This window comes from Schistocerca piceifrons, chromosome 1 (genome assembly GCF_021461385.2).
Source record: "Schistocerca piceifrons isolate TAMUIC-IGC-003096 chromosome 1, iqSchPice1.1, whole genome shotgun sequence".
In the NCBI taxonomy this organism is placed as follows: Eukaryota; Metazoa; Arthropoda; class Insecta; order Orthoptera; family Acrididae; genus Schistocerca; species Schistocerca piceifrons.
The window spans coordinates 1,133,213,176-1,133,335,502 of record NC_060138.1 but is presented as its reverse complement, the minus strand read 5'-3'; the positions used below and the strand labels follow the sequence as shown (position 1 = coordinate 1,133,335,502).

Genomic DNA, 122,327 nt, shown 5'->3' with positions numbered 1-122,327 from the left:
GCCTTCTGTAAACTGAGGTCACCTTTGATCCTCTTCAGTAATGTCCATGTTTCATTGTGTGCATAGAAGACAGTTTTTACTTGGTGCTTTTTCAGGATGTCCTTGCTTTTTCCTAATTGCATGCCAGTGTGTGACTGTATAAAGACTGTGGCTACCTATTTCTTCATAACTTCTTCCGTATCCAAAGGCTGTACTGTAGTTGTAGGGCACAGAGTGCGCCTGACATGCCATTCTGAGTAACACTTTTTTTGGAACACTGTTCTGAGACAGGGGAGAGACACTGCATCTTAGATGAAGTGCGCTATGTGTACCATCATCTCTGGCATTTGCAAAACTGCATACAGTAAATGTAACAAATTTTACATCAGGCAGGCTACTAGGAACTTTGACACACATTTTAATACCCAAGTATCAGTCTGCCTTTTGGTGTAAACGTACAAGTATTACTGATTGTATTCATCATCATTTTTAAATTTTATACAGGGCTCCTAAAAGTTAACCTTTGCATACTGTCAAGGAATTTGGGATAAAAAGTTACTACAGGTGACAACTTAATGTATTTAACTGAAAAAGTGGGTTTAATCAGAACTCTTCAACTGATGAGTACCTGTCCTCATTTGTGTATTTCATGTTGTGTTGATCTCAAATCATGAGCATGTCAATTGTGGTGTAGAAGGAGTCGAATACAAATATGTTTATAAAACAATAATTTTTTACATTATATTTTTTAAAATACAACCACACACTAAATAAAGTACATAACCTGATACCTGTAGCTCTCCTTAAATATTAAAAAAATGTAGCAAACTTGTACATTATTGTACTTTAACACAAATGACTAGATAACGTACATGTAATGGCACACTTCTTTGATTATTTATGAAAACAAATAACAGGACTGCAATTCTATGGTTTATAATTTGGAAAACAGCAAAAATACATATCCACAGTGTACAGAAGTTCCTTATAAGGTAAATGTAGTTCATCATAAAGAGTATAGGTATTTCACATCCATAAAAGACAACCATCTGATAAGAACTAAGATAATTCATGTATTACAATTCAATAATTTATCACAGACAATTATGGTTTCTGTTGTTGTTGTTGTTGTTGTTGTGGGCTTCAGTCCAGAGACTGCTTTGATGCAGCTCTACATGCTACTCTATTCTGTGCAAGCCTCTTCATCTCCGAGTAACGAGATGTAACCACTACAACCTACATCCTTCTGAAACTGCTTAGTGTATTCATCTCTTGATCTACCTCTACAATTTTTACCCTCCATGATTCCCTCCAATACCAAATAGGTGATCCCCTGATGCCTCAGAACGTGTCCCACCAACCGGTCCCTTCTTTTAGTCAGGTTGTGCCACAATTTCCTCTTCTCCCCAATTCTATTCAGTACCTCCTCATTAGTTACATGATCTATCCATATAATCTTCAGCATTCTTCTGTAGCACCACATTTCGAAAGCTTCTATTCTCTTCTTGTCTAAACTATTTATTGCCCATGTTTCACTTCCATTTATGGCTACACTCCATAAAAATACTTTCAGAAAAAGACTTCTGTGACACTTAAATCTGCACTCGATGTTAACAAATTTATCTTCTTCAGAAACGATTTCCTTGCCATAGCCAGTCTACATTTTATATGCCCTCTACTTAGACCATGATCAGTTATTTTGCTTCCCAAATAGAAAAACTCTTCTACCACTTTGTCTCGTTTCTTAATCTAATTCCATCAGCATCACCTGATTTAATTCGACTACTTTCCGTTATCCTCGTTTTGCTTTTGTTGATGTTCATCTTATATTCTCCTTTCAAGACACTGTCCATTCCATTCAACTGCTCTTCCAGATACTTTGCTGTCTGACAGAATTACAATGTCATAGGCAAACCTCAGAGTTCTTATTTCTTCTCCAGGGATTTTAATTCCTACTCCAAATTTTTCTTTTGTTTCCTTTACTGCTTGGTCAATATACAGATTGAATAACGTCGGGGACACGCTACAACCCTGTCGCACTCCGATCTCAATCACTGTTTCCCCTTTCATGCCCCTTGACTCCCATCACTGCCATCCATTTGTTTTCTCTACATATTGTAAATAGCCTTTTGCTCCCTGTATTTGACCCCTATCACCTTCAGAATTTGAAAGAGAGTATTCCAGTCAACATTGTCAAAAGCTTTCTCCAACTCTACAAATGTTAAGAAACATAGGTTTGCTTTTCTTTTATCTGTCTTCTAAGACAAGTCATAGGGTCAGTATTGCCTCGTGTGTTTCAACATTTCTACAGAATCCAAACTGCTCTTCCCCAAGGTCAGCTTCTGCCAGTTTTTCCATTCGTCTGTAAAGAATTCGCGTTAGTATTTTGCAGCCATGACTTATTAAACTGATAGTTCGGGATTGGAATTACTGCATTCTTCTTGAAGTCTGAGGGTATTTTGCCATCTCTTACATCTTGCTCAGCAGATGGAAGAGTTTTGTCATGACTGGTTCTCCCAAGGCTGTCAGTAGTTGTAATGGAATGTTGTCTATCCCCAGGGCCTTGTATCAGTGCTCTGTCAAACTCTTCATGCAGTATCGTATCTCCCATTTCACTTTCATCTACGTCCTCTTCCATTTCCACAATATTGCCCTCAAGTACATTGCCCTTGTATAGACCCTCTACGTACTCCTTCCATCTTTCTGCTTTCCCTTCTTTGCTTAGGTCGCGTTTTCCATTTGAGTTCTTGATATTCATGCAAGTGGTTCTCTTTTCTCCAAAGGTCTCTTTAATTTTCCTGTAGGCAGTATCTATCTTCCCCTAGTGATATATCCTCTGCATCCTTACATTTGCCCTCTAGCCATCTGTGCTTAGCCATTTTGCACTTTGTGTTGATCTCTTTTTTGAGATTTGTATTTGTTTTTGCCTGCGAATTCTCTCAAAAGACAATTTCGTAATACCTAATGTAGTGAAAATATCCAAAGTATGTGGACTTTATATTTTGTTTAAGTCTCCAATGCAAGAGATCATTTTGATTGCATATGTAGGCTTGCACACAATGGTAGATGATTTATGCAGATCAAAAACAATAGTAACACTCAGTGCGTATGCTTGGGGACCTTATTCAACATGTTGAAAAGGCTATTCAGTAGCCATAGAGGGAACAGAGTGCAACCAACTGCAGATTGTGGTGCATGTTGGAACAAATGATGCCTTTTGTCTGGGCTCCCAGGTCATTCATGGCAGACAAGGTTTAGGAGACCAGCCTAGTGCATCGAGTTTCAATGAAGTTCAAGATTTTCTGCACTGTCCCCAGAACTGATATGACCCTTTGGTTCTTAGTCGAGTGGAAGGACTGAACCAGAGACTTTGAAAGCTTTGTGACAAGCTAGGCTGCGACTTCCTGGACTTGTGCCATAGGACTGAGAACTGTAGGGCCCCCCTAAATAGGTCAGATGTGCACTACACATCAGAGGCTGTTACTCAGGAAGCTGAGTGTGTGTGGGATGCTCACAAGGGGTTTTTCAATTAGGAGGCTCACCGTCTTATCCAGATAACGATAGCTGTAGGAAACCCAGAAGTTCAAATGTGTGTGAATTCCTGAGGGACCAAACTGCTGAGGTCATTGGTCCCTAAACTTACACACTATATAAACTAACTTATGCTAAGAACAACACATACACACACATCCATTCCCGAGGGGGGACTCGAACCTCCAGCAGGAGGGGACACGCAATCTGTGACTTTGTGCCTCAAAGTGCCAGAGTTTGAAGCACTCATGAAAAGCAGTGAAACTCACATAATATTGGGCAAAGAAAGCTGGTTGAAACCTGAAACTGATGTCATGAGATTTTTGGGGAAAACATTGCTTTATATCGAAAGGATAGGCAAATGGGAAATGGAGATCATGTATTTGTCGCAGTAGGCAAGAAAATCATATCAGCCTTGGTAGAAATTGAAGCTGCATGTGAGACTGTTTGGGCAAGACTCAGTAGCAGGGGTGGACATAAAATGATAATTGGATCCTTCTATCACACACCAGATTCATCTCCCGATGTAATCGAAAACTTCAGAGAAAACCTCAGTTCAGTTGTATGTAGGTTCCCCCATATTGTAATCACCGGTGGAGATGTAAATCATCCAATAATTAATTGGGAAAATTACAGTTTTGTTACTGGTGGGTATGATCACACCCCCCAAGACACCCTTACCTTCACTGAAAACTACCTCGGAACATATAGTTAGGAACCCCACTCCTGATGGAAAGATATTGGATCTAATGGCAACAAATAGACCTGACTTCTTTGAGGATGGTTACATCAAAACCAGTATCAGTAACAATGACATGATTGTGGCAACAATGATTACCAAAGAACAAAGTACAAACTAAAACAGCAGAAAGATATATATGTTAATTAAACTACATAAAAAAATCAGTAATGTCATATCTCAATGAGAAACTTGAAACTTTCAGCACAGGTGAGGAGCATGAAGAGGAACTCTGGTTCAAGTTTAAAAGAATAGTTGACCATGCACTGGATAAGTATCCAGTAGAACAGTTCATAATGGGAGAGAACCTAAATGGTATGCGGTCACTGAAAAGAAACAGAGATTAGTGCGTAACAGGTGTAAGACAAAGTGTGTGGCTACAGGTAGATCAAAACAAATTGCAAAACAATTTAGAAAAGATATCTGTACAGTGCAAAAATTGGCAATTGACCCTAAATACTGAAAAGTGCGAGGTCATCCACATGAGTGCTAAATGAAATTCATTAAACTTTGGTTACATGATAAATCATTCAAATCTAAAGGCTGTAAATTCAACTAAATACCTAGGAATTACAATTCAGAAAATGTTGTTGGGAAGGCTAACCAAAGACTGCGTTTTATTGTCAGGACACTTAGAAAATGCAGCAGATCTGCTAAGGAGACTGTCTACACTATGCTTGTCCGTCCTCTTTCAGAATAGCTACTGTGTGGTGTGGGATCCTTCCCAGATAGGACTGATGGAATTCAAAGAAGGGCAGCATGTTTGTCATTATAGCGAAATAGGGAAGAGTGTGTCACTGAAATGATATGGGATTTGGGATGGACATATTTAAAACAAAGGCATTTTTCATTGCAGAGCGACCTGCTCACGAAATTCCAGTCACCAACTTTCTCCTCCGAATGCAAAAATATTTTATTGTCCAACCTACATAGGGAGAAACGATCACCACGGAAAAATAAAGGAAATCAGAGCTTGTACAGAAAGATGTTCGTTCTTGCCATGTGCTACACGAGATTGAAACAATGGAGTGTGGTTTCAGCTGACTGAGACTGCAGATGTGTGTGCAATTTGCCATTGCTTGAGTATGTGTGTGTATGTGTGTCTATTGCTGACAAAAGCCTTAATGGCTGAAAGGTATAATTGTGTGAATCTTTTTGTTGTGCCTATCGTGACCTAGCATCTCTGCTATATGGTGAGTAGCAACTTTCCTTCTCTAATATTGCTACTAACAAACAACAGTACTTACATTTTGACAGTTCCCACCCACACAGCCTTGTCATTCGAGGCAAATGTATTTATTTGGATGCAGACTCTTTACGGCAATACATCATAACTCTCACTTCCGCCTTCACTGGACATATCTATCCCAACAGCCTGGTTCACAAACAAATCATATCCAATCCTGGTACCGAGCGAGGTGGCGCAGTGGTAGGACACTGGACTCGCATTCGGGAGGACGATGGTTCAATCCCGCGTCCGGCCATCCTGATTTAGGTTTTCCGTGATTTCCCTAGATCACTCCAGGCAAATGCCGGGATGGTTCCTTTGAAAGGGCACGGCCGACTTCCTTCCCCATCCTTCCCTAATCCGAGCTTGTGCTCCGTCTCTAATGACCTCGTTGTCGACGGGACGTTAAACACCAATATCCTCCTCCTCCTCCTCCTCCTCCAATCCTGGTACTGCTGATCCCTCCAAAAAGCAACTTTGGAGCACACCATTTGTCACCCAATATTATCCTGGTCTTGAATGTATCAGTCAGCTACTTTGACAAGGCCATGACTTCCTAAAATCGTTCCCTGAAGAGAGATCCGTCTGAGATTCTGCCCATCACACCTAGAATAGCTTCCTGTCGCCCTCCCAGTTCCGCAATATCCTTGTAGACCCTGCACCCATCTCCCTACCTTATGACTTCTACCCTGTGACCATTCCCGCTGCAAGACTTGCCCTATGCACCCTCCTACCGCCACCTATTCCAAACCTGTTAATGGCAAAACGTGTACTATCACCACCTGTGAAATGACACGTCATATACTAGCTATTACGTAAACACTGTTTGGCCTTTTATATCAGCATGACAACCATCCAATTATCAGTCAGGATGAATGGGCATAGGCAGAGGGTGTATACAGGCAATACCCAATATCCTGTTGTAGAGCATGCTCTACAACGTGACAGTTGTGACCTCGGTGCCTGTTTCACCATATGCTCCATCTGGATTTTTCCTCCAGACAGCAATTGCTCTGAACTCTGCAGGCGGGAACTAGCAATACATGTCCATGGTTCTCGCCACCCACCTGGCCTTGTGTTTCAGCATTTATTTACAGTAACTACTACTTTTTTCACTCCAGTTCAGTTTTCTACATCTTTCGTTTCCTGACTTATCTACTTTTTGCCATCCCCCCTCCCGTCTGTTACATACAATGCTCGTAGCTTTTTGCTCTTATTAACTCGGGCACATATTTTAGTAGTAATCTCTGTCTTGCATATTACCCTGTTTTACACCTTTGAGCTCTCAGGTTTTCAAATCTCGTCCAGTACAGTACCCAACATTCAGTCTTTCCTTCTCATACTGTCCAGTAAATCTCCACTGACCCAGGGTTCTGGGTGACTTTTCTGAACTGTACCCCTTTCCCTTAACCTCTTCAGTCCTTTTCCTTCATCCCCTCTTCGTTGCCCTTCAGCTCTTCTGCCAGAAGGAGCCAATTGCTCCGAAAGCTTATAAAAGTTAAATCCTTTGTGTGTGTGTGTGTGTGTGTGTGTGTGTGTGTGTGTGTGTGTGTGTTTTTTCCCTGCTGCAGCTTACCATTTCCTGCATTTAGAACCATTCGTCATACAAACTAGAAAATTTAAAAAAACACGTGACCCTTGTTATGAATACCGTTGTTTGTGATATGCACTCTATATAGTACCATCATTATAAAACAGTCATTCCATCTGTTAGATGATAAGTTCATTCACTGTAATTACTACCTACAAATGTAGTATATACAGTATACACAGTTCCGTACAGTAAATGGCACAACTTCAGTAATAAATATAGACTTTGAACAGAAGTCTGTAGCTAAGGTAGAATTTTCAAAATTTTTAGGTGTGTCCATTGATGAGAGGTTAAACTGGAAGCAACACATTGATGGTCTGCTGAAACGTCTGAGTTCAGCTATGTATGCTATTAGGGTTATTGCGACTTTTGGTGATAAGAATCTCAGTAAATTAGCTTACTATGCCTACTTTCATTCACTGCTTTCGTATGGCATCATATTCTGGGGTAATTCATCGTTGAGTAGAAAAGTATTCATTGCTCAAAAACGTGTAATCAGAATAATTGCTGGGGCCCACCCACGATCATCCTGCAGACATCTATTTAAGGATCTAGGGATCCTCACAGTAACCTCACAGTATATATATTCACTTATGAAATTTGTTGTTAATAATCCAACCCAGTTCAAAAGTAATAGCAGTGTGCCTAGCTATAACACCAGGAGAAAGGATGATCTTCACTATGCAGGGTTAAATCTGACTTTGGCACTGAAAAGGGTAAATTATGCTGCAACAAAAGTCTTTGGTCACCTACCAAACAGCATCAGAAGCCTGACAGATAGCCAACTACATTTAAAACATTTAAAAATAAATTAAAACAATTTGTAGATGACAACTCCTTCTATTCATTGGCTGAATTTTTAGATATAAATTAAGGGAAAAAAAACTTAAACATTAGTGTCGTGCAATATTTTGTGTAATGTAATATCTTGTACAGACATCTTTTATTAACCTGACACGTTCCACATCATTACAAAGAGTCGTATTCATGATCTATGGAACAAGTATTAATCTAATCTAATCTGTCTTTTATATAATATTATGCCAAAAACTGTTTACCTTACAAGTCGTCCTCTCAAAACCTACAAATAATTAATTTATTTATTAAACATCGGTTTCATCAAATCTTTGATACAGGATATAAATTATTTTGTAAGTTAATACACGGTACACCACAGCAAAACTGATTCAGTAATAAACAATTTTAACTGTTGTTGTTGTTGTGGTCTTCAGTCCTGAGACTGGTTTGATGCAGCTCTCCATGCTACTCTATCCTGTGCAAGCTTCTTCATCTCCCAGTACCTGCTGCAACCTACATCCTTCTGAATCTGCTTAGTGTATTCATATCTTGGTCTCCTTCTACGATTTTTACCCTCCACGGTGCTCTCCCTTGATGCCTCAAAACATGTCCTACCAACCGATCCCTTCTTCTAGTCAAGTTGTGCCACAAACTTCTCTTCTCCCCAATCCTACTCAATACCTCCTCATTAGTTACGTGATCTACCCACCTTATCTTGAGCATTCTTCTGTAGCACTACATTTCGAAAGCTTCTATTCTCTTCTTGTCCAAACTAGTTATCGTCCATGTTTCACTTCCATACATGGCTACACTCCATACAAATACTTTCAGAAATGACTTCCTGACACACAAATCTATACTTGATGTTAACAAATTTCTCTTCTTGAGAAACACTTTCCTTTCCATTGCCAGTCTACATTTTATATCCTCCCTACTTCGACCATCATCAGTTATTTTACTCCTTAAATAGCAAAACTCCTTTACTACTTTAAGTGTCTCATTTCCTAATCTAATTCCCTCAGCATCACCCGACTTAATTTGACTACATTCCGTTATCCTCGTTTTGCTTTTGTTGATGTTCACCTTATATCCTCCTTTCAAGACACTGTCCATTCCGTTCAACTGCTCTTCCACGTCCTTTGCTGTCTCTGACAGAATTATAATGTCATCGGCGAACCTCAAAGTTTTTACTTCTTCATGAATTTTAATACCTACTCCGAATTTTTCTTTTGTTTCCTTTACTGCTTGCTCAGTATACAGATTGAATAACATTGGGGAGAGGCTACAACCCTGTCTCACTCCTTTCCCAATCACTGCTTCCCTTTCATGCCCCTCGACTCTTATAACTGCCATCTGGTTTCTGTACAAATTGTAAATAGCCTTTCGCTCCCTGTATTTTACCCCTGCCACCTTCAGAATTTGAAAGAGAGTATTCCAGTTAACATTGTCAAAAGCTTTCTCTAAGTTTACAAATGCTAGAAACGTAGGTTTGCCTTTTCTTAATCTTTCTTCTAAGATAAGTCGTAAGGTTAGTATTGCCTCAAGTGTTCCCACATTTCTACGGAATCCAAATTGATCTTCCCCGAGGTCCGCTTCTACCAGTTTTTCCATTCGTCTGTAAAGAATTCGCGTTAGTATTTTGCAGCTGTGACTTATTAAACTGATAGTTCGGTAATTTTCACATCTGTCAACACCTACTTTCTTTGGGATTGGAATTATTATATTCTTCTTGAAGTCTGAGGGTATTTCGCCTGTCTCATACATCATGCTCACCAGATGGTAGAGTTTTGTCATGACTGGCTCTCCCAAGGCCGTCAGTAGTTCCAATGGAATGTTGTCTACTCCGGGGGCCTTGTTTCGACTCAGGTCTTTCAGTGCTCTGTCAAACTCTTCACGCAGTATCTTATCTCCCATTTCGTCTTCATCTACATCCTCTTCCATTTCCATAATATTGTCCTCAAGTACATTGCCCTTGTATAAACCCTCTATATACTCCTTCCACCTTTCTGCCTTCCCTTCTTTGCTTAGAATTGGGTTACCATCTGAGCTCTTGATATTCATAAAAGTGGTTCTCTTCTCTCCAAAGGTCTCTTTAATTTTCCTGTAGGCAGTATCTATCTTACCCCTAGTGAGACAAGCCTCTACATCCTTACATTTGTCCTCTAGCCATCCCTGCTTAGCCATTTTGCACTTCCTGTCGATATCATTTTTGAGACGTTTGTATTCCTTTTTGCCTACTTCATTTACTGCATTTTTATATTTTCTCCTTTCATCAATTAAATTCAATATTTCTTCTGTTACCCAAGGATTTCTATTAGCCCTCGTCTTTTTACCTACTTGATCGTCTGCTGCCTTCACTACTTCATCCCTCAGAGCTACCCATTCTTCTTCTACTGTATTTCTTTCCCCCATTCCTGTCAATTGTTCCCTTATGCTCTCCCTGAAACTCTCTACAACCTCTGGTTCTTTCAGTTTATCCAGGTCCCATCTCCTTAAATTCCCACCTTTTTGCAGTTTCTTCAGTTTCAATCTTCAGTTCATAACCAATAGATTGTGGTCAGAATCCACATCTGCCCCAGGAAATGTCTTACAATTTAAAACCTGGTTCCTAAATCTCTGTCTTACCATTATATAATCTATCTGATACCTTTTAGTATCTCCAGGATTCTTCCAGGTATACAACCTTCTTTTATGATTCTTGAACCAAGTGTTAGCTATGATTAAGTTATGCTCTGTGCAAAATTCTACAAGGCGGCTTCCTCTTTCATTCCTTCCCCCCAATCCATATTCAGCTACTATGTTTCCTTCTCTCCCTTTTCCTACTGACGAATTCCAGTCACCCATGACTATTAAATTTTCGTCTCCCTTCACTACCTGAATAATTTCTTTTATCTCGTCATACATTTCATCTATTTCTTCATCATCTGCAGAGCTAGTTGGCTTATAATCTTGTACTACTGTAGTAGGCATGGGCTTTGTGTCTATCTTGGCCACAATAATGCGTTCACTATGCTGTTTGCAGTAGCTAACCCGCACTCCTATTTTTTTATTCATTATTAAACCTACTTCTGCATTACCCCTATTTGATTTTGTATTTATAACCCTGTAATCACCTGACCAAAAGTCTTGTTCCTCCTGCCACCAAACTTCACTAATTCCCTCTATATCTAACTTTAACCTTCCATTTCCCTTTCTGACATTCCACGCTCCGATCCGTAGAACACCAGTTTTCTTTCTCCTGATAACGACGTCCTCCTGAGTAGTCCCCGCCCGGAGATCCGAATGGGGGACTATTTTACCTCCGGAATATTTTACCCAAGAGGACGCCATCATCATTTAATCATACAGTAAAGCTGGATGTCCTCGGGAAAAATTACGGCTGTAGTTTCCCCTTGCTTTCAGCCGTTCGCAGTACCAGCACAGCAAGGCCGTTTTGGTTAATGTTATAAGGCCAGATCAGTCAATCATCCAGACTGTTGCCCCTGCAACTACTGAAAAGGCTGCTGCCCCTCTTCAGGAACCACATGTTTGTCTGGCCTCTCAACAGATAACCCTCCGTTGTGGTTGCACCTACGGTACGGCCATCTGTATCGCTGAGGCACGCAAGCCTCCCCACCAATGGCAAGGTTCATGGTTAATGGGGGGTTTTAACTGTTAATACATTAAAATAGTACAATCTAAAATATAGTATAATACACAAATAAAAGCAGTTGTAAGTACATTATAGAAAATAAGAAAACTAAATTTATGTCAACAGGTATTCATTTACAATGTTATAGAACATATCTTTCAAATGTGTTTTAGAGCAACTTTGAATTTTTGTATTTTTTAAATTAAGATACAGAGAAATGACAGCAATTGGCTGTGAATGGGTATTGATTTAAAACAATGGAGAAAGTTGAAAATTTGTGCCAGACAGGGATTTGAACCAAGGCCTCCTACGTACTAGGCATATGCGCTGATCACTGCGCCCTCTGAACACAGTGATCTAGCAACTTCCCGGACTACCCTAGCACGCTTCCCGTCAGAACGAAATTCTTAGTTTATCCACTCACTAATAATGTAGTGCCCCTTGCTCATTATCCTCATTACTCGTGGCACTTGACCAAGCTTGAACTTTAACAGGAATCGGCAAAATACCGTGAGTAATGGGGAATTTGAGTCCGGGTCTGATGGGAGGTGTGCTAGGATAGCCCCTGCAGTTTTGATGACCATTGTGTCCGGATGGCAGAAGACCATGGCTCGAATCCCAGTCCAGCACATATTTTCAACTTTCCCCATTGATTTAAATCAGAGCCCACACACAGCCAATGTCTGCAATTCATTTGTGTCTTAATTGACAGGGGCTGCTAGACCAACCTGGTGTCTGTTCTTTTGGGCATGTCTCAAGGAACAGACACCACATACACACACTGAAGAGCCAAAGAAACTGGTACACCTGCCTAATATAGTGTGTGGGGTGCCGCATTGTCCTGCTGGAATTGCCCAAGTACATTGGAATGCACAATGGACATGACAGGATGCAGGTGATGAAACAGGATGCTTACATACACGTCATGTGTCAGAGTCGTATCTAGAATTACACTATGCGATCAAAAGTATCTGGACACCTGCCTGAAAATAACTTATAAGTTCGTGAAGTTCGTGACGCCCCCATCAGTAATGCTGGAATTCAATATGGTGTTGGCCCACCCTTAGTCTCCATGACAGCTTCCATTCTCACAGGCATACATTCAGTCAGGTTGTGACATTCGCCTGCTTTATTTCTTCGTTTGTTGTCCTCGGTGTCGACATAGTGCATTGCTACACTGGCTGAAAAATGGTGTTTGGAAGTTCAATACTGACTACTTTAAATGATGTAGCCAACAGGTGCACATTTGTATTTCACAGTTCTTTACTTTCACTGTTCACAACCCCCAAATATTACACAGTTATATGGCCAGTTAACTATTGTTTAACTTTCAGTAAGCATCATTAATAGGTTGCTGACAAACATCCGCATACAGCTACAATAGTTTACTGTTGAACATTCATGAGCAGTAAAAATGGAACCACACATTTCACAGTCTTTCAAATAAATTGGACAGACATTGTCATTTCTTGAACACACTTCCTATTGATGTAAAACTTATTTCACAGTTAAGGTGATGCATTGTTGTTGTTCTAACCAATACAGGTTCCGTGTCTGAAACTCGTACGTGGACAGACTGTCTCGGGACCAAAAATCGGGCCCTTATACATCCTTACAATAATAGGCACGGAAACTACACATTGTTTGATCTTTAATTTACAGAAATTACAGTTAAAACTTAACTCCTTCAATTAACTGCAGACATCAAAAAATTGCATCTTTTTAACAGTTTCTTCCACTAAAGGAGTTAGGTCGAATTATTTAAATGATGAAATTAACAGATATCGTTACACAAACAATACTTCTGACAAAACTGGTAATTACTCTGGAATTAATTAAGGGCTGGCTTTGCTAACATATTTTCTAATAGAGCCAAATAGATCCTTTAAGAATGCTATTAGTTGTTCCTCCAAATGTTTACAATTAGTACAGAATTTATACTTGTTTATAAGTCAACAATAGAACTTAAGTTACAAAACAGTTACTGATTTCACCCTATAACAAAAGATACTAACTAGAAATAGTCAAAATAAATTAGAAAACCAATTACATACATAAAACTAAGTACAAAATTAGATCTGGTGTTATATTCTTTAAAACTGAGGGCCAATCTTTCTCTTTTATGTACATGCAGATTATATTCACATATGTTAATGGTAATTAGTCAAAAATTAATTTTAAGGAGGCGGATCGCAAAACAAGAGGGGACGTAAAAAATATCCCAGCTTGCTTTGTCACAACGTGTTTGAAGGTTTCTTGGGGAATGGCAGCCCCTTCTTCCGGAGTGCTGCACTACGAGAGGTATCAATGTCAGTTGGTGAGGCCTGGCACGAAGATGGTGTTACACAACATCCCAAACATTTTCTATAGGAATCAGGTCAGGATTCTGTACAGGCCAGTCCATTACAGGGATGTTATGGTTGTGTAACCACTCCACCACAGGCCATGCATTATGAACTCCTGCTCAATCTTGTTGAAAGATGCAATCGCCATCCCCGAATTGCTCTTCGACAGTGGGAAGCAAGAAGGTGCTTAAAACATCAATGTATGCCTGTGCTGTGATAGTTCGACACAAAACAAGGGGTGCAAGCCCCTCTCCATGAAAAGCACGACTACACCATAACACCACCGCCTCCAAATTTCACCATTGGCACTACACACGCTGGCAGATGACGTTCACCGGGCATTCACCATACCGACACCCTGCCATCAGATCGCCACATTGTGTACCATGATTCGTCACTCCACACAATGTTTTTCCACTGTTCAGTCTTCCAATGTTTACACTCCTTACACAAAGCGAGGCATCATTTGGCATTTACTGACATGATGTGTGGCTTATGAGCAGCTGTTCAACCACGAAATCCAAGTTTTCTCAGCTCCTGCCTAACTGTAATAATACTTGCAGTGGATCCTGAAGCAATTTGTAATTCGTGTGTGATGGTCTGGATAGATGTCTGCCAATTACACATTAAGACCCTCTTCAACTGTCTGCAGTCTCCCTCTGTCAACAGACGAGGTCGGCCTCTACACCTTTGTGCTGCATGTGTCCCTTCACGTTTCCACTTCACTGTCACATCAGAAACAGTAGATCTAGGGATGTTTAGGAATGTGGAAATCTCGCGTACAGACATATGACACAAGTGACACCCAGTCACCTGACCACATTCGAAGTCCGCGAGTTCTGCAGAGCACCCCATTCTGCTCGCTTACGATGTCTAATGACTGCTGAGGTCACTGATATGGAGTACCTGGCAACAGGTGGCAGCACAATGCACCTAATATGAAAAACGTATGTTTCTGGGGAAGTCTGGATGCTTTTGATCACATAGTGTATCACGGGTCCCACATCACTCCAACTGCACACACCCCACACCATTAGAAAGCCTCCTCCAGCTTGAACAGTCCCCTGCTGATATGCAGGGTCCATGGATTCATGAAGTTGTCTCGATACCCGCACACGTCCATCTTCTCGATACAGTGTGGAATGAGATTTGTCCGACTAGGCAACATGTTTCCAGTTATCAACAGTCCAATGTCGGTGTCAACGGGCCCAGGTGAGGTGAAAGGCTTTGTGTCATGCAGTTACCAAAGGTACACGAGTGGACCTTCGGCTCCAAAAGCCCATATCGATGATTGAATGGTTTGCATGCTGACACTTGATGTCCGCAGCATTACAATCTGCAGCAAGTTGCAGAAAGGTTGCACTGCTTTCACATTGAACGATTCACTTCATTCATTGGTTCTCTTCTTACAGGATCTTTTTTCAGCCACAGTGATGTTGGAGATTTGATGTTTTACCGGTTTCCTGGTATTCATGGCACACTCATGAAATGGTCATATGGCAAAATCCCTACTTCATCGCTACCTCGCAGATGCTGTGTCTCATCTGTCATGTGCTGACTATAACACCACATTCAAACTCACTTAAATCTTGATAAACTGTGACTGTAGCAACAGTAACCGATCTAACAACTGTGCCAGACACTTGTCTTTTATGGGCATTGCTGATCGCAACGCCATATTCTGCATATTTACATATCTCTGTATTTGAATACACTTGCCTATACCAATTTCTTTGGTGCTTCAGTGTGCATATTTCTTTTATTGTCTTGAGCTGGTGCAGAAGTTTATTGTAAAGTCATGTGCCAGTTCGCAGTGGTCCATTTAGTAAAAATTTAATGTTTGTACAATGCAGTGTCATCTGGGCTAGTTCTCCTCATGCTGTACTCAATACAGTTTGTTTAGTGACCATAACATTGAACTACTCTTATATTATTTGTACTCTGACTTACTCCATTGACTAAATTATAGTTCTGTGTACAGTTTAATCTTTGGATACTATACTCTCCGGTGACCTTCAGTCATATCTCTTATGACTTTTATCTGTAAACTGTCGGCAGTCTTCATGCAACCTGTTATATATTTGATTCTATCTAGTTGTGTGGTTCATGAGGTTAACTAAATTATGTGTATTTGATATACCACTCTGGATCATCGTTGTATTTGGCCTTCTGGTAAGTCGTTTATGAGAAGTATGCATTTTTTAGTCATCTGGCGTACTGCTTTGTATGTACTGACTATGATTTTGATGTACAGAAGTATAATACATACAAACAACTTTCTGTGGAGGGCAACCACAGCTAAGAGACATTGTGAATAACAAAAACACTCAAAAATAAATAACCGTTAAAATTTTCATAAAAATTACAGCAATTAAGTCAAGAATGACAAGGTGTTTCCAAAAGAAGCCACATAGCTGAATGAAGGTGTTTTATTGGTAGAAGGGTTTGTGGGTAAAGTACACGAGTTAACAAAGGTCAGAGGTAGGTTGGTGTGTGTGTGTGGGGGGGGGGGGGGGGGAGTGTTTGCGGGAATGTAGGATATATTGCAGGGACAATTCCCACCTGCGCAATTCACAAAAACTGGTGTTGGTACAAAGGATCCAGATGGTGAAGGCTGTGAAGTGTAGATCATTGTGGGGCAAAGTCAGGACATGCGGGGACCAAGCAGCAATCGGTATTGTAATTGTAAACTGTCGAAGCTGCATTGGTAAAGTACCGGAACTTCAAGCGCTGATAGAAAGCACCGAAGCTGAAATCGTTATAGGTACAGAAAGCTGGCTGAAGCCAGAGATAAATTCTGCCGAAATTTTTACAAAGGCACAGACGGTGTTTAGAAAGGATAGATTGCATGCAACTGGTGGTGGCGTGTTTGTCGCTGTTAGTAGTAGTTTATCCTGTAGTGAAGTAGAAGTGGATAGTTCCTGTGAATTATTATGGGTGGAGGTTACAGTCAACAACCGAGCTAGGTTAATAGTTGGCTCCTTTTACCGACCTCCCGACTCAGCAGCATTAGTGGCAGAACAACTGAGAGAAAATTTGGAATACATTTCACATAAATTTTCTCAGCATGTTATAGTCTTAGGTGGAGATTTCAATTTACCAGATATAGACTGGGACACCGAGATGTTTAGGACGGGCGGTAGAGACAGAGCATCGAGTGACATTATACTGAGTGCACTATCCGAAAATTACCTCGAGCAATTAAACAGAGAACCGACTCGTGGAGATAACATCTTGGACCTACTGATAACAAACAGACCTGAACTTTTCGACTCGGTAAGTGCAGAACAGGGAATCAGTGATCTTAGGGCCGTTGCAGCATCCCTGAATATGGAAGTTAATAGGAATATAAAAAAAGGGAGGAAGGTTTATCTGTTTAGCAAGAGTAATAGAAGGCAGATTTCAGACTACCTAACAGATCTGTTCCGACACTGACAATGCGTTTTAGACAGGTACGTGGTGAGTAAAACTGTGAGGGACGGGAAAAACCCACCGTGATTCAACAACAAAGTTAGGAAACTACTGCGAAAGCAAAGAGAGCTTCACTCCAAGTGTAAACGCAGCCAAAACCTCTGAGACAAACAGAAATGAAATGAAATGTCGTGTGGCTAAGGCCTCCCGTCGGGTAGACCGTTCGCCTGGTGCAGGTCTTTCGATTTGACGCCACTTCGGCGACCTGCGCGTCGGCTAAACGATGTTAAAGTTAGCGTAAGGAGGGCTATGCGTGAAGCGTTCAGTGAATTCGAAAGTAAAATTCTATGTACCGTCTTGACAGAAAATCCTAGGAAGTTCTGGTCTTACGTTAAATCAGTAAGTGGCTTGAAACAGCATATCCAGACACTCCGGGATGATGATGGCATTGAAACAGAGGATGACACGCGTAAAGCTGAAATACTAAACACCTTTTTCCAAAGCTGTTTCACAAAGGAAGACCGCACTGCAGTTCCTTCTCTAAATCCTTGCACAAACGAAAGAATGGCTGACATCGAAATAAGTGTCCAAGGAATAGAAAAGCAACTGGAATCACTCAACAGAGGAAAGTCCACTGGACCTGACGGGATACCAATTCGATTCTACACAGAGTACGCGAAAGAACTTTACCCCCTTCTAACAGCCCTGTACCGCAAGTCTCTAGAGGAACGGAAGGTTCCAAATGATTGGAAAAGAGCACAGGTAGTCCCAGTCTTCAAGAAGGGTCGTCGAGCAGATGCGCAAAACTATTGACCTATATCTCTGACGTCGATCTGTTGTAGAATTTTAGAACGTGTTTTTTGCTCGAGTATCATGTCGTTTTTGGAAAGCCAGAATCTACTCTGTAGGAATCAACATGGATTCCGGAAACAGCAATCGTGTGAGACCCAACTCGCTTTATTTGTTCATGAGACCCAGAAAATATTAGATACAGGCTCCCAGGTAGATGCTATTTTCCTTCATGTCCGGAAGGCATTCGATACAGTTCCGCACTGTCGCCTGATAAACAAAGTAAGAGCCTATGGAATATCAGACCAGCTGTGTGGCTGGATTGAAGAGTTTTTAGCAAACAGAACACAGCATGTTGTTATCAATGGAGAGACGTCTACAGACGTTAAAGTAACCTCTGGCGTGCCACACGGGAGTGTTATGGGACCATTGCTTTTCACAATATATATAAATGACCTAGTAGATAGTGTCGGAAGTTTCATGCGGCTTTTCGTGGATGATGCTGTAGTATACAGAGAAGTTTGCAGCATTAGAAAATTGTAGCGAAATGCAGGAAGATCTGCAACGGATAGGCACTTGGTGCAGGTAGCGGCAACTGACCCTTAACATAGACAAATGTAATGTATTGCGAATACATAGAAAGAAGGATCCTTTATTGTATGATTATATGATAGCGGAACAAACACTGGTAGCAGTTACTTCTGTAAAATATCTGGGAGTATGCGTGCGGAACGATTTGAAGGGGAATGATCATATAAAATTAATTATTGGTAAGGCGGGTACCAGGTTGAGATTCCTTGGGAGAGTCCTTAGAAAATGTAGTCCATCAACAAAGGAGGTGGCTTACAAAACACTCGTTCGACCTATACTTGAGTATTGCTCATCAGTGTGGGATCTGTATCAGATCGGGTTGACGGAGGAGATAGAGAAGACCCAAAGAAGAGCAGCGCGTTTCGTCACAGGGTTATTTGGTAACCATAATAGCGTTACGGAGATCTTTAGCAAACTCATGTGGCAGACTCTGCAGAGAGGCGCTCTGCATCGCGGTGTAGCTTGCTCGCCAGGTTTCGAGAGGGTGCGTTTCTGGATGAGGTATCGAATATATTGCTTCCCCCTACTTATACCTCCCGAGGAGATCACGAATGTAAAATTAGAGAGATTCGAGCGCGCATGGAGGCTTTCAGACAGTCACTCTTCCAGCGAACCATACGCGACTGGAACGGAAAAGGGAGGTAATGACAGTGGCACGTAAAGTGCCCTCCGCCACACACCGTTGGGTGGCTTGCGGAGTATAAATGTAGATGTAGATTGTGCTGGGCAGCATCACATCCAGCAACTGGGTGGTCCAGCTGTCTCTCGGTCACAGTTTGTTGGTGGCCATTCATGCAGACAGACAGCTTGTTGGTTGATGCCCCTAGCCTCAATCTTACTTATTCCTCGTACTTCTTGTTTTCGGTTTAGGGTGCAAAACCAGCTAGGTCCATATGCACCTATGTCAGAACTATAGAACATGAAGACAAAAAAGGAGTTAAAATGACTACATGTTAGTCCCAATCGATGGAAGGAAAGACAGCTAAAAACGGGGACGCGGAGAAAGGTCCACACAATACGCCATAGACAAACGGAGGTCCTGGACCAAAGATTAAATATCCTTCGTCATGCTGCTACGACAGATAAAAAGTAAAACGTGCAACAGCCCGCACATCATTTGCTGAAATGGCCCATAACTCAGATGGCAAACATAAATGAGAACGTAAGTGGTTAAAAAAAAGGGCACTCCGTCAGGAAATGATAAACTGTCAGAGGTTGAGGGCAATACGCAATCTACCTAAAGTGATCTCCTTGCAGTGAGAGGGCCGAGAGGAGCTCATTCAAGCCGCTGGGTGAAGTTCAATACTCAGAGCTTGTTCCCGTGAAGGCAAGACTAGTGGTGATGCCAAAGTGACACCACCTGTTCTGTTCAGAACAGAAACCAAAACATTGCATTAAAACAAGCGTTCATTGCATAGTGCTGTGGAATGTCGAAAAAAACGCAAATTGGCGATCATAAAAAGAACAACAACATCAAAAATGCAACAGAAGCGTAATATGTAAGAAATTGTCCACGAAACCTGCCACTGATGATGCCTTGCAGAAAATAAAGGCGAAACGCGTATGGCACTAAAATTGTGTTTTATTCAGTTGCTGTCAGACGGTCCATAAGTAAAAATTATCAATATAGTTGTTTTGCTGTACCTGTATTTCCCCAGAAGATCACACCATATCTAAGCAAACTGTTCATGTAAGCCTAATAGGCATACAAAAATGATTCAGTGTTGCAGCATTCCTGAAGCATCCTTAGCATATAGCAGCATTTACTTAATTTTTTACTCAAAACTTCTAGGTGCTTTTCCCATCTCAAGTGCTCATCCACTCATATACCGAGGAATTTTGTGTATGGAGCTTGTGCAATAACATAGTTCCCTAACTCAGCCTTTACCCTTTTTCTAGCTTTACTTTTAATATTACTGAAATTCATCAATACCGTTTTATCCTTATTTATGATCAAAGCATTATCACTGAACCATTTTCCTGTCTCATTTATTGTCCTACAGACACTCTGCTGTAGATCATCCTCAGTGTATCTTCTTCTTCATCTTGGACAGTTTCCAGCCACTGGCTGGGTCTGTCGGGAACACAAGCCTCTCCATCGTGTTCTGTCTTTCCACCATTCCCCCTCTTCCACCTTCATCCAGTTCTCTCCTCTTCTCGTCACACATTCCTTCACTCCCTTCACCCATCTATCTCTTGGTCTTCCTCTGGGCCTCTTCCCCTCCAGTTGCAGATCAAACATCCTCTCTGGAATTCTTCCCTCATCCATTCACTTCATGTGTCCATACCACTGCAGTCTTGATTTTTCTATCCTGTCCTGTACTGGTTCCTCCTTTAGTCTTTCCCTCACATACACATTTCGCAATCTGTCTCGTCTTGTTACACTCAACCTGCTCCTCTGGAACTTCATTTCACTAGCCTGTATTCTACTTTTGTTGCTTTTGTGCATTACCCATGTCTCACTTCCGTATGCCAATATGGGGACAAATTAGGTTCGGTATATAATTTCCTTCTTTTTTTTTTTTTTTAATCAACTGCTTTTAAAAAGGGAACATGCCTCAGTGTATCCTTTTATAAAAATGCTAGTGTCATCAGCTAACATCACCGTTTCTGCAACTGTCTGACGGTTTGGCAAATCGTTTATTTACACCAATAACATGCTACTCTATCTTTATTTACTCTGCATAAATGGGTTACTGGCTAAAGATGGCATGCCATATGCACTAATAACATGGTGCTCAGTAAAATATAATATCTGAGCATTATTTAAGTTAAATTATTGTTATTTATGTTAATTACAAGTTCTCAATACATATCATATTCACTCCGTCTTCAGGCCATGAATGGCCTACCGGGACCATCCGACCATCGTGTCATCCTCAGAGGGAATGAAAAAGTAAATTACACATTGTTGTGGGGCATGTGTCGAACCCGGGACTCCAGATGGCCGCACTGAAGCCAGGACCCATGGTGCCGCATTTCGTCAGGAGGCCGAGCAAGTTAAAGAGCGTCAAGGGGCAGTGCAGTGATACAGCGGTATTAGGTAGCATTTCTTTATTCAGCTAATTCACAGTATTTGATTCGAGTGCAGCGTAATGTTGGCGTGCCGCCTGCAGCGCTGTTCCGTGAGTCCAGCTGACTCAGCAACTCCTGGTATACCTACACTGCTGCTGCTGTCATCAAGGCTGCTCAGCTGGAAGTCGGCCGCGCTCTCCCCAGTCGCTGCCCGCCGATGCGTCGCGTCACCGTGTTGCTGCCCGCGATTCTGGAGACTGCTACAGTCCCTGGTCCTCGCTGCCCTCCGCCCCACTTGGTCTACTCTGTACGAGCACGGGACAGAGGTGGATGTACTGGTCACCTGTGGCCCTTGGGCTGCCGCTGCTCCCAGGACAGGACCGGACTCGAACCAGCATCCTCCTGGATGTGGTGCCGCAACATGCCGCTAGTGGTGCTTACTGGATGGCAAGGACCAATGTCCCTAGCACTGCTGCACCTTCCGCAGCGTACACCTCGCCCAGATCCCGGTATGCCAGGTGGGAAGCGAACGTGACCGTAGACTGGAGTGGAACCCAGCCCCTCCTGGATCCGCTGCAGACTGCTGTCACGGCCCTCTTTCAGGCAGAATATGTGATCTCCAAGTTCCAGGCTGCCATTCTGTCCCGCCCATGTGTTGTGTCCCCGGAGGCAAAATATAGTCTGAACAAGTACATAGAAACAAAGTACAAGTTTATGTAGAATACTTACAACTTTGCTGCCAGACTGGCCCCTGTAAGCGTAGACGAGCACAGGTCCATCCTGACACTCGACTGACCTGGCAAACACTCTGTCTCAAGCTAAAATTGCCCCTCTGTTTATATCGGTTTCTCCCTCACTTCTCACGTAGTGTCAGAAAGAGAGAAACTGTTGTAGGGATAAATTCCCACCCATCAGCCACCGGCTGTCGTCTGTTACCACACTCTGCCAGCGGCCCCAGATTTCGTCGCCCAACCAATCCTTCATTGTATATTGATAAAATTTCCCTTTCCCTCGACTAGGACTGACACTAGCACAGCACACCTCCCTCCTTTCAACAAGATTCGTCCCGGATCGAGATAAAACAGATGTGGCCTGTGGCTGCGTAAACATACCTTGTTCACAAAACTTGCATTCTACAGACTAAAACTAACGAGAACATCAAAACAGTAAACATGGTGTATACGTGGACAAGGAAAAAAAAATCCCGGATTATTCATGGATATCCCATTTAAAAAATATATTTTTCCCAGGCGAAAATACACCTTTTCCTTGCTAAGTGACAGTAGGTTTTCTGTAGATTTTTCCTTTAGAACTGTAAAACTTATCACTCCTTCGAATGGTTAACGTTTTATACACTAGCGTTGAAAGTTCTGGGGGGGGGGGGGGGGGGGGGGAGGGAAAGAACGTGGGAGAGAAGTTTTGAAAAGACCTTTGATTTGCAGCAACATATGCGCTGCATATTTTCGTATTATGAATATATAAATTCGAATTGCACCAAACACAGGAAGTTAGTTTCCGGAGTGTTGAAATTGGGATTGTGATGTTCTTTAGTAAGCCAGTCATATCTCATGCCACGTGATCTCGCCATCTGATGACAGCAGATATTCAGAGCATAGGGCACAGGTTATAGTCAGCCAATACAAAGATCACTCTTACATAGCGCGAACACACAAAGAGGAAAAGTCAATGGTTTACATTAATATACATAGTATAGCTACAAGAAAAGCTAAGCTTTCACATATAACATTCGTCTCCGAGATTAAGATACATCACACAAATGTGCCAGCAAATTTAAAATAATGACAAATGTCTGGTCCTCTGGGCTCGAAATTCTTGTTAAGTGGCTGGCCCTCAAAGCATTCAGTTTTAAATGCTCTTTGATTATAGAAATTCATCCCACTTTCTCACATGTAACATAATTCATCTTCCATAAAAAGAAATTTACTTTGAAAGTAACGCTTTTCGAAACACCGTTCGCAATACTATCCCGAGACTGTTAGAAATAGACTCGATTTACCAGTTGCCAGAGGACGCTAGAAAACAGGCACTATTGTGCATGCACAGCTGCAGTGGTGTAGGAAGCCCGCATGTTTGTATGTATAAAGCACTAAGAGAGCTTACATTACGCCATAAAAGAAACAGGGCATCAGAGGATACTCCAAAAGCATTGGAATTTCATGAACGATACTAAAATGGATAATTCGGCTTGAAGTACACATTCGTTTTTTCCAGATTCACAATGAAGTGGGTCCCATCTGATATCAAGCTTTTCAATGTGGTTTTTGGGATGTAAATTTTCTTGGAGTACCACTACTGTATTATCTCAAATTTGATTCTTTATTATGGCATAATGCCATACATGGCAGATGAAGAAAACATGCACGTGACATTCAGCAAACAGTTGGAACTAGCCAATATTGTGGAACTTCGTTTCAAATAAATTGATTGCCTTAGCGGAAAGATTAATAAAGCCAAATTTCTTTAGCAAACTGACAAAAATAACTTGACCATTCTGCAAGGCGATGAATGCTTGACTGCTAATAATTTGGAAACAAAATAAAATCAGAAAACTGAAACTAATACATTTTTGGCCCCTGTAATTACGTGACTTTATTATAACTCACTTGATAGCTCCCGGCTACAGAAATCCGCTTCGTTTTCATTTGACTTGGGAGCTGTAAACAAAGAGGAAACAGCGAAGTCACTTTACGCAAACACGGGTCACGTGGAGACTAACCTCCCTCCCCACTACAACTCAAACAACTCTGTGCATGCGAGAATCTGGCAGGTAGGTCGTGCGAGAAATTTTTCTCTTTAGCATCTGCTTGCCTCCTTACTGACTTTACAACTAACAGCCACCCTTCAAGTAGTGGGAAGCGGGAGAAGGTACTGCTCGTACGTGAGTCAACTGCGCATATGCATGAGCCCGCTGGCAACTGGTCAAACGAACCTAATGTAAACAGTTGTGACGTCACGCTCATAGAAAACAGTTTATTGTTACTAAATATTACACAGTCTGAGCCCTAATGCCTTTGACATTTTTGGTGTTTGCAGACAATTGTGCGTGCGTGGTGTTTTGTTGTGGCACATTACCTTTGCCACTAAGATTTTATTTTATTTTTTTCCTCTCATTTATATTTTATTGCTGCAGTATCATTCTCCAGTAGTAGGATATAGTGACATTGTTTGCTAGAGAATCAATTCTTACCAGTCAAAATTACAAAAACTTAATGAACGCTAAAACAATGAAAAATTCCCGGGTTTTTCCCGGATCGTATACACCCTGTTAACTCTACACCTATACACTGGTTACCCATGCCGTAGGCAACTGATGTGTTGGCACCTCCTCCACTAGTGCACGTTTCCACATTCTCCACAAAGCTATACTCAAGAAAATTAATAAAAAATGGCGCACCCTGTGGCTGAAATGCTTACTGTCATTATCCTGTTGCTCCGATGCTGTTGTAACGTTAGAACGTGTTCCAATACTTTATTAACCGTGATAGTTCATCCCTGTGCATTAATAAAGGAATGCAACGTTCCAAAAACTCTGGGTTTAACATGAGTTCAAATATGTCAGATTCTGCACTGGTAATATCTCCAGAATCCCTTCCGGATAATACACCTTTCCCTGTGACAAACTTAACACTGTTCCACCCGTCTGTGATGCTGGAAGACGGAATCCTCCCCCACAATCTCACACACTGTACCATTTATAATTATTCCACTCTCCCGCAGTTGCAACCTCCTTATTTTATTCGCTCTCTGATTTGTATAACAAGTGACCATCACCCATATCGGCATAAATACTGAATATAACCAATGCCTCCCTACCTTCTGGAAGTAGGAATGTGTCGATAACAGCTCTTTTTTACAATCAGCCATTCGTAACCTCCAGGAAGAATCCAACTTCGCATGTACTACTATCCAAAAAAACTGGTCGATTATGGCAAATCATCACTCGTCCCTCCACAGAAAAGGAATGAAACATGCCTGTACCACCCCTTTCCACTACAAGTTACAACATCGTACGACATCCTCAAAAATTCCCGATAGTTCACTCTGGCCCTATCGAATTCTCTGAAGAAAAAAAATAAAAAAAAGGTCTCCCCCATACAATGACAAAACTAAAACAACAAACAAGAAAAACGCAACTATTATCAGACACACCAAAATGCGAGAAAGAGAGAGGAAAACGTGTACACGTACGTACACACAAATTATCCCTTGATACTAAATGTAAAAATGCCATACAATATGACACATACAATCATTTACTCTCTCCGTGACCGTGACACGTACGGAACGTTATACGTCTGCTGTTGTACTGCCCCCGAGACCACCTCCTTCCGCTTGCTTTGCCTAGCTCCTGCAATCGGGTCACTTCCTTGTAATTGAGGTAATCCCTTCACCATTCCTTTAAAAGGCTTTATTCTACTCACGTGGAAATGGATGTTTTTGTTGGCAGCTGCACTTTAATATTCACAGGTGAAGTCATCTCCACGACCTGGTATGGTCCGTGGTACTTCGTCAATAATTTTTTCGTCTTTCCCTTAGGTGTATGTGGCTTCGTGATAAGTACCCATTGACGTACCCTGTACTGTGGTAAAGGTTCCAACCGCTTATTATGTTCTTCCTGCGTTTCCAAGGCTTTCGTATTGGCCTTCTGTACCCTCTTCCAGACTTCCCGTATTGCCCATGCAAATTTCCTTACTGTGTCCCCTTTAGCTCCCGATTTCGGACATAAACGTCAAACGGTGTTGGTATCTTTTACCATAGACCACCTCGAATGGTGACATTCTGACCCCCGAATGTATTTTGGTGTTATAACTCGATACCACGTACGGAAGATAAACGTCCCAGTTATGGTTTCCATTCACATAATAACTTAGCATTTTCGAAATTGTCCAATGTACTCTCTCCAATTCGCCTACAGATGAAATGGACTGGTCTGTAATTTTTTAATTTTCAATAAACGACCCAACTGTGACATTAAATCGGACATGAAGTTCGTTCCCTGGTCCGTAATTATGGTATCAGGTACCCCAAACTTCAATAACCCGTTATTGACTAAAGCTTGTGCTACCGTACTTGCCTGTTGGTCTGGTATTGCGACCATGGCTAGAAACTGCGAAAGTGATCAATTGTAGTTAAAACGTAAAGATTCCCTGCCAGTGTCTTGTTGTGTAGCCCACAAATTTCTAGCCCAATAAACTCGAATGGTTTTGAAGCCTCTGGTAACCGTTGCAATGGAATTCTTGCACGCATAACATCAGCTCGTTGCACACACGGCACACAACTTGCTACGTATTGTTCCACACTCCTTCTCTGAGTGCGCCACCAAAATCATTCTGCTACTCGTCTTCCCGTTGCTCGACGACCATCATGCCCCGAGAGCACATGAGTATGGGCTTGCTTTGACACTTCCTCTCTCGAACTCTTTGGTACCACTACCCGTGGTCTGCACCTCGTAACTCTATACAACTACACATAGTAACATCTCTACCTGCTCACTAAAATTAATTCCTGCGATCACGAATTGAAGTGCTGTCGTACCCAATGACTCCACTTTATCATCTCCCACCCCACATAACCTATAACGTGGTGGCTCAAGCCTTCTCCTGCTAACCAGGTCTACGCTAATAAGACACACTTGTACCCCGTGTCAACCAGAAACCTTTGTTCCCATCTGTTCACCAAGCCTAATAAGCAGCATTCCGTCTTTGCACCTCTAAGCGCATTACCTAATTTCACTGGGACTGCTCTCTGACGGTTGAAGCAATCCCGTTATCGTTTAGCGCCTGCTGCCGCCGAGGTTTCTCCCTACTTTTACTCCTGCAGTTCGCTGCTCGGCGACCCATTTTCCCACATGAGTAACACCACAACTGACGCTGACATCGCCTCATACTGTGCCCTACTTGGCCACAACCAAAACAATTTCCGCTGCCATGATTCTACGCTTCCCCCTTTGCTTCTTCGCATAATCTACCTCCTCTAAGTATGTGGCACTCCTTAGAGCAGCCGCAAGATCACTGGGCTTATCCATTCTCACCTGACGTCACGTCTCTGGCAGTACTCCCCGCAAAAACACATCTAACGCCCTGTTCTCGGTCTCTTGTAACAACACTCTATTAGTCTCCCCCATCCTGTGACAGTTCGAACGTTTGTGCATTCAGTTTTCGAATCCTGCCTGAGAAACCTCCACAGTCTCATTTCTCTTCATAATTAACGCACTTAATTTTTCACGAAAAAACCTGGTACTATTCTGTTTTTGGTACCTCTGGCGTAACCCAGCCTCAAGCTCTGAGAACGTCCCCACATTGTTCAATGTTTTATGGTACAATATGTACGACTTGGCATCCCCTATAAAGCATAACTTCGCCACTGTCAACATTACAACATCCGACCACCCATTGGCCTCATTCATTAAGGAATACCGACACATCCTCCATTGCTTTACCCGAAAAGCGGTTCATCAACGCTGCGATTGCTGGGTCAAACTGTCTATGACACTCCACGACCTGTAATTTACTTTCACCCGACGTCCCTTCCCCTATTCGCAATGCCTCAGATCTCCCTGCTAATTCTTCATATTTTTCTTTGTCACTTATCCTTGCCTCTGACAATACCCGAATTTGCTCTGTTAGAGCTGCTACAGCTTCCGCTGTAGTCACTGCCACAGCCTCCGCTGCTTGCTGTGTTTCCACCATTCTTGCTTATGGCTCCACTGTTGCCATTAATTGCACTCTGCTACTCCTTAAACTTAGTTCTTGCGGCAAATTATCGCCCATCTACATTCTGAACAATTGCGCTCCAAATGACCAAATCTCTTACAAATAAAACAATTCTTTGGCACCCACTTTGTACACAGTAGTCCGTGACCTGACAGGTTACAAAAATTACATCGCTTAGGCGCTATGTTATCATGTCCCCAATTTCCCTTGAATCCAGATAAATCGACAGGCTCCTCCTGCCTCACAAAAGACATATCTAAAAAATCCATCCTAATTAACAAAAGAATGACACACAAACCATGAATCAAACGTCACTCACCCCTCCACATCACGCTCGTGTGCAGGTGAACAGTCCTGCTTTTCTCCTTATACTGGTATGGACGAACGCCTCCTGAACGACAAGATGTAACAAGAAGGGCACAACCACCCATCACGAACGCAACCAAACTCCTCAACTACCCCTCTACACAGGCACACCTCAACAGATGTGGGAGTAGATGTGGCGTAACAAACTAGTTACGCCACACTGGGAAGGGAGCCGAAAGGCACGCGTACACACACGCCGACTGGCGTCAAGTCTGGAACAGGATACGTTATGACTGCTATAAAGAAAATACGTAGCTTTGGAATATACTTAACTTTATTCATTGTTGGTTTACAACGTTCTTCTTGAGACATTTATACGATAACTCTCAAACTAGGTAAGGCTAATGGCGCCTTGCTAGGTCGTAGCCATGGACTTAGCAGAAGGCTATTCTAACTGTCTCTCGGCAAATGAGAGGAAGGCTTCGTCCGTATTTCGCTAGCAATGTCGTCCGTACAACTGGGCGAGTGCTCGTCCGTATCTCGAGACCTGCCTTGTGGTGGCGCTAGGTCTGCGATCACACAGTGGCGACACGCGGGTCTGACATGTACTAAATGGACCGCGGCCGATTTAAGCTACCACCTAGCAAGTGTGGTGTCTGGCGGTGACACCACAGTAGAAATCTGGTACCAGCGTCGTACCAGGCACCACTTGTCCACTTGTGACACCCCTGTTGCTGGTTCGGGGGGGGGGGGGGGGGGGGGTTTCGGTCGAACCCAGCAAGTTCAAGAGCGTCAAGGGGCAGTGCAGAGTGATACAGCGGTACTTGGTAGCATTTCCTTATTCAGCTAATTTACAGTATTCGATGATTGCAGTGCTGCGCAGTGTCGGCGTACCACCCACAGTGCTGTCCCGTGAGTCCAGCCGGCTCAGCAACTCCTGGTATGACACTGCTGCTGTCATCAAAGCCGCTCAGCTGGAAGTCGGCCATGCTCTCCTGGTCGCTGCCTGCCGATGTGTCGCGTCTTGCGCCACATTGCTGCCAGTGATTCCGAAGACTGCTACAGTCCCTGGTCCTCGCTGCCCTCCACCCCATTTGGCCTGCTCTGTCCGACCACAGGACAAAGGTGGATGTACTGGTCACCCGTATCCATTGGGCTGCCGCTGCTCCCAGGACAGGACCGGACCAGACTCAAACCCGCACCCTCCTGGATGCGGTGCCACAACTTGCCGCTAGTGGTGCTTGCCGGATGGTAACACCTGTCGCCGTCCCTGGTGCTGCTGCGCCTCCCACAGCATACGTCTGGCCTGGACCCCAGTACGCCAGGTGGGAAGCGAATGTGGCTCGCAGACTGGAGTGGAACCAAGACCTTCCTGGACCCGCTGCAGACCACTGGCACTGCCCTCTTTCAGGCAGACTGTGTGATCTCCAAGTTCCAGGCTGCCGTTCCGTCCCACCCCGGTGTTGTGTCCCCGTACATGGAATATAGCCCGAACAAGTACACAGAAATGAAGTACAAGTTTATGTAGAATATTTATCACATTGCTGCGAGACTGGCTCATCCCGATGGTCGACTGACCTTGCACTCTCTCTGTCTCAAGCTAAAATTGCCCATTTATTTATATTGGTTTCTCCCTCACTTCTGACGTAGTGTCAGAGAGAGACAGAAACTACGGCAGGGATAAATTCCCACCTGTCAGCCACTTACAAATTGCCTTCCTGGCTCTGGCCTAGTGCCCCACCTCATACATCGCAATAACTTCAAGCAATGCTGCAGTTTCCTGCCTCGTTGTTGCTCCACTCAAAACAAATCATGTGTGCAATACCACTTTCGCAGCTCCATGCCTCTGATTGCCATGTTTACCTTGCCTGACCTGCTGACTGTCGTCTGTTCACACTCAGCCAGCAGTCCCAGATTTCATCGGCCAGCCACGTCTTCATTGAATTTTGATAAAATTTCCGTTTACCTCGACTAGGACTGACACTAGCGCAGCAACATTACTGTGGCAACCTAGTAACTTGCAGCACTGCACCTCAAAGTAATAGATACATGATACCACTTTTTAACAGACACCAAGTCTCTCAACAACAGTCGTTACATTCTGCCAATCTTTCAATTCCTAAACAATGGAAATCAGCTCCTTAGTCACTGAGCCATTCAAGAACCACTTTGTGAACATCCTCATAACACAAAAACCCTTCCCCCAGATAATCTTTCAACTTGCCAAAGAGACTACCTGGACATTGTCATCTGTGGTTGATGTCAGTGGCCTCTCTTCCCAATCATCCATGTCTGTGTGGTCTTGGTAAATTTGGTGGCACCATTTAACTACAGTTGGATGTGACACTGCCTTTGGTACATATAACGCAAGAATTTCATGGTGAATCTCTGTGCTATTTAGACTTTTGTCCACAAGATTTACACAGAATTCTCTGCAGCAAACCCAGAACATGAACTGTCTTCCAACAATGCACTCTTGTTGCGCTGTGGTCTTTGCGAGGGACAACATGCGTAATGTATTTTCTGAAGTCCCTACGGACTTTCATGCCCAGTGGCATCCAGCACTATGATGGAGAACTGAGGCTCATGGAGTCCATCAAATATGAGTGATGATGCCTCTCAGATGGACCCATAACAACTCAAAGACAATGCATACATCCTTCAGCAGCAAATTCACAAACTGCATGATCAAATGGTTCAAATGGCTCTGAGCATTATGGGCCTTAACTTCCGAGGTCATCAGTCCCCTAGAACTTAGAACTACTTAAACCTTACTAACCTAAGGACATCACAAACATCAATGCCCGAGGCAGGATTCGAACCTGCGACCGTAGCGATTGCACGGTTCCAGACTGAAGCGCCTAGAACTGCACGGCCACACCGGCCGGCAAGGGATCAACAATTTAGTATTGGAGGGCAGCGTGGAGGGTAAAAATTGTAGAGGGAGACCAAGACGTGAATACACTAAAGATTCAGAAGGATGTAGGTTGCAATACGTACTGGGAGATGATGAAGCTTTCACAGGATAGAGTAGCATGGAGAGCTGGACCGAAGACCACAACAACAACATCTATCTTTATGAGAGATGTTTCACAACTAACCAATAATATGAAATGGGTACATAGATTCCTACTCACCACATAGAGGAGGCACTGAATTGCAGACAGGTACTATGGAAAGACCGGTAAACATTTAAACTTTCAGAAAGAAAGCCACCCACCCACACACACACACACACACACACACACACACACACACACACACACACACACCCCTACGGTCTCCAGCCGGTGTGGCCCGACTGTGGACTGTGTCCGACATGAGTAGCCAGGGTTGCCGAAATTATCTCAAATGAAATTCCCTAATTTCCAGACAAGTTTCAGCATTTTTCCCTGACAAATTCTGAGATCTCAAGGGTAAGTAAAGACGTAAGTTGAAGAAGAAGAAAAATGTAGGGACTTCTGTATTTCTAAACGTGAGCAAAAATCTTAAGTACTAACATCACCATCTTCTATAATGAACTGTTTTTGGATGGAAAAAGCAAGCCAAATGGTATATATGTTTCATTAAGACCACTGATATTTTATTTAAATAAAACAAAACACATCTGATGACTAAAATATGCATTTCCTTGTTGTCACAACACACATTTAAAATACCTTCATTGATTTCAGACAATCTCAGAAAAAAGTAAGCCTCTCGAAAGAAATGTAGAAGGAGGGGGAAGAGTTGTGTAAACCAACACTTTAGGTGACCACTAATAAAATTTTGGTTCTACTATGTTTGTTACTGTTGGTTATTACTCACTGTGTTATGTCAATTATTTTACAGGTATTGCGTGATTTTTCTTTCAAGAAATACACGATTACACGGCTACAAATTGACAGCGACTGCCACAGCTTTCTTCTTCTTATCGCCCATACTTTCTAATATATAATCTACTTTCAAAGTGCCAAAATGTACTAGAATGAATAAAATGTCTATAATATGCTGCACTGTACGACGTACTTGTGGTGAGACAATCTCAATTCCTAAAGTCCATTGCCCGTGACCTCTGGCCTGCCGAGATGCACCACAGTCCTGGGCCCATGGATAAACCACGAAAATCCACAACATTATGCTACACATGAACAGGCCCAGCCTGCGGGCAGATCGATGAAACTGGATCAACAGGCAGGGCCTACACATTAGTGAGAAACGATCAGGTTCAGATTGGCTGGCCCAATCCGTTAGAGGTACCCACACAAATGGCCAGGAGTTTTGGCCCATCAATGAAGTCCACCTGATTGGCCAGCTATTCACACACCATGTTGTGGAAGTGAGACTGCGGTGATCAATTCGTGCAACAAATAACTTGTGCGAATACTCTAAGAATCAATACTAATGAGAACAGGTAGGAACTCCCCGTAAAGATGATTGCTGAGCCACAGACAGGCATATAGAAAAGACAACCACACTCTCACAACTAAATCTTTGGCCATAGCCTTTGTCAGAAAATGAGAACACACATACATTCACTCATACACAACTCATGCACACTTGACTGCCATCTCTGGCCACTGCATCTACAGTTCCTGAGAATCAGATCCAAACAAATCACTCCTCACATCTCCCTGCCTCTTGTTACCAGCTGCTAGGCTAGGGGCAAGAAGTGGTGGCAGCACTGACTGCAATTAGAGGGGGGGGTGGTAAGAAGGGGAAAAGCAGCAGATATGAGGGAGTAGGGAAGCGGCATGTGTACTCAGCTGTGTCCAGCCAGTGACAATGTATGGCATTTCAGTAAAAAACCATTTCATCTACGGAGACAAAAACGAGATTTTTCCAGTTTTTCTTCCCAAGTTTCCCTGACGCGTTTGAAATTCCCTGATTTCCAGAACTTGTGGAACCCTAGCAGAAATCTGGGGTGGGTGGCGGGAGCCCGGAGGTGGCATGGGGTGGGGAGAGGGAGGGAGAACAGGGCAGGACAGGGGTTGAGAGGGGGGGGGGTATGTTACCTGTGAGAGCTTGCTGTAAAGTGGTGGGGACAGGATAGGGCCACTAGGTGCAGACTCAGGAGCTGTTCTGGAGGGAGATGGAGCCATCTTTGTTACATTCTTAATTCACATGATTGTATGTTTCTTTGTTTGCTGATTGACCCCCTTTCTTCCCCATTTTGAACAAGTAAAAGATCATGCTTTTTGAAGAATCTAACTTATTCACATCTGGCATCCTCTAGATGTACGTGCTTTGGTGTAAGGCTGTTGATAAAACACATATAGGTGATATTTTTTTCTCCTGATTATCAGTATCAAAATGGCAATATCAAGTGCCAATATTTTTATTTTATAGTTTTTCACAATTTTCAGTAAATATTTGAAGTTGTTCTTTTGAAACTGCAGTAGAATATAAGTTTTCTGTCACTATGTGAAGGGGTCTTACTACTTGTTGAGCTTTCATAATGTTCAATCTTCATCTCTGAACGGGTGAAGCAAGTATAGGTGGCACTACAGTAGTCCGACTGTACAGGGGTGAGGGGTGAGATGGTGTGAATGGAACACAAGATTTCTGCTGTGAAGAAACAGCACTTCAGTTGCATTGAAGAACAGTCTTCAATGCAACTAATGTGCTATTTGTACACATCAGCATACTTTGAAAACAGTTGCTGAAAATGATGAACAAAAATCTGAGTGACACGATTGGTCATTGCGATGGGCAGAGATGTGCGAGAGGAAATGCTGACGTAATTAGTGCTACCAACAGAACCGCAACATTTAGCTCAACCATGCAATTTTGACACAACTGCTAGGTCACTGGTGTTCGCAGAAATGTGAAACAGGGAAGTTGACATTAAGTGTTACACACAAATCCGATAAGTGACCAAACTGAATGACGGACTCATTGGACACCTTTTATTGCGACACTTACCTGCATTTACCATTGTCAGCAAACTGGTTATCGCTAAGGGTGAATGTGCATATTTTTCTGTTAAATTCTTGATCTAAGGGGGGATAAGCACACTGCTAGCTTATTGATGTATATTATATCTAATAATAAATTAACTATACAGCTATAAAACCAGCAGTATATTTACAATGTGCAGCCAATATTTTTATAAACCGGTACATCGATATCCCCCCCCCCCCTCCATATATCAAGAGTGATAATGATATTTTTTTAAATATTGATATATCGGATTTCTGATATTTTTAAAAATATCATCAGACATACTTTGCAGCTGTAAAATAATTGGTAAATTGCAGGTTTAGATGTTAACCTTCATTCTGTATGCCAGAGTTTTGCATCTCAATGTATTTCATAGATGGAAAAAAAATATCTTCCTTCTTGTGGAATCTCATTACATCAAGTAATTGTGCAGTGATCCAAGCTCTAAGGTGTATGAATTACTCTACTGTTTTTGAACTTAAACCCACCTTTACATAGTGGTGTTGCTCTTGCACCACCAACAATGTCAGCATTTTCTCATCTTTCATCGATCAACAGAAACCACCTTCATAGCGTGCAGCCATGTTTTTCAACTGTCCTCTACTTTGGTTCATGATCACAGTGTCAACTCCATACGTTTGTAATTTTATTTTTATTCAGTACTACATAATTCTACTAACATTTTCATGGCCAATGACTCATTCCAAATCTAGAGTGAGAGATCTAATCTTCCCACAAACATAAAATCCGAATATCAAAACTTGGTGTGCACTGGGTTGCAATAATTAGTCATTTATTTTATAAACAGCACTAATAACATGTATACAAAGACAATTAAAATTATCTGTGGATCATTTTTAAGCAAAAAAATATTTTATACACACATATGAAATATGTTTCTTTTAAATATGTTGGTTTTGTACATCGATCGTTTTCACCTAAAATTATCTAACATGTTGCTTTATATTTATAGCCTATGCCTTTCTTTCTGTATTCTGCTACCATACACCTTAGACACCAAATTCCACGAGTCCATATAGCGGTCCATACACATGGCAATGCATTTCTGTGGAACAAGAAAGAACAAATTGTAAAATGCCGTACTATGACTACATAGTAGCAAAAGTTAAAAAAAGAGGTGGGGGGAGAGCAGCTGAGTAATTTAATAATTTATATTTTATTTTTGAATCGGCTGATTCAGGACTGTGACTCCTAACAAATGGCAACTTTTCTCTGATGCTAATATACTTTATGAACAATGCAAGTACCACGAAATTTTAAGCTACACAAGCTACAGTTATTAGTTAGCAGCACATAAAAAGGTACCACAGTTTACATTAGTAGTGTTCAGGCACGTTTGTAATATCAAAAATATTCTGTATATTCATGGAATAAAATCCTTTTGAGCATTAGGCTGAGTAATTTTGTAAAATCAAACAATAATAAAACAAAGCAGGCCTCCGTGGGTTAACAAATTGGTCATTTTTTCAATTTATTTTTAATCACTTCCACTGTATAAGGTAACCTGATAACCAAAAGGATTTTGTTCAAACTGACAATGGCCCCACAAGCCTAGACGCACTTCATTTATAAACCAACAAATCTCAATCTACTTACCTAGTACACTGCTGAGAAAACCTATGCACTGTGAAAGAGGCAGCCCTGTGCAAAACCTAACAAAGTATGCTTCAGGCCAAATCACAAATTAACAACTTATCTACATCTACATTATGTTATCAAAAGCATCCAGACTCCCCCAAAAACATACATTTTTCATATTAGGTGCACTGTGCTGCCACCTACTCCACATCAGCAACCTCAGTAGTCATTAGACACTGAACAAGCAGAATGGGGCGCTCCACGGAACTCACGGACTTTGAACGTGGTCAGGTGATTGGGTGTCACTTCTGTCATATGTCTGTACAAGAGATTTCCACACTCCTAAACATCCTCAGGTCCACTGTTTCCAATGTGATAGTGAAGTGGAAACAGGACACGTACAGCACAAAAGCGTACGGGAACTATCACTGCACAGGCGTAGATTGATGTTTTAAATCCTTCTTGCTTCCCACTGTTTAAGAGTAGTTCGGGGATGGCGACTGCATCTTTCAACACAATCTAGCACCTGTTCATAATGCACGGCCTGTGGCGGAGTCGTTACATGACAATAACATCCCTGTAATGGACTGGCCTGCGGAGAGTACTGAGCTGAGTCCTATAGAACACATCTGGGATGTTTTGGAACCCTGACTTCGTGCCAGGCCTCACGACCGACATCAATACCTCTACTCAGTGCAGCACTCCATGAAGAATAGACTGCCATTCCCCAAGAAACCTTCCAGCATGTGATTGAACGTATGCCTGTGAGAGTGGAAGCTGTCATCAAGGCTAAGGGTGGGCCAACACCATACTGAATTCCAGCATTACCGATGGAGGGTGCCACTAACACTTCACATACGACCAGAATTTCTTTGGGGTTTGTGAAATATCATTTGACAATATCCTGCTATGGCAGTTACTTAAGCCACAGTTCCTTGTGCCCTATGCTGAAAGTTTTAGGTTCCTCATTGAGATATGACACTGCTGAGTTTTTATCTAGTTTACTAAACATATATATCCTTCTGCTAGTTTTAGTTGTCCTTTGCACTTTGTTAATCATTGTTGCCACAACCATATTATGGCCACTGATATCAGTTTCGATGTGAACATCCTCAAAGAGGTCAGGTCTACTTATTGCCATTACATATTTTCATTATGAGTGGGGGTTCTTAACATCTGTTCTAGGTAGTTTTCAGAGAAGGCATTTAACAATGTTTCACGGGATGTCTAATCACGCCCACCACTAACAAAACTGCAAATTTCCCAATACTGTAAGATGATTTAAGTCTCCACTGATGATTGGGGAAGTTATGTACAAGTGAACTGAGGTTCTCTCTAAAGTTTCCGGTTATGTCAGGAGATGAGTCTGGTGGGCGATAACAGAAGGATCCAATTATCATTTTACGTTGTTTAAACACATCCCTTTTTACTAATATGCTACAAAATTGCTTATACTGATAAACACTGTAGTGTGGGATCAGCTTTATATATATTCTATTGCAAAAATTTTCAGCTGACTGCAAGTACTAGGTCATAGATTTGTACACAATAGTCATTATGTAAGGACAAATATCATTAAAACTAAAAGCTGCACTTAAGTTTCAGCAACAACTCTTAGCTTTTCTTACATGACATACTGAAAGCCATGGATCAAGATAGTCAAACAATGGAAAGTCCAGGTCGGAATATCAACAATATTATGAAAAGGGTAGATGGCTATTCACCGTAAAGGTGACATGCACACATGACTGCTATGTTGGGCAGTCTGGCAAGAGAAGTCATGTGTACGTGATGTGTGCCTGCCTGTGTGATGTTTTCCTTCTTCTGAAGAAGGGTTTGGCTGAAAGATTAGTGTGTGCCTGTCTGCGACTCAATGTGTCACGTTTACAGCGTGTAGCGATCTATCCCTTTCAAAACTGTTAATCAAGACAGACAGGTAGATGTGATTTTTCTTGTTTCCTGAAAAGCATTTGATTTAGTATTGCTGTTGTAGTTGTGGTCTTCAGTTCAGAGACTGGTTTGTTGCAGCTCTCCATGCTACTCTATCGTGTGCAAGCTTCTTCATCTCTGAGTAACTATTACAACTTACATCCTTCTGATCTGTATAATGTATTCATGCCTTAGTCTTCCTCTACAATTTTTACCTCTGTGCTTCCCTCCAATACTAAAGTGATGATCGATCCTTTGATGCTTCAGAATATGTCCTAGCAACCTATCCCTTCTTCGAGTCAAATTGTGCCACAAATTCCTCTTCTCCCCAATTCTATTCAGTACCTCCACATTAGTTTCATGATCTATCCACCTAATCTTCAGTACTCTTCTGTAGCACCATGTTTCTAAAGCTTCTATTCTCTTCTTGTCTAACCTATGTTGTCCATGTTTCACTTCCATATATGGCTACACTCCATACAAATACTTGCAGAAAAGACTTCCTGGCACTTAAATCTATACTCGATGTTAACAAATTTCTCTTCTTCAGAAACACTTTTCTTGTCATGGCCAGTCTATATTTTATATCCTCTCTACTTCGACCATCATCAGTTATTTTGCTTCCCAAATAACAAAACTCTACTACTACTTTAAGTGTCCCATTTCCTAATCTAATTCCTTAGCATTATCTGATTTATTTCATCTACATTCCATTATCCTTGTTTCGCTTTTGTTTATGTTCATCTTATATCCTCCTTTCAGAATACTGTCCATTCCGTTCAACTGCTCTTCCAGGTCCTTTGCTGTCTTTGACAGAATTACAATGTCATCGACAAACCTGAAAGTTTTTATTTCTCGTCTATGGATTTTAATTCCTACTCCAAATTTTTCTTCTATTTCCTTCACTGCTTGTTCAATATACATATTGAATAACACTGTGGATAGGCTACAACCTTGTCTCACTCCCTTCTCAACCACTGCTTCCCTTTCGTGCCCCTCGACTCTTACAACTGCCACCTGGTTTCTGTACAAATACTAAATAGCCTTTCGTGCTCTGTATTTGACCCCTACCACCTTCAGAATTTGAGAGAGAGTATTCCAGTCAACATTGTCAAAAGCTTTCTCTAAGCCTACAAATGCTAGAAATGTAGGTTTGTCTTTCCTTAATCTATCTTCTAAGGTAAGTCATAGGGCCAGTATTGCCTCACGTTTTTCCAACACTTCTATGGAATACAAACTGATCTTCCCCAAGATCAGCTTCTAAAAGTTTTTCGATTCTTGTACAAAGAATTTGTGTTAGTATTTAACTGATAGTTCGGTAATTTTCACACCTGTCAACACTTGTTTTCTTAGGGATTGGAATTATTATATTGTTCTTGAAGTCTGAGGGTACTTCGCCTGTCACAAACATCTTGCTCACCAAATGGAAGAGTTTTGTAATAGCTGGCTCTCCCAATGCTGGCAGTAGCTCTGAAAATGTCGTCAACTCCCGCGGTCATGTTTCTACTTGCGTCTTTCAGTGCTCTGTCACACTATTTATGCAGTACCATATTTCCCATCTCATCTTCATGTACGTGCTCCTCCATTTCAATAATATTGCCCTCAAGTACATCGCCCTTGTATAGACCCTCTACATACTCCTTCCACCTTTCTGCCTTCCCTGCTTTGTTTAGAACTGGTTTTCCTCTGAGCTCTTGATACTCATACAAGTGGTTCTCTTTTCTCCAAAGGTCTCTCTAATTTTCCTGTACGCAGTACCTATCTTATCCCTAGTGATATACGCCTCTACATCCTTACTTTTATCCTCTAGTCATCCCTGCTTAGCCATTTTGCACTTCGTATCGATATCATTTTTTGAGATGTATGTATTCCTTTTTGCCTACTCAATTTACTGCCTTTTTATATTTTCTATATTTCTGCATTATTATATTTCATCAATTAAATTCAATGTCTCTTCTGTTCCCCAAGGATTTCTAATAGCCCTTGTCTTTTTACCTACTTGATCTGCTGCCTTCACTATTTCATCTCTCGAACCTACCCATTCTTCTTCTATTGTATTTCTTTCCCCTGTATTTGTCAATCGTTCCCTAATGGTCTCTCTGAAACTATCTACGACCTCTGGTTCTTTCAGTTTATCCAGGTTCCATCTCCTTAAATTCCTACCTTTTTTCAGTTTTAATCTACAGTTCATAACCAATAGATTGTGGTCGGAGTCCAAATCTGCCCCTGGAAATGTCTGACCATTTAAAACTTGGTTCCTATATCTCTGTCTTACCATTATATAATCTATACGAAACCTTCCAGTGTCTCCAGGCCTCTACAACCTCCTTTCACGATTCTTAACCCAACTGTTAGCTATGATTAAGTTATGATTTGTGCAAAAGTCTACCACGCAGTGTCCTCTTTCATTCCTTACCCCCATTTCACATTCACCTACTACTTTTCAATTCTCTTCGTTCTACCGAATTCCAGTCCCCCATGACTATTAAATTTTTGTCTCCCTTCACTATCTGAATAATTTCTTTTATCTCATCATACATTTTTCAATCTCTTTGTCATCTGCGGGGCTAGTTGGCATATAAACTTGTACTACTGTGGTAGGCCTGGGCTTCGTGTCTATCTTTGCTACAACAATGCATTCACTATGCTGTTTGTAGTAGCTTACCCTTACTCTTATTTTTTTATTTGTTATTAAACCTATTCCTGCGTTACCCCTACTTGACTTTGTATTTATATCCTGTATTCATCTGACCAGAAGTCTTGTTTTTCCTGCCACCGAACTTCACTAATTCCCACTATATCTAGATTTAACCCATCCATTTCCTTTTCGGGGACTATTTTACCTCCGGAATATTTCACCCAAGAAGACGACATCATCATTTAACCATACAGTAAAGCTGCATGCCCTCGGGAAAAATTACGCCTGTAGGCCTAATTTCCTCTTGCTTTCAGCCATTCGCAGTACCAGCACAGCAAGTCCATTTAGGTTAATGTCACAAGGCCAGATCAGTCAATCATCCAGACTGTTGCCCCTGCAACTACTGAAAAGGCTGCTGCCCCTCTTCAGGAACCACATGTTTGTCTGGCCTCTCAACAGATACCCCTCCATTGTGGTTGCACCTCCGGTACGGCTATCTGTATCGCTGCGGCACGCAAGCCTCCCTACCAATGGTCCACGAATATGATATCTTGGATGGAGAGGCATCAACAGATGTAGGTTTAACTTCGGGTGTGCCCCAGGAAAGTGTGTTGGGATGCCTGCTACTCATGCTGCATATTAATGACCTTGTGGACAATATTGTGACAATTTTTCGCAGATGACGCAGTTATCTATAATGAAATACAGTCCAAAAGAAGCTGCACAAATATTGCCAGTTCTTAATAATATTCCACAGTGGTGAAAGGCTGGCAACTTGTTTTAAATGTTCAGAAACAGAAAACTGCACTTCACAAAATGGAAAAAAGTTGTCTCCTCTGACCATAATATCTGTGAGTCATAATTAGAATCTGAACTGACAAGTATCTGGGTGCAACACAATAAAATTGGCTCAGTCATCGGTAAAGGAAAAAACATATTTCAAATTACTGGTAGAATACTTGGGAAATAGAGTCAGTCTACAAGGGAAATTGTTTATGTACCACTTGTGTGACCGCTCCTACAATATTGCTGAAGTGTATGGGACTCATACCAGACAGGAATCAGGGTATATTGTAACATAGAGAAGGACAGCACACATGATCACAAGCTTTTTTGACCTGCAGCAGTGTGTGTCACAGACATTGAAAGAACTGAACTGGCATATCCTTGAAGACAGAGACAAACTATCACACGAAAGCCTACTTTTAAAGTTTTACGAACCGGTTTTGAATGATGACTCTTAGGAACATACTATAACCCCAGACATACCACACCCACAGGGAGTGTGAGAACAAGGTCTGACTATTAACAGCATGCACAGAGGTTTTTAAACAATCATTCTTCTCCTGCTCCATACATGTATGTCACAGAAAAAATCCCTAATAACTGGTACAATGGGATGTACCTCAGTCAAGAGAAATGTTAGATATGAGTTATCAGCTTTGGCCAGAGACAAATTGTTAATGCGTGCTTTCACATCACCTTTTGGTGCATATATTCACATTTTTATTGTTACCTGGTGAAGCCAACAAACTTGAGAATAAAAACTGGTGATAGTGACACATTGCTACGTAGCTTAGCGCATGGTATAGGCAAGGCTGGAAGGTAACAATCTGAATGCGAGTTGGTGAGGCCAACTAAGCAGATACTAAAACAAACTGCTTGTGGTGATGGCTGTGGCAACAGACTGATCCGTAGCCTACATCACATTGTAATGGCCACACTGTTTATGGCGTTTCCTGCCTGTTTCCTATGTTACAGATCAAAGTCAATGACTTATCATGCATTCCTCTATATCCAACGTACCCTTACCCTTTGCCAAAAACTTCAATGTTTCACAGAGTAAAGATGTAGATGTAGTTAGGACACTTGACTATGGGGGACTGATGACCTTTGCTGTTTAGTCCCCCTTAAACATCCCAATAACCAACCAACCAACCAACCAACCAACCAACCAACCCTTGATGGTCCACGTCCTTGCACACCTTGGAAATATGACAATGAATTTGTTTTGCCACCACACACACACACACACACACACACACACACACACACACACACACAGTTTCCACAAGAAGCCTAATGACACTAACGGGACAAGCGCGGGAAATGGGGTGTTTTGGGTGGGGGGCAAACGAAATATAAACAAATTTAGACGCCTTGCGTAGCTACAACGTGTAAGTGAAGACAGCCATGCATGAATACCCACCCACCTCCCCAGGGGTCGTAACCCCTGCAACCCATAGAAGATAAAGATGCTTCAGTAGCTGATTAGTGTTTTTTGTCTTTTTAAAAAAAATCTCACGGATAGAACGAACAGATCAGAAAGATAAATATAATAAACTAAAACAGAAATGGGAGGAAACAGATAATTAAAATAAGTAATATGTGTTTTTAAATTTTAAAAAAAATCTCACGAGATAGAACGACAGATCAGAAAAGTAACTAAAATAAGATAAAACAGAACTGGAGACAGCCACACTCAAACCAAACTCCGCGCCGTCATGACGTCACACACAACACCCTTACGTCACGGGTCAAAGCCGACGCGTGGGATCGGACGCTTCTGTCGACCCATAGGTGGGGCTTACAGTGAACATTATGAAGGCTAAATGGACAAAGATTCATGTTGATAATGTCCTCTACTTTGAGTTTGTTTTATAACTCTTCAGTGTACAGATACTAAATAGTAATTATTGAGGAAAAAGATGATGTACACAAACTATATATTCTTTATGGAGGAGGCAAATGTTACGTGCAGAGTTCGTATTAACAGGCTGAGAAAGTTTTATAACTAAGGGTAACAATCGAGACGCGGTTAAGCGCAATAACGCGGTATTATAAATCATTTGTATGTAATGGAGTATCGTCTGTAAACACGTCTTGTGTTGCATCAGAATTTCGAAGTACCTATTTCAGTTTTGAAGTGATCTGGTAAATGAGTATGTAAATATAGCACAAGCAGGCACCATTCTGTAATAAAAAAGACAAAATTTATCACAAAACACATAATGTTACCTGCTCTGAACTGTCTAGCGAGGTACCCGGTTTGTTGATACATTTCTTAAAGCACTTTTCTGTCATTTTCTGAAATAATTAAAGGCGAAATTACTATACTGTCAGAAAAATGTAACGATTGTTATGTAAATACTTTACATCCTCTCTCGCTAAACGTACCGTCAGGAGCTCCTGAGCGTTTGCAACAGCAATTTGCTGTTTCACTTGGTCCATCAATTCATCTTTCTGCGCCCCGGTTAGGGACCCAGTCTGCAAGCTGTCCATTTAAATGTTTTCTTTAGTCTTCAACAGCAAATCCACAGCATTAAGCCGCTCTCCACTTTCACACGGCGTGTGTGAAGATATTGTTGGCCAAAGATGTGTTACCTTGCCTTTCCCCATGCTTCATACCAACAGACGAGGGGCTGTAATTCTTCCTATACGTGGCACCATAAAAAATGATTGTAATTCTTGATTACTAAGCTCTTTAGATTTCATTTCATTAGAGTGTGGCATATACTTGTTATTTATGAAAAAAAAACAGTCGTAAAATACAGTCACTGAAAAATTAATGGATTTGATGCATGCCTTCACCTACTAAAGCTTACAGTGCGGATGTGCATCTGGAGTGCTCAGTTTATTTGCTGTTGGTCAAGTTTTGATTCCCTTAGTCTCAGCGCTGTGAGATTGTTCGTGGATTGTTCACCTGTATTTGATGCAAATCGGTGCTTAACCCCAGAGATGATAATGTAACGTCACCCTGCATGAGCGGTATGGTTGTTTGGTGTAGTCGCGAATTTCAATGGATATTTTTATATTGGTCTTGACTTAAAAAACAATGGATTACAAAGAAGAACAGAACAACGAAATAGAAGCCCTGGATTCAATTTACTGTGGTGAACTTGAAAGTAAGCGCGCAAGTTTTCTATTTTTTCAATTTCGAAACGTGATGTTTTTACCAATATAAGTAAGATTACAGTTAACTCCAGTTGTGGTTAACTGTGTAAATGGCACAGAAAATGATTGGTGTAGATATCTTTAAATGTCGAAATCTAAGATTTTATCAAGTGAAAAAGTATCTACTTGATGATCAGCATGTTCAAGAATGACGTTTCTCGTCATATATTTCCCGGTGTATGAAGCTGGAGCTCTTATATTTTGCAAAGTGTAGATTACAGTTGTTATTCTGGAGTAAGATGAAAGTGCTGCAACAAGTACAAGCCTTTTCCAATGTTCTTTTGAAATCGTTGCAGTTGGTGTTGACACTAATACCCAATGTAGACTTTTTGGAGGATGAAAGTGTAGTTTGTAGATCACCCTGTGATTCAATACACTGTACTGTCTCAGGGTACAAATCAATTGAGCGGAGAAGTATACGTGCCACTAGAACTTTTAGTTCACATTTCGTGGTTTTAAGCCAAACAAATCCCTATAACAGAAATCCATATTGTAACATCGCAAACATCGGCTGTATGTAACGTAAAGCTCGGGGATATTACCGTGTTTAAAGATATACACCTCTTAACTATATTACGCTGCTGTACAACATTAAAACTCGAGGCGGCTTTGTATTTCTGTAAATGCATGCTTAGCAGGAGTTGTATTTGCAGTTGTGTTTACGTCACTTAATAATTTTCTACTGATTCTTTTATGCTTATTGTGTTACTTTCAGAAATTTTGCAAGTGACACACATTTCATATCCAAACTTACAGTGAGTGAGTGCTGTTTTGGATAAAGATTCTGTACAATCTTGATTTAGTATAGCAATTGACAAGCATTTGAAAGAAGTGAGAAATGATTTTCATTGAAATTTGCTTACAACAATTTTTTTAAGTTTACAGCAGTACAGTGGAATAATTCATTGTTAATCAAGATTGTTTATTTTATTTCCCAACTGTTTTTCAGTTTTAACAACAGAGCCATATCACAGATTTTTAATACCTATAAAGTCTGAAGAATATGAACCAGACACTGAAAATGGAATGTCATGCAAGTTAAAATTTAGTTACACTGACAAATATCCAGATGAACCTCCAGAAGTTGAAGTTACAGAAACCAGTAACCTTGAAGATGTAGATACAGACCTGCTGACACAGCATATATTGAAGGAGGTTGGTAATATTACAGTGATTTGAGTTTTGAAGCCTTGCTTCCAGTATTTTAAGCATTGAATATAATGAGAAGGTCTTTGACAAAATTGCCCAGGAATGCTAATTTTCAAAGTTCTATAATGATAAATTTTTGTGTCTGAAGTTTGGATTATCTGTACTGAAAAATTGGATTCGTGATGCCAACAAACTGTCCTAAATGATTCATTATTCTGCAGATTATTATAATACACTGTCAATTTCACAGGATGGCTGCCAGAATGTTAAGCATATTGGATGATGTATGTAGACTCTGTGTACTTACCAGTGCTGAAAAGTATACATTTTAGCACTCTTTTAGACTGTGGTATTACATCTAGCCATCCAAGATATCTACAAAATGAAAATATCTCTTATTCAGATTAAACTGTAGTAGGCTGTTACCTTGTTCCATTGTGTGTCTTTCCTGCTATATGACTATTTTCTTCAGGAGGTTCACAACTCTTTTGCGAGATGTTCTTGGGAAACTTGGTGTCCTGTGCCGTTATGACAGTTCCTCTCTTCCTGTGCCACACTATTGTTCTACTTTGACTTAACCTCCAATGAATGCCCCATTCACCATTGACTAGGCTCTAACTGCAGTTGCTACTTTTGTTTACTCACTTTTGCCTTAAATGAGGAAGGATAGGAACACAACAATCACACTCCAACTGATTTTTTGTTATCGTTCTGCCTATACACCAGTATAATCGTATGATGGCATGTACTGGTGCGAGTTTTTTGGATAGTAACTCAGTCAAATGCACCGAAGATAGCTGTCTGTAACTGAAATCTGGATATGCAGGACAAATAAAAAAAAAAAACAGTGGGATTATGACTGGTTGCTGACTTTCCTATCCTTCCTTAATTAATATACAGTCACTGTTTACATTGGTTCCTTATGGAATCAGAGATGGTCAACTTTACCTTTTTATTTAGAAGTGACCCCATTACCAGGTTTTACCTCCACATTATTTTCAAAATTTCTCAATTGTGTGGGGAAAGGTTGCCAAACACCCAGTGTGGTAACGACTGTACAGGGATCCCAAGGTTGGCGTCCTTGATTTTCCTTCCCCAGGAGTATGTGTGTATCTCATTTGGGGCACATGGACTCGGGGCAGTGGCCACTGTGCCAAGCGACTGTTGCATAGGCCCTGTGAAGCCCTTGGGGAGAGCTCCAGGTTGAAGTGGATCTCAGTGTGGCGGACCATTTGCAATGAAGAAATTAAAGTTGAACCATGCTGTTGGCTGTATGATCCATAAGTTATTAAGTCTCATTATTTCAGTTGACTTACTTAAATACAAGGTCACAGTTCATAATAATTGATGAAAAGTTGTCAAGTAAAACAGGGTGTTCCCCAAAGAAGTGTTATAAGCCCTCTGTTGTTCCTTATCTATGTAAACGATTTAAAGACAATCTGTGCAGTCCTCTTAGACTGTTTGCAGATAATGCTGTCATTTACTGTCATGTAATTTCATCAGATGAGCAAAGTGAATTGCAAAATGATTTAGACAAGAAGTGGCAATTTACTCTAAATCATGAAAAGTGTGAATTCTTCCACATGAGCACGAAAAAGCATCCGCTAAATTTCAGTTGTATGACAAACACTCAAATCTAAAGGTTGTAACCTCAATTAAATACTTAGGGAGTACAATTACAAATAATTTAAATTGGAATGATCACATAGATAATGTTGTGGGGAAAGCAAACCAAAGACTGTGATTTACTGGCAGAACACTTAGAAAATGTTATAGGTTTACTAGAGAGACTGCTTAAACTATGATTGTCTGCCCTACTCTTGAGTACTGCTGTGCAGTGTGGGATCCACATGAGATAGGATTGGTGGAGGACATTGAAAAAGTTCAAAGAAGGGCAGCTTGTTTCGTGTTATCGAGAAATAGGAGAGAGAGTGCCACAAATATGATACACGAATTTGGGTGGCAGTCATTAAATAAAGGTGCAGGACCTTCTCGTGAAATTTCAATCTTGAACTTTCTCCACAGAGTGTGAAAATATTTCATTGGCATCCACGTATGTAGGATGATCATTGTAATAAAATAAGAAAAATCAGAACTTGCATGGAAAGATTTAAATGTTCATTTTTCCTGCACACGGTTAGTGAGTGGAACGATAGAGAAGTAGTTTAAAGGTGATTCAATGAACCCTCTGCCAGGTACTAATTTGTAAATTGCTGAGTAATCATGTAGATGTAAATATAAGACACGTCTACATCTATATGACTATGCAATTCACACTTAAGTGTCTGGCAGAGGGTTCATTGAACCATTTTCACGCATTTTCTATACTGTTCCACTCTCAAATAGTGCCTGGGAAAAATGAACTTTCAAATCTCTCCATGTGCCAATGGCCTTGCTGCAGTGTTAACACCTGTTCCCATCAGATCACTCAAGTTAAGCACTGTCGGGCTGGGCCAGCACTTGGACGGTTGACCATCCGGTCTACCGAGTGCTGTTGGCAAGTGGGGTGCTCTCAGCCCTTGAGGCTGAGGAGCTACTTGATTGAGAAGTAGCAGCTCTGGTCTCGTAAACTGGCATACGGCTGGGAGAGCATTGTGCTAACCACATGCCCCTCCAGATCCGCATCCAGTGACGTCTCTGGGCTGAGGATGACATGGCGGTACCATTGGGCCATAATGGCCTATTCGGGAGGAGTTTAGTTTAGTTTTAAATCTTTCCAAGCAGTAATTTCTGTTATTTTATTGTGATGATTATATCTCTGAATGTAAGTTTGTGTCAACAAAATATTTTCGCATTTTGTTGGAGAAAGATGGTGATTGAAATTTCGTGAAAAGCTATCACAATGATGGAGTTCACCTTTATTTTAATGACTGGTGCCCCAACTTGTGTATCATATCCATGGCACTGTCTCCACTGTTTTGTAATAACACAAAATGAACTGCTTTTTTTAAAACTTGTTTGATGTCTTCTGTCAGTCCTATCTGGTTAGGGTCCCATACTGCACAGTAGTACTCTAGTATAGGACAGACGGGTGTAGTGTAGGTAGACTTTCTAGTGGATCTGTTGCATCTTCTGTGTGTTCTGCCAATAAAATGCAGTCTTCGGTTCACCTCCCCCACAACACCATTTCATTTCTCTCACTAGCTGCTAACTGACATGAAAACTGACCTGTCAAGCAAGGAGAGGGAGGGAGGGGGAGAGAGAGAGAGAGAGAGAGAGAGAGAGAGAGAGAGAGAGAGAGAGAGAGATATGCATCAATTCTTTCTGATAGTGATCATTACCTGATTGTTTTCTCATTTCACAATGTCAATCAGCTGGCTGCCTCCTATGTTGCCATTCTTGACCCACACCCCTCCCTACCTTCCCCCTTCTCAAAAGGCAAAACACTAGCAGTGTGTATCACTTAGTATGTTGTGGCAATGCCTGTCTGTGCAGACTTTACAGCCCGTGGGTGGGGCATGGGGGGCGTGGTAGCTGAAATCCCACTGCTGGAGCCAGTGGCATGGTGCAAAACCTCAGTGCACCTCAGTGGTAAGCTAAATTACCTTGTGCTGTGGCCTGATGTTGTACTGCCTTGGTCCCCTACTTGACTAAATGTTGGGCCCAGTGATAATATTCCTGTCAGACCTGATGCTCCTTCTGCACCCATCGCCCCACACCATGGCTCCTACCCCTGTGACCGTCCCTGCTGCAAGACTTGCCCTACGCACCCTCCTACAACCACCTATAATAGCCCTGTAACTGGCAAAACATATACTATCAAAGGGAGAGCCACCTGCAAAACAACATGTCATGTTGTTGTTGTCTTCAGTCCTGAGACTGGTTTGATGCAGCTCTCCATGCTACTCTATCCTGTGCAAGGTTCTTCATCTCCCAGTACCTACTGCAACCGACATCCTTCTGAATCTGCTTAGTGTATTCATCTCTTGGCCTCCCTCTACGATTTTTACCCTCCACGGTGCCCTCCAATACTAAATTGGTGATCCCTTGATGCCTCAGAACATGTCCTACTAACTGATCCCTTCTTCTGGTCAAGTTGTGCCACAAACTTCTCTTCTCCCCAATCCTATTCCATACTTCCTCATTAGTTATGTGATCTACCCATCTAATCTTCAGCATTCTTCTGTAGCATCACATTTCAAAAGCTTCTTTTCTCTTCTTGTCCAAACTATTTATCGTCCATGTTTCACTTCCATACGTGGCTACACTCCATACAAATACTTTCAGAAGAGACTTCCTGACATTTAAATCTATACTCGATGTTAACAAATTTCTCTTCTTCAGAAACGCTTTCCTTGCCATTGCCAGTCTATATTTTATATCCTCTCTACTTCGATCATCATCAGTTATTTTGCTCCCCAAATAGCAAAACTCCTTTACTACTTTAAGTGTCTCATTTCCTAATCTAATTCCCTCAGCATCACCCGACTTAATTCTACCACATTCCATTATCCTTGTTTTGCTTTTGTTGATGTTCATCTTATATCCTCCTCTCAAGACACTGTCCATTCCGTTCAACTGCTCTTCCAAGTCCTTTGCTGTCTCTGACAGAATTACAATGTCATCGGCGAACCTCAAAGTTTTTATTTCTTCTCCATGGATTTTAATACCTACTCTGAACTTCTCTTTTGTTTCCTTTACTGCTTGCTCAATATACAGATTGAATAACATCGGGGAGAGGCTACAACCCTGTCTTACTCCCTTCCCAACCACTGCTTCCCTTTCATGCCCCTCGACTCTTATAACTGCTATCTTGTTTCTGTACAAAATGTAAATAGCCTTTTGCTCCCTGTATTTTACCCCTGCCACCTTTAGAATTTGAAAGAGAGTATTCCAGACAACATTGTCAAAAGCTTTCTCTAAGTCTACAAATGCTAGAAACGTAGGTTTGCCTTTCCTTAATCTTTCTTCTAAGATAAGTCGTAAGGTCAGTATTGCCTCATGTGTTCCAGTATTTCTACGAAATCCAAACTGCTCTTCCCCGAGGTCGGCTTCTACTAGTTTTTCCATTCGTCTGTAAAGAATTCGTGTTAGTATTTTGCAGCTGTGGCTTATTAAACTGATAGTTCAGTAATTTTCACATCTGTCAACACCTGTATTCTTTGGGATTGGAATTATTATATTCTTCTTGAAGTCTGAGGGTATTTCACCTGTTTCATACATCTTCCTCACCAGATGGTAGAGTTTTGTCAGGACTGGCTCTCCCAAGGCCGTCAGTAGTTCCAATGGAATGTTGTCTACTCCCGGGGCCTTGTTTCGACTCAGGTCTTTCAGTGCTCTGTCAAACTCTTCACGCAGTATCGTATCTCCCATTTCATCTTCATCTACATCCTCTTCCATTTCCATAATATTGTCCTCAAGTACATCGCCCATGTATAGATCCTCTATATACTCCTTCCACCTTTCTGCTTTCCCTTCCTTGCTTAGAACTGGGTTTCCATCTGAGCTCTTGATGTTCATACAAGTGGTTCTCTTCTCTCCAAAGGTCTCTTTAATTTTCCTGTAGGCGGTATCTATCTTACCCCTAGTGAGATAAGCCTCTACATCCTTACATTTGTCCTCTAGCCATCCTCCTTAGCCATTTTGCAGTTCCTGTCGATATCATTTTTGAGACGTTTGTATTCCTTTTTGCCTGCTTCATTTATTGCATTTTTATATTTTCTCCTTTCATCAATTAAATTCAATATTTCTTGTGTTACCCAGGGATTTCTACTAGCCCTTGTCTTTTTACCTACTTGGTCCTCTGCTGCCTTCACTACTTCATCCCTCAAAGCTACCCATTCTTCTTCTGCTGTATTTCTTTCCCCCATTCCTGTCAATTGTTCCCTTATGCTCTCCCTGAAACTCTGTACACCCTCTGGTTCTTTCAGTTTATCCAGGTCCCATCTCCTTAAATTCCCACCCTTTTGCAGTTTCTTCAGTTTTAATCTACAGGTCATAACCAATAGATTGTGGTCAGAGTCCACATCTGCCCCGGGAAATGTCTTACAATTTAAAACCTGGTTCCTAAATCTCTGTCTTACCATTATATAATCTATCTGATACCTTTTAGTATCTCCAGGATTCCTCCATGTATACAACCTTCTTTCATGATTCTTAAACCAAGTGTTAGCTATGATTAAGTTGTGCTCTGTGCAAAATTCTACCAGGCAGCTTCCTCTTTCATTTCTTAGCCCCAATCCATATCCACCTACTACGTTTCCTTCTCTCCCTTTTCCTACACTCTAATTCCAGTCACCCATGACTATTAAATTTTCATCTCCCTTCACTATTTGAATAATTTCTTTTATTTCATCATACATTTCTTCAATTTCTTCATCATCTGCAGAGCTAATTGGCATATAAACTTGTACTACTGTAGTAGGTGTGGGCTTCATATCTATCTTGGCCACAATAATGCGTTCACTATGCTGTTTGTAGTAGCTTACCCGCATTCCTATTTTCCTATTCATTATTAAACCTACTCCTGCATTACCCCTATTTGATTTTGTGTTTATAACCGTGTAGTCACCTGACCAGAAGTCTTGTTCCTCCTGCCACCGAATTTCACTAATTCCCACTATATCTAACTTTAACCTATCCATTTCCCTTTTTAAATTTTCTAACCTACCTGCCCGATTAAGGGATCTGACATTCCACACTCCGATCCGTAGAACGTCAGTTTTCTTTCTCCTGATAACGACATCCTCTTGAGTAGTCCCCGCCCGGAGATCCGAATGGGGGGACTATTTTACCTCCGGAATATTTTGCCCAAGAGGACGCCATCATCATTTAATCATACAGTAAAGCTGCATGCCCTCGGGAAAAATTACGGCCGTAGTTTCCCCTTGCTTTGAGCCGTTCGCAGTACCAGCACAGCAAGGCCGTTTTGGTTATTGTTACAAGGCCAGATCAGTCAATCATCCAGACTGTTGCCCTTGCAACTACTGAAAAGGCTGCTGCCCCTCTTCAGGAACCATATGTTTGTCTGGCCTCTCAACAGATACCCCTCTGTTGTGGTTGTACCTACGGTACGGCTATCTGTATCGCTGAGGCACGCAAGCCTCCCCACCAACGGCAAGGTCCATGGTTCATGGGGGGGGGGGGGGGGGACATGTAATATACCAGCTATTATGTAAACGCTGTTCAGCCTTCTACATTGGCATGACTACCACCAAATTATCAATTAGGATGAGTGGACATAAGCATAGGGCAACTCACAGTATCCCGTTGCAGAGCATGCTCTACAACGTGACATTCGTGACCTCAACACCTGTTTCACCATACGTGCCAACTGGATTCTTCTCCCATGTACCAGTTTCTCAGAACTCTGCATGTGGGAACTAGTGCTACAATGTGTCCTTGGTTCCTGCCACTCATCTGGCTTTAATTTACATTAATTTCTTCCATCTCAGCTTTTTGTCACTGTAACTACTTTTTGTGTCACGCATTTAAATTTCCTACAACTTCCATTGTCTTTCCTGTCTATTTTTCGCCACCCCCTCCCACCTCTGTTAAGTACAATGCACTTAGCTTCTCACTCTTATTAACTCGTGCACAATGTTTTAGTAGTAATCTCTGTCTCGCATATTACCCTATCTTCCACTTTTAAGCTCTCAGGTTTTCAAATTGATCTGATGCAGTCCCTAAAAATCAGACTTCCCTTCTCATCCCATATGGTAAATCTCCCCTGACCTGTGGTTCTGGGTGACTTTCCCAAAATCTACCCCTTTTTCTAGTCTTCTCCAGTCCTTTTCCTTCGTCCTTCTCCTTCAACCCTTCTGCCTGAAGGAGCCACTGGCTCCGAAAGCTTGCCGATCACAACAGTCTTTTATATGAGTGTGTTCTGCCACCGCTTGGTGTGTAGATTTTTCATGTATAAAATTAAAGAAATAAATAGTTAGTAGATAATATATTATTATCAAAGGAAATGTTATTCGCATGGCCTGCTTTAGCTTTTCATATAACAGGCTATAATTATGAAGAATAAATAAATAAAAATGACCAGTACTATTCACTGTAAACACACTTGTTGAAAACAATAACGGGAAGAGCATGTCTGGTAGCTGTGTAATCTCTCCGCTACGGGTGTGGAGGCACTTGCGCACTGCAGTGCGCCGTGCGGGGTGCGCAATCATTGGGTAAGCATGCCCGCAGCTGTGGTCACGTGTATTTGATTAGCTGGCACGAGGAGATATGGCAAAATGGCACAGGCCCACCTCAATTGCTCGGAAGCCAGGCCGTGGCACTACTGAACGGCTTAATAAGTTGCACAGAGACTCAGTTGTGCTAACCCTAATACTTGGTGTGCTCACCTACCGAATCTATTGGCAGGGAAACTGAACGATACAGAACACGGTTACAGGAGAGTGCCAAAACTGCAGCAGGATGGAGCAGTTTGTCGTAGGGTGTATTGGTGTATCAGATTGGTGTAACTAGTATGGAGGTGGCAGAGGATTGTGGGTTGACGACAGAGTGGTCAAAGGGAAGACTGCCACACAGTCCTAGATTCTTTCATAATCCGTAACTGTTTGGTTACAGTTTTGACACTCCATTATCTGTTCTCTAATGGGGTTGACAATGCGCACCCCGATTAATTACTTGGCTGGTCCTCTCTTAACCCAGGATGGTGTGTGCAGAAAGATGAGTTGCATAATACTAGCAACTCAGTGGCCGTGAACTGGTAGAGCTCACTTGGAAAAAATTCTTTATTCAGTGAGACGCTCGTACAGTGGTTGAAGTTGGCGGCTGTGTGCTGTACGTTGATCCACAGGCAGCAATGGCTACCTCAGCAAAGCACAAGGTGGTGTGTTTGGCTGCAGCAGTGCTTGGTTGCCGGGCAGGAAAGCTGGTTCAGCAAAGTGACAGCATCAGTATGGGGTGTAGGACTGACATCAGACATTTGGCAGGGAGTAGGCATGTGTGTGCTGGACAGCCAGCTGTCCTGGCAGACAGCCAAGCACCTAGTTCACTGGCTCTGAAACCAAGACCCCTTGCAGGCATCCAGAGATCGGATGAAGTCATCGTGGAGGTTGCTCTCACTTGGTGGCTCCAGCTCGACCTCAGAATCACCACGTCTTGCAGCAGTTTGTACACCAGCAGTTGGCAGATGAAGTGGCTAGCTGTTAACGAGACTAACTGGCCCACATGGGACCATTGACTGGTACCGAGTATGTCTCAGTGTTGGTAGTAGTCGAAGACAAGATACTGCTGCATTTGAGCACCGAGTGTTTATAGTGGCTCTGCCCAGCTCAGTTACGACCGGGCCCAACTTTTGGTCACATCATCAGGCCACAGCACAAGATTATTTAGCTCACCACTGATATGCACTGGGGTGTTGCACCATGCCACCTCAGCAATACTCGGGCTCCAGCTGTAGGATTTCAACTACCTTGTCCCCCCCCCCCCCTCCATCCCCTCCCCCCTCAGCCACGGGTTGTTAAGTCTGCACAGATGGGTGATGCCACAATAGTTCCATGCTGCTAAGAGCCAGTGATACAATGTCGTCAGACCCCATTATCTTTATGTCCTGAGCATTGTCCTGGTAGCCTCTGCAGTCCGTGGGTCCACTAGTTCATTCCCCGGGATCCCAACACAACTGGGGAACCAGAAGAATACTACTGTCTTTCCACTGTCATGGAGGTCTAAGAGGAGATCTTGAATATACATTAGCTTTAGAGGAGATTGGGAGAGCGACGGAAAGCTATTCTAGGTGTGGTGTGCAAAATTTCAGACAGAATGGACTCATTTCACAGCATGTTTTTTGGGAAGTCATGGCCCTGTCAAAGTAGCTGATCAACACATTCTAGACCAGGATAATACTGAGTCACCAATGGGGTGCTCTGAAGTTGTTTTGTGGAGGGATCAGCAGTACAGGATTGGATGTGATGGCCTGGGAAATCTGCTTTTTAATTAGGATGGTGTTGTAATTACGTGCAGTGAAGGCTGAGGTGAGAATGGTGGTGTATTGCTGTAAAGAATCTGCATCCGAACAAATATGTTTGCCTCAGATGCCAAGGCTGTAAGGAGGAAATGTTTGGCATGGAAAGGATGCCAACTGTTGAATTGTAAGTACTGTTGTTTGTTTGGTTGGTTGGTTTAATGTGGACAGAAGTGTGTATCTGGCCTTCGGTGAGGACGAGATCAACATCAATGAAAGTGGCATGGGATTCGGGATAGGACCATGTGAAATTTAATTGGGAGAAGGTATTCAGAGATTCCAGGAATTTTAGCAGGTCAGCCTCACCATGAGTCCATGTGGTAAAGATGTCATCAATGTATCTAAACCAAGCTAGAAGCTGAAGACTTAGGGATCCCAGGAAAGCCCCTTCCAAGCGACCCACGGAAAGGTTGACATAGGAAGGAGCCATCCTGGTTCCCATGGCCGTATTCCTGATCTGTTTGTATGTCTTCCCCTCAAAGGTGAGGTTGTTGTTGGTAAGTAAAAAGTTGACTAAGGTGAGTAGGAAGGCTGTAATAAGTTTGAAATCAGTTGGACGCTGACTGAGGAAATGTTCACCAGCAGACCGACCATGTTCGTGGGGGATGTTGGTATAGATGGAGGTGGCATCAGTGGTGACAAGCAAGGTGGAGGTGGGACGGGTACGGATTTCAGACGATCTAGGAAATGGTTGTTGGTATCTTTGATGTAGGAGGGGAGTTGTTGTACTATGGGTTGCAGGTGTTGATCAACTAAGGCAGGTATACGTTTGGTGGGACCTTTGAAGCTAGCAACTATAGGACAGCCGGGTTGACTGGGTTTGTGGATCTTAGGAAGCAGGTAAAAGGTTCGGGGGGGGGGGGGGGGTTTGGGTGGGTGGGAGTGTTAGTCCTTGTGAGGGGCTTGAGAGGTTTTAAGGAGGGACTGCAGGTCAGTTTGAATCGCAGTGATGGGATCTTGATGGCAGATGCCGTGTGTAGAGGTATCAGGATAGGAAGGGAATGCCACTGTTCAGGTAGTTTAGGAGAAGGTGGGATAGCTTTTTGAGGTGAAGTCTGGCACGTTGTTTGAAGTTGGCTTGGTGGATGGTGCCATTCAAGGAAACAAGAGGGGCAGATAACTGCAGGATTTTATAGGAGAGAAGTCTGGTAGAGTGGAAATTTGCTGATGAGGCATATAGGTCACAGATTAGCTGGGTAAGAGGAAGAGATTGCTGTATTTGAAACTGTAAAAGAGCCTGGTGTAGGGTAGGACTGCATCCAGAAATGGGTGCTTTTAATGTTAGGTCTTTTGGAGTAACTCCAAGGGACAAGCAGGTTTCAAGAAACATAATGTGGGACCTTAGTTTTGATAGTGCAGAGGCATATTTTCGAAAGGAACGGATGTAATATGAGATGGGATTCATCACGGCAAGAGAGGACAGTTTGAAGAGTTACAAATCGAGAGAATGGCAAAAAATTACATAAGCAGAGGGTGGAAAGGATAGAAAAGTGGAAGAAACGCAACAAAAAAGTGATACTTAAAACAAAAAAAACAACAACCTACATCTACTATTACAAAACTACAATGAAACTCTTAACCAGTCACCCAATTACTAACCTCCTACAACCACAAGTGTTAGTCATATAAGACATCAGTGGAATTGGCGGAAGAAAATGAGAAGGTTAGTATGTTCACATCCCAGTGACTCTAAAATGGCTTCATGTATTGCCCAATGACACCACGTAAGAATGAGCGTCTAAAGTTCCCATAAAGTAGCTTTTAATGTAAGCAAGCACTGTTCCTCTGAATGTGCTACAACATATATAATACCTTCGCATAATAAGAAATCTATCTGCTCATGTCTCAGCTAAGGGGAAACCAGTCATCAAAACTGCAGGCGCTTTGCGAGCCCTTAGAACTTTTTTATGCAAAGAGACAGCTGTAGCTCTTTGATTGGTTCTAATGGACGGCTGCAAATCCGCAGCCAAGTTATGGGCTGCCTCCTTGCTCAGTCTGTACCTCGCCAAAAAATTGCCCTCAGGTGTTTGTCTTATCCTGCAGATTACATTGCCAAATTGCGTGGTGCTGGATATCATTTAGCCGCCTTTGTCACCCTTGCCTTCTTCTTAACAGTATGATGTGCACTTTCATGATTCTTGGATGACATGCATGCATAACAACACTTACGAACTCACTTTTCACTATGATGCATCCTGGTGATTCTTCAATAAAATCTAATCACTAAATCCAAAACTAAAAATCTTACTGTCATCTCACCATCTCTCGGTACAGTTGATGAACAATAGGCAGGCGGACCATTCGATAACAGGCCTCAGTAGTGTACAGAATAGCAACCTTGGCTACTGAACTGAAAGTGATGTTACTGCCAAGGATAACTTACGGAACAGGACGTTATGGACGATATAGACTTGGGCAGCTGACAGTCACTCATAACCCCCACCTTTAGTGCTACATGGTGAGGAACTGCCTGAAATCCTTGCTGATAATGTGTAGGTGATAAATCAGGCTTTAAATTTTATCTCATTAGAATTTATTTTATACTTGTATCTTAAGCCTTCATTGTTGTGGTTCTGCTGGCTACCGCAAGGGGGCAGAGCTTGTCTCCCACTTTTTTATAAAAATCCTCAAGGGATCTCCCAACTCTTAATACATTCTTATTAACATCTTGTATGCAGTGTTTTTAAACTGAATGTGGTTTTTTTTTCTGACATACTCAGCTTTGAGGGACTGATGACTATAGTAGTTTGGTTCCTTGAAACGCTGTAATCCATTTAGCCATCTATTGGCTGTTCCTCTTCCATCATCATTTGGTTTTAGCCATCTTCGTTTTGTTTGTCTGGATGTACTGGTGAATCACTTTTGACACACATGCAATCCTTGTGTGAGTCCATACCAGTTATGCTGCTGACATCCAGGGAACAACTGCACATTTACTAGTCATTTTATTTGCTTTGAGTCTTTAATGAAGTGTTAACAGTTTTTGTGATCTTTCATCAGAAACCCAGTGACTAAACCTGGGCAAAAGAGGATGGCACAATTTATAGAGGAAGTAAGATATATATTGCTACACATCTTGCAGATGAATCAAAAGCAAGAACAGACATCATAGAATACAGAAGGAGACATAATTGGTAGACAGCAACAAAGATAAAGGTGTGCAATACTTTGTAGACCTGTTACGCCTTCCATGCTCCCACAATGTCTCGTTCTCCATATAGTAGAATTCAGGCACACACGCAATACAGTTGTCAATTTCTTTAAACTGACAGATGTTTCAATACTCTCCAAAGGGCTCTTTTTTATTTGTTTATTTATTTACATGTCAAGTTCCGTAGGACCAAATTGAGGAGCAAATCTCAAAGGTCATGGAACGTGTCAGTACATGAACTTACAACATAAAAATAATAACAGATAAAAATAAATGTTCCTGAACCTGAAAGAAAATCAGTCCACAAGTTTAAGCAAACGCTATCAGCAATACAATGAGAATCAGCTTAATTTTTCAAGGAACTCCTCGACAGGATAGAAGGAGTGATCCATGAGGAAACTCTTCAGTTTCGATTTGAAAGTGCGTGGATTACTGCTAAGATTTTTGAATTCGAGTGGCAGCTTATTGAAAATGGATGCAGCAGTATACTGCACATCTTTTTGCACAAGAGTTAAGGAAGTCCGATCCAAATGGTGGTTTGATTTCTGCCGAGTATTAACCGCGTGAAAGCTGCTTATTGTTGGAATTAAACTAATATTGGTAACAAGAAACAACAATAAGGAATATACATATTGAGAGGCCAATGTCAAAATACCCAGACTCGTGAACAGAGGTCGACAAGAGGTTCGTGAACTCACACCACTTATTGCCCGAACCGCCCGTTTCTGAGCCAAAAATATCCTTCAAGAATGGAAAGAGTTACCCCAAAACATAATACCATACGACATAAGTGACTGAAAATAAGCAAAGTAGACTAATTTATGTGTCGAAGTATCACTCGCTTTCGATACCGTTCGAATAGTGAAAATGGCAGTATTAAGTCTTTGAACAAGATCCTGAACGTGGGCTTTCCACGAAAGCTTACTATCTATCTGTACACCTAGGAATTAGAACTGTTCAGTTTCACTAATCATATGCCCGTTCTGTGAGATTAAAATGTCAGGTTTTGTTGAATTGTGTGTTAGAAACTGTAAAAACTGAGTCTTCTGTTTCCGAAGATTCATAAGACCAACTGCCCAAGATGTGCTGTTGCTGCTGATTACTGTCTCCTCACTTAAAGGATCTCTGCCCCTGTGGACCAACATCTGCTGCCCATTATGTACAACTTCCTCTATTGGGTCTACAGTTTCTGTCCCTTTACAATCTGGTGCTGGTTTGTGTGTGTTGACAGCACCTTTTTTTACGTCAGTATTCCTAAGGCACATGGTCTTGACACAGTGAATGCTGCTTCTACCTAGCCTGACGTACTCAGAAATTGCCATCTCATTTCTAGTAATTCATGTCCTCACCTATAACGGTCACCCATTTAATATGTGAACCCCCCCCCCCCCCCCCCCCCCCCCCTCACCCCCCCCCCCCCCCCCCCCCCCTCTCTCTCTCTCTCTCTCTCTCTCTCTCTCTCTCTCTCTCTCTCTCTCTCTCTCTCTCTCTCTCTCTCTCTACACTGACCTACTCCCAACACCTTGGCCCATAAGTCATGTTCCTGTGAGTAATTCAGGTATGAGAACTTCCCCATACGTCCATCCATAATGTAGTGTTATAACCTTGTCATTGACATTTGTAATTCCACCAGTGGAGTGGTTAACTGTCAAAACATTTTCGAAGTTTGCTGGAACCACTGAACAGTTAATTTTTGTGTCTGATGTACTGGCATTGTACACCTTGGCGGTAAGAACGGACCAACCCTTTCTGTATCTTTGTGGTACTCAATTTTGGAAGACTGATAATTACATTGTTCGCAGTGATCCAGTTAGAAGCCTCTTCAGCTATTACATTCACTAATGAATGGTATAGTTGACTTTTGGCATTTTATTAGTTGTCTCTTCCCATAAGATACAGCAATAGTTTTTTAAATTCTAGTAAGCTTCTGTGGTAAATCACTAAAGAGAGTACCAAGGATTGAATGTTGGCGCACAAAGCATTTAATGATAACAATTTCAAAGTCTCAAGAGTTAGATAGTAGCGAAAAGACCATGTACCACCTGTTTTGACAACTTTAATTATTATGATACACCTGACTTTGTGTTTTCAGTTACTGGTGCAATACTAATAAGGCTCAGGTTTGTCTGTCCTTGTGAGACCTGAGTTTCTCCTGGCGTATACAACTTTCAAATAACTTCCGGGAATTCAGCCAGGTAGCACTTTCAGCAACCGCCGATATTTCGGCGGGAGAACACACACACACACACACACACACACACACACACACACACACACACACACACACACACACACTGAACACTAGTGCCACCAAAGATGACCAAAGTCAGAGCTATCGATAGTGAGACTATGAATTCGCAGGTAAGGCAGCATTGACTCTGTTCCTCTGTTTCTTGACAGGGAAGAGAGCCGGATTCCAAACAGAGTTTAAACAGGAACCTCCATCCCTGTTAACGGGGTTGCTCGCTAATTTAATCTCAACTGCCTCCCTAATGACACTGTCCCAATAGCTGGACGTGCATGCCAGTATCTCGGTGTTATTATATAACATGGGGTGACCAGTATCCAAGCAATGTTCGGCAATAGCAGATCTATTTGGCTGCTGTAATCGTGTGTGCCGTTTATGCTCAGTACATTTGTCCTCTGCGGTCCTGATAGTTTGACCAATATATGCCATGCCGCAGCTACAAGGAATACGATATACACCCGCCTTCCGCAGTCCAAGATCATCCTTAACGGAACTCAAAAGTGCTCTGATTTTAGATGGAGGTCGGAAAACACATTTCACATCGTATTTCCGTAAAATACGACCGATCTTATTGGACGTGTTTCCTACGTAAGGCAGAAAGGCAGTAGACTTAGGTGTTGACTCAGAATTATCATCAATCACCCGATGTACAGTTGGTCGATAGCACAACGCACGTTCAATCTGTCTATCACTGTAACCATTTTGACGAAATGTAACTTCAAGATGGGACAGCTCAGCTGGCAAAGTCTCAGCGTCAGAAACGACATGTGCCCTGTGTACCAAGGTACGAAGTACCCCTTCACGCTGAGCCGAATGGTGACAACTATTAGCTTGTAAGTACAAGGCGGTGTGAGTACGTTTCCTGTAGACTGCATGTCCCAATGATCCATCATCCTTCCTCCTAACCAACACGTCGAGAAAGGGAAGGCAACCATCCTCTTCCACCTCCATCGTAAAACGAATATTCGGGTGGATCGAGTTCAGATGTTCTAGAAAGACATTCAAATTCTCCCTACCGTGAGGTCAAACAACGAAGGTATCGTCAACGTATCTAAAGAAACAGGCGGGTTTTAAAGTCGCCGACTCCAATGCACGTTCCTCGAAGTCTTCCATAAATAAATTTGCGATCACAGGAGACAACGGACTACCCATCGCAACTCCATCTGTCTGCTCGTAATACTGGTCATTAAATAAAAAGTGGATGTCAACACATGCCTAAAGAGATTAGTTAAATCTGCAGCAAACCTGGCTTCAATTAACTGCAACGAATCAGACAGAGGAACACGAGTGAAGAGAGAGACCACATCGAAACTCACTAAAATATCAGAGTTATTCAGCCTCAGTCCCTCCAAACGATGTAAAAAATCAGCTGAGTTCCTGATATGATGTTCACACCGCCCTACTTGTGGACTCAACAGAGAAGCAAGATGCTTGGATACACGATATGTCGGAGCGCCGATGTTACTCACTATAGGACGGAAAGGAACCCCTTCCTTATGAACCTTTGGAAGGTCATATAACCTAGGGGGAATGGCACTATAGGTGTTAAGCCTCTTGATTGTGTCCTGCCACAAACCACTTTTCTTCAGGAGGCTGTTGGTCTTTTTCTCAACACTTTTCATGGGGTCAGCATCGATTCTGCGATACGTTGAATCGGATAGTAAACGTTGCATCTTTTGTACATAATCATGTTTATTTAAAACAACAGTGGCATTGCCCTTGTCAGCAGGTAAAATAACAATACTGGGATCAACTTTGAGAGAGCGTAAAGCAGCCCTCTCTGCTGCTGTTACATTACTCTTGGGTGGACGAGCCCTAGTCAAAACACGGCGTGCCTCCCTCCTAACGTCCTCTGCAGTGTCAGGAGGTAGTCTGCAAACTGCCTGTTCAATTGAACTAATAAAATCAACTACCGGCAAATTCTTCGGAGTGGGTGCAAAATTTAAACCCATCCCTAGCACGGATAAGGTTGCGTCGTCAAAAGATTTCTCTGTGAGATTTATCACAGAACGTCGAGATATAACATCCGACTCCGCACGATGAAAATGTTCAAACTTTGCCAAATGCCGGGCAGTAACGGAGTTGTACTCCCAGACAGCTTGGGTCCATGAGGCACCGTCCAACCAATCCCAAGTAAAATCAAACACTTCAGATGCAACCAATAAATGAAAAGAATACAATTCGTTGGAAACAGAATCCAAACGTCGACGAGTAAAACGAATCCGTTCGCGAACAAGAGCCAAGCCAGCACGTTGCTTGATACGATTGGCGGCAGGAGAATTAATATGGTGCACAACCTTAGCAAATGTTGGGACATGATTTTCATCACGACACCTCAATAAAAACGACAAAGCACATTGCAGTCTAACTCGACAGCTACGAAGTTTATCCAACTTACGTAAACACCGATACATTTCCTCCCCGTAGAGGTAAATAATGTGAGACCTGAGTTTCTCCTGGCGTATACAACTTTCAAATAACTTCCGGGAATTCAGCCAGGTAACACTTTCAGCGACCGCCGATATTTCGGCGGGAGAACACCCCACCATTTTCAAGGCAAACTGCAACGGACAGGCGGTGTACATGCAAATTTAATACCTCGGTTCTCCGACAGAAGCAGGAAGGATAAAACACACACACACACACACACACACACACACACACACACACACTGAACACTAGTGCCACCAAAGATGACCAAAGTCAGAGCTATCGATAGTGAGACTATGAATTCGCAGGTGAGGCAGCATTGACTCTGTTCCTCTGTTTCTTGGCAAGGGAGAGAGCCGGATTCCAAACAGAGTTTAAACAGAAACCTCCGTCCCTGTTAACGAGGTTGCTCGCTAATTTAATCTCAACTGCCTCCCTAATGACACTGTCCCAATAGCTGGACGTGCATGCCAATATCTCGGTGTTATATAATAACATGGGGTGACCAGTATCCAAGCAATGTTCGGCAATAGGAGATCTATTTGGCTGCTGTAATCGTGTGTGCCGTTTATGCTCAGTACATCTGTCTTTCGCGGTCCTGATAGTTCGACCAATATATGCCATGCCGCAGCTACAAGGAATACGATATACACCCGCCTTACACAGTCCAACATCATCTTTAATGGAACTCAAAAGTGCTCTGATTTTAGATGGAGGTCGGAAAACACATTTCACATCGTATTTCCGTAAAATACGACCGATCTTATTGGACGTGTTTCCTACGTAAGGCAAAAAGGTAGTAGACTTAGGTGTTGGCTCAGAATTATCATCAATCACCCGATGTACAGTTGGTCGATAGCGCAACGCACGTTCAATCTGTCTATCACTATAACCATTTTGACGAAATGTAACTTCAAGATGGGACAGCTCAGCTGGCAAAGTCTCAGCATCAGAAACGACATGTGCCCTGTGTACCAAGGTACGAAGTACCCCTTCACGCTGAGTCGAATGGTGACAACTATTAGCTTGTAAGTACAAGTCGGTGTGAGTACGTTTCCTGTAGACTGCATGTCCCAATGATCCATCATCCTTCCTCCTAACCAACACGTCGAGAAAGGGAAGGCAACCATCCCAGTATTGTTATTTTACCTGCTGAGATGGAGGTGGAAGAGGATGGTTGCCTTCCCTTTCTCGACGTGTTGGTTAGGAGGAAGGATGATGGATCATTGGGACATGCAGTCTACAGGAAACGTACTCACACCGCCTTGTACTTACAAGCTAATAGTTGTCACCATTCGGCTCAGCGTGAAGGGGTACTTCGTACCTTGGTACACAGGGCACATGTCGTTTCTGATACTGAGACTTTGCCAGCTGAGCTGTCCCATCTTGAAGTTACATTTCGTCAAAATGGTTATAGTGATAGACAGATTGAACGTGCGTTGCGCTATCGACCAACTGTACATCGGGTGATTGATGATAATTCTGAGTCAACACCTAAGTCTACTGCCTTTTTGCCTTACATAGGAAACACGTCCAATAAGATCGGTCGTATTTTACGGAAATACGATGTGAAATGTGTTTTCCGACCTCCATCTAAAATCAGAGCACTTTTGAGTTCCATTAAAGATGATGTTGGACTGTGTAAGGCGGGTGTATATCGTATTCCTTGTAGCTGCGGCATGGCATATATTGGTCGAACTATCAGGACCGCGAAAGACAGATGTACTGAGCATAAACGGCACACACGATTACAGCAGCCAAATAGATCTCCTATTGCCGAACATTGCTTGGATACTGGTCACCCCATGTTATATAATAACACCGAGATATTGGCATGCACGTCCAGCTATTGGGACAGTGTCATTAGGGAGGCAGTTGAGATTAAATTAGCGAGCAACCTCGTTAACAGGGACGGAGGTTTCTGTTTAAACTCTGTTTGGAATCCGGCTCTCTCCCTTGCCAAGAAACAGAGGAACAGAGTCAATGCTGCCTCACCTGCGAATTCATAGTCTCACTATCGATAGCTCTGACTTTGGTCATCTTTGGTGGCACTAGTGTTCAGTGTGTGTGTGTGTGTGTGTGTGTGTGTGTGTGTGTGTGTGTGTGTGTGTGTGTGTGTGTGTGTTATCTTTCCTGCTTCTGTCGGATAACCGAAGTATTAAATTTGCATGTACGCCGTCTGTCCGTTGCAGTTTGCCTTGAAAATGGCGGGGTGTTCTCCCGTCGAAATATAGGCGGTCGCTGAAAGTGTTACCTGGCTGAATTCCCGGAAGTTATTTGAAAGTTGTCTGTCCTTGGTAAATGCAGTAACACTACATCAAGCCGTTTCCCAATCAGTATTGTTTTTTATGTAGAGATTGGATGTAGCCTATCGGCATACAAATTGAAAGACAAAGAGGCTATCCTGTGTTGAGAAGTTGAGCTCTTCTTCAAGAGTCTTTATCTGTTCAGGTTCCATTGTAAGCCTTATAATTAGTGATGGTGGTATTTCTTTCTGATTTTCCTAGTCTCGGTGTGAAGAACCTATTGTGAGTGGAGTAGTGTATACAGCACTTTTAGGCCGGCCGGTGTGGCCGTGCGGTTCTAAGCGCGTCAGTTTGGAACCGCGTGACCGCAGGTTCGAATCCTGCCTCGGGCATGGATGTGTGTGATGTCCTTAGGTTAGTTAGGTTTAAGTAGTTCTAAGTTCTAGGGGACTGATGACCTCAGCAGTTAAGTCCCATAGTGCTCAGAGCCATTTTGAACAGCACTTTTAGATTAGTCTTGATAAATAAAGTCATCAGTTCCACTGATGTCTACCAAACTGCCATGACCATCAGCTGTCGGTGCTTTACTATCATTTTGTCTGCATGTTTTAACGCCTGTTTTTGTACCTTTTTTAAGTACAGTTCTCTATTAGTCACAACAATCATTTATGAGCGCAGGTCGATAATGCATCTATAAAGTACTGTAATAAACACAGGTCTTGTCGTATCTACTGAAGTAGTTCATTAAGATACTGAGTGATACACAGATGTTAATTAAAACAGTTCTGCAGGTGGACTATCATGCATTTCACTACATAATGAGCTCTGAGTGGCCACAAACTCTCACAGGTAAATTAGCATGCAGATTGCTGACCTCAAACATTGATACTCTTTCCAAAATACAAGCTGTGAAGTTTCATTGAGATGTTATCTGGGTGGCTACTTGTACGGTGGAATCATGATGGGCTTTTTAACAGTTTGTAACCTGCTCGTGTAATTGTTCCCACTTCTGTAATACCCCCGTTGCCAGGTGACGATGCCATAACTACACTCCTGGAAATGGAAAAAAGAACACATTGACACCGGTGTGTCAGACCCACCATACTTGCTCCGGACACTGCGAGAGGGCTGTACAAGCAATGATCACACGCACGGCACAGCGGACACACCAGGAACCGCGGTGTTGGCCGTCGAATGGCGCTAGCTGCGCAGCATTTGTGCACCGCCGCCGTCAGTGTCAGCCAGTTTGCCGTGGCATACGGAGCTCCATCGCAGTCTTTAACACTGGTAGCACGCCGCGACAGCGTGGACGTGAACCGTATGTGCAGTTGACGGACTTTGAGCGAGGGCGTATAGTGGGCATGCGGGAGGCCGGGTGGACGTACCGCCGAATTGCTCAACACGTGGGGCGTGAGGTCTCCACAGTACATCGATGTTGTCGCCAGTGGTCGGCGGAAGGTGCACGTGCCCGTCGACCTGGGACCGGACCGCAGCGACGCACGGATGCACGCCAAGACCGTAGGATCCTACGCAGTGCCGTAGGGGACCGCACCGCCACTTCCCAGCAAATTAGGGACACTGTTGCTCCAGGGGTATCGGCGAGGACCATTCGCAACCGTCTCCATGAAGCTGGGCTACGGTCCCGCACACCGTTAGGCCGTCTTCCGCTCACGCCCCAACATCGTGCAGCCCGCCTCCAGTGGTGTCGCGACAGGCGTGAATGGAGGGACGAATGGAGACGTGTCGTCTTCAGCGATGAGAGTCGCTTCTGCCTTGGTGCCAATGATGGTCGTATGCGTGTTTGGCGCCGTGCAGGTGAGCGCCACAATCAGGACTGCATACGACCGAGGCACACAGGGCCAACACCCGGCATCATGGTGTGGGGAGCGATCTCCTACACTGGCCGTACACCACTGGTGATCGTCGAGGGGACACTGAATAGTGCACGGTACATCCAAACCGTCATCGAACCTATCGTTCTGCCATTCCTAGACCGGCAAGGGAACTTGCTGTTCCAACAGGACAATGCACGTCCGCATGTATCCCGTGCCACCCAACGTGCTCTAGAAGGTGTAAGTCAACTACCCTGGCCAGCAAAATCTCCGGATCTGTCCCCCATTGAGCATGTTTGGGACTGGATGAAGCGTCGTCTCACGCGGTCTGCACGTCCAGCACGAACGCTGGTCCAACTGAGGCGCCAGGTGGAAATGGCATGGCAAGCTGTTCCACAGGACTACATCCAGCATCTCTACGATCGTCTCCATGGGAGAATAGCAGCCTGCATTGCTGCGAAAGGTGGATATACACTGTACTAGTGCCGACATTGTGCATGCTCTGTTGCCTGTGTCTATGTGCCTGTGGTTCTGTCAGTGTGATCATGTGATGTATCTGACCCCAGGAATGTGTCAATAAAGTTTCCCCTTCCTGGGACAATGAATTCACGGTGTTCTTATTTCAATTTCCAGGAGTGTATATACTGTTTACACTCTATGTTATGGAAGTCGTTGCATAATTAGATCATTATGTAGCGATTTCATTTTAGATTTTCATACTATTCTTTGCCCCCCTACCCCAGTAATATAAAATAGCTGTATAATTGTATTGCCAGTTACCATGATGTACTGTCATCAGCAACCCTCAGTTTCTGAATTGAGTCTGAAAGTGACACTCTTAAACAAGAACCTTTCCTCTCAAGAACATAAGTATTCAGTATCCTTGTGTACACATCAATTATCTCTTCTGATTATTGAGCAAATTTAATTAAAATCTGGCCAAAACCTAAGAAATTCAGTATAAAACTATCAGATCATAGAGTACTTCACTGTCTTATGGAAAATCCAATGTTATGGGCACTGACATTTCTGAGAAGGAAGAAAGAGACTTCGCTCAGCCTAGTGAACTGACACTTTACAGCCAATTGGCTAGGTTTTAATATAGAGTTGGTATTCAAGAATGAGTGGGTCACATTATAAGTGTGATCCAACATGCTACGAATATGGGTTTATGTAGACAAAAAATTGGTTAATAATTAAGGAGAGTAGGAAAATGTAACAGCAGGAGTTTCTGAATTCTCTTCATCATTCTACATCAGCCACAGAATTGTGCATGTTGATCAGGAGGCTCTTTGGTAAAGGCAGCTCAACATTTAATTCCAGCTTACGGGGGGATTTCGATGAAAAACACACGCTGTTTAACAGATGCACGAAATCCTCAATTTTGAAGACACTGCAATGAGACTTTGTATTTTGCTTTACATGAAACTAACACATTTATCATTAAGTTTCTGAGATTATATATACTTAACTTTTTTATAGAATTTAAAAATTTTATTTTCAAAAAATAGTTTATGCACCCTTTTCTCAGAAACTATTCAAGAGATTTCTACAAAAGTTTCTCTGTTTAATCTCTTTGTATATAGTAAACTTCTCTGTTGAGTTTTTTTGAATACAGTGTATCAAAAAAGAGAATTTTAATAAATTTTTAATTATAATTTGTTAAATATGTTAAAAAATTGAAGCAAAATTCCAAGCACTTTACACCAATCTCAGCTTATATTCAGAATTTCAAAATTCACTCTCGAGATAATATTTATTGGGTGTATTGAAATAAGTGTGCGTAATTTCACAATTCTAGTCTTTATAGATTCTGACAGAAAGGTACATAAACTTTAAAAAACACAACTTTCAGGATATGCAATTTGAAGTTTAATCTAACATTTTTTTCTCATATCGCATCTTCCAAAGGCCCCAGATTTGTACTTAATCCTCTTTCCCTTCTACGTTTCTCTTCTGGTTTCTTGTTTTCTGCCTTTTTTTCTTTACCAGATCTTCAACTGACTTTCCAGCTGTGGAGAGGCACTGTAAATCTATTTTCTCAAGATGTCTTGAGCGAAATTTCCTATCTTAAAGCCCATTCTCTCTAATCCCTTCATCCTCCATATGTCCCCCTAATTAAACACAAGAACTACATCATAAGGCACAATTCTGACAACTGCAGCAGTTTCAGGGCATTGTTTCCATATGATTGACTTAGGGACTCATTTGGATTCTGAGTATTCTCATGAACACATGTGTTTATAAGTTCAGCCCTTTTTGCACAGAGCAAAAACTTTGGCTCTATGGACAGTAATCGGACAACTGCCCACTTACTAACATTGAACCTTTCAAGGGCACAAGTTCGAGGGTAATCCCAAAAGTAAGGTCTCCTATTTTTTTATAAGTACAGAGCTCTGTTTGTGTGGCAATTGGTCACACTGTTATGAAGAGTGCTTCACGCGCTGTGTGTAAACACGTGCACGTCGCGCTGAGGCTCTGTCTTGGCTTGGCAGCCATTGAGAATGGAGCTCCCATTGGATGTTAGTGCCAAGTGTGAATTGCACGCAGTTATTCAGGTTTTGAACGCAAAGGGCACTGCACCAATTGAAATCCGATTGACGGAAGTGTATGATGAGTCGTGCATGGATGACAAAGATGTTCCTAAGTGGTGTAGAGAGTTTGCAGCTGGTCGGACCGAAATTCACGATGAACAAAGGAGCGGGAGACCATCAATTTCTGAGGAGACAGTGATGAAGGTTGAGCAAAGTATGTGTGAAGATCGGCGGATCACCCTGGATGATCTCTGCACGTTGGTTCCTGAGGTTCCCGAAGCACCGCTCACAGAATTTTAATGGAAACATTGAACTACCAGAAGGTGTGCGCAAGATGGGTGCCACGCATGCTGACTGAGGACCACATGCGGCAACGAGTTGATGCTTCCCGTGCATTTCTTCACCGCCTTGCAGCCGAACAAGACATCTTTCTGGTCACAATTGTCAAAGGTGACAAAACCTGGGCATACCACTTTACACCTGAGACCAAGCAACAATCACGCCAGAGGCGGCATCCTTCTATGCAACATTGCAGCGAGCTGGTATGACATGGGCATACAAAAACTGCCACAGCATCTACAAAAATGCATCGACAGAAATGGTGATTATGTCGAAAAATAGATAAATGTTCAAGCTGTAAAATGATGTAAACCATTGTAGAAATAAACAGGTCTATGTACTTACAAAAAAATAGGAGACCTTACTTTTGGAATTACCCTCGTATGTGCATTCTATCTACAGAACAGAGGAGCTTGTCATGAGGTGCATAGTATTGTCAGGAGCCCTATTACAGCGTTGTTAAGCTCCAAAGTACCTGAGAGTAACACTTAACAGAACTCATACATTCAAGAGCCATTGTAATAATAATAATAATAATATATAGAATACAAAGACACAAATACAGACATCAGACCATTCTTGCATAGACCACCAAATAACCCACAAGTCAATACAACAATAACAACTATCAACACAATCGTACACAACAAAATAAATGAAAATACAACTATGGAAGAGTTACAACTACTGGTTTATATAGGAGCGCTCACTACACTAAAGATACACACTAGGCAGAGATTAGAACAAACCAACATACAGAAGAAACCCACAAAACCAGCATGGCAACACAGGCTACAGATCAGAATAGAAAAACTGAGAAAAGAGATCGGACAGCTAACACAGTTTATAAGAAATGAAATATCAGGCAAAAAACGAAAAAGGTTAGGTAAAATCTCACAACAAGAAGCGATAGAGCAATTAGATGAAAAGAAGCAGAAATCACAAGCATTGGCCAAATGACTTAGAAGATACAAAAAAGTGAAAATCGAAGGAAACAAAACCAAACATTCAACACAAACCAAAAGTAATTTTATCAGACAATAGATAACACACACATTAACATAGACAACCCACCAAACATAACAGACATGGAACACTTCTGGAGCAACATATGGTCAAACCCAGTACAACATAACAGACATGCACGGTTGATACAAGCAGAAACTGACTCACCAAGATGATACCACAAATGCCTGAAGTGATAATTTTGCAACATGAAGTCACCCGAGCAATTAATTCTACGCACAATTGGAAAGCCCCTGAAAATGATAAAATAGCAAATTTCTGGCTAAAGTAGTTCACCTCAACACATTCACATCTAACTAAATTATTTAACAATTACATTGCAGACCCATACACATTCCCTGATACACTTACACATGGAATAACTTATCTGAAACCTAAAGATCCAGCAGACACAGGAAACCCAGCAAAATATCGCCCCATAACATGCCTACCAACAATATACAAAATATTAACTTCAGTCATTACACAGAAATTAATGACACATACAACACAGAACAAAATTATAAATGGAGAACAAAAAGGCTGCTGCAAAGGAGCACGAGGATGTAAAGAGCAACTGATAATAGATACAGAGGTGACATATCAAGCTAAAACTAAACAAAGGTCGCTGCACTACGCATACATTGATTACCAAAAAGCTTTTGATAGTGTACCCCACTCATAGTTACTACAGATATTGGAAATATACAAAGTAGATCCTAAATTAATACAGTTCCTAAACATAGTAATGAAAAATCAGAAAACCACACTTAATATCCAAACAAATTCAAATAATCACATCACAGCCAATACAGATTAAGCGTGGAATATACCAAGGAGACTCATTAAGTCCTTTCTGGTTCTGCCTTGCTCTGAACCCACTTTCCAACATGCTAAGTAATACAAACTATGGATATATATTTAAAAACAAAGATGATGTGACTTACCATACGAAAGCGCTGGCAGGTCAATAGAAACACAGACACATACATACACACAAAATTCAAGCTTTCGCAACAAACTGTTGCCTCATCAGGAAAGAGGGAAGGAGAGGGAAAGATGAAAGGAAGTGGGTTTTAAGGGAGAGGGTAAGGAGTCATTCCAATCCCGGGAGCGGAAAGACTTACCTTAGGGGGAAAAAAGGACGGGTATACACTCGTGCGCGCGCGCGCACACACACACACACACACACACACACACACACACACACACACACACACATATCCATCCACACATATACAGACTATGGATATAATATTGCTGGAACATACCCACACAAAATAACACATTTGCTATACATGGATGATCTAAAACTACTGGCAGCAACAAATCAACAACTCAACCAATTACTAAAGATAACAGAAGTATTCAGCAATGATATATAAATATGGCTTTTGGAACAGACAAATGTAAGAAAAATAGCATAGTCAAGGGAAAACACACTAAACAGGAAGATTGCATATTGGATAACCACAGCGACTGCATAGAAGCCATGGAAAAAAGATGCCTATAAATATCTAGGATACAGACAAAAAATAGGAATAGATAATACAAATATTAAAGAACTAAAAGAAAAATATAGACAAAGACTAACAAAAATACTGAAAACAGAATTGACAGCAAGAAACAAGACAAAAGCTATAAATACTTATGCTATACCAATATTGACCTACTCGTTTGGAGTAGTGAAATGGAGTAACACAGACCTAGAAGCACTCAGTACACTTACACGATCACAATGCCACAAATATAGAATACATCACATACATTCAGCAACAGAAAGATTCACATTAAGCAGAAAGGAAGGAGGAAGGGGATTTATCGACATAAAAAAACCTACATTATGGACAGGTTGACAATTTAAGAAAATTCTTTCTAGAACGAGCAGAAACTAGCAAAATACACAAAGCAATCGCTCATATAAATACATCGCCAACACCATAGCAATTTCATAACCACTTCTACAACCCTATAGATCACATAACATCAACAGATGTGAAGAAAGTAAATTGGAAAAAGAAAACACTACATGGCAAGCACCCGTATCATCTAACACAGCCACACATCGATCAAGATGCATCCAACACATGGCTAAGAAAAGGCAATATATACAGTGAGATGGAAGGATTCATGATTGCAATACAGGATCAAACAATAAACACCAGATATTACAGCAGGCATATTATTAAAGATCCCAATACCACAACAGATAAATGCAGACTTTGCAAACAACAAATAGAAACAGTAGATCACATCACAAGCGAATGTACAATACTAGTAAATACAGAATACCCCAGAAGACATGACAATGTAGCAAAAATAATACATCAACAACTTGCCATACAACATAAACTAATAAAACAACACATTCCCACATACAAGTATGCACCACAAAATGTGCTGGAGAATGATGAATACAAATTATACTGGAACAGAACCATTATAACAGACAAAACAACACCACATAACAAACCTGACATCATACTCACCAATAAAAAGAAGAAATTAACACAACTAATCGAAATATCCATACCCAATACAACAAATATACAGAAGAAAACAGGAGAAAAAATTGAAAAATACATCCAACTGGCTGAGGAAGTCAACGACATGTGGCATCAGGATAAAGTTGACATTATACCAATTATACTATCAACTACAGGAGTTACGACACAATATCCACCAGTACATCAACGCAATACAGCTACATCCAAACGTATATATACAACTACAGAAATCTGTAATTATTGATACATGTTCAATTACCTGAAAGTTCCTAAATGCAATGTAACATATACCGTACAGTTAAAAGGAAGTCACGCTTGATCAAGATCCGCGTCACTTTCCATTTTTAACCGGACACAATGTCTGAGAAAGGAAAGAAATAATAATAATAATAATAATAACATGAAAATCTCAACGAGAAACAATCTGATCCGCAAATGGGACTCCCATCCTTCAACAATCCCTGCATCATCAATGACACTGTGATTTTCTGGTGTGGAATGTGGATCTAAAGTCTGGTAAAGATCATTACGGACAGACAGACACAGCCTCAGTGAAACAGATAGGCTGATTACAGGTTGCCCATTCCCACAGTCCAGCTTCATTTCCTAGCCAGAATAGTGTCATCCTCCTTAACACAAATAAGTAGTTGCTGGTAAGGAGAGACTTGGGTAGAACAGCTTTTATCAAATTACATGGACACTCTCTCCTCTGCAACAGCAGACATTCAGGGAGAACTTTCTACACTCATCTAAGAAAGTTTACTGTACTTCATGAGAAGCCAAGGCTGGGGCAGTCAGAATGAGAGAACACTTCATCTCCACAGGTGGATGACAGCAGCTGGTATTGGTATGGTTGGTATGGAAGTTGCCAGAAAGATTGCAACCCAGAATGTGAAACTCCAAGGGAAGTATGAAGGAATGGTACTTCAAGGTTGAGATGTACACTGTGGTGATAAGTCATGGGATAACAATATGCACTATGGCAATAGTACTGTGTACACAAGCTATAAAGGGGCAGTGCATTGGAGGAGCTGTCATTTGTACTCCCATGATTCGTGTGAATAGGTTTCGGATGTGATTATGGTCACACAACAGGAATTAACAGACTTTGAAAGCAGAATGGTATTTGGAGCTGGATGCATATGACATTACATTTTGGAAGTTGTTTGGGAATTCAGCATTTGCAAATAGAGTTGTCGGTGCTAACAGGCAAGCATCACTGCATGAAGTTACCACAGAAATCAGTGTGGAATATACGACAAACATTTCAGTTAAGTTTGTGCCGCGAATTTTGGAATTATGGGCTATGGCAGCAGACAACTGACACAAGTGCTTTTGCTAACGACACATATCACTTGCAGCGCCTCTACTGGGCTCATGATCATTTCAGTTGGAAACTGGAAAACCATGGTCTGGTCAGATGAGTCCTGATTTCAGTTGATAAGAGGAGATGGTATGGTTAGAGTGTGGCACAGACCCCACGAAGTCATGCACCCAAGTTATCAGCAAGGCGTTGTGCAAGCTGTTGGTGGCTCCCTAATGGTGTGGGCTGTTTTAGCATGGAATGGACTGGGTCCTCTGGTTCAACTGAACTGATCATTGACCAGAAATAGTTATGTTCGGCTATGGTCATCATGTTCCCAAACAACGATGGAATTTTTATGGGTGACAATGTGCCATGTCAGTGGGCCACAGTTGTTCGCGATCGGTTTGAAGAACATTCTGGACAATTTGAGCAAATGACTTGGTCATGCATTTCGCCCAACATTAATTCCACTGAAAGTTTATTGGACACGATTGAGAGGTCAGTTCATGCACAAAATCCTGCGCTGGCACACTTTCACAATTGTGGATAGCTATAGAAGCAGCATTGCACAATATTTCTGCAAGGAACTTCCAGTGGCTTATTGAGACCATTCCATGTGAAGTTTCTGCACTGCACCAGGCAAAAGGACGTCCGGGGTGATATTAGGAGGAATCCCATGATTTTTGTCACCACATTGTATACATGTGAATGTGGACAAGAGCAAATCACAAGCCACATACTTCTGTGGTATCTGTGCCCAACATTTTGCATAGAGGACAATATCATTCATGGAGTTTGCAAAGTTCTTGGCACATGTGATATGGAGATAAGAGTTCACCATATATTTTATATTTTCTGTTTCCTAATTTGATTGTAAGTCTTTGTATTTGTGTGTTCCTAACATGAGAATAAATTAGAGCACCCCTTCTAAAACCACAGGAGGATAGTATGTTTTTTTATGAATGCGTGTTGTCTGTCCCTCCAAAAGAACAGACACCACGCAGATCCCATAGCTGTGAAACACTGTTTGTAAATGGAAGGGAGTCACTTCTGTCAACTGCAGCGGGACATTAAGCAGAATCAGAGGTGATGAGTGAAAATGTGTACCAGACAAGGATTCAAACCCGCCATCTCCTGCTTACTAGACAGGGCGGTAACCACTGCGCCATCCGGGATACAGTGTCATCGTAGCTGAATGGACTATCTCGATATGCCACATGGCCGATCCGGGTAGGTGGCGTACGATGAGAGTGTGGATTGCCTGTGGGGCGTACCGAGATAGTCCGTGCGCTTGCGATAACACTGTGTCCCAGATGGTGCAGAGGTTGCCGCACCTGCCTAGTAAGCAGGAGAGCCCAGTTCAAATTCCGGTCCGGCACACATTTTCACTCATCGTCGCTGATTCCACTTAATGTTCCACTGCAGTTGACAGCAGTGATCCCCATTCCATTTACAAATAGTTAACATAGTGTCGACCAAATAAGTGCCATAGGAAGGATCCTTGATTGATGGTGAATTGCACATACTGTGGGTGCTAGAGTCAGAGAGGAAGCAACTCATAAGCTGCTCCCTGTGGGTTCAGAAAATATTGTTCTAACTTGTGTAACCTGACCCATTTGGAGGCACATTCACAGGAAGCTATCTTAAACGGGTCAACGAGACATGGTACTATGTGGAGTTAATATCAAAACTGAGACTTGGGAGGTATGTTTTATTGAAAGTTTCCTTTACACAGTGGTCATTCTGCTACTGGGTTAGAGGCACTGTCTCAGGCAGTGCTATACAATAGAATGGTGTGTGTGTCCCCCAAGTGAGCTCCTTCAGAAACTTCAGGAGTCGGTACAAAGACAGATTTTATGTTGTTAACAGAGAGAACAATATGCTTCCATTTTAACTGTTAAGTGAGTTTGTATCTTTTAAAGGATGGTTACAACACTTGCATAATCACAAAGAAAGGTCATTAAAGTCTCTAACAAAATTTAATATATCTCAGTGGAAAGGTCTGGGGTGTAGCCAGGTCCTTGTGACACCCACTTATCATTCCAAATACATTGAACCTGTCTACAACTACTATGCAGAGCATTGGTCTCGCCCTGTCTAGGGCAGGGTGCACGATTTATGGGCTAGCCAGAGTGTCATTGTACCGAAAGTTGTTGGACTTAGTACACCAAGTGCAGATTACACTGGGAATGGAGGCTTGTATGACAAGCTGTACTTCTAGCCTCTAACAGTAACAAGTAAGTGAACAAGCACTTAATTTCTGACAGTGGTTTCTGACCATGCAACACAATATTAAAACTAAACTGACCGAAGAGTGTCCCCGTATCCATCATAGTTGCTCATCCACTAGCAGGCCAACTATTTTTGAATTACCCCCAAGTCACAAAGGCATTAGGGACTTTTGTAAAATTACTCACAGTTGAGGATAGTGTAGGTTCTCTTGTAGCTTTGCTACCTGTACGCAGTTGCTTTGACTGATAGGGACTCTGAATAATTTTTAATTTCTTTTGTACAACAAGTACAGGAAATTTTATCTGCCCTCATTTTAGTGGAGCACAGAACATTGCAATGATTTACACAGTTCGTTCCAAGTGAATTAACTTAGTTGGCTGTTATGTTTGCAGCCTGAGGATTCACTGACCATCAAAATTCAGAATATTTGACAAAATTCAGCATATTTGATGTCAAATTCTATGCAGTAATCATGTCTTTCAAACAGGTGAAACATGCCTGTACAACGATTTTCATAAACTACTGCAATGCATACAGTGCTCTTCAGTGTTTACATATAATGTGTGCAGCAGAGAATTGTGTCTGTGACATTTAGGCATCTCTCTGTAGAACTATAGTAAAGAGAAATCACTGCTGGCTCTTGGGGCACATGTGACTCTGCAGCAATGAGATCGAACAGGTAGATGCAGCAGTCAAATTGGCTCTTTGAGAAGAGAGAGTGTGTGATCAAAAAGTCAGTATAAATTAGAAAACTGAATAAATCACGGAATAATGTAGATAGAGAGGTACAAATTGACACACATGCTTGGAATGACATGGGGTTTTATAGAACCAAAAAGATACAAAAGTTCAAAAAATGTCCGACAGATGGCACTTCATCTGATCAGAATAGCAATAATTAGCATAACAAAGTAAGACAAAGCAAAGATGATCTTTACAGGAAATGCTCAATATGTCCACCATCATTCCTCAACAATAGCTGTAGTCGAGGAATAATGCTGTGAACAGCACTGTAAAGCATGCCCGGAGCTATGGTGAGGCATTGGTGTCGGATGTTGTCTTTCAGCATCCCTAGAGATGTCGGTTGATCACGATACACTTGCGACTTCAGGTAACCCCAAAGCTAATAATGGCACAGACTGAGGTCAAGGGACCTGGGAGGCCAAGCATGACGAAAGTGGCAGCTGAGCACACGATCATCACCAAACGACGTGCGCAAGAGATCTGTCGGACATTTTGTGAACTTCGTGTTTTTTTGGTCTAATAAAACCCCATGTCATTCCAAGCATGTGTGTCAATTTTTACCTCTCTATCTACATTATTCCGTGGTTTATTCAATTTTCAAATTTATACTGACTTTTTGATCACCTGATATATATATATATATATATATATATATATATATATATATCATCCCTTTGTGGTCTGTAATGTTGTAGGGTACGTGGCTTTCATTGCTGTAAATATTCACTTTTTGGACAAGAATTTTTCTCTGTCCCAAAATAATTGTGGATTCTGTTAAGTAATGTATTGTATTTTGTTCATTATTGATGTATATACTGTTCACACACTGATCTTTCTACAGAATTACTGACTGCCTCCTACCTCCACTACTATACCTTGTCACAGCACAGCTGGCAATTAAATAACTTGTAGTACAAAATGATTCATTAGTGTATTTTATGATATGTAACTTATAATCTTATATATGTAGTCTACCTGATATTATGTTTACAAGAAAACAAAAGATTTGTCATTTAACCAATATTTAATATTAAACTTTCTTACAAATTTCATTTTTATAATTAAATTTGAGGACTGTCTGATCCATGATGGAACCTTTCATTTACACTCCATGAAAATATTGAAGTATTAAAAATGACAATATGATGTTTCAAGTTACTCCAAAATAATTATAACAACTTAAAAAAATCTTCGAACAGTATTTTCCAAAATGAATCTTCTTTCACATTGTTCAACAAGAATCAATATTACAACATAGCTGTCATTTCTTTAATAATATGTAATTTTGATTCTGCAAATAATTTGATAATGCAATTGTATGAGGATACACTCTACATGGTGAACTGTCATCTCCAGTTATTCTATTATTTGTTTGCCATTCACTGTTCTCAATGTTCAGTCGAAAAGGATCCTAATTTGAATTGATTATGTTGTGAAGAATGAAAACAAGGAAAATGACACACATTTATGACCTGTGTGGCATCCCAAGATTCCTAAACTTTGAGTAAAATTTGCATTATCATCATTTTGATGTTTACTGCCTACAGCCGCAATATAAACAGTAGCTGTGTGTGTGTGTGTGTGTGTGTGTGTGTGTGTGTGTGTGTGTGTGTTTGTGCTTGTGTGAGAGAGTGAGGAGGAGGACTTTTTTGTTTGATAGCTAAAAGTTTAGCAGTCTTTTCATTGTGTGTCCACAACTCAGTGCCTCCTCTATGTGGTGAGTAGCAGTCTTTTCTTTTCCTATTGCTGTTATTCCATACTGAAGATTCCATCGATTAGTGGTGGTGGTGGTGGTGGTTATTTGCCGAGCCAGTTTTACTAATGTTTTTGCTTTGCTCTAGTCTATGAAAATTTTCATTCTTATAGCTGTAACCTCTTTTTTTTTTTAGGCTGAAGACAATTTAGGAACTGTCATGATATTTACCTTAGTTTCATCAGCTCAGGAATGGCTAAACATGCGGTGGGATGAAGTCCGGAATGCCAGAGAAGAGGCTGAAAGGAGAAAAGAAATAGAGGCAGAAGAAGCCGAAAGGGTAAGCAATTTTTATTACTTGTGACTGTAAAACAAAAGCTTCAGAATTCAATGCAGCAAGGTGGAAGTGGCAGAATTACAGTATTTGTAGTTTCAGTTTTGAAGCTCTTAGCAGAAAGTTAACAGCTAACATGACAATTTTGTTGGCACTGGTGCCTAGTAATACACACAATTGAAATGGAGAGATCTATACACGGATGTGTGCTACACAAGAGACCTAAAGCATTGGTTGGTCCTGAGTGTTGCTGATCCAATTGCTGCCTACAGCTCTTGGACCTACATCTGTGCACACTCTCCCTTGATATGTCCCATATGGGCTAAATAAGACTCAGGGCAGATGAACTAGGATACACAGCAGTACCCTCATATCCAAGGCATAACTTTAACAAAGTTCAGGGGCAATGGGATAAAGCATTGTAATGATGAAGGTACAGGTTGCCTGCAGGACATTGTGAATAAATTGGTTGACATATCAATAAGTTTCCACATTGTTTGGTGATGGAAATCAGTGGCAGTTATATCGGGCAACCCCCCCCCCCCCCAAGTTTGAAAATACCTCCACATTTGCCTGGAGCATGTTATATGTTATGTTAAGTGGTTGTCCCCCCCCCCCCCCATGTTGACAAGTGGTTGTTCTCCTCCCCCCCCCTCCCCCAATTAGTACTTCCAGAATGTTACCAGCCTGGACCTACATGTTTAAGTTAGTGTCCTTGTTCCCACAGTTTGGTTAGCTTCTGGATCCCACAGTGTAGTGTGGGGTGCTCATAGATGTTATTCAGCTCTGAATTTGTGAGTGATTTGCTGCTCTGTGATCTGTCTATGTATGATTAAAGGCTATGATAGCCAACAGTGACCCCATTGTTAACACACACCTGAAAATGATGGCAGTTCTCCAAATCAAGGTATGCATGGTACTCCCATGATACAGCAGCATATGAGAAGACTCTGTCCTGCACTACCTGGGTGATGGAGAAACAGTGTTTGTCAGGCACACATGATTAAAGGTGCTGATATAGTGGCCTTTGCAGAAGATTAGTCGCACTTGTAACATGACCCTATTTACCCAGTAGTTGCACCTCTGTCGAATCTGGCTGAAAAGTAATTAGTGAAAGTGGGCTACACATCAGGTTTACAGTCCAAAACACTTTAATTGCACTTTGATATTAAGTAACATACTGTTTATGGGCAGATCAAGTCTCATTTACTGTAATTTATGCACAGATATAGGGTAAGCCACATACTACACACTATTGATGTCCTGTAACGATTGTTCGAATGCAGTAGTTTTAACACCAAAGTGACCCAAAAGTTTACATGTGGCAAGTACGTCATTAAGACAATCCCTAATTGTATTGTCCTTGAAGTGTAACAGCCATATCAATCAATAAAAAAAAAAAAAGATGATGTGTACGGTAAGTTTAATTTAGAAATAACACAGTTCACAGTCCAATAATACTGTCACAGTTGGTAGAATGCATTATTGAAAAATTAACACAGCACATAAAATTAGGAGTTCACAGTCAATCACTGAAAAACAGTCACTGTGTAAACTCTTGAACACAGAATTTGGATTCTATTTGGCACTTTTTATGTCTTATGATTTGTGCTAATTTGTCTGTGTACATTACGCAGTAATTTCAGGTACAGATCATGCTCATATCATAAATCTCCGCAGACTGACTGAAATGGCTCCCAGCAGCCTCTCTGTTATACGATTATGATAATTAGCAATAAATTCAGCTATTGTTCTTTGCTCCCCCATGAACCATGGACTTTGCCGTCGGTGGGGTGGCTTGTGTGCCTCAATGATACAGATAGCCGTACCTTAGGTACAACCACGGTGGAAGGTTATCTGTTGATAGGCCAGACAAACATGTGGTTCCTAAAAAGGGGCAACAGCCTTTTCAGTAGTTGCGGGGGCAACACTCTGGATAAATGATTGATTTGACCTTGTAACATCAATCAAAACAGCCTTACTGTGCAGGTACTGTGAATGGCTGAAAGCAGGGAAAAATTCAGCCGTAATTTTTTCCCGAAGATGTGCAGCTCTACTGTTAAATGATGATGGCACTTTCTTGGGTAAAATATAGTGAACGCATTGTCGTAGCCAAGGTAGACATGAAGCCCATGCCTACCACAGTTGTAAAGTCTACATGCCGACTAGCTTCACAGATGATGAAGAGATAGAAGAAATGTATGATGAGATAAAAGAAATTGTTGAGATAGTTAAAGGAGGCAGAAATTTAATCGTGATGGGGGACTGGAATTCGATAGTAGGAAAAGGAAGAGAAGAAAAAATACGTGAATATGGACTGGAGGAAAGGATTGAAAGAGGAAGCCACCTGGTAGAATTTTGCAGAAATTTTGGAACCAGTTTGTAACTTGTAACACATATCTAGACGCAGATGTGGACTCTGACCACAATTTATTGGTTGTAAATTGAAGAAATTGCAAAGAGATAAGAATTTAAGGAGATGGGACCTAGTTAAGTTGAATGAACCAGGGATTGCTGAGAGCTTCAGAGGGAGCATTGGGCAATGGTTGACTAGAACAGGGGAAGGGAATACCATAGAAGAGGAATGGGTAGCTTTAAGAGGTGAAATAATGAGGGCAACAGAGGATCAAATAGGTGAAAAGTCAAGGCCTAGTTCTAGACTTAGAACTACTTAAATCTAACTAACCTAAGGTTATCACACACATACACGCCTGAGGCAGGATTTGAACCTGCGTCCGTAGCAGTAGCGCGGTTCCAGACTGAAGCACCTAGAACCACTCGGCCACAGCGGCTGGCCGCAGACAAAAGGAAAGCAATATTATAGCAAGGAAAGTGTACATAAATGGAGATTGGGGGGGGGGGGGGGGACAATACTGTGAGAAGGATTTGACAAAGCTCTGAAAGATCTACGTCGAAACAAAGCCCTGGGAGCAGACAATATTCCATCAGAACTATTGATAGCCATGGAAGAGCCAGCCATGACAAAACTCTTCCCTCTGGTGTGCTAGATGTATGAGACAGGCAAATACCCCCAGACTTCAAGAAGAATATAGTAATTCCAATTCCAAAGAAAGCAGTTGCAGACAGGTGCGAAAATTACCGAACTGTCAGTGTAATAAGTCATGGTTGCAAAATACTAACACGAATTCTCTGCAGAAGAATGGAAAAACTGGTAGAAGCAGACCTCAGGAGAGATCAGTTTGGATTCAGGAGAAATGTAGGAATATGCGAGGCAATAATGACCCTACGACTTCTCGTAGAAAATAGGTTGAGGAAAGGCAAACCTACATTTATAGCGTTTAGAAAGCTTTTGGCTATGTTTATTGGAATACTCTCTTTCAAAGTCTGAAGGTAGCAAGGGTAACATACAGCTTGTGCAGAAACCAGACAGTTGTCATAATAGTCCAGGGGCATGAAAGGTAGGCAGTGGTCGAGAAGGGAGAGAGATCAGTTTGTAGCTTATCCCTGATGTTATTCAATATGCACACTGAACAAGCAGTAAAGGAAACCAAAGTAAAATTTGGAGTAGGAATTAAAGTCCAGGGGTAGAAATAAAAACTTTGAGATTTGCCAATGACATTGTAAATCTGTCAGAGACAGCAAATAACTTGGAAGAGCCGTTGAATGGAATGGACACTGTCTTCAAAGGAGGATCAACAACAGCTAAATAAGGATAAAGGAATGTAGTTGATGCTAAGGAAATTAAATTAGGAAACGAGACACTTAAAGTAATAGACGAGTTTTGCTATTTTGGCAGCAAAATAACTAATGATGGATGAAGTAGAAAGGATGTAAAATGTAGACTGGGAATGGCACGAAGAGCATTTCTGAAGAAGAGAAAGTTGTTAACACTGAATGTAGATTTAAGTGTTGGGAAGTCTTTTCTGGAGGTGTTTATCTGGAGCGTAGCCATGTGTGGAAGTGAAACATGGATGATAAACTGTTTAGACGAGAAGAGAATAGAAGCTTTTGAAATGTGATGCTACAGAAGAATGCTGAATATCAGATGGGTCAATCATGTAACTAATGAGGAAGGTGCTGAATACAATTGGGGAGACAAGAAATTTGTGGCACAATTTGACCAAAAGAAGAGATTGATAGGACACATTCTGAGACATCAAGGGATCACCAATGTAGTACTGGAGGGAAATGTGGGACGTAAAAATCGTAAAGGGAGCCCAAGAGATGAATACACTAAGCAGATTCAGAAAGATGTAGCTTGCAGTAGTTATTTGGAGATGAAGAGGCTCGCACAGGATGTATTAGCATGGAGAGCTGCATCAAACCAATCATCGGGCTGAAAATCACAACTACTACTTTGCTGTCTTCTTACAAATTACAAGTAAAGGTTTCTCTTTTGAACAGCTGAGTAGAAGAATAAGATTTGTTTGACTGAGGACCTTTAGATAAATCAAAAATTGCTACTGGATATATGGGATTCTACTTTAATAACGACATTGTAGATAAGAATGCTGTTTACTCTGAAACTAAATGAGTTCAAGATTTGCTAACATATTTCCAGCGTGAACTGTCTAGATTCTTATTTATATATACTTTTCATCTACTTTATCTGAAAGTGAGTAATTGAATGTATGTTTACATATGAAAAATAACAAAGCTTGAAATTACTGCTATTTTGCTATTAGCACAGTTCCCAGGTAATCTATTTGTACTTACAAGTCCCAATTAACTAAAAGACTGTAATGGATAATAAAGTCAAGTTGGCCAAGCCATGAGTTAATATTTGAGATTTTTGGTATTATGCACATGCCATAAAAGTAACAGTATTGAAACTATTTGCCAGATTTTTTTTTTTTTGGGGGGGGGGGGGGATGAGAAAAACATAAGTTTGAAAAAATCCGCCTGGTTTGACGCACACTGATAGCCAGTACTAGGTGTGATGATGTCCCAATCATCTGACATGTTGAATTATTCCATAGTAATAATAATAATAATAATAATAATAATAATGGTAATGTGAGATCCAGTGCTCTTGCCTGTCCTGGTCTGTTGTTTCACCTTGTACTTGGTTGTCACATGCATAGTTTTCTTTGCTTTGATAGTCGCTAAAGAGAGAGAGAGAGAGAGAGAGAGAGAGAGAGAGAGAGAGAGAGAGCTTCGACAACAAAGCCAAGCAAGGCTTTGCATTTAGGGGATGGTGGGCTAGAGGCCCATATGGCCATTGGGCAAATGCCTGGCAATTCTTTGTTTTGAAAATGATACATCCAGTTTCCTTGTACTAATCCTTATGCTTGGTCTTTAATGACTCATTGTTAATGGGATGTGAAACCCTAATATTTCTTTCATCACACAATGGTCTTAGATACATAATATGTATAGACACCAGTATTGCTAAGTCTTAAATTTTATAACTTCAGTTTCAGGTGGACTGTAATATTTTACGCAGGTTAACTTTGTATAATTCTCACTCCTAATTTTATTCTTTAAAAGTACAGTTTTCACTACAATTGAAGTCATGGTATGGTTACATGTTTATAAAATTTTACTTGTGTGTTAGTCATATACTGATTCAAAATTTGTTTTTGCACATTTGTGGAAAGCTACCAAATTTCCTTTTCAATTGTCCATGGCAATTGCTTATGGTGTCACATTCAAATTATTTTAGTACAGTACTTCTCTAAGATAACATAGTCCATTTTGGATCATTATAATATTTTTATGTAGATTACAGACAGTTCTGTTTTTGCTTATGATAAACCTCAATTACAGTGTATTACGAGCATACTGATTGGGTGAATAGCTGTATGTAGGCCTTTTACTTACACACACACACACACACACACACACACACACACACACACACACACACACACACACACACACACACAGCAGCCTCTCTGTTATACGATTATGATAATTAGCAATAAATTCAGCTATTGTTCTTTGCTCCCCCATGAACCACGGACTTTGCCGTCGGTGGGGTGGCTTGTGTGCCTCAATGATACAGATAGCCGTACCTTAGGTACAACCACGGTGGAAGGTTATCTGTTGATAGGCCAGACAAACATGTGGTTCCTAAAAGGGGCAACAGCCTTTTCAGTAGTTGCGGGGGCAACACTCTGGATAAATGATTGATTTGACCTTGTAACATCAATCAAAACAGCCTTACTGTGCAGGTACTGTGAATGGCTGAAAGCAGGGAAAAATTCAGCCGTAATTTTTTCCCGAAGATGTGCAGCTCTACTGTTAAATGATGATGGCACTTTCTTGGGTAAAATATAGTGAACGCATTGTCGTAGCCAAGGTAGACATGAAGCCCATGCCTACCACAGTTGTAAAGTCTACATGCCGACTAGCTTCACAGATGATGAAGAGATAGAAGAAATGTATGATGAGATAAAAGAAATTGTTGAGATAGTTAAAGGAGGCAGAAATTTAATCGTGATGGGGGACTGGAATTCGATAGTAGGAAAAGGAAGAGAAGAAAAAATACGTGAATATGGACTGGAGGAAAGGATTGAAAGAGGAAGCCACCTGGTAGAATTTTGCAGAAATTTTGGAACCAGTTTGTAACTTGTAACACATATCTAGACGCAGATGTGGACTCTGACCACAATTTATTGGTTGTAAATTGAAGAAATTGCAAAGAGATAAGAATTTAAGGAGATGGGACCTAGTTAAGTTGAATGAACCAGGGATTGCTGAGAGCTTCAGAGGGAGCATTGGGCAATGGTTGACTAGAACAGGGGAAGGGAATACCATAGAAGAGGAATGGGTAGCTTTAAGAGGTGAAATAATGAGGGCAACAGAGGATCAAATAGGTGAAAAGTCAAGGCCTAGTTCTAGACTTAGAACTACTTAAATCTAACTAACCTAAGGTTATCACACACATACACGCCTGAGGCAGGATTTGAACCTGCGTCCGTAGCAGTAGCGCGGTTCCAGACTGAAGCACCTAGAACCACTCGGCCACAGCGGCTGGCCGCAGACAAAAGGAAAGCAATATTATAGCAAGGAAAGTGTACATAAATGGAGATTGGGGGGGGGGGGGGGGGGACAATACTGTGAGAAGGATTTGACAAAGCTCTGAAAGATCTACGTCGAAACAAAGCCCTGGGAGCAGACAATATTCCATCAGAACTATTGATAGCCATGGAAGAGCCAGCCATGACAAAACTCTTCCCTCTGGTGTGCTAGATGTATGAGACAGGCAAATACCCCCAGACTTCAAGAAGAATATAGTAATTCCAATTCCAAAGAAAGCAGTTGCAGACAGGTGCGAAAATTACCGAACTGTCAGTGTAATAAGTCATGGTTGCAAAATACTAACACGAATTCTCTGCAGAAGAATGGAAAAACTGGTAGAAGCAGACCTCAGGAGAGATCAGTTTGGATTCAGGAGAAATGTAGGAATATGCGAGGCAATAATGACCCTACGACTTCTCGTAGAAAATAGGTTGAGGAAAGGCAAACCTACATTTATAGCGTTTAGAAAGCTTTTGGCTATGTTTATTGGAATACTCTCTTTCAAAGTCTGAAGGTAGCAAGGGTAACATACAGCTTGTGCAGAAACCAGACAGTTGTCATAATAGTCCAGGGGCATGAAAGGTAGGCAGTGGTCGAGAAGGGAGAGAGATCAGTTTGTAGCTTATCCCTGATGTTATTCAATATGCACACTGAACAAGCAGTAAAGGAAACCAAAGTAAAATTTGGAGTAGGAATTAAAGTCCAGGGGTAGAAATAAAAACTTTGAGATTTGCCAATGACATTGTAAATCTGTCAGAGACAGCAAATAACTTGGAAGAGCCGTGAATGGAATGGACACTGTCTTCAAAGGAGGATCAACAACAGCTAAATAAGGATAAAGGAATGTAGTTGATGCTAAGGAAATTAAATTAGGAAACGAGACACTTAAAGTAATAGACGAGTTTTGCTATTTTGGCAGCAAAATAACTAATGATGGATGAAGTAGAAAGGATGTAAAATGTAGACTGGGAATGGCACGAAGAGCATTTCTGAAGAAGAGAAAGTTGTTAACACTGAATGTAGATTTAAGTGTTGGGAAGTCTTTTCTGGAGGTGTTTATCTGGAGCGTAGCCATGTGTGGAAGTGAAACATGGATGATAAACTGTTTAGACGAGAAGAGAATAGAAGCTTTTGAAATGTGATGCTACAGAAGAATGCTGAATATCAGATGGGTCAATCATGTAACTAATGAGGAAGGTGCTGAATACAATTGGGGAGACAAGAAATTTGTGGCACAATTTGACCAAAGAAGAGATTGATAGGACACATTCTGAGACATCAAGGGATCACCAATGTAGTACTGGAGGGAAATGTGGGACGTAAAAATCGTAAAGGGAGCCCAAGAGATGAATACACTAAGCAGATTCAGAAAGATGTAGCTTGCAGTAGTTATTTGGAGATGAAGAGGCTCGCACAGGATGTATTAGCATGGAGAGCTGCATCAAACCAATCATCGGGCTGAAAATCACAACTACTACTTTGCTGTCTTCTTACAAATTACAAGTAAAGGTTTCTCTTTGAACAGCTGAGTAGAAGAATAAGATTTGTTTGACTGAGGACCTTTAGATAAATCAAAAATTGCTACTGGATATATGGGATTCTACTTTAATAACGACATTGTAGATAAGAATGCTGTTTACTCTGAAACTAAATGAGTTCAAGATTTGCTAACATATTTCCAGCGTGAACTGTCTAGATTCTTATTTATATATACTTTTCAATCTACTTTATCTGAAAGTGAGTAATTGAATGTATGTTTACATATGAAAAATAACAAAGCTTGAAATTACTGCTATTTTGCTATTAGCACAGTTCCCAGGTAATCTATTTGTACTTACAAGTCCCAATTAACTAAAAGACTGTAATGGATAATAAAGTCAAGTTGGCCAAGCCATGAGTTAATATTTGAGATTTTTGGTATTATGCACATGCCATAAAAGTAACAGTATTGAAACTATTTGCCAGATTTTTTTTTTTTGGGGGGGGGGGATGAGAAAAACATAAGTTTGAAAAAAATCCGCCTGGTTTGACGCACACTGATAGCCAGTACTAGGTGTGATGATGTCCCAATCATCTGACATGTTGAATTATTCCATAGTAATAATAATAATAATAATAATAATAATGGTAATGTGAGATCCAGTGCTCTTGCCTGTCCTGGTCTGTTGTTTCACCTTGTACTTGGTTGTCACATGCATAGTTTTCTTTGCTTTGATAGTCGCTAAAGAGAGAGAGAGAGAGAGAGAGAGAGAGAGAGAGAGAGAGAGAGCTTCGACAACAAAGCCAAGCAAGGCTTTGCATTTAGGGGATGGTGGGCTAGAGGCCCATATGGCCATTGGGCAAATGCCTGGCAATTCTTTGTTTTTGAAAATGATACATCCAGTTTCCTTGTACTAATCCTTATGCTTGGTCTTTAATGACTCATTGTTAATGGGATGTGAAACCCTAATATTTCTTTCATCACACAATGGTCTTAGATACATAATATGTATAGACACCAGTATTGCTAAGTCTTAAATTTTATAACTTCAGTTTCAGGTGGACTGTAATATTTTACGCAGGTTAACTTTGTATAATTCTCACTCCTAATTTTATTCTTTAAAAGTACAGTTTTCACTACAATTGAAGTCATGGTATGGTTACATGTTTATAAAATTTTACTTGTGTGTTAGTCATATACTGATTCAAAATTTGTTTTTGCACATTTGTGGAAAGCTACCAAATTTCCTTTTCAATTGTCCATGGCAATTGCTTATGGTGTCACATTCAAATTATTTTAGTACAGTACTTCTCTAAGATAACATAGTCCATTTTGGATCATTATAATATTTTTATGTAGATTACAGACAGTTCTGTTTTTGCTTATGATAAACCTCAATTACAGTGTATTACGAGCATACTGATTGGGTGAATAGCTGTATGTAGGCCTTTTACTTACACACACACACACACACACACACACACACACACACACACAGAGAGAGAGAGAGAGAGAGAGAGAGAGAGAGAGAGAGAGAGAGAGAGAGAGAGAGAGAATGCTAGTGCGCGTCCTCCTCGTGGACTTAATATATTTTTGAGCCACATTAAGACATCACTTGTCTTTATTTTAGTCCTTCTGCATATTAATGTTTCTGATTCTTTGTTGACATATTTAGTTTATTGTTGGCTCTCATAAAAATTAATTTTGAACACATTGTTATAGTTGACAGTGCCTTGCTTGCTAATGTTGTAACCTAGAAAGAGGTGATGGGTAGAAATGTACCTTGTGGTATGAGAACTGTTAGGCATGTATTGTACATGCCAGTCATTATTTTGGCTTATATCTTGTGTTATTTACCAAAAAAGTCTGCATAGTAATACAGTTGTAAGCTAACAGAAAAGTTCACATCTCTAGTTCAAGAAATGCTGCAGTTCAGTAAAATATTGCAAGATAGTAGTAATTGCAAAAATTAATCATCTTTCAAGTATGTCAATGGTATGGAAAGTTCTGATAGAATGTAAATAATTTTGGAGGAAAGGTAGCAACTTATTTCCTTTAATACCAGACTATTTTCATATATATCTGGTCTTTATCAGGACAACATGGCACTGCATTTGGGAAACAATCTAATAATATTACTTGAGAAGTATGATGAATGGAAATAATTTATAATGTTTATTGCCCACATGGTTGAAATACCACATCTTTTCCCATTGCAGAATAGTTAATAATTGCTGTTGTGAGGTTACCAAGTACACTTTTATTGGAAATGATCTGAGGCATCAGTCAAGGAAGTCAGTTATTACGTAGTTATTGAATATTGTCATTTTGCTGAAAAAAACTAAGAAAACTATAAAATTATGATACAGAATTACTGGCCAGTACTTATAGTTCTATAGTTTCCACAGATGAATTTTCTTATTGATACCAAAACCATCCAAGTTCTTTTCATTGTGAGACCAAGAATGCTGCAGGGAGAGAATAGATTGATATATGTGTGTATATTTGAGACTGCAGATGAACTGTTATTGGAGGCACCCCAATAGCCGACTGGTGTGGCCTAGCGGTTATAGGCGCTTCAGTCTGGAACCGTGCGACTGCTACGGTCGCAGGTTCGAATCCTGCCTTGGACGTGGATGTGTGTGATGTTCTTAGGTTAGTTAGGTTTAAGAAGTTCTAAGTTCTAGGGGACTGATGACCTCAGATTGATTTATTGATTTTTATTGGTCCAGTTTTATCATATAGCACAAATTGTACAATTGATATTGGACAGGTCAAAGATAAGTTACAATAATTCATAGTATTAGCAATTAAAATTAGGTACCTATTACGATTAATTTTGTTACTTATTTAGAAATTCTCTGACAATAGAAACAGTGCTTTATTAGAAATGCCTTTAGTTTAGCTTTAAATATTGGATGAGTAGTATTTTTTATTTCCTCTGGTATCTTATTGTGTAGTATTACACCAATGTTAATTGTGCTCCTCTGATAGGCGGTTGTTCTGTTATATTTTTGATGTATATTTGATTCCCTTCTGGTACTATAGTTGAGTACATTTTTGTTCTGTAGCAGTTTGCCTGTTTTCAGGAGGTAGTCCCTAGTGAAGAAGATAGTTTCATAAATGAATAAACTTGGAACATTTAGAACACCAAGCTCAGTAAAATGGGATTTACAGGACTCCATCTTTTTAAGGCCATAAATTATTCTTAAATCTCTTTTTTGCATTCTAAAAACCTTTGCACTGTGAGTTGAGTATCCCCAGAAAATGATCCCATATCGGATTAGTGAGTGGAACTGTGCATAGTATGCCTGCAGTACTGTTTTGCTTGTTGTAGCCTTTAAAATTCTTAGGCCATACATAGCACACAGATGATAGTTTTCTACACAAGTTATTTATATGTGTGTCCCACTTTGAGTCTTGCTGAACCCTAAGACCCAAGAATTTTGTGACACTGACATTTTCTAGGGGATCATTTTTTAATTGGGCCTGAATAGACATTTGATTAGTTGGAGGAATTAATGAAAATACACACACACAGTTTTTTCAGTATTTATAACGAGTTTGTTTTTTGTGAGCCACTCAGAAAGTCTTTTCATAGAACTTTCTGCTGTGGACCGCAAAGTTTCTGGACTGGATCCAGTGAGCAATATGCTGGTGTCATCGGCAAACAGGATAGTTTTTGTGGGACTCATATATTCAACTAAATCAAGAGGAGTAGTGGACCTAAGATTGAGTCCTGTGGTACGCCATATTTTGTTGGTAATTCCCTAGAAAGAAAGGAGTTGTTTCTTGTTTTATTCATTCTGTTGAATTCATACTGAAGTGATACTTTCTGCCTGCGGTTTTTTAGGTATGAACACAACCAGCTATGTGCTACACCTCTTACTCCTCGTCTTTCTAATTTTTCGAGCAGAATGTTATGGTCCAGGACGTCGAAGGCTTTTGATAGATCTAGAAAAATACCTGCATCTAATTTATGTTGATCAAGGGATTTTAAAATGCTGTCTAAGAATTCGATAATTGCTGTCTGTGTAGATTTAGATTTTCTAAAACCATGTTGTTGTACTGTAAGAGGTGCATATTTATTTATGAAACTTAAAAGCCTGTCATAGAAGAGTTTCCTAGAATTTTGAGAAGGAACTTAACTGTGACATGGGTCGGTAGTTTGATATTTTTTCAGAAGAACCTTTTTTTAGCAGTGGTGAAACTTTTGCTATGTTAAAAATATCTGGAAATACACCAGTTTTTAAAGAGATGTTGAAAATTTTTGCCAAGGGGTTTGCTATGTGATGAGCACATGCTTTTAATGTGAAATCAAATACTTCATCAAGACCACTTGACATTTTATTGCTTAAAGATTTAATTTTACTTATAATTTCATTGGGGTTTGTTTCGTACACATACATAGAAGCAGTCAAGATCACTGACTTGCTGGAGAAACTTGGGACTGATCCTTGACAGTGTACTAGAATGAGGTCTTCAGCTAGTGAGGTGAAGTATTCATTGAATTTTTCTACAACTGAATTTGGGTCTGCGACTTTTGAGCCTTCTAGTGTTAATGATACATTCTTTTTCTTTGGCACTGAACTAGAAGTTTCTTTCTTTATAACTCTCCACGTGGATCTCATTTTGTTAGATGAGTTTCTTATCAAATTGTCATTCCACATAATTTTTGCCTCTTTGACTACTCTGCCATAGATTCTTTTGTAGGCTTTTGAATAATCTACGAATTCTGGGTTGCTCCATATTTCTTACAAGAGTACTGCAGAAATCTGTTTCTCTCACTGGAAATTTTTATGCCTTTAGTTACCCATTGCTTATTATTGTTAGGTTTTACTATTTTTACTACTTTTGGAAATGCTACATTAAAATGGTGAAGAAAGATGCTCTGAAAACTCATGTACATGCTATCAACATTTTTCTGAGTAGCGATGCTTTCCCAGTTTTCCTTCGCCAGTAAGAGATTAAAAATTCTAATGTTATCTTCAGAAAAGGTTCTTTTTGCAACTACTTTTCCAGACCTGCTACTGCTTGTTGGCATTTATATACACAGCAGCCGTGCCTCATGATCACTATAACCCATGCTCAATACTCTGCTTGTGAATCTGTAAGTTGTTTGTGAGATGTGGGGATCATATTGAATGTGTTGGTCATATTTATCAAAGCATCTCTGGTGCTGTTAAGTCCCATAGTGCTCAGAGCCATTTGAGCGCCCCAAGAAAATAAGTTTTGAATAGAAAAAACCTTGAAATGCAGCAGGTGCTTTGCAATATGTATAGTTTCGCATTTTTTCATTTCCTAGAAATTTAGTTTGAAATAAAGTAATATCACTGAACAGTGCATTCTAGTTTCTTCGAAATGTCTCTTTTGATTTTATTTTTTGTTTATTTGCTTGAACAAGTCTGTTGGTGCAAATGAGCTCTAATCAGTAGACTTGTTCATCTGTATATGTTTGTACTTTCACTATTTCCTGTACATTTTTGTTGTCTATCTTTATTCAGCATGAAATTTTAATAACAAAGTTGCTTACAAACGTCAAAATGCATCACAATTACTCCATTTATTGCAGAAAAGGTTCGAGGGCACCAGAGTTACTGTTGAAACATTTCTGGCGTGGAAGGCTGCATTTGATGCTGAATTTAATTTGAAGAAGAAGCCAGAAAAAGAGGAGAAAGATAGCAAAAAGATGACTGGAAGGGAACTGTTCCTTTCAGATAAAAGTCTTTATGAATCAGATCTCAAATTTCTTGAGGATGGTATGTAGGCCTATTCATTTAGTACTTTTTTAATTCTAATTTGGAAATTGGTACGACTTTGAATGTGGTGATATGGTGGAAACATCTTGTTATGAAGCTTTCTGGTCATTCCTGGATGATTCTTTCTGCAAGGCAAATGATGATCCATTTTCCTGTCATTGTGAAAAACTGACAGACCAAAAGGATGCATAACATACATCTTTTTATAACAAGATATACACTCTAAATTAAAGACTGACAATATTGTGTTATAACTGAAGTGTATAAACATATTTATTGGAGTTGGAGTTAAGTAGTGCAATAGTTAAGGTCCTGGATTTGTATTCTGGAAGAATGGGATTCAAATTCCTATCTGACCATCAAGATTTAGTTTTACGACTGTTTCCCTAAGTTACTTAAGACTAATGCCAGAATGTTTCATTGAAAAGTACATGGTCAGTTGATTTTTACATCCTAGTCCTATCTATATTTGTGCTCTGTCTCTAAAGGTGCGTCCACACTATTCGTGCTCACCAGGCTTGTGCTCGTCAGACTCGTCTGTCAGGAGACTCATCTGACTTGTCCAATTTGCGCTGTGCTGTCTCTTGGTCCACACTATCACATTTGCTTGCCAGGCTTTGACACGTGGGGATCTGTTCTGTACTCGCAGTCGTGACTAGTGCCAGATTCCCTGGTTATAACAAGTGCCAATTTCTTTGTGAAGCGTCTGTTGCCTCATGGACAAGATAGAAGAAGTAGTAACATAGACCCAAGAAAACAAAGATGATGGATGAACAGTTTTCAGAAGCAGAAAAAGATATAGTGGGAGTGAATTTGATGGATGACTTGGATGTTGAAAACATACATATGACAACATTTTTGCCTTATGTATGCATCTGATTTTGAATATTTGATAAATTTGGTTGGACTGAAGATAGCAAAGACGGACAGCAAATTACAGAAAGCTGTACTAGTTACTGAGCAGTTGGCATTTGTGCTCGGATACCGACAACTGATGATTCCTACTTCAGCCTCATTTTTATTTAGAATCTCCAAGCAAGCGATATCAAATATTGTTCCTGAAGTAGGTGCAGCTCTTATTGGTTTCACTTTTTTGGATTTTATTTTTTAATGGGAGTTTGTGGAAACCCAACAACACAGAATATTGTTCGTAAATATTTATGAATGTGTGAATGTAGTAATTAAATTGTTGGTCCACTCCAATTTAAAAGAAAAACCAATGTCCACGACTCAGCAAAATGAAAAAACCAAGATAAAACTGGACAAGTGCAGCAAGCCGACTGATCTAGGCTTGTCACCATCCACTCCACTTGCGCAAATTGCTGTGCATCCCTTTGATGTACTGACAACAGGTGAAGCTAGACAAGCAGTAGGTTTGGGTGGCTTCCAAGCCCATCTCACGGTGAGTTCTCGGAGCCTACCTCTGTTCACAGTACTCGTAGGCTCACGAGTCTTATAAGCACACGAGTAGTGTGGACGCACCTCAAAGATCATTATTGCTGGGATGTTAAAAAATGCTAACTTTTCCTACATGGCTTTCTGAAGTACGAATCAAGCAGACTCTGCCCAGTCTCTGTGCTTGTGATGTTGTGAAGGTACATATTAAAGTTCTGAATCATTTCATGATGATCTGGATAACCAAGTTAGTTCTTTGACCAGATTCAATGTGTTGAACATAAACGGCACATTTTCTGGTATAGAGCAATTGACAGATGTTCCTGAATAATGCTATAAGGTTGCTGTTATATAATACTCCATTACCAACCCCTGCCCCCTTTTCCAGTTCTTTAAAGAATGGAATTCCCATGTATAAAACAGCTTCAGAAGTCTGATTACAAATGAGTTAAAGTGTTAAATATTTGATATTAAGCATGTAAAATCTTTATGGTTTAAGATGCGAAACCCTAATTATGTTGGTTTTATTAGTTTCGAATTTTTCACCCATAGGCAAATGAATGTAGTCTTGGTAATTTGCGTGCCATTAGTTACAATGTCTAACTTTCAAACTGGACTTTTTGTGGTAAAGGTTTAATGTAAGACTATACCTTTTAATGAGTAGATTATTACAGCATTTTAAATTCGGTAAATAATTATATCAAATACTGTAAATTAAATTTTTGTTGGCCAAGAAAGCCTTTGCATAGGCAACTTGCAGTTGGGATTGGGTGACAGTAGCTGAACATTAATATAGAGATTAATATCATAAAATTGAACATTAAAAAAAAGGTGAGAAGCATATAAAATGAGACCATGTGGGTGAAAGTTCATCATCTTTGTGGTCTTTGGTATACAAAATGTGTTTTTATTGGAATTATTCACACAAATATGAGCTATATTGCAGGGAATAAGGTAGAAATGGGAGGGGGCAGGGAGGGGGGGAGACATGAGAATGTTCTGACTATTGGAACTGCTGAAGAGACCTTGAGATACTACTTGTGAAACTGCTTGGAAGGATAATTGTGAAAACAGGAGGCAGTAATGGAATTAGCTGCGTATTTTACATAGTGTGTCAGAATTTGAACAGCAAAGACTGTAGAGAAGGGAGAATATCACTCCAAAAGATGTCAATTGGTTATTTATTGGGTGGCTTAATGCATGATGGATGCCAATTAACCATAAGTTGTGAATAGCTGATTTTAGATAACATTTCTGTACTAGGCGTGAAGAGGCGGCAGCAGCTGCCATGGTCATCTTTGGCAAAATGCAGCACATAGCGAATATGTGTAAAGTCAAGAGGGAACAGGTTCCCTTAAAAATAGATATATATCCTTCTGATATCTTTGTGAGTGAAAGGGAAAACGAAAAATAATACTGAAGTAAAGGCCAGTGCTTCTTTAAGTAAGAGAAGTGGATGGAATTTTGCTGCCACAAATCAGAGTCTAATGGAAATTCATCAGCTTACCCCCTTGGTAGTAATGTGTGCATACACGAACACATTCAGACGCAGATAAAATTTAAAATTGTACACGTGGCTTTTCAACCCCAGGACACCATGTGTGTCAGTCTAAAATCATACACTCTCGGCTACATTCACCACTAAACGAAAACTGATGCTATTTTAATGGATGTAAAAGTTAACTTGTCTGCTTTTTGAGGATGATATCTCCTGAGTGAAGGCCAACCAGGGTGAATGGCTTTAGGATGAGATATTGGGCATCACTATTCAGTTCGGTCTCCAGTGCTCATCCTGTCAAACTTTTTTTCCGGTTTTTGTAATCCAAAAAACCGCCTGCGGCTTAGAATCGAGTGCAAAGCAAGCGGAGGCTCTGAAAAATGTTGGTAGGTGCCGCCACAATAACTTCTGCCGTCGAATATATGTAGCGCTACACAGGCATGCTTTGTAGGCACAAAGATTAATACTGGCGCCAAAATCCTCTGCGTCAGTAAAAAAAAAAAAAAATAATAATTTTCGCCGCCCCGAGTTTCAACCACTGCATTTTCATACATTATCCAACGAAGTAAATACCAATTCCGTATTGTTCATCTTCGAATGTAGCAGAATTTCAATGTACTACGAAAATCCGACTGGCAAGACTGTTTGGGATGTTTGCCAATATGGCCAACTCTACGTTTTGAATTTTTTCCTACCTGTGAGAAGACATGGTTGCTAATAGGAACCTGATGAAATGTGAATCACATACAGTATTCTCTTCACCACAAGAATAATACGAATATAAACATTTTGCCATGTACTCTTTCATGTTTGCTGCTATCTCATTTAAATTTTGTCTGCCTAATAAACTACGAAACTAGAGTGAGACAACAGCAAACGCGGAAGAATATACGTATCGTGTCATGTTTATATTCGTATTATTCTTATGCCTAATAGGGGTACAGTCAGAAATGAAGCACAGCAACTGACTAGACTTTTAAATCTAAGATGACTCTAATTTCTGTGCAGAATTTGATGTACTAAAGAAGCGGGAGAAAAATTTTCGCCTAACTCTCGTTCAGAACATGTTCTATCATACGCAGTCTATTATTTGGTTCTTGTTGATCATTATCAAAGAAAGCAGCAGTGTAAGTAACAACAAATAGCAGTCTCTTGCCACTGTTTCGCTAATGAGACGATTCCTCTCTCTCTCTCTCTCTCTCCGCACAAAAGCAAGCCATGCCGCGAGCGGCGACAAGCCGTAAACACGCACTATCAGAATGCGACAAACAATGCACGACACTGTACAGTAATGCATTTTCAGCTTAGAGTGACGTAAACACCTATAACAAAGAGAAACGGCAGTTATCAGATCAAAGCAAAATAAGCAATTGATTCAAACCAGACGAAGCACGTGAAAAATGAAGGGTACCCGTATAAATACAGATGGAGCGCCTGACTCCTAGCAATGGCTACCTGGCAAAGCTTAACTGCTAAGCTTATGAATCGCACCAAACTACTGTAGGTGTATCATCATTTATTCGACCTAAATTGTGTCTCATATTACAATGCACCAACTTTGTTTCGATTTGGAGGTGTGGCCTAAAACTTTTCTCTCTCCTTGAATTTCGAGTCTCAAATTTCAGGTGCGGCTTACGTTCGAGTGCGGCTTAGATTCGAGTAAATACGGTAATATAGTTAACTGTTACAATGTTCCAAGTGAGGTGTTTTTGAGCTGTCCAGGCACAACATCTGGCCTGCCCTGACAGTTTGGAAAGTAATGAAGCATGGAGACTTTCCCTGGGTCTGTCTCTAAGAGCATTGCCTGCAAAAGATGAGGTTCTACGTTCAAGCCTGGTTCAGCGATTAAGAAGTTTCAAAACAGTGCACTTTGCTTGCAGTATGAAAGATTCATTCTCTGTAGTTATTGTTATTGGGACAATGTACATACATCTGTTTCTAAAGGCCTTCTCAGATCACAGAAGACTGAATTATCATCAAGGTGATATCTGGGTAGTACATCTAACATCATGCATTAGAATGGTTTAAAGCACATGTTTACTACTTGCAGTTTTGACAATCGTTCACTCTTTTATTGACGTTTGACTGTAATAGTGTCCAACTTCCTAGTAGCTATTTGAGGCAGTCGTGGACAAATTGCACATATTTTATATCTCTGCCCTCAAATTTTCTCCAGATCAGTGGGATGATATTTAAGGGCCACATCCCTTTTTTGTGGACGTCTTTGGACACCTTAAGCCTGGTAAAAATGCCACCAGCGGGCTGACTTACGGGAAGCACACCACTAATCACTTCTGTATTGTTGGACGAGAAAATAAGAGTAGACATACTGTGCAAAATTCTTTCTTCACTATGGGAAGCAGAAGACAGTTCCATGTAAGTACCTCTGACAAAAGGACACAAGAGATTAGCACGAGCACAGGAACACTGCCATTGAAATGTCAGCTTGTCATGTTACTTCATTGTATATGTTGCACAGGCTGATGGCAGGGTACAGTAGAGGCTGGTGGTGGTTTTCTACCATGAAGAATGTTTGTATGGGACACAATGTGACTTGCGTTATGTCCACCATTGTTTCTAACAGTTACTATATGAGAACATCCTAACAGATCATGATTTTAATAGCTTTATTGCTCTCTTTTGCTGTTAGTTTCAGATTTAATGCTTGTAAAACAAATTCACCACACTGAGAAATAAAATGCACATTGAAAACAAATCACAGCAGTTACTCATTGACTGCATTTGTCAAGTGCAACTGGCTGTTTTGTCGGACACCTGACAGCAAGTGGCATGACAATTGTGAACAGAACTGTAGCTGTTACTAAAGTCATTCTCTGATTGGTTATTAATATGGTAGTTACCTGTAAACAGTTCACTGTCAACTAATTTATTTTTAGAATCCAAGTGTGACAGAGGCAGCTAGAAACAATTTGTATTGGTGGAGCAGTTCATGTACGTCAGAACACAATGGTATCCAGAAGCCTAGTGCAGCACCTTACAGAGCAAGAAATGCACATTTGAGTTGCTGAGTGTTCTGCGGAGTATCGAACAATGGCTTTGTTAATATATTCACCTTGTGAACTGTAGTCAAGTTATTGCAGAGAGTCCAGTTATAAAGTTTCATGGTTGTCAGAAATACTTGCATTTTGGACATTTTCGTAGTTCTTCATATTAGTTAAAAGAACATGTGGACTATGTTACACAAATTGGGTGACGCAGCTTTTCTGTACAGAATATAGTTTACAGTTTTCGTTGAAATATGAGTGGCGAACTTTTATTTATGGTTGTAATTCTATGTTGGTAACCGGATGTAAAAAAACTTCCAGGGAATGGATTTAATTGCAGTCGTCCAATTTGACTTATTAGTTTTTGAATTATCACTGTCCATTTTGTATAATGTGTGTGGATGCTCATATTTATTTTCTTCTTTGCATTGTGTTGCTATATAAAACAACGAGGATAGTCTTTTTCTGTAAGGAATTTCACCACATCCTTCATCATAAGGCAAAAAATTTTAATTATATTTATTTCTTTTTGTATAGGTGGTGATACCATTAAAGTCGATGAGTCCCTCTTCCAAGATATGGATGAGCTTGACCTTGATGCTGAAGATGAACTGGATGAAGAAGATAGTTCATGAGATTAAAATTATAAAACTTTTGTATTCCTCCATGTGTAAGGCAGCAGAAGACCTAAGCACATTTGTGAGATATGAGAAAGTTGCCATAAGTGAATACTGTACATATGAAGTGAGAAAAAATACATGCATTGTTTTTGATTGTTTTTATTATGCATTTTAAGATGTAGAAAATTTCCTTACTTCTTCTGGAACACTTAGCAACTAATGTGAACTTATTTAAGATAATGTACAGTGAACATTTTGGGCAATATTAATCAAACGTGGATCATTTTTGGGTTCAGCTATTTTAATTTCTGTTGCTGAATATTGTCTGAACAGGCATCCATGAATGCATGAAACCCATAGTGGTAGATCCATTTTGTAGTCTTCTGAAGTGTTTCTCAGTAAGGAAGTAGAAAAGCTAATGAACTAATCTGAAAACATATTAACACCAATCACTGAATTATGCCAAACGGAGGTAAGTCGAGAGTAACCAGAAGTATTTTCAGTGCTAAGTATGCATTCGAGTTTTCTTCTTCCCCTCCCTATCCATGTTGTTACTCCTCTCTCTACATTTAATACAATGGCAGCAGCCTGAGAACTGAAAACTGTAAAATGGGCTATGCTGTTCAGATGAAACTACTGTTTCATTGACTGACCTTAATTTATTCATCACAATGGGATTAATGCACTGAACTTATAAGTAATTTTTTTTTTTACACCCCAAATGTCTGAAGTAACTGAAAAACACAAAGTTACTGACATAATTTTCAATAAAATTAAACTGAAAAAAATGAAGTAAACATATTTTGTTATGTTATAGAAAAGAACTAGTTACTCAGATTCCAGATGACAGCATAAGTAATTGTTCTGTTAGTCACTAAAGAAGGACAACAGGAGGTACGGCATCATAATTACTGAGATGCATGAAAAACTGCTGCATCATGCATGACGTTTAAATTTATTACTTCTTTGTACTAACACTATTAGCACATATTTTTCAGATGGTATCCACATATACTGCTGAATCTACCTACACAAATATATCATTGTACAACTCACAGTTAAAGAGATATGATGTATGATGTCATAAGCACTGGGATATGTAGCAAAATTCTGCATCATGCATGGAGTTTGAATACATTTATTCTCTACTATTAAGGCGCTCCTACAGCAGAGTCATCTTAAGGAAATCCCTGACAACTGGCAGTGCTTTTGACAGGTTTCATCTGTGAAGAGCAACCTGCTGTATAGAGATGTTTACAAAATCACATTGTGGATATGTAAAGCACCTGTGCCCAGAGTACAGAAACTGTCTGGGATCATGTTCCTAATTTGGATACTGTACTTATACATTTACAATATTAGGAAAAGGATTTATGACTAACTGTAAATATGACCCACCGAGTTGCAGATGGGTACCATGAAAAGACTGTTACACATTAATTTTTGGTTTAGCCTTCTTCGGCAAAGAAAACACACACACACATGTATTTACACAAGCAAGCACACAACAGCTTCCACTGGCAACTCTGAGTGGAATGCGACTGTTATGTGAATAGCAATCTAGAGTGGGGTGGAGGAAGGGGATGAATAGCAGGGTACAGGTGGGGGGAGAGAAGAGCACTGTCTGGCAAGGTGTGCAGGGAGTAGAGACTGCCAGGTGCAGGATTTGGAAGAGGGGGGGGGGGGCAGAGAGTGGAAAAGGAGAGGAGCAAGGAAGGAGAAAGGATGGGCAGGTAGTCTGTCGGAGGGCAGTGCACAAAGAGGGTGAAGGAATGTGAAAAGGGAGGAGGTGATATGGCTTGGGGCAGAAACTGAGGGAGGAGGGTGTGGGGACAATAGGTTGAGGCTGGGATAATTTCAGGAGCGGAGATTGTGTTTTAAGGATAAGTCCCACCTGTGCATTTCAGAAAAGCTAGTGGAGGAGGGGAGGATCCCAATGCCACCTAGATCCTCCGCTCCACCACCACCTATAGTAATTTACTGGCCCCATGGCCACCGGTTTCCGTCCACTCGTCCTATCACCTCCTCCTCTCTCACATTTCTTCAACCTCTTTGTGTGCTGCCCTTTGCCAGTGTACCCACCTGTCCTTTCCCCCTCCCTGCTCCTCTCCTCTTCTGCATCGATTCCCCCCCCTCCCATGGGATGCTGCTCTTGGCAGTCTTATTACCTGTGCGCCATACCAGTCGGTGATCCCCCCCCCAATACTCTAATCATTTCATTGTGCCTGCCTGCAACTCAATGGGCCATCTTTATAGTGAGTAGCAATCTTTCCTTTTCCGAATATTGTTGATATTCCGACCTAGAGTTTCCATTGTTTGTAGTTACACGTTTGTATGTTATGTGTATTTCTTTCTACGACTGTTTCATGATTTAAAAGATGTTTTTTATTTCATTTTTTGGTTTTGTTTCTAATAGAAAATTGTCAAAATGAATACCCAGAACATGCCGTGTTTGTCGGCTAGTATCATATACAAGGTTTGTTCAAAAAATTCCTGGACTCTGTACCCAAAATTTTTCTATCGCTGACCTTTTACTTCTTGCGCATGTCTCCTTTGAAATATTTTGTTCCACAATTGATACACTTCTCCCAACGCTGTCTTCACTTCTGGAAGCAGTCTTGGTACGCCTCTTGCTAGATCACGTGAAGCGCTGTCTGTAATTTTCTTGTATGTCGTGTAGTGTTGCAAATCTTTGTGCTTTCAATGGGTATTCAGCTTTGGAAGTAAAAAAAAAAAAAAAATAATAATAATCTGCTGGGCCACATCTGTTGAGAACAGAGGATGGAGCAGCACAGTGATATAATTTTTTTGTGCAACAGTCACGCACCAATAGGGATGAATGTGCAGGTGGTTTATCGTGACACGAGCAATTAATAGTCTCGCCACATTTCAGACAATTTCCTTCTCAATGTTTCTTGTAGGTGTCGCAACACATCCCGACAGTACCATAAATTAAGAGTTTGTCACTGTGCCACCAATTCATGATGAACTAATCCTTCAAAGTCAAAGAAAACTATCAGCATGGCTTTGAGATTGGACCTGACCTGATGAGCTTTCTTTTGGTCTTGGAGAACCTTTCCTGACCTAATGTGAAGATTGAACCTTGGTCTCAACATCGTAACTGTAGAGCCATGTCTCCTCACCAGTTATGATTCTCTTAAGGAATATCTGGTTCTCATTTGCGCATTCCAAAAGATCTTCACATATTGCGAGGTGGAGGTCTTCATGATCTTGACTCATGAGCCGTGGGATAAACTTGGCGGGCAACACAAGGCATTCCAAGACATCAGGATTTCATGACGTGATCCACCTGAAATGTTTCATTCTTCTGCAATCTCTTGGACAGTCGGTCTTTGATTGGCATGCACAATTTCACACACACACACACACACACACACACAGCAATTTATGAGATCCTGTAATAGCAAAAGAAACTGAACATTACAGTTCACAGAACTTTTCAACTTAAAAGAAATGTTGGCAGTAGTAATCCTCAAATTTGAGTTCATTAGAGAACTAGCTCAGCTTGAGGAAGATGGAGGACAAAATTTGCAGTGACATCATTGATTCTAAATCCCCTGGAACGATTTAGGGAAATCTAAATCTGAATAATTGGGTAGGCATTTTAATCTGGATCATGATATTAAGTATCTTAAACATTACTTCACAATTTGTAGCCAGCAATCGTCATCTCCTTCAGTGGTGTGACCTACCTTTTAATCCAAGATTTACTTATTCTGGTGACTCAATTGTAATTAGTAGTGATAATGTGTATGAATCTACAAACAACAGATTTCAGGTTTTTAACTAAGCCCCAACAACAGAGTGAATTTCTATGATCATTCTGATTTGCTTTAGCTAACTTTGTTAAAAGTTGAATCTCATTTGGTCTTCCAATGTGTGGCACAATGCACTAATTATAATACAATTGGATACATAAAAATATCTACCGTCCACGAACCCAGCATGAGAAAACACGTACGAAGGTTAAAGAAAATTGTAAGCTTTCATAGCCAGTGGTTCCTTCTGGCAGAAGGGTTGAAGGTGAAGGAAGAGGTATGAAGGAAAAAGTTGGCGAGGTTTACGAAATGGAGATAGTTCGGAAATCTTGCCCAACCACAGGTCAGTGGAGACTTATTGTATGGGATGAGAAGAGCAGCACATGTTTCTTTAACCTTTCTATGCCTGCTGCTGCTTGTTGAGTAGATTTTTTAAAATGCAATTGTATTATATTTTTAAAAATTGATTATTTTTGTCGATGTACAATGCACTAATCAGTAACACTAAATTTCTTTAAAGTATCACTTACTGAAGAAACACAAATAACTTTCCACAAAAATCATACAGGAGGACCTACTGTGTGTTTATTTTGTTACTATGCACTTTAATCAACAGATTAACAAATACAACATTACAAATGCAAACTGCTCTCAGTATTGATCTTTTACGATTGACAGTGAACGAAACATTTTGTATTCCTGTCGTTAAAACAAGATTTGCTGATTTTTGGCTTATATTCAGAGTATGAGAACATCATCTGAAAGACCCTTCAATACTACTACTGGAATATTTTTACATATAGTCACCACTGTGGAGGAAAAAAAAAAAATTGGATAAGGGCAAGTAGGACTCACACACCAAGGGTTCGGTACAAACTTAGTTATGTAAATAAATAATATATTTGTTTGTATGGCCTTCTTCTGCAGCAACTGTTAAAATCAGTTATCCATCTTTAGCTGACTGCAATTTGTTTAAGGAGAACTGCCCCAGATGCGTTTTGCTTTTATTTACAAAGCACCTTCCGTGTTTATTCTGCAAATTGGATACATATGTTTGCATATTTTTGGTTGTTTTAGGTTAAAAACAGTGTTTTGTTTATAATGTTGGTGTGCAAGTTACTTGTGGTGTTTCTATACACATTCTGCTTCTTTCCTCCTTGCTAGCAGCGGTTGATGTCAAAAGACTTCGATTCACATATGTACTTGGCATTTTCGCCATTCTGCAGTATATCTTGCATTGCATTATTTGCACTTCATTTCTGTAAACTGTTCCTCACTCTGGACTGTAACAGTGTTTATATCTGTTTGGTTTCATTCACATTGTGAGTGTTACCAACCCGTGACACTACCCTCCCTTTTTTCTGAGTCAGAGTAAATTAGTGAATTTGTTTTGCATGTAAGGTAGAGATATGAGAGGAAATTGAGAGGTTGATTACAATTTTTTTTGGGGTGGGGGGGGGGGGAGGGGGGGGGGGTAAGGATGGGCCTGTATGGTGATTCTACGACAGAATCTTGGAGGAGATGGTAGTGGTAAGTGGATCCTGTGGTTATAACTGTATATTTAATGTTATATTAACTGGTCAATCAATTTAAAGAGTGTGTGGTTTGCCAAGATGGTCTGATCATTTATACATACATCAAGCCAGGAGGACATTTGACACCAGATATAAAAGAACATGTAAGAGCACACAATTACAGAACCAATCATTGAACTGTGTAGAACACCCACACCAACACAAATGTAAAATTACAACCAGAGATCCAGATATGGAAATCATAAGGATAAACAACAAAAAAACACCTTACAAGGAAACTACCACATCAAAAAACCCATAACAGAAAAGAAACATTCCATAAATCATTAGACCAGCTTGGCAAACAACACACTCTTTAAACTGACTGACCACTTAATACAACATAAAATATACACATATAACCACAGGCTCCAGCTCTCATTACCATTTCCTTCTAGATCCTCTCCTATGATCACCATCCAGGCCCATCCCCCCCCCCCCCCCTCCCAAAGGAAAAAAAAAAAAAAAAAAAAAAAAAACTGCCATCAACCTCACCATCTCCTCTCACATCTCTACCAAACACGCAAGACAATTTCGCTAATTTACACTAACTCACACAAAATGGAAGGCAGCTTCACACGTTGGCAATAGTTTCAACATGGGTGAGAACAAAAGAACAGACATTAAACATTGTTACTGTGCAGAGTGATAAACAGTTTACAAAAGTGAAGTGCAAATTACTGCAGCACAAGAAATGCCGCAGAATGGCAAAAACTGCCAACTGCATATGTGAATTGAAGTCTTCCAACATCAACTGCTGTTAGCAAGGAAGGAAGAAGCAGAATATGTAAAGAAAAACAAGTAACTTCTACACTAACTTTATAAACAAAATGCTATTTTTAACCTAAAATAACCAAACATATACAAATGTATGCATCCAATTTGCAGTATAATCATGGAAGATGCTTTATAAATAATTAAAAGCAAAATTCATCTGATGTAATTCTCTTTAAGTAAATTGCACTCAGCGCAAGACAGACACCTAACAGTAACTGATGTGTATACATAGTTCATCCATCTCACAAATCGAGAATTTCAGCGATTTTTGTCAGTTATTGATATTGATACTGGCAGGTTATCAAAGGTGTAAATGGCTGTGTCTTTTGACTGCTCTGACTTAGATGCCAAAATTTTATAGGTTGCCAAAGGCCCATAGACTTTCGTATGTGACATAAATTTCAACTTGAATTATTATTATTATTATTTTTTTTTTTTTTTTTTTTTTGCGTGGTATAATGACAAAGTAACAGTTCTTACTATAAAATGTTGCTTCTTGGCAAATTTCATAATTCTAGGTAAACAGGAAGTACCCTACTGGTTTTTAAGAGAGTGTTTGCAAATATTGGGCTAGGTGACATAAGTGGCCATATCTTTTGGCTGCACTGCTTTAGAAGTTAGTTTTTTATGCTGTCAAGAGAGCATAGTCCTTAGTAGGTGACATAAATTTCAATCTGATAAGTTTGCCCGTTCCTGATTAAAGGGGTTTTGACAGACACACGGACAACAAAGTGATCCTATAATGTTTCGTTTTTACCGTTTGAGGTATGGAACCTGTTAAAGGCATAGTTTCATACTGCTCAACATTTTGAGAGTAAATTTCAGGTTTAGCAAACAAAACTGTGCAACAGTGATTATACTCTTACCCGGAATCTACGAATATTTGTCTTTACATATTATCAATTTACATATCAAGCAGAATCTTCTAAAAATGTCAGTAATAATAATAAAAAAGAAAATAGTTTACTTTTTATTTGCTTGTACATCCACATTTTGGGCCAGTGAATGTGTAAAGTCGGTATGCACTTAAATTTTTGTAACTGCAGTTGAGTCATTCAACGTCAAGTGACGCAATCTGCAAGATGCTCTCAGCATGACCCCTTCAATTTTGTTGAAATCTGTACATGATGTTCCTAAAGGATGTGCATAAACTTCTGCTAAGGCTCAGCTTCATTTGTAACTTAGTGTATTCGTATGTACTAGAGCTGTTTCCACAAGGGCTACTTTCTTTGGATTGGAAACACATGTAAGATAAGCTTTCTGACCTAATAGAGCTATGATTCCATAATTTGCAATCCTAGCACGTTTTTGCACAGAATAAGGAAATATCCTAAATCCAGTTAAGGGAGCAAAGCCCACGGTCCAATGTCTCTTCAAATATGCTGCAAAAACTTTGTCACAAAAAGTTTTCCCCATATTTTAACGAGGGATAAGTAGTGAGTAAAAGGCATTGGAAACACAGTCATTTGTCAGTAAATTGTCTTGTCTACCTATCGTTTTGGTGTCACATCAGTTAAGGGGGCTGGTCCACGAATATTAGAGGAAACGTTGAAAAACTCGTTTGTTTTCTAACCATTGTAACTCAAAGAATAAGATTTGTAAGCCCATATAATGCTTACCATCTTTTGGGAACATTTTTATGTATGAACTACAGCTTTAGCTCTCACACTTTTTTTAAATTGTATTTCTTTGTTGCTAATTATTTATGTACATTATAGGTACACATTACTCAAAATACAAAGAAAGTAGGTTTATTTTTTTCCTGTAAGTTCTTCACACTATTACCTTTAAAAACAGATTACTGAAAAGATGGTACTGTTATAAATTGTGGTACAAAAAAAATTTAAGTATGATTGTTAAAAATTTTGGAAATACATTCAGGGCTTTTCTTCAAAAAAGTATTTTATTTCCAAAGTTAAGTCAAAAGAGTAATCTTACTTTTTAGTTAAGCGTGTTTTAAGACATTATACAAAATTTCAGCTCTCTACCTTTAATAGTTTTTAGTCAAAGTGTACCAGAACATGAAATAATTTAACTTTTGGGAAATTGATGTTAAAGTTAAAACTTGCTTTTTCTATTAAACTTGCATGGCACTAATGCATTCCAGGTCTATATTCATTTTGTTTTCTGTGTTGTTCTTCCTCCTTTCTCCTTTTCACACCAATACTTCTTCGTTCTTTGGTGGCTTCCAACACTGATTTTTCTGCTTCGAAGAGTCTCTTTCAGTCAATGGCTATTAGAACACTATCCATATTTAGTCCACCAGGCACTCCCATCAGTACCACAACATTAAGTCTTGACACTGCACTGTCATTGAAACATGGAACAGCATCTAGCACATCTACCTGTTTTCAAAGCATTTAGTCCTACTAGAAGAGTTTTTGGCATCTGTTCCCATTCGCTATTGTTGAAACTTTCATTTGGATTTTGAGTCCTACCAAGTAAACATTTCGCTATTAATCTTGTGTCACTAAGATCCCTATATATAGGTTTTATAACATTCATCACAGCAAATGGCAAAGAATGATTATGGTTGTAGGTCTCACCTTGAGTAACAGCCCCCTGGTAACCACACCATAAATCACTGCCAGGTGGGCAGAGTGCATGATATGGGTTGTCATTTGTGGATGATTTATGAAAGAAGGTAGCCCATACTGTCTTTTTGACCATTTTTGTTTAGTCTTATGGCTTGTCCATAATAATTCAATAAGAAACTCATGCATACAGTTACTTGGCTGTAAACAAAATATTTGTGCCAAAGCAACAGCAAACAATGACTAACTCTCTGTATACACAAAGGCTAAGCAACTGTGAAGCTTTTGCAAATTAGCCAACTTAAGGGACTAAACAGTCATACAACAAAATTTTATCTTTAGTAGAGCTAATTGTGTGCCATGGGGACATCATGGTGCAAGCAGCCACTTTTAAATTTCTCTAATTTTGATACTTTCTGTGGTCTACTTTCCTGGAAGGAAACTTTTTCTTCTTAAGAAAACTACAGATAATTATTTAAGGCAAATTAAAAAATTGATTTTTTGATAGTTGCTCATGTACAAGTCCCATTAAGGTGAAAGGATTCGGTTTACAATTGGAAAAAAACAAACAAACAAACAAAAAAACCTAATGGTGAGTGTGAATCTGCTGCACCTATGGTCACAAACCACTTTGTAAAACCCAGTCTAAAAATAATGCTTATGATCAATGTAAATGCACCCTTTCAGCGGTGTTAAGATTTATGAAATCAGAGGTGTCAATTAAAGTATAGAGATGCTTGAAGATAAGAACATTTGTTACTTTTGGATACTTTGAGGCTCATAAAAATATGGAATACACGTGTGTCTTTCTGATAGGCAGACAGACAATTCACTGAAAAATGATTATGTTTCCAGCATCATTTACTCACTACCTATTCCTTGTTACGAGATGGAGATTTGTTGTAAGTTTGAAGAGATTGTGCGGCTATTACTTTCTGACCTCTTTTTAATGTCGAAGATGTAACTGTATAGTATGGGTGACAAAAGCAGTGAATCTTGGGGGAGGGGGGGGGGAGAGGAGGAGGAGGGGGAGAGAGAGAGAGAGAGAGAGAGAGAGAGAGAGAGAGAGAGAGAGAGAGAGAGAGAGATATGCTGCCAGCACAAGATGGTAATCTTGGATAGAATGTTCAGTTACTTCCAGATACGGATCATCTATACTCTGCATATCAATTAAAGTGCATGACAGAGGGTATGTCCGATTGTACCAGTTTTACGCTCTCTTCCTGTTCCATCCACGTTTGGTAACCAGGAAGAATGACTCTTTAAATGCCTCTGTGTGTGCTATAAGTAATCTAATCTTGTCCTCAAGATTCCTATGTGAGTGTGAAGCAGGGGGAGGGGGGGGGGGGGTTAGTATGCTCCTAGAGTCATCATCTGAAGGCGGTTCTTGAAACTTTGTAAGTATAGTTGACATGTATCTTCAAGAGTCTACTAGTACAGTTTTTTCAGCACACCTGTGACACTCTCCCATGGATCAAACACATATGTGACCATTCATGCAGCTCTTCGCTGTACAGGTGCAGTATCCCGTGTTAGCCCTATTTGTGATGGGTCCCAACAGCAGTGCGTTATATCTACATTTCAGATGATATTCTCAAAAATATGGAATCTAATTCAAGAAATGAAGGTAAAAATCAAATAATTAGGAATAATATACTCTTACTTCTCCTTTTGGCAACCAAATACCATTCTCAAGTATTTCCTGTCACAGAGATTCTGATAACAGTAATAATTAACCAACTAGTACATCATGATCATAAATGTTGCAATGTTTCAAGCAAGTGATTCCTTAGAGGAATAGGTCATTGTATTTTTCTTATTAATCATTTTGTGCAATTTAATTTTTATGACCAATGAATACACCCATAAAAAGTCTGTTGGAAGTGTGTGGAAACTGACTTAGCAAAACATAAGTAAGCACCAGGAAGAAAGGCCAACAAAACTATCAACATAGGTCCAACATACATACATAGATACATTAATAACTCCTTGTTCCATGGATCATGAGTATGACATTTCGTAATGATGTGGAACAAGTCACTATAATATAAGTTTTCTTTACACAAAATAAACGGGTCTAATTAACCTTTTTTTACAGCTACTACTTCATATCTAAGAATTCATTTATTGAGTAGGAGTTGTCATTCAGAAATTCTTTTAATTTGCTTTCAAATGTTGGTTGCCTATCTGTCAGACTTTTAATACTATTTGGCAAATGACCAAAGCTCTTTGTGGCAGCATAATTCACCCCTTTCTGTGCCAAAGTGAGATTTAATTCAGAATAGTGAATATCATCCTTTCTTCTAGTGTTGTAGCTATGCACCTCACTGTTATTTTTGAATTGGGATAGGTTATTAATGACAAATTTCATAAGTGAATATATGTATTGTGAAGGTACTGTGACTATCCTGAGTTCCTTAAATAAATGTCCGCAAGGTGATCTTGGGTGGGCTCCTGGTATTATTCTGATTACATGCTTTGTGCAAGGAATATTTTCTCTCTTAATGACGAACTGCCCCAAAATATGATTAAAAATCCTAGTTTTATACGTGCAGGTATCAGTTCCTGATTATTTCATAAGAACCCGGTTACCCAAGGTCCACAAAGAGTGTTATGAAGGATAATGGGGAAATTTTGAAGGAGATTAAATCACAATTTCTGTGGAATGCCCAGAAATTTTACCGACCAATCAGATATGTCACTTGAAATAATGCGCCGCAACAATTTCAGTAGCAGAATAGTTGCTTGAAATGAAAAATGACTAATGTACAGGGAACTGTACACTGTCAATTTACCATGAATGCCACAGTGAAAAAAATCTATACACATGAAAGCCATCATACTTTGAAACAGCATGTAAAAGATATATTCTGCAACATTACTCATGGATATGTACCGTTAATTAACGTCATGCATATGAAGACCGTATCTACGTAAGTGATGGAGAAAATTATAAGATAAAAACACAGATCATATGTAAATATTAAATAGCCTCACTTCTTGGGTAAGTGAAAATGAAATATAGCTTGTGTGCCTACACTAGTGTCAAAACGTAACGAGTAGCAAGTCACGTGAAAAACGAGATGGCAAAACCTACAACAATTAGTGCCAATTTTCATTTTTTCGTGCCTTATACCTACTCGAATTCAACAAACACATAAGCGTACCCAATAGACATAATTAATCCATAACTGCCGTACAAGAATCGCAATGAAATATACGACGTCCACCAGCCAAACCTACTTCAAAACTATCATTCCCAATCGCCTGCTTTTCAACAACGAAAAACATTACTTCTCTCACACTTCCAACAGCTTACTCTTGGTGTCATAGATGTAGCTTTCACGCGCAGGCGTGACAATATTAAATTAAACTGTGCCTAGTATAATCACGAAATTCAGATTAAAACCTAATTTTTCTGTAACATAATTTTCAAAATGTTTGATCTCGTCCTGTATACAGAAATTTATATTTTATTTGTGCTCTTAAATCCAGCATAACAATTTAACAAATGAATAATCAGATTTCCAAAGATTACATGCCTAAGCTTGGCGCAATGTATACTGTGACAAGCTTCCCCCCACTTCCAGCAGTTCGCGTATAGTTCGAACACTCGCCTGCACGCGGTGCGAGGATAGCCAGAATCAATACGCGTTCTGCTTGAGAAGCAAGCTTTAATAAACGAATTCCTCATGTTTCGAAATAATTTGTGACTAATATAGCTGCGCGTGTAAAGCGTGAAAAATCTAAGGGCCAAGTTCTTACTTAAACTATCTCCGGAGTGCTGCGCGCAAGACATTGCACTGATAAAGTGCAACGGCAACGGCGCGGAATACGGAATGCGGATTCTGTGTTTATAATGCGTAACTTCTGTAACAAAGAGCAAATGTGTCCTAAAGCAAATAAAATAATGCTAATGTGACAGATAACTTTTTCGTATGCCGAAAGTTATCGGAAAAAATGTTTGTTCCTCGAACTGGTCATGAGCCTAACAATTTCGAAATGTGACGTTTATAATTACGGCCGCACTAGCTTTCTATATCTAAATCTTTCTGTAAAAAAAACGCGCTTACCATCTCGCGCACCTCAGCTGTCTGTAATCTACTAGAAGAGGAAAAATTTGCTATGCACTTGCATTTCGAACGGAATACAAATGCCAAATGTGACTGTGCCATCCTGTCTCTCACATGGATGGGAAAAGTACCCGACGAACTACCAGAGGTAAGTAAATGCGGCAGCTGTAGTCGAGTCCGCAGACCAAATGTTAATACTTGAGAAGAGATCCTGTGAAGGTGTATGTTAAAATTCATTAACATTACAATGAGATTGTCGTGCTGTCAGTTGCATGCTAATTTACATGCGGCTTTGTTCTTTAACGTTAGTTGAAATGAAGTTTCATAACGACGAACCCATTTCCTGTAAAAAAAAAAAAAAAATAAAATAAAATAAAAAAAATGCTATGCTAATCACGTACATTCAATAGACTTTAAGATTAGAATAGTTGTCAATACATCGCCTCAAGCAAATCATAATATTCACGGTAATCTTACTACCCATATACTAGAGATACAGCGATCCGTTAAATCGTACGTTTCTCAAAATGTGTTTCGCGTCTCATTAAATTACTCGGTGATCTGATCGCGTGACGATGTAATTTCGTAAGAAAAGTTTAGCTCGTGCTTCATAAAAACCGATGAGACAGTAAACATCAGAAGGCACAAACGATATTATTAAAATAATACAAAACACACCAGCTAAACGCGGAACTGGTACTCGTTTACATAGAGTGCATATCAATAGCGTCGTACGACATATGAGGCGTAGCTCTTCTACACAAGCTTATTTCTCACAGACATATAAAATGACGCATGGGATGTTCCATTTCATTAATTAGAATGCCTGCTTTGAACTACAATTACACAATAATCTGTACACAAATTATATGTGACACTAAAAATTTCAACGCATCAACAGAGTGCCAACAAGGAAGAAGCTATTCATTTGCAATATTTAATTGTATTACGACAGTAGCTTGACTACACTTCGCTAATTTAAAGCATATATTAATTAGTGATATGTGAATTTGACGCCTCTTTATCTGATAAAGCTGACTGATTTTTCTCTCGAAATGAGAGCTACAGTAGAGGGGAATTTTTTGATGGCAGTATACTTATGCAGTGTTATAAATATGGCCTCGCATGCCATTGCCCTTTTTATATGTAGGAAATAATTTCTCATATAAGATATTTTCTTGTTGAAGGTTAGAATGTGTAGCTCTTCATTTGAACGCTGCCACAACGATACAGAGTACATGATAATTCTGTGAATAACATAGCGAAGCAGCGAACCGCCGTATTTTTATTGTATCCCTTCGTTCTTTTCTTTTCGCATGGCAAACGTTCTTCGTTGACAATAAACAAATACTACGAGAGAGGTATAGAATTATAATGACACTTAGCCGGTCGATATGGCCGAGCGGTTCTAGGCGCTTCAGTCTGGAACCGCGCGACCGCTACGGTTGCAGGTTCGAATCGTGCCTCGGGCATGGATGTGTGTGATGTCCTTAGGTTAGTGAGGTTTAAGTAGTTCTACGTTCTAGCAACTGATGACCTCAGATGTTAAGTCCCATAGTGCTCAGAGCCATTTGAACCATTTTTAATGACACTATTTCTTCTAACCGAGGAAATCTCCTCATAGAAGCCACGACGTAACATGTGAGGTGAATGGAGAATGCTTTCCGCATTCTGAACTTTATCGTAGCGCAAAGATATTGCCCTCGCCAGGGACAAAACAAGACGAGATAAAAGTAGAAAGAAATTCAGCTCGCCCCTGCAACAATCATTTTCGTTTCACTATGCCGAGCAGTGCAGTGATCTGACTGAATCGTATTCGGAAGGACTGGGCCTCAAATCTTCCTTCGAAAATCTTGCTTTGGGTTTCTTGTGGCTCCGTCGAATCTCTCCAGGCAAGTAGGCCCCCGACGGGTTCTTCCTCGAATGGGCACACAGTCGAAAAACAAGGAAATAAAAAAAACGTAACATTCAGGACAATTTCATTCATCATGGCCCAATAAAGGCGAACTAATGGCCTACGACAGGAAACTTGCTCTCTCACCCGTGCTCAACCGTCTGCAGAATTCGTAGAATCAGAGTTCAATTATTAGGGCGTTTTTATGCTTCCACAGCCGTACTGGAGAATGAAAGAATTGAGAATAATTGTGGTACTACGCGCTCTTCATCAGATCACCATAACACAATTTAAAGAAAAATAATGTAGGTGGTTACTTGTAAAGGAAGGAGGAACTCTACACAAACGACCGTCACGTCGTCATGACATTGTTTTATTTGCCCCTAAACCTGCGTCTGTTAAAGGCTATGCAACTTAATTTTACGGGATCTGCCAGCGAGAAAGACGCTTTGAATGATTTTGGGTTGCTCAGTAAAGCAAGAGGAAACCAGCAGCAAGTACATAAAATAGGGACAGTGCAGTTACAGTAATCCAGGTGCCTCCCGACAAGGTGCGTTTGACACATGACATCTAATACCGCACGAAAACCACTTCGAAAATTCTAGGAATACATTTTCTGCATAGAATCTATGACTGTTCTTCAGGATCCTCCGTATCACTACGGTACAGCCGTGTAGATGAAGTTAGACGCCGGCCGCGGTGGTCTCGCGGTTCTAGGCGCGCAGTCCGGAACCGCGCGACTGCTACGGTCGCAGTTTCGAATCCTGCCTCGGGCATGGATGTGTGTGATGTCCTTAGGTTAGTTAGGTTTAATTAGTTCTAAGTTCTATGGGACTGATGACCACAGCTGTTAAGTCCCATAGTGCTCAGAGCCATTTGAACCATTTTTTTTTTAAGTTAGACGAACAGTAAAATGCGCAAAGGTAAATAAAGAAAACCTGGCTAATAGGTTGCATGAGGAAGCAATTCGATAACGGATGTGTGATAACTGGTGCATTGCCGCGATGAAACAAAAGTTTCTTTTTAGCTAAATGCGGCCGTTTTTGCTTGATTTCATCACAAACGCTGCATTCAGTTCGCTTAATCCTCCCTATTGAATGCATTTCATTTTTGAAGATAATCGCCTGGAACCGCGTGACCGCTACGGTCGCAGGTTCGAATCCTGCCTCGGGCATGGATGTGTGTGCTGTCCTTAGGTTAGTTAGGTTTAAGTAGTTCTAACTTCTAGGGGACTGATGACCTCAGATGTTAAGTCCCATAGATCTCAGAGTCATTTGAACCATTTTGATAAAATAAGGGAAATCAGAGTTCTTGCGGAAAGATATAGGTGTTCGTTCTTTCCGCGCTCTATACGAGATTGGAATAATAGAGAACTGTGAAGGTGGTTCGATGAACCCTCTGCCAGGCACTTAAATGTGATTCGCAGAGTATCCATGTAGATATAGATGAATCGCACGAGTGATTTTTAAGCAGTTTCCTTTGAAGACTGATTGCACTTCCCCAGGATTCTACCACAAAACGGAAGTCTACCACCTGCTTCACCCCCTCAACTGAACCTATGTGATAATTCCATTTCATATCCCTACAAAGACTTACAAATGGTTCAAATGGCTTTGAGCACTATGGGACTTAACATCTATGGTCATCAGTCCCCTAGAACTTAGAACTACTTAAACCTAACTAACCTAACGACAGCACACACATCCATGCCCGAGGCAGGATTCGAACCTGCGACCGCAGCAGTCGCGCGGCTCCGAACTGAGCGCCTAGAACCGCTAGACCACCGCGGCCGGCAAAGACTTACACTTAGGTATGTGTATGAGTTGGTTAATTCTATTCATTAATATTACAGTCACGGGATACTATGTTTCTTCGTTTTGTGAAGCGGACAATTTTACATTTCTGAACATTTCAAGTAAGTCGCCAATCTTTGTACCACTTTGAAATCTTATCCAAGATCTGACTGAGTATTTATGCAACTTCTTTCAGACAGTACTTCATTATAGATAACTGCGTCATCTGCAAAAGCCTGATTTTACTATTATTATTGTCTGCAAGGTCATTAATATACAACATGAACAACCAGGGTCCCAACACACTTCTCTGGCACACACCTGTAGTTACTTCTACGTCTGACGATGACTCTCCGTCTGAGATAACATGCTGTGTCCTCCCTACAAAAAAGTCCTTAATCCAGTCACAAATTTCACTTGATACCGCATATGATCGAACTTTGGCAATAAGCGTAGGTGTGGTACTGACTCAAATGCTTTTCGGAAATCAAGAAATACTGCATCGACCTGACTGCCTCGATGCAAAGCTTTCAGTATGCCATGTAAGAAAAGTGCAAGGTTGGGTTTCACATTATCGATGTTTTCTATCCATGCTGGTTGGCATTGAGGATGTCATGCTGTCCAAGACACCTCATTGCGTTTGAACTTAGAATTTGTTGCAAGATTCTACAACAAATCGATGTCAAGGATACTGGACTATAGTTTTATGGATTACTTCTACCATCCTTCTTGTAGAAAGGTGTGATTCTTGCTTTTCTCCAAGATCTGGGCACGGTTTTTTGTTCGAGAGATCTACGATAGATTATACACTCCTGGAAATTGAAATAAGAACACCGTGAATTCATTGTCCCAGGAAGGGGAAACTTTATTGACACATTCCTGGGGTCAGATGCATCACATGATCACACTGACAGAACCACAGGCACATAGACACAGGCAACAGAGCATGCACAATGTCGGCACTAGTACAGTGTATATCCACCTTTCGCAGCAATGCAGGCTGCTATTCTCCCATGGACACGATCGTAGAGATGCTGGATGTAGTCCTGTGGAACGGCTTGCCATGCCATTTCCACCTGGCGCCTCAGTTGGACCAGCGTTCGTGCTGGACGTGCAGACCGCGTGAGACGACGCTTCATCCAGTCCCAAACATGCTAAATGGGGGACAGATCCGGAGATCTTGCTGGCCAGGGTAGTTGACTTACACCTTCTAGAGCACGTTGGGTGGCACGGGATACATGCGGACGTGCATTGTCCTGTTGGAACAGCAAGTTCCCTTGCCGGTCTAGGAATGGTAGAACGATGGGTTCGATGACGGTTTGGATGTACCGTGCAATATTCAGTGTCCCCTCGACGATCACCAGTGGTGTACGGCCAGTGTAGGAGATCGCTCCCCACACCATGATGCCGGGTGTTGGCCCTGTGTGCCTCGGTCGTATGCAGTCCTGATTGTGGCGCTCACCTGCACGGCGCCAAACACGCATACGACCATCATTGGCACCAAGGCAGAAGCGACTCTCATCGCTGAAGACGACACGTCTCCATTCGTCCCTCCATTCACGCCTGTCGCGACACCACTGGAGGCGGCCTGCACGATGTTGGGGCGTGAGCGGAAGACGGCCTAACGGTGTGCGGGACCGTAGCCCAGCTTCATGGAGACGGTTGCGAATGGTCCTCGCCGATACCCCAGGAGCAACAGTGTCCCTAATTTGCTGGGAAGTGGCGGTGCGGTCCCCTACGGCACTGCGTAGGATCCTACGGTCTTGGCGTGCATCCGTGCGTCGCTGCGGTCCGGTCCCAGGTCGACGGGCACGTGCACCTTCCGCCGACCACTGGCGACAACATCGATGTACTGTGGAGACCTCACGCCCCACGTGTTGAGCAATTCGGCGGTACGTCCACCCGGCCTCCCGCGTGCCCACTATACGCCCTCGCTCAAAGTCCGTCAACTGCACATACGGTTCACGTCCACGCTGTCGCGGCATGCTACCAGTGTTAAAGACTGCGATGGAGCTCCGTATGCCACGGCAAACTGGCTGACACTGACGGCGGCGGTGCACAAATGCTGCGCAGCTAGCGCCATTCGACGGCCAACACCGCGGTTCCTGGTGTGTCCGCTGTGCCGTGCGTGTGATCATTGCTTGTACAGCCCTCTCGCAGTGTCCGGAGCAAGTATGGTGGGTCTGACACACCGGTGTCAATGTGTTCTTTTTTCCATTTCCAGGAGTGTAGTTGGAATAGGGGCTAATTCAGCTGCAAATTCACTATAAAATCTCTTAGGGATTCCTTCGGGCCCTGGAGCTTTGTTCAGTTTTAACGATTTCAGCTCTTTCTCAATACCACTGACAATAATACTTATTTCATTAATCTTTTCAGTGGTACGAGGTTAAACTCGGGCAAGTCTGTTGCGTTTTCCTTTGTAAAGGAACTTTTGAAAATGATATTAAGCATTTCAGCTTTTGCTTTGCTGCTCTCAATATCAGTTCCTATCTCATTCACTAGGGACTGGACACTAACTTTGGCAGGGGTGGCGGCAGGAAGGGCATCCGCCCCCCCCCCCCCCCCCCCCCCTACAGCTTAACCTTGCCAATTCCGATTAACCATGCCGACCGTGCGTCATTGCGGGAACAAGGCACAAGCAAACGAAAGAAAGAAAGCAAAGAATATCTGCTAGAGTAACTAAATCACAAACACCAATTTATTACAGATTGATCGAAGATTACGCAAAGGACAATGGTAGTTTACTGAAGTTCTCAAAAAGGCACGTTTATTTGCGCTGATATGCAACGAAATTCAATGGTAATGTATTCTTTGGCAGAACTGAGAACTACAAACGCTGATTTGCTATGAAATAAATTATGTATCCAAAAAGTCGTACCGGTAACGTACGAAAATATAGTTTTGTAAGCTTCTGAAATTCTCAAAAATAACGTATTTCTGACGTAATTGTACAATGAAATTAGAGAACGATTATTTTGTGCGGTGATTCAGCGTGAACAAGGTTTGAAATTACGTGTTAAGTTTGTTGGAAGTCGCTAAGTGCTCTCATTCTCAAATAATGAGTCAGTATAGCGTGGGTAATTTGCGCGTCATGAGCAGCTCTACTTCAAGAGTCTTACGCGGTTTATAACTTTGATACTGGAGTTATTGCGCTTAACACTGAATAGCATTTTAAATTCGGTTAATAATTATATGAACTACAGAAATTCAAACTGTTGCCCCTAGGAAACGTTAGATAGGCAACCTGCAGCTGGAATTTTGCACCGTGCACCGTTTTAGACGTTTAGCAATACAGATCTCCCACACGGTATGGGCCATGCGTCTTGCACCAATCATTATCCACGGTCAAAGCTGGTTAACTAGCGACGTCCCGCCTCTTTCACCACACAGCTGTCTGGGACAGACACCTCAGGTATCGTCTCTACACTTGCGCCTTGCGCTGCATCTGTTGGTAACATTGTGGGTCGTACAAGGGTGTGAACGATAACTGTTTACGAGACCTGTTAAAAAATCCGGAACTTTGTTCACAATACAGGGTGTCCACAATGAGACTCCAACATTTGAACTCATACAATGTGAGAGGAAACACAATTTATTGACGAACAAATACAGGGAAATCATACAGCAGCTCATCAAGTTTTCATACACAGGTGGACGGTTCAGTACACTTGAACATGGGCGCCACGGGTAGCGCGAAGAATATCAAGTCTATAATCGATTTCGTGCCATGTGTTGCGGAGCATCTGTTCTGTGACAGAGTTGATGACAATCCTTATGCGTTGTTTTAGGTCTTGCAGGTCCTTTACTGGTGTAGCGTATACCCGGTCTTTCACATAACCCCACAAGAAAAAATCGAGAGGGGTTATGTCGGGCGAACGTGGCGGCCAAGGAATTGGACCTCCACGGCCAATCCATCGTTGCGGGAATGTGTCATTTAAAAATTTTCGGACATCAAGGCTCCAATGGGGTGGTGCACCGTCCTGTTGAAACATCACATTTGGCTGCAGGTCTGTTATCTGTGGCACGGCAAATTGTTCCAACGTGCCCAGGTAGATGGCTCCATCCACAGTCGGTTCCTGAAAGAAAAACGCCCAACAATGCGATTTATCATCAAACCACACCACACATTAACTTTCGGACTGTCGCGCATGTGTTCCCTAGGTGCATGTGGATTTTCGGACCTCCAGATGCGCACATTGTGACGATTGACAGCCCCTGACACGTGAAAGGTTGCCTCGTCAGTAAACATCACTTGTGATAAAAATGTCTCGTCCGCGGCAATGCGATCTAACATGACATATGCAAATTCTTCTCGCTTTGGTCGATCATCAGGCTTGATTTCTTGCACAACCTGCACTTTATATGCGTACAAACGTAATCGCTGATGAAGCACTTTGTGCACTGTTGAACTTTTCATACGAAGTTCTCGTGCTGCCTGTCGCACTGACTTCTGTGGACTTCGTTCGAATGACCGCCGCACTTGTTCCACACGATGTTCGCTGATCCCAGGTTTACCACCACCATGCCCTTTCGCAACACTCCCAGTAGCCAAAAACTGATCACACCACTTCTTTATAGTCTTGAACGACGGGGGAGCTTTGTTGTAAACTCGACGAAAGTTTCTTTGCACTTGGGTCGCCGATTTTGTCTCTGCATACCACCAGACCACTTGTGCACGCTCCTTCATATCCTCCATTTTGCTAAAACAATTGATTGCAGTTGCACTACGGCCACTTGGCGTATTAAATTTGCACACCACA

At 40.9% G+C, this 122,327-nt stretch overlaps 2 protein-coding genes and 1 long non-coding RNA gene across 3 annotated transcripts; 1 reads left to right on the top strand and 2 right to left on the bottom strand.

Annotated features, from left to right (window-relative positions):
• Positions 1 to 35,379: 35,379 nt before the first annotated feature.
• LOC124800358 (mitochondrial import inner membrane translocase subunit Tim13) lies at positions 35,380 to 44,203 on the bottom strand. The gene is made up of 3 exons (XM_047262990.1): positions 43,954 to 44,203; positions 43,795 to 43,863; positions 35,380 to 35,676 (listed from the first exon to the last, which is right to left on the bottom strand). The coding sequence occupies exons 1-3, from the start codon at positions 44,056 to 44,058 to the stop codon at positions 35,578 to 35,580; spliced, it is 273 nt and encodes a 90-aa protein (XP_047118946.1). The 5' UTR covers positions 44,059 to 44,203; the 3' UTR covers positions 35,380 to 35,577.
• A 258-nt stretch (positions 44,204 to 44,461) lies between these two features.
• On the top strand, positions 44,462 to 101,305 carry LOC124800342 (RWD domain-containing protein 1). Its single transcript, XM_047262988.1, has 5 exons — positions 44,462 to 44,681; positions 45,680 to 45,885; positions 80,262 to 80,405; positions 94,439 to 94,625; positions 101,061 to 101,305. The coding sequence occupies exons 1-5, from the start codon at positions 44,612 to 44,614 to the stop codon at positions 101,156 to 101,158; spliced, it is 705 nt and encodes a 234-aa protein (XP_047118944.1). The 5' UTR covers positions 44,462 to 44,611; the 3' UTR covers positions 101,159 to 101,305.
• Positions 101,306 to 109,228: 7,923 nt separating this feature from the next.
• Positions 109,229 to 113,116, bottom strand: LOC124800634. Its single transcript, XR_007017107.1, has 3 exons — positions 112,975 to 113,116; positions 109,820 to 110,008; positions 109,229 to 109,707 (listed from the first exon to the last, which is right to left on the bottom strand). It is a non-coding gene; the product is annotated as an uncharacterized LOC124800634 (long non-coding RNA).
• Between the last annotated feature and the right edge of the window lie 9,211 nt (positions 113,117 to 122,327).

Coding starts and splice junctions, on each gene's coding strand:
- LOC124800342 (XM_047262988.1), top strand. CDS start 44,612: ATGGATTACAAAGAAGAACAGAACAACGAAATAGAAGCCCTGGATTCA. Junction 45,886..80,261: donor CACAGCATATATTGAAGGAG/GTTGGTAATATT, acceptor TTTTTTTTTTAG/GCTGAAGACAATTTAGGAAC. Junction 94,626..101,060: donor TCTCAAATTTCTTGAGGATG/GTATGTAGGCCT, acceptor CTTTTTGTATAG/GTGGTGATACCATTAAAGTC.
- LOC124800358 (XM_047262990.1), bottom strand. CDS start 44,058: ATGGACAGCTTGCAGACTGGGTCCCTAACCGGGGCGCAGAAAGATGAA. Junction 43,864..43,953: donor ACGCTCAGGAGCTCCTGACG/GTACGTTTAGCG, acceptor TAATTATTTCAG/AAAATGACAGAAAAGTGCTT. Junction 35,677..43,794: donor CGCTAGACAGTTCAGAGCAG/GTAACATTATGT, acceptor CTTGTTCCACAG/AAATGCATTGCCATGTGTAT.